We start from the raw sequence: 144,179 nt of genomic DNA on the forward strand, positions 1-144,179 counted from the left end.
TACCTTGTTCTGTAACTGGTCTGGTCATCAATCATTCATCCAGCTAATAAATGTAAGATTATCACAGTTAAGAAGGGGTATCTATTTACAAACTCCAAGAAAGTTTATCTTCTGGCCACGAACATCAAACTTTCTGAGTTTATTAATTAAAACTACTCTATGTAGTCTATAATATCGAGCTTGTAGCTTAATTAGATCTTGTGTTTCATTGACTTTATAAAAGCGGGCTTTCAAACACAGAGACAGTTAAAAGTATACATGGATTTGAATAAATGTAAAACTAGAGATTATATGAGCTACAAATACAAACGTACGTAAAAATACAAACAATAAAACAAACAAACATTTAACCAAACAAGAACATACGTGATCAGAATGAATGAAAGAAAAAAAGAAAGAAATAGAGAGAAGGGAAAAGCTAGTAATTATTACATACAGAAACCTAAGAGCCAGACCCTGAAATCAGCTTTAGAGGGATCAAAAGATACTTGCAAGTCTGTTCTCTGTTCAGGTGAGGCTGAGACAGGAAGGAAGCGCGGACGGTGTCCTGTTTCTGCTGCGTCTTCCGGTGTCGCGCGAAGCTTGAACGGCTCACTGAATGTAACGTTTACCGGAAAATAAGATTCATCTCCCGTGAAGGAAGAGGCAAAATATAACTTAGTTGCAAAGAACGGCAGCTTCTACATGACGCGAGGGCATGCGTCCCCGAGGCCAAGGCAAGGCCTGTCCAGCTGGTTCCGTTGGGAGGAGGAGAAGGTCAGAGCGAGAGCGAGGTGAGAGAGCAGGGTGAGAGAGAGATGAAACAGGGTCTCTTGCTTTTTAAAGACATCTGTTTACGCCCTGTTTTTGTGACAACAGCAAATCAGAGCTTCTGATCTGAAGCGGGAAGAAAGTTTCTTTGTGTGAAGAAGACACGCCTACCTTGACCACATGTCTTATGAGAGAAAGAATTCATATTTCCTCTTAAGATTGTACACACAGAACAATACATTTTACTGTAATCTCCTATGTGTGACTGGTTGAATTAAAACAGGACGGTCAGACAGATACCAAGGATGACAGGTAAATATAGGGGAAACATAACGTTACATTTATATGCATAATTACACACAAATAAAGTTTGATTAAACACACAATAAAATTGTCAGTGTTTCCGTTATGGCAAGTGACGACACTTGAGAAACACCGGAATACAGATCAACTTTTAGTGGTTTGTTATGCAAGGGATTTCTGTTTGAAAGTCCACGTGTCCAGTGTGTGTGTGTGTGCGTGGAATGTCTTTGAGGCTTGTCACGTGATTCAAAGGTATGTGGTTTTGTTTACAGAGAGGGGGGATTTTACAAGGGTTCCCCTTCTTTACGTTAATGTATGACTCAGATGTCTCTCAGGGGAGCCACCACGATGCAATTTTGACCGTTCATGGTAGACTTAGAGGCACCATGAACAGACTCGTTGTCTTCTTAGACAACGAAGAATGTGTTTGCGAGATCAGGATGCACTAATTTGACAGCATGTGACCGAATGTCATAGTCATTGTCGTTACAATTATAATTCGGAATTAATGAAGCCATCAAACATTATAATGAAAGCAGCGTCTGACTTGAAGAGACACAATGAGTGAAGATTTAATGTTTGTCCCTGTCCTGTACCAGTTTTACATCAACACCACAGTTCAGGTAACTTATTTTCCCAGAGCTTTTCAACTTGAACACAGTGTCACACCAGGCACCTTCCTGACCTTTTGTCTTGACATCAGTGACCATAAACTTCTCATATGGAGGAATCAGCACCTCTTTCTGGTCAGGATATTTGGAGTATTTGATCACATCAGCGCCTTCACAAGTGTAGATTTCAAAACAAGATTTCGATCCAAAATCATTTGCTACCTTACGATCAAGAGAGGAGGACGTAAATGAGCCGAAACGAACCTCTTTGTTCAGAACATTCTTCTCAAACTCAACTGTAGTGCCGCGATAAGTTGAATAGCATTTGCTTTGTGTTTTGTTCAGAATCTTTACTGCATCTGTTACCAGAAAGTGAAGTGAATACCATTTGAATGTCTTGTCTTTGTATTTTTGTTTCTCACTACGGACAGCATTATTGAAATCACGATAAACATTTGAATCGTTGTTAGTGTACACATAAATGGCGACTGAATGAATCTGTTCCAAATTATCCTGTGGTTTCTTGGCTTTCTTTACACCGTCGTTCCAAGTATCACTAAATTCAGGAGACTTTTTTTTTTCCTCCTCCAGATATTTTGTCTTCACCAGTTTTGCCATGTCATCTCTACAACCGTCATATTGATCATCAACAGACTTCAGTGCCATATCCAATGGATATGCCTTTCCTTCAACAGCAGCAACAGCTCTGTGATCCTGCAGAAACAGGAATCATAATAATCACATCACCAGTATTCATTGGCAACGCCAATGTCATGGGTTCGATTCCCAGGGAAAGCAGAACTGATAAGAATGTAATTGTGCACCTTGAAATACAATGTAAGTCGCTTTGGATAAAAGCGTCTGCCAAATGCATAAATGAAAATGTAAATGTAGAACACAAGCTTACCTGTCCTAGAGCAGCTAAAATGAGAAGAAGAGCTTCAATGATCAGCAGCATCTTGATTCAGTCAAATCCCTCTGATGATCTAGTAGATCTAGTGAAGAACTGATGCTGAAACACAACAGCGGCTCACATATATTAAATCTATCACTAAATACAGTTAAACTGTTCACCAACTTCTTACAAAACACAGTTTAAAATTTGTTTGTATGTCGTATTGAAAAAACGTCAAATATGCAATTAAACCTGTGATCTCTACCGATATATTTACTTTTACTTAACTCACAAATTTACCTGAAAAGTCAGTTGCTCACAGCCAGACGACAACGACGTTTGAAAGAGATGAGGAAGGTGGCTTTTTTATATCGCTGATAATGTGTGTGTTGTGGGATATAACAGCTGACGTAGGATCACGATGTTGAGCTCATCATGATGCTGCACATGTGAAGTCTGTGTGGTTTCACCCTGGACAAACTTGTCACGGAATGGATGAATGTGAGACGAGGATTCAAATGCAGAGGAAATTTATTAACCGGCAGACAAGGTACAAACTCAAAAACTCAGATTGCAAAATGGGAAGAAAACACCAGGAACAAGCAACTAGGACAAACGAACCAGCACAGGACTACAAACACAGGGAGGCTAAATAGGGGAACAAACAAAGGAGGGTAACGAGAAGGACAGGTGGGACAAATTAACCAATAATCGGATAACAAGATGGGAGGGGCTAGACAATAGACAGGAGAGCACATGGCACAAGGAAATAACATGACAGCCATGTGCTCACAACAGACCAAACAACACAAACACATGACAAACCGGGAGTGTCACAGCTCTGTCACAAACCAAGAGAAAACCCAGAACAAGGGTGACAGAACTGTGACAAAACTGAGTTCCTGCAGACGTGAAAATAAAGCTTGACACTCCTTATCACTTCGATCAGTTCTGACTCTATTAAAGTTATGAATGCAGTTACTTTAAACAAACAAAATATAAATAAAATTATTGTGATTAAAAAGTTGTTTAAGAAAAGGGTACTCTAAACAAAGAGGTTAATTTGCATAAACTTTACTTGATTTAGTGTAGCCAAGAAATTTAGAAACATTTTTTGTTTTTGTAATCTATTTATTAAGATCCTGATGTGAAAAAATATTCAATGCTTTCTTGTGCGAAAGAGGTGCTGATTCCGAAACATTTATGGTCACTGATGTCAAGACAAGAGGAGATCAGAGAGATCTCTGCTGTGACATTGTGTTCACTTTGAAAAGCTTTAGAAAAAGAAGTGACCTGAACTGTGAAGTCCATAAACAATGCAGTTTGGACATCTTCTAGGCAAATATTTGGATATTTGGCCATGAGCATCAGTGTCATGCCGGTCATGTCATTACCAGCAGCAAACAGGTTTGACACCAATCCCCAGTGTTGAATTAACACTCTCAGTGTTTATTTGAGTCCACACTTGGAGTGTTATAAGTAGGACTAGTCAAGACCACCTTTGTCGAGTCCAAGACCAGGACTAGTTGAGTCCAAGTCAAGACCAAGTCCAAAAAGGTTTGAGTCCGAGTCAAGACAGAGTCCAGGACAGGACAGGAAAAAAAGTCTTATGCATGACATTATCAAGACAATCATTTTGGGTTATTATTTTTTTTATCTAAAAGCAAAAACAGTGTCACAACACCCAGGATTTTTAAGTACACAGCAAAAACTCCAGTGTTAAATTAACACTCCTGGGAGTGTATATGAGTCCACACTCAAGAGTGTAAAGTGTTAAAATATGAGTGTTAAATTAACACTCAAGAGTGTAAAAGTTAATGAGATAATTAAGTGATTAATTTAGTGATGATTGATCATTATTGAAGACACCTGATGTTAACAAGCAGAATCACTGAAGGAGAAAATCACAAATTGTAAGTTACCATTATGGTGATCAGTGTTTGCTTTAGTTGGGCTCTTTACCCTTATATGTTTACTTTAGATTGTGCTTGTCTGCTGTTATTGATTTATAACAGTCAGATGAACAAAGAGACAATGTGATCTGATGGTGTTGGTTTTGTTTTGACATAATCATGTTGTGATCGGAAAAACAAAACGTATTGAGATAGTTTGGTTTATCTTGTTAATTACAGCAGCTCTGTGATTCTACAGCATATGATTTTCAGTATTTTCCATATAATCCCAAAATATTTCATAAACATTGTTCTGATCAAAAGACTTTCAAATGAATTTATTTAGAAACACAGACATCAATAATCAGCCTGTGAATCTCAACAATGGTGACAATAATAAAGCATGTTGCAGTGGCTGCCACCAATCACAACTCATTAATGGCTCCCATCATGCATTGCGGTATGAATAAATTATGATCTGAATTGTCTACTCTATGTACTTTTCCTAATTGAATATTCTGCTCGTCACCATTGTTGAGATGCATAGACTGAATCCTAAACGAAAGATTTTTTTTTTTTTTTTTTCAAAACAACTTTTAAGAAATCCTTTGTATTATATCTAAAATTCTGGATATTTATGCAGAATCACAGTTATTCTGTAATCAACAACATAAATCTAAGTCAGAAATAAGGATATTAATGAGTTCAGTGATCAAGTTCAAATGATGATTGTCATAATATAACCAACACCATCGGATCATTTTTGCTCTTTGTTCATCTGGCAGTTATAACTCAGATACAACAGCCAAACAAAATCTAAAGTAAACATATAAGGGTCAAGAGCCCAACTAAAGCAAACACTGTTACAATTTGAGATTTTCTCCTTCAGTGATTCTGCTTGTTAACATCAGGTGTCTTCAATAATGATCAATCATCACTCAATTAATCACTTAATTATCTCATTAACTTCAACACTCTTGAGTGTGGACTCATATACACTCCCAGGAGTGTTAATTTAACACTGGAGTTTTTGCTGTGTACAAAGAGCCGTAGTTAACTGACAAGCTGAGCCATATCGCATTAATTATCGCTGGCGATACTTCCCCGATATTAATGCGATATGGCTCAGCTTGTCAGTTAACTACGGCTCTTTGTAGTAAATGCTACTCCATCTGAAAGCAGGTGATGGCGATTTACTACTAATCAAGGAACCGGCTTTACTGACGAGATGCGCATAACAATGTGATGCGATATATCGCCCAGCCCTAATTATGATGCTGCAAACTATATCACCAAGGGCCTATACCATGAAGCCGGTTTAGGTGGCTAGCCCGATATGTTTCAGTTTAGTTTGCGCCAACCCTGGGTTTTAGGCACCATGAAAGTGGTTTGGCTTTTAGCGGTGTTCATCACCATAGTAACTCACGTTCCATGGCTAACCTGGTCCGGTTATGTTCCAGGTAAGAGGTTGCAAACTGAACTTGGGACCAATCAGCTCAGCTGTGAGCAAAGTACAGTTCTGGGAGAAAAACAATGCTCGGGAACCAAATTCGGGAACATTTTAATAAAGCTTGAACAGGATTGATTTTTTATGTTCAGAAAAGTGTTGTTGTATACAAAACAAAACAAAATGTTCACAGAAAAATGTTTACCTATTGAAAAAAAAAATGATGCTGTGCTATTTTTATTCTATGCATTTTGAAATTTAGTGTAAAAAGTTGTCAATAAATGGCATCTTTATGACAAAAACGGTGTCTTCATTTTACAGTACACAAAATTAATGCAGTAATCCATATTGCAGTAAATAATAAAATAATAAATGAAATATTTGTGGTGATGAAACAGTACTGTGATTATTACTGTAAAAAAAGAAATGAACTACAGAAACTTACTTGCTAATTGCTGCCAGCAAGTTACTGTACATTTCACAGTTTTCTGTTTACAGTGCAGCAACGAGTATTTCATGATCACAGCAGAGAGAGACGAGATTAAGAGTTACGAGAACACAGCTGAAGAGTTTGATCAAACTAAATACTGCAAACGTGGTTTCTCCACTGTATGGATCTTCATGTGTATCTTCAGGTGACTTTTAAAAGAGAAACTCTTTCCACACACGTGTGCGGTTTCTCTCCGGTGTGGATCCTCTCATGTGTTTTCAGATGTGCTGACTGACTAAATCTCTTGTCACAGTGTGAACACTTGAAAGGTTTTTCTCCCGTGTGGATCCTCTCATGTCTTTTCAGATGTTGTGACAGACTGAATCTCTTGTCACAGTGTGAACACTTGTAAGGTTTTTCTCCAGTGTGGATCCTCTCATGTCTTTTCAGATGTCCTGACTGATTGAATCTCTTGTCACAGTGTGAACACTTGTTAGGTTTTTCTCCAGTGTGAATTATCTGGTGCAGTTTTAAACAGTTCACTGAAATAAAAGTCTTCTCACACTCAAAGCACACATACTCTCTTACACCAGAATGAGTTTTCTGATGTCTTTGTAAAGATTTCAGCACTGAAAAACTCTTTCCACATACAGAACATGAATGTGGCTTCTCCTTTGTATGAACTGTCAGGTGTGTCTTCAGGTTTGATGCCAAAAGAAATGTTTTGCCACATTGATCACATGTGAACAGCTTCTCTCCGGTGTGGATCCTCATGTGAATCTCAAGACTTTGTTTGTATGGGAAACTCTTCCCACATTGATCACATGTAAATGGCTTTTCTCCAGTATGAACTCTCATGTGAATCTCAAGACTTTGTTTGTATGGGAAACTCTTCCCACATTGATCACATGTAAATGGCTTTTCTCCAGTGTGAATTCTCATGTGAATCTCCCGGTTTTGTTTGCATGTGAAACTCTTTCCACATTGATTACATGAGAACGACTTCTCTCCAGTGTGAACTCTCATGTGAATTTCAAGATTTTGTTTGCATGTGAAACTCTTTCCACATTGATCACATGAGAACGACTTCTCTCCAGTGTGAACTCTCATGTGACGCTCAAGATTTTGTTTGTTTGATAAACTTTTTCCACATTGATCACATGTGACCAGCTTCTCTCTGGTGTGGATCCTCATGTGAACATTAAGGGATGATGATCGCGTGAAACTCCTCCCACATTGATCACATGTGAACGGCTTCTCTCCAGTGTGAACTCTCATGTGAGTCTCATGATTATGTTTGTTTGTGAAACTCTTTCCACACTGAGAGCATGTTGTAGATTTCTTGGCTCTTCTTTTCTTTAAAAATGTGCTTTTAGTCTTTGAGTGACTCAAAGGTTTTTCTCCAGGTTTGACATGATGTTTCTCCTCCTTTACTTCACTCAGTTCTTCACTCTCCTCCTTCACTTCACTCAGTTCTCCACTCTCCTCCTTCACTTCACTCAGTTCTCCACTCTCCTCCTTCACTTCACTCAGTTCTCCACTCTCCTCCTTCACTTCACTCAGTTCTTCACTCTCCTCCTTCACTTCCATCAGGTCTGAAATGAAAGAAAAACGTTTGATTCCATTTTCAGCAAATCAAAAAATTAAAAAAGAGAAATATGAAGTGAAAGGCCATGAGCCCTGATGTAATCACTTTCCAAATTTTGAATTTTTGCCTTTTTGTAAATTAATTATATGTCTCTGAAACTTGAATGAGGTACATTGATATTCCAATTATTATTTTTAAAACATTATAGGCACACATTCTATTTCTCTGTAGTGAAAACTATAACAAGATAATATAACGTGATATTTGTTATATCTTTGTCTTTTATATAACACAATGATACACGGAGACGATTGCCGCGTTAACTCATTTCTGTTTACTGGGAACTCAGTCTTCTTTTACGTTCAACACAACATACAAGGGGGTGAACTAGAGCGCCCTCTGGTGCATAGACATATTAAGTGCATATATCACATATTCCTCCCCACATAGTAACATTGTTACATACACTTAATAAGAACATGAACAGTGTATCTTTTTCTATTTTTTTTTTTTACATATCTCTCTCTCTATATATATCTATATAGCATGCTTGACACAATTATACTCCTGTCTAATACAGTACTTATACACAGCAAAATCCCCAGTGTTAAATTAACACTGCTCAGAGTTTATATGAGTCCACACTCAGAGTGTTATAATTAACACTGAAACAGTGTTAAAGTTAATGAGATAATTAAGTGATTAATTGATTAATTGAGTGATGATTGAGCATTACTGAAGACATATGATGTTAATAAGCAGAATCACTGAAGGAGAAAATATTTTTTTTAAATGGTCACCATTATGGTGATGGGTGTTTAGTTTAGTTGGACTCTTGACCCTTACTTTATTAACTTTAGATTTTGTTTGGCTGCTGTAATTCGATTATAACAGCCAGATCAACAAAGAGAAAAGGTGTTATGATGGTGTTGGTTATGTTTTAATATAATCATTATTTCACAATCATTTAACCTGAATCACTGAACTCATATAGAGCCTAATTTTTGAATTATATATGCTTTATTAATTATAGCAGCACTGCCCTTGAAAAGCATAATATTTTTAACTTTTACAATGTAATCCAAATAATTTCCTAAAAGTTGTTCACATGCTTATAAAAAAATTTTTTTTTAGACACAGACATCAAGAATCAGCCTGTGCATCTCAACAATGGTGACAATAATAAAGCATGTTGCAGTGCATTCTGGGTACCACCAATCAAAACTCATTCATGGCTCCCATCATGCATTGCTGCATGAATAAATAATGAGCTTATGTTCAGAGTTGATCTGTTTGTCACCATTGTTGAGATTCATACAGATGTGGCCTTTAAAAATGCGCCTCTCAGAGAGAAGAATGCTGCGAGCACTTCCGAAATTCTGCGGGATCGTGCAGAAGGGGGATTAGATGTTGGACGCAGGAAATAATAAAACCTGTAGATGGCAGTCGAGTTTCATGTGGCCATACTGAGTTGACGAAGTATGACGAATACAATGTTTTCTTTTGCCAGTTACATAAACAGTCACATATTCTTCATAAAAATCTGACTCAAACGCGCATCATTTGTCTTATTTTTTTTTTCTGTGTACTTACAGTAGAAGAGACGTGATGTAGGCTATGATAACTGAGTCTTATAACACAATTTGCGAAGACCTTTGAAGAGACCGAGATCATTTGCGCATTATCATTATCTAATTTTACATTTAGTTCATTTTTGCATCTTAACGTTTTAAATAGTTTTAACATGGTTGTAATGCGCTTTTCTGCATTACTGTACAGTACTTTTTATATTATCATGTTTCCCTTATAGGCGTCGATTTCGGTGGGGACGGTGGGTATGCACCCACCAGATTTCGTCATGAGTCATTTTGTACCCACCACTTTTAACTTCAGTCCATAATAATTTGACTTTGGGTTCTATTGACCGTTTTCAGTAGTTATGAGGAGCTTAATTAATTTAACCTGAGATGTGCGTTATATCGCCTTTTGATCATTCTTTGTGTTGTCGATTTTTGACACAGTTTCATTATATGTTCATAATAATTTGATTCATAATTATGTCATTTTTTTCTAAAAGTAAAAAAAAACTAAAAGATTTTCTAAAAGCAATATTCTAAAGAGATACAAAGACAGTGTACGCCACCAGATTTCGTCATGAGTCATTTTGTACCCACTACTTTTAACTTCCGTTGACCGTTTTCAGTGGTTATGAGGAGCAATATGAGAGAAAATTTTTTTGTAATCATTGTCTGACACAACAAAAAAAATAAATATAAATATTCATTTTATTTTAATTTTCGTGTTCGCATTTATGAGGGGAAAAAACAACGTGTCAGTTTACGGTTATGGACGTGAGCGCTCTAAAAGCGGCACTAAAAGACTGCTTTAAAACTTTCACAGAGACCTCAAACAGAACAGCTGCCTTTCTTTAAATTGAATTTCGTTTTGTATTAATTATATCTTAATTTTAATCAGTGTTTCGTGAACCATTTGCCTGGATTTAAGAAGTAAATATAGCAGACAATCACGACATTGGAGGCCCCGGCGATATCTCATAAATGAACCGAAACTCAGCGTGTAATGAACATTCACATTTACAGTGTATTTAGACACATTTAGACGCATTCACAATCATTACTTTTACCGGTTCTTTGTGGCAAGCTTTATGCGTGCGGTCGTGCGCAGTGCGGCTATATTACGTAAACACTCAGGATCCATATAAGTAGGCTAATTAAATTAATATAAAGGGGCGATTTGTCCATGAATTACTTAAATGAACAACTAGCCTAGTATACTAGTCGACTAGAAGAAAAAAAAAAACCTTTTAGTCGAAAGCAGCCCTTATTCCACATATTTTCAAACCAGGCAACATGACATCTGTGTTGAGCGAGCGACCGGAATGAATAGCGGAGCGGAATATTCAGAAATGCGCTCTCCACTCACGAGCTCTGATCGGAACAAACCCGAACCTCACTGTCTGCTGAACTTGCAGAATCATCAAAATATAATATTTTCTAAAGAAGAATTTTAAAACTTTATTGGTGGTAGTTGAGAAGAATTCCTCTTTCCATATCTAAATCATTTCGAGTGCAATATAAATGTACATTACTGTTATTCTTATTATATAAGAATAATACGTATTTTTTACAACATTTTTAACATAATAGAGAATATAAGTTTAGCGTGTTGTGTGTATTTCCTAATTATAAGCTTTTGGTGAAATTGCAACAAAACTAAAAGAGTAAAAGTGCATAAAAACATAAAAACATGGCGTCGTCTCAAGAAATATCTGCGTACACACGAAACCACTGAAACCGATTTTAAAACGATGTAGCCTAGTAGGCTATACATACCAGACCAGGCACTGTAATTCTGCCACAGTATACTAAAAACGTAGAAGACTTAAAGCATGCGCATAAACCTTGCGCGCTATACAACAATAATATTAGGCACAGTAGCTTCTTTTTTTCTTTTCTTTTTTTATCAAGAACTTTGTTGAACAATATGAACAACCATAAATGGTCTGGTACCAAAATATGAGTCACGATATTCGATAGTTAACGGATGCATAAAGCTTGCCACAAAGAACTGGCAAAAGTAATCATGTGTCAAGTATAGCAAGGAGACATTTTAATTGTTTACTAATAATCTAGTGTTTTATGTGTCAGTCAAAGATGTTGACAATGCTGACTCGTCATCTTCGCAGATATTGTGAACGTGCCTATAGAGAGAAATGCACACTTACATAAGAGAGTTGTCTGTTTCTTTTCGTTTTGAATTGTTTTGTTTAAAAGTGGACATTTCAAGCTTTCTAGATACATTTCTGAGTTTCGATTCATTTCTGAGACGAGATCAGTTCACGAGCAATGCAAGTTATATCGCGCCGGTGCCTCCATTTCCTGATTAAATAGTCTTAAATGCGTCTTCGTGGACAGAAACCAATATAATCTTCCTGATTTAATCACGTAAAACATAAGTCTAAACACAAGCACCACTCTTCTGAATGATGGTAACCACAAACCTCCAAGAGTTTGTAAACCAATTGTTTGTAAAACATATTTAATACTTACAAATTAAAAAAAAAAAAAAAAAAAAAAAAAATTGTTTTGCAGTGTATAGGCTAAATAAAACGACATTAAGAAAGTTATTTCCAAAATGTAATTAATTGCACAGTCTTTGTTTTAGCTGCTTGTTTTAGCTGCTAACAATTGCACAGAGTCAAGGAAGTACAACCACCCACCCCCCAGGTCTGCCGATTCAACCCCCAATGCTAATCGATCTCCTCTCAGGGAATCAAAAGAAAACCGGTTTTTCCAGTTTTCACCAGCGTGTGGTTGGGGTTTTAATCCCTTGCAGTTCCTTTGTTTAAATGCTATAAGCAAATCTACATACGCTTTAAGTTATTTCAAATGAATGTTTATAGCTTAATTTGTTGATATCGCGTAACTTAATTTGACATATGTTGATATAACCAACTGACATTGTAGATTCCATTGCATGCCAGGAAGAGGCTTATGCTTTGTTTTAAGTAATGAGCATTTACTATAATATAGCCGCACTCAATCGCACGACCGCACGCATAAAGCTTGCCACAAAGAACCGGTAAAAGTAATGATTATGAATGCGTCTAAATGTGTCTAAATACACTGTAAATGTGAATGTTCATTACACGCTGAGTTTCGGTTCATTTATGAGATATCGCCGGGGCCTCCAATGTCGTGATTGTCTGCTATATTTACTTCTTAAATCTAGGCAATTGGTTCACGAAATATTGATTAAAATTAAGACATAATTAATACAAAACGAAATTCAATTTAAAGAAAGGCAGCTGTTCTGTTTGAGGTCTCTGTGAAAGTTTTAAAGCAGTCTTTTTGTGCCGCTTTTAGAGCGCTCACGTCCATAACCGTAAACTGACACGTTGTTTTTTCCCTCATAAATGCGAACACGAAAACTAAAATAAAATGAATATTATATATATATATATTTTTTTTTTGTGTCAGACAATGATTACAAAATGTTTCTCTCATATTGCTCCTCATAACCAAAACGGTCAACGGAAGTTAAAAGTAGTGGGTACAAAATGACTCATGACGAAATCTGGTGGGTACACGTACACTGTCTTTGTATCTCTTTAGAATATTGCTTTTAGAAAAACTTTTATTTTTTTTACTTTTAGAAAAAAATGACAATTATGAATCAAATTATTATGAACAAGTAATGAAACTGTGTCAAAATTCGACAACACAAAGAATGATCCAAAAGCGATATAACGCACATCTCAGGTTAAATTAATTATAAAAAACAGGGAACATTTTGTAAAAGCAAAACTGAACAAAATGCATAATTAAAATAATTGTATTAGGCTATGTGTTACCGAATATTTAATACCACTTCCCCATAATGTTGTAATTATTTTTTTAAAACAACATCTGTCAAACTGTCAATCAGATACCTCTTATCTGGTCATTTTTATTTTATTTTAGAAGTCATAACTGTTGATCACCCTTTATATGGATTTTGTGAATATGAATATTTAGAATATTTACAAACTGTCGGCAAGACCTCAAGCCAACCCCGGACATTCTGAGACTAACGTGGAAAAATCTTTATGCTTAATGCATTAAGACAGTTTAATTAAAATATTTATTAATAATTTAATGGCAAATCAGATGCGCCCAACGTATGCTACGCGTTGTGCTGCGACATTACCTCACAAGAAATATCTGCCCAAGAACAATCACACAAGAAATATCTGCACGAATTAAGAATCTGGGTAAGTCGCATTATTTAAGCCTTGCATTATGTTAGGATGATTTTGTGTATATATATAAAAAAATATTGCTGGGTTTTTACAGGCAGAGCCACGTGCATTATGCTCACACTAAATTCTCTGTTGCGCTTAGTATAAATGCGCATTGCATGCACAATCATCTTAATAGTTGTACAAAAAAGTTATGCGCTGGCAAGAACGTCACTTTGCTGTTTTAATAAAAGCAATGTTAAATATTCTGCATGCACTCATCTCCTGGAAACCACAGCAATGACAAAGCATATAAAAATTCGTAAACGTTGTCCAATACCCCTTCTTGTCTTAATGAACCTTTTGCATTTACAAATATTTTCAAATGTCTGTATAATACAGTAGCCTACTGTAAATATTTGTGTCTATTACTATTTATAATTTATATTTTATTGTGGATGTTTTCTCACAATCATGACATAATGTGAAGTAAAATAAAAAATCTAATGTAAAGTTGTTTTTTATGCGCCACCTGGTGGATATTCTGTGAAGCGAAACACATTGAGGGATTTTTTTAAGTAGGCCCCCCCGAAGCACTTGCAGAATTCTGCGAGACTCTACGAGACGAATTGCCGAATGCCGCGGGAGAAAACGCGCGTTTTTAAAGGCCAGATCTGTACGCTAATTCCTGATGTCTGTGTGTGCCTGAAAAGAACACTTTTTAAGATTTTTTTTTTTTTTCGTAATTGATTTGATTATTTGGTTTTCATTGAAAAGGCTAAAAATGGCATGCTCGACAAGGACAGTGCTGCTATAATCCATTAGGGAAACTTAACTCAGAAATTTTACTCTCAATGAGTTCAGTGATTCAGGCCAACTACTGATTATGTTAAAACATAACCAACACCATCAGATCACCTTTTCTCTTTGCTCATCTGGCTGTTATAACTGATTTACAGCAGCCAAACTAAATCTAAAGTTAATAAAGTAAGAGTCAAGAGTCCAACTAAACTAAACCCCCATCACCATAATGGTGACCATTTAAAAAAAAATTTTTCTCCTTCAGTGATTCTGCTTATTAACATCATATGTCTTCAATAATGCTCAATCATCACTCAATTAATCAATTAATCACTTAATTATCTCATTAACTTTAACACTGCTTCAGTGTTAATTATAACACTCTGAGTGTGGACTCATATAAACTCTGAGCAGTGTTAATTTAACACTGGGGATTTTGCTGTGTAGTAATGCCAAAAATATAGAACATCTGTGATTAAAAACTATAATCATTCGGTGAACTGTGTTGTGCTTATTCTTTTAAACTAGCCTTAGTGCCATGACTGTCAAAATGTATACAAAAGAATCAACTTATACCACCAAGGTAAACCTTGAGGGCTAAACCGTATTGGGGGCTTAATGGCACGTTCCGGGTATCTCTTAGACTCTTTGTGTGGAGTGCGTAACACCTCCCCTGTTTCACTTGGGAATGAATCCACAGGTTGTGCTGACCCAGTCCGGATTGGATCGAGACTAGGCGGTGATGTTTCTTCTGACCTGGAATATTCACAAAGATCTGTCAGATTCCCCTCAGGAACCTCAATGACCTCTGGTCCAATCTCATATCCATTGTTACAGTTAGTTAGACGTGCCAACATCTGATCAACGTGACATCTCCAGTGAACTGAAAGTCCCACATCGACAGTGTATGATACAGGGCCTGTCTTTGCTTAAACAACACCAGGCGTCCACTTCTTTCCCCTCCGATAATCACGAACCAATACTTTGTCACCCACAGAAAATGTTCTGTCTTTAGCACGCACTTGACTTTGCTGGCACAGTTTGATTTGTGCTTTTTCCACCACAGAAGCAACATTAGGCTTTAACATATCCAAGCGAGATGGCAACCTGCGGTGAAACAACATGGCAGGTGATTCCTTTGTGGTGGCTCGCTTTCTTGGTAGACGTAGTTGACTCCATTACACACACCTCTGGCCACTTGGAGTGAGCATTCACCACTACCAAGTACATGTGTCCTTCAAATGGACCTGCAAAGTCCACATGTATCCGTTGCCAAGGTGATTCTGGCCACTTCCAAGGGTGTAATGGTGATGGACCAGGAGCTTTCTGCGTCTGCTGGCATGAGTGACAGGTTTTTGACAATTATTCAATTTGAGCATCAATACCAGGCCACCAGACATAGCTACGAGCAACTGCCTTCATCCTTACACTGTCAGAAATAGGGGTACAGCAGGAGTCCATTTCTGTCCCCCAAGGTACATATATGTACCTTTTTGAGGGTCAAAAAGGTACATATATGTCCCCAAGCATTAAAAGGTACAAATATATACCGTTTCTTTTAAAGGTTACGGTACAATATCAAAAGACAGCCTCTGCTAAGTTTTTTTTTTTTTTTTTTTTTTTAAGGTTTTAATGATACCTTAATCATTTAAGGTATATTTTAACTTATCACTATATTTGAGTAGCCTTGAAATAAAGGAAATAAAAATTTTGTAAGTCAATTTATTGATATTAAATACTGATAAATATTAAACAGCAAAAACTCCAGTGTTAAATGAACTCTCTGGGAGTTTATTTGGCTCCAGACACAAGAGTGTTAAAATGTTAAAATATGAATGTTAAATTAACAATCAAGATTGTTAAAGTTAATGATCTAATTAAGTGATTAATTGAGTGATGATTGACCATTATTGAAGACACCTGATGTTAACAAGCAGAATCACTGAAGGAGAAAATATCATTTTTTAAGACACCGTTATAGTGATCAGTGTTTGCTTGAGTTGGGCTCTTGACCCTTAAACTGTTAACATTAGATTTTGCTTGGTTGTTGTATCTGAGTTATAACTCTCAGATGAACAAAGAGAAAAGTTGATCAGGTGGTGTTGGTTATGTTTGACATAATCATAAATTGCCAGAATCACTGAACTCATTTAGAGTCTAATCTCAGACTTAATGTTTATTGTTGATCACAGCATCACTGTGATTCTACAGCATAAGATCCAGAAGTTTTGAAATAATCTAAAGGATTTCTTAAAAGTTGTTCTGATAAAACAAATCTTTCTTTTAGGCACACACAGACATCAATAATCAGTGTATGAATCTCAACAATGGTGACAAAAAGAATATTCAATTAGGGAAAGGAAATTACATTCAATTCAGATCATAATTTATTCATACCGCAATGCATGATGGGAGCCATGAATGAGTTTTGATTGGTGGCAGCCACTGCAACATGCTTTATTATTGTCACCATTGTTGAGATTCACAGGCTGATTATTGATGTCAGTGTGTCTCCATAAAGGATTTTTCAAAGTCTTTAGATCAGAACAACTTTTACGAATATTTAGATTATATTGAAAATGCTGAAAATCTTTTGCTGTAGAATCACAGTGATGCCGTAATCAACAATAAACATTTAAGTCTGATATTAGACTTTATGGCCCGGTTTCACAGACAGGGCTTAGACTAAGCCAGGATTAGACCATAGATCAATTAGGACATTTAAGTAATTTTTATAAACATGCTTAGAAAAAAAACATTACCGATGTGCATCTTAAAACTAAAAAGGCACTGATATATTTTTAAGATCAGTCAGTGCAAGTTTATTTCAGTGGAAACAGCTCAGACTTACATTTTAGTCTAGGACTAGTCTTAAGCCCTGTCTGTGAAACCAGGGGTAAATGAGTTCAGTGATTCAGGTCAAATTATGATGATGTCAAAACATAACCAGCACCACCTGATCAACTTTTCTCTTTGTTCATCTGGCAGTTATAACTCAGATACAACAGCCAAACAAAATCTAAAGTTAATGATTTAAGGGTCAAGAGCCCAACGAAAGCAAACACTGATCACCATAGCGGTGTCTTACAAAAATATATTTTCTTCTTCAGTGATTCTGCTTGTTAACATCAGGTGTCTTGAATAATGCTCAATCATCACTCAATGAATCACTTAATTATATCATTAACTTTAACACTCTTGAGTCTGGAGTCATATAAACTCCCAGGAGAGTTCAATTAACACTGGAGTGTTTGCTGTTGGACCTCAAGGTATGTATCTCCTTGATCATATGTAACTTTTTGAGGATCAAAAAGCATTAAAAGTTACATATATGTACCGTTTCCTTTAAAGGTTAAGGTACAATATTGTACCCTTGAGGGTACAGCCCCAGTGACAAGCCATTGTACCCCTAAAGGTACAATTATGTACTTTATTTTCTGAGAGTGTATGTAGAGCCAGCCCTGATTGGCTGCTTGAATCTCAATTTAAAAGAACGTCCAGTTCGCGGTCTTTCTTTCTTTTGGCCATCGGTGGAGAAGAAGTCATAGCACGGTTACTCATGGTACTTACAGGGCTTTCAACCGAGGAGGTCCTTCAGAAAATATCAGAAGCAGGCATAGAAGTAACCGGCGTCGAGATGAAAGGACATGAAATGGACTTTCAGGCAAATGACACTTACTCAGATGATAATAATTTATGTCACAGCTAGACATTAAGTTTAAAATGAAATGTTGGAAAATGTGAAAATGAAAAGTATTTAATAATTTTTTATTTTACTTCTGCGTGTGTGTAATATATATCTCATTATAGTCAACGATTGTACCCTGTCAAAGCCAATTTTGTACCATTTTTGAAGGGTCCATTTTTGTACTGTTAAATAAAGGTACAAAATTGTCACCACAGGTACAAGACTGGTCTCTTAAGGTACAAATCACAAGGGTACAAATATGTACCCTATGCCAAGGGTACAATATTGTACCCTTGAGGGTACAGCCCCAGTGACAAGCCATTGTACCCCTAAAGGTACAATTATGTACTTTATTTTCTGAGAGTGTACGACACCCGGATGTCCAGTGTGCAGCTCTGCCAGTACCCTGGATCTCAGCTTAGGAGGGATGACCACTCTCCAACCCCCACGCAACCCTGTTGCGTAGTCAACTCATCTTTCCTGTTCACGTACGGGGTGAGCACATAATTTGAATCTGTGACTTGTGAAAAACGTCTTGTTGCCACCATCTCCATTACTTGTGACATAGTGGAGTCAGACCTTGTTTCTTTACAAACATCTGAACACAGCACTGGCAAATAATCAAGATGCTTTACTTGAAGCAACTCCACTGTGTCCTGCTTCACTTGAGGTGTGGTTGGCAGAGGTAGACGTGATAACCCATCCGCATTACAGCGGTGTGCATCGACTCTATACTGGATATCGTAATCATAAGCTGCCAACAGCAAAGCCCAGCGCTGCATACGAGCCGCAGCCATGGATGGAATAGCTTTTGTTGGACTGAAAATTGTTGTCAGTGGACGGTGGTCCGTAAGCAATGTAAACTTCCGCCCGTAAAGATATTGGTAGACTTTTCGTGCTCAACGTTCTCGAGGCAAAGGCTATTGTTTTTTCCAGCCCGTCTGGTAGGATGTGTGAGATGACGGCGCCCACACCGTATGGCGATGCATCACAGGCCAGTCTGATTGGTAACTGTGGATTATAATGTGTCAATACGCTCTGCGATAGCAACAATTTTTTTACCTTGTCGAACGCATCCTCACACTCAAGAGACCACAGCCACTGCTTTCCTTTACACAGAAGAGCATTGAGGGGTGCTAATACTGATGCAAGATTAGGCATAAATCGACTGTAATAGTTTATAAATCCATGAATCATCCATGATTGCCCTGACCTTTTCTGGTGACTTATGAAGACCCTGAGCATCTATGATGTGCCCCAAATACTCCAGGGAATCTTTAGAGAATTCCATTTCTCACGTTGGACACATAGCCCAAACTAATCCAGACGACTGAGGACTGCGTCTACATTTTTGAGATGCTGCTCGTCATCTGACCCAGTCACTAATATATCGTCTAGATAGCAATGAACACTGGGAAGGCCTTGTAAGATCTGATCCATCGCCCTTTGAAAAATTGCAGGAGCTGAAGCAATACCAAATGGTAAACGACTGTAACAGAACAGCCCCTTTGACGTGGTGATAGTGAGACATTTGCGTGAGCTTTCTGCCAAGGGCACTTGTAAGTAAGCATTTGAGAGGTCCAGTTTGGTGAAGCGTTGGCCCCCTGCCAAAGATGAGAATAAGTCCTCTATTCGTGGAATCGGGTAACGTTCAACACAAAGGGCCGGATTCACTGTTACCTTAAAATCTCCACAAATCCTCACATCCCCATTCCTTTTAACAACTGGTACAATAGGGGTAGCCCATTCACGGCATGTCACAGGGGAGATGACCCCCAGCTCCAATAGGCAATTTATTTCTGCCTCCACTTTCGGCTTCAGTGCATAGGGGACATTGCGTGCTTGACAAAATCGTGGCTGAAACTGGTTTGAGTGACACTGTAGCCTCAATACCTTTTAGCAAGCCCAGTCCTTTCCTGAAGACATTTTTGTGCTTTGCTAGCACCGTTTCCATTGACCCTTTACTCACACTCTTAATTTCATGCCAGTTCGGCTTAATTTTCTTGAGCCACTCTCTCCCGAATAGTGGTGGGGCATCTCCTTCCACGCCATAGAGTGGTAATTTTGCCTTCTGTTTGTTCATTGTCACTTTGACTACGATGACCCCTACTGGAGACACCGCCTCACCTGTATAGGTTTTCAGAATCACATCTGTTGTGCCCAAAGGTTTATGGGCTAGTAGTCGTACGTTGTAAAGTTCTCTTGAAATCAAAGAAACTGCAGCTCCAGTGTCTAATTCCATTTCCAAGATTTCTCCCTCTGCATTTGGCTTTAGACAGAGTCTTTAGACAAATTCCTTCTTTCTAGACATCACATGCAGTGCCAGTTCCGTATCAGTAGTGTCATCACTCGACGAGTCTTTCACATTCATCTGATGCAATCTCTTTTTCTGTTGGGCACTTTTCATCCTCACTGACTTTAACTTTTTATATTCAGTCATGTGTTTTGCTTTAATTCTACAAACTCTGGAAATGTGGCCTTTTTACCACAGTTGTGGCACTGCTGCTCTTTGAAATAACAATCTTTCTCATTGTGGTTCGTTCTTCCATAACGGTAGCACTTGCTGACCCCATGCTCTTGCAAGGACAGTGCATTCACTTTCAAAGAGCCACTTAACTGTTGAGATTCCCTCGTGGCCGTTTCCATAGACACTGCAATCTCCACCGCCTTTTGAAATGTGAGAGCTGCTTCCGTCAGTAGCCGTTTCTGTATAGACTCCGTTTTCAGCCCGCACACAAAGCGATCTCTTAATGCATCTTGCAAATGTGTCCCAAATTCGCAGTGTTCACTCATCTTTTTCAAAACTGCGACATACTGTGCTACTGTTTCTGTCTCCTGTTGACTGCGGTTATGACACCTAAATCTTTCTGCAATCACGATCGGTTTCGGCGAGAAATATTATTTCAAAACACACACAATGTCTTCATATGACTTCACACCCGGTTTATCCGGAGCAATTAAACTTCGCAGCAGTCCGTATGTAGATGCACCCATTACACTCAGTAACACCGCGACTTGTTTCTCATCTGCAATGTCATTTGCAGCAACAAATTGTTCAAACCTTTCTATATAGGTAGCCCACTGTTCGGCTGACTCATCAAAGGCATCCATATGACCGATAAACACAGCCATTTCGTCGGGTGTTGTTCTACGAGTCCACTACATTCATCAGATCTGCAGTATTCAGTACACAGCAAAATCCCCAGTGTTAAATTAACACTGCTCAGAGTTTATATGAGTCCACACTCAGAGTGTTATAATTAACACTGAAGCAGTGTTAAAGTTAATGAGATAATTAAGTGATTAATTGATTAATTGAGTGATGATTGAGCATTATTGAAGACATATGATGTTAATAAGCAGAATCACTGAAGGAGAAAATTATTTTTTTAAATGGTCACCATTATGGTGATGGGGGTTTAGTTTAGTTGGACTCTTGACCCTTACTTTATTAACTTTAGATTTAGTTTGGCTGCTGTAATTCAGTTATAACAGCCAGATGAGCAAAGAGAAAAGGTGATCTGATGGTGTTGGTTATGTTTTAACATAATCAGTAGTTGGCCTGAATCACTGAACTCATTGAGAGTAAAATTTCTGAGTTAAGTTTCCCTAATGGATTATAGCAGCACTGTCCTTGTCGAGCATGCCATTTTTAGCCTTTTCAATGAAAACCAAATGATCAAATCAATTACGAAAAAAAAAAAAAAATCTTAAAAAGTGTTCTTTTCAGGCACACACAGACATCAGGAATTAGCGTATGAATCTCAACAATGGTGACAAACAGATCAACTCTGAACATAAGCTCATTATTTATTCATGCAGCAATGCATGATGGGAGCCATGAATGAGTTTTGATTGGTGGTACCCAGAATGCACTGCAACATGCTTTATTATTGTCACCATTGTTGAGATGCACAGGCTGATTCATGATGCCTGTGTCTAAAAAAAATAATAAAAAAATAAAATGAAAAAAAAAGCATGTGAACAACTTTTAGGAAATTATTTGGATTACATTGTAAAAGTTAAAAATATTATGCTTTTCAAGGACAGTGCTGCTATAATTAATAACGTATATATAATTAAAAAATTAGGCTCTATATGAGTTCAGTGATTCAGGTTAAATGATTGTGAAATAATGATTATATTAAAAAATAACCAACACCATCATAACACCTTTTCTCTTTGTTGATCTGGCTGTTATAATCAAATTACAGCAGCCAAACAAAATCTAAAGTTAATAAAGTAAGGGTCAAGAGTCCAACTAAACTAAACACCCATCACCATAATGGTGACCATTTAAAAAAAATCATTTTCTCCTTCAGTGATTCTGCTTATTAACATCATATGTCTTCAATAATTCCCAATCATCACTCAATTAATCAATTAATCACTTAATTATCTCATTAACTTTAACACTGCTTCAGTGTTAATTATAACACTCTGAGTGTGGACTCATATAAACTCTGAGCAGTGTTAATTTAACACTGGGGATTTTGCTGTGTAGCCAGCTCTCCCCGTCGCACTAAACATGGGTTCAACAAAGATTATCCTCGTCGCCAATATGTTATATCTTTGTCTTTTATATAACACAATGATACGCAGAGACGATTGCGGTGTTAACTAATTTCTGTTTACTGGGAACTCAGTCTTCTTTTACGTTCAACACAACATACAAGGGGGTGAACTAGAGCGCCCTCTAGTGCACAGACATATTAAGTGCATAAATCACAATATTATCATTAAAATATACAATACTGCCATATTTTGACACCAACTTTTACACTGATATTTAATTTGTTACTAAACATTTTAACTTATTAAGGGCCGGCCACGCTAGACTTCTCCTTCCATTGAGTTCCCACAGCAAAAAAATGCTGTAAAATTTACAGAAACTTACTGGCAATTTTGGTAGCCAGTAAACCTGTAAATTTACAAGAGTACCGTAAACCATAAACTACAATCATACTGTAAAACCAGCAAACCAAGAGCAGCTGTGAATTTACAGTTATTTACTGTAATCTTGTTACATACTGTAAGTATGTTAATAATACCATGCACTGAATTAAAACCTGAGTTAACTCATTTCATTTGAGGAAACTGATTATCTAAAAATTGGTTAATTGCCATTAAATATTTATACTGAGAAACTTGCTTAAAGTCTAGACTGGCCGCGGCTTTAACTTGTTCTAATTTAACAATTTTAGGATTATCTGTGTCCTACATGTTTCTCTCATCCCTGTTACTTCTGACATGATTTTCCTCCTTTCAAAAACCGTAGCCAAGCGACATCTAGTGTATATATCTATACCCGCCCGCGCCCTCAGATCATTTGGACACAGCTGTGTTCAAGAGATAACAACGATATAAATACGGTTCGTTTTCTCACACAAACCGCTCGTTTCATGTCTTAGGCCATCAATGTGTACTTACGATGGGGAATTGTTTAATTTGGACGATGGGGAATTGTTTTAATTTGGACTTTGTGCATGCTCTTTGAGACAGTGACCATAGACCTGCATTATATGACTGACAGACAAGAACGGTTTGACCTAAAAATATCAAAATTGAAACTACTGCGGAAAAAAAGACACCTACATCTTGGATGCCCTACAGGTAAGCTAAAACATACCAAAATTTAATTTCAAAGTGAACTATCCCTTTAATCAGAGTTTGCTCAAGTTATGATTACAACCATGTCAGCCATTCTGGAAAGTTCATAATACTTGACAGTTTGGTGTTAACTGTTTATTGCTAAAATAATTATAATAATAATATTGAAAAATGTCTAACATATTGGCAACATTGTTGCAAAAAATTGTTGAACCATATATAAATATAACAAAAAAGTGCTAAAATAATATTTATGACTTTTACTGACCATTTGTTGAAAACAAACAAGAACATTTTGTACCATTTCATAGTTTAACTGTTTGTCTAAATGTGAAGAAGTGCTTGAATGTTTCTAACATGAATGTTCTTCAGCATCATGAATGAATGAAGAATAAACACCAACCTCTTTGTTCTTCAGTATCTTCAGTGTGTTTTATTCTGCAGGGTTCTGGATCACTCATGTTCTCACTTTCCTCTTTAATAAACTCAGTCTTTACAGATATCAGCTCTTCCTGATGCATTGCTGCTCGTCTTCACTTGAAGCTGATGGGAATATTCTAGCATTTATTGGTGAATCTATGTGGGAGGAGCTTCACTGATGATGTGATTGTTGTGGGAGGAGCTTCACTGATGATGAATTGCAGTGGGAGGAGCTTCACTGATGATGTGACTGCTGTGGGAGAAGCTGATCTAAAAAAATCAAAAATATATCAGTTACTGAGTTTGTTTTTGTACTAAATATCACATCTAAGAATTTATGCCTGTTTGTCTGTCTATAGTGAAGTAACTGATGCTAATTCACATGCCATTCAGAGTCTGCACATCTGCAGTGCGAAGATGGATTTTGTTGAAACTGATTTTATTTTAGGTACTAGTAACAGGCCTATAGTAGTGCCTTATTAACTGAATTGATCAGTTAAAATTAAGAACTTATAGGCTACATGAAAGTGCATATAGCCTACTATTTGATAAGGTTTTAAGAAAGCTCCAGGAAATCAATTTATAGCGGAAATATCACCTCTTTATGGAAAACTTTCTGTTGCTGTCAACATTGGCTTTGGAAGATACATTACAAATGCAGTTTGCTTTTGTGTACGGATCTACAATGCATGGCATAAAATGTGGTTAATAGTGGATAATTTGACGTGTTTTCGTGTCAAAGTGCCTGTTATCAGCGGATTCTGTTCATGTGTGCCCAGACATTTGAGAAATCCCGACCAGCTGATGTTTTACGGCCATGTCCAGAATAAAGAGTAGGCCTATGTATGGTAAACCTATACAGTTAGGGTGATATTAAAGGACATAAACCATGATATAAGATTTTGGCCATATTGCCCATCTCTAAGTCATTTGTTTCCTGCGTGACCTGTAAAGTCACGTCCACAAACCTCTTGCGTATTGTTTGGTCACACCATAAGGTGTCACTGTGGCCTCAAAGCTTCAGCACTGCCACTCTGAGCTCGATTTGTTATGTCTGAGGTAAAACACCCCCCCCCCCCCCATTAGCATACAGAGCAATAAATGAATAAATAAATAAATGTATAATTAAATAAATGTAGATATAAATACATATATACATAAATAAATGTGAAAATAAATAAATGCATAAATAAATAAATGAAAAAATAAATAAATGTGGAAAAATCTATAATTATACATATATAGGGAAATAAAAGTATAAATAGTCTTTTTTCTTTTTTTTACATTTCTTTGCCTATTTATTTATGTATTTATTCATTTTTAATTTCTACAGGTTTGGTCTTCCATATTTTTTCTCCTTCAACTGCTTTTTGATCCTATTATTGGTTCAAAATAGCACTGTAAGCCTTCAAGACTTACAAAATATAGAGTGTTTTCAGCATCTCTGTTAAAGGGTTGATTAGCTTTTTTCGAAGGATTGATTGTGTTTATGAGGTGCAGTCTAACATGTTCATGCTTCGTTAAAAAAAAAACAAAAAAAAACGCATTATTTTTCATATAATTTACCTTTATTCTACACCGATGTGTCCCTTCTGTAACTGTCTTCTCTTTTTTTAAATTATTATTTTTTTTTTTTTCGAAGAACTATAACATACAACATGTTCTGTAACTGCCTTAGCGTAAACCGGTCTGATGATTTCCTGGTTATAAGAAGCCTCTCCCTCAGAAATACACGATGGGCTCTGATTGGTCAGCTTGGCCCAGTGTGTGTGATTCGCTAGAGCCGTGGTTCACGCTATCCGGAAACGTTACCATAACAGTTGCATGTGTTCCGTTGTATTGTAAACACAGGCGTCAATATTGCCTTATCAATTTCAACCAGAATCAGACTTAGAGAATATTAGTGGAGAGGAATCGAGCAGAACTTGTGCACGAACGGCGGTTACAGGACGTTTCAGAACGGTATGTTTTTTGTAACTTAGATGTCTCATTCTTTTGATATACGTTACGGTGTTATTTGTAAATGCTAACGTTACTGCTTATGCTAATGATACTGCTACTGTTTATGTTAGAACACTACAATTGTTATGTTAAAACAATACAATTGAGTTCATACAATCGTTTTAACTCAATATTACAGTCCTCGAAGGGATTATTTGATCGGCATTCTCTCTCTCTCTCTCACACACACACTCTCTCTCTCTCTCTCTCTCTCTCTCGCACACACACACTCTACAAAACAAATGTAGCCAAATATCTGTCGTCAGAACTATGAGCACTTTACGAGACTAACCACCATGGTTTAAACGCAATAAAAAAAAATGTTTACACAGAACCATGTTTAATGTACCGTTACCTGTCGCCATGATATAATTATTTTATGCCGTGTTTCAGACTTATCCCTTGATAAAACATGAACAAATACATACAGTGAACTAGAGTGTTTGTATTATCTGACATACATTTGACAGTACTATATTATTTAGCCACAGCCACAAATCTAACACTAAACTGAAAATGGTATATTAGCCTAGTTTTGCAATATAACTGTATAAGAAACAGTGCAACAAATAAATCTAGGAATATAAAAAAATATATAAAATAATATCTTTAAAACTTAATGTCCAGAAACAATTTGTTAGATAAAAGGCATTACAGTTTTTAAATACTAAAGTGCAACAGTAACTTGTAACAGTAACTAATTGAAACTTGCCAGCCCAGAAAGTTAGTAAAGACAAAGTTTAAAATAGTCCAAGTGACTACCGTGGTTCAACCATAAGTTTATCAAGCGGCGAGAATACTTTTTGTGCGAAAACAAACAAACAAATGTATTCAGGTATTGATTTTCTTCTGTTTAGGCCTCTGAGTGAGTTCACGTAGTGTAACAGCGCAGCGATTCTGGGTTGTACGTCAGAACGTAAGCTCACTATTGGCCGACGCTGGTCATGTGTGTGATGCCTGCGTGTGACGTACAACCCAGAAGCGCTGCTTATTTTTGGGTATAAAAAGTATTCTCGTCGCTTGATAAATCATGATGATTGTCAGTTTCTGCACAAAAAAAATTGGTATGTGTTAGAGATCTAATTACTTTAATACAATGTATTAAAATCAAACCATGTTTCAGTTCATAGTTATGTTGCTGTTAGTGGTTGAAGATGAGTGCCATTAGTGTTTGTCTTTGTATTATTGATGTCATATTGAGAGAAATAACAGTATCATCTTTCAATAGAGCAGTTTAATAGTCTTTTGTCATATATCCTGGCTGACTCAAATCATGTGTTTTTTACAGCAAACACTCATAAAGTGAGATGATCTGCTGATGATCCTGAATGGCTTGTTGAATCAGTGTTGATAGTCTGAGGCTCATCAATATTAACAGATCTGCTGAAAACACTCTTTATTTCATGACAGTATTCCTGTTTTCACCTCATTTATTATGCTGATGTCTTCAGATCTCCTGTAAATTTACACTTGAAGCTCATTTCATTGGTGTGAATAGACTGAGAGTAATTGTTGGTTTCTATATAGAGATAAAGACATTAGGTGTGTTCGACATCGGCTGCGGCTGGATGTTACCGATCGGCGAGAGCAGCCGCGTGCAGGCGGGGAGGAGCTGCAAACGGAGACGTGAAGTCGGACACCTTCTGGTTCCTGTAGTGACCGCTCACGTGGTGTTTGCATACATTACCACAGCTGAAGTGAAATAAATGCAATATTTGCCAAATAATACACAGATGTTTCAGAGACATTTTCATTCAATACTTTATGTACTGCTTCATACAGCGTCTGTTTGAACAAGAATAAAGTTCAACATAACGCTACTATCAATGAAGTGGAGTCTACGTTTTTTAATCAGTTTTAATTTGATAAACATGACACAATATAACATCGCAACTACATGAGTGTGTACTGTTATAAAAAAAAATGATTTGTGAGCTTTAGAGGAACTAAAGGTGTTGGAATAAACACAAAACACACGTGACAGTTGTCATGCAGTGAAACTGGCCAATCGAACAGCTGTGTCGTCATCAGCCCTCGTGCAGCCGCTCTTGAGAAGCTGCGCTGGCTGATTTCTCCGGCTACTCTCGAATCACTCTTGCAGTACTTTGATGGCACACGTCACAGTCACGTGGCGTCGGCGCTGTATCAAGTCGGAAAAAATTTCTAACCGGCATGCACTGCTTCAAGTCAGCCGCCGATCGGTCTGCGCAGAGCTGCATGAAGTCGAACAAGCCTATAAACTTCGATGTGTCATATAGTTTTAAAACAAACTCAGTAACTGATAACTTTGATTTTTGCAGATCAGCTCCTCCCACATCAGTCACATCATCAGTGAAACTCCTCCCACATCAGTCACATCATCAGTGCAGCTCCTCCCACTGTCATTCTCCATTAAATGCTGGAATATTCCCATCAGCTACAAGTGAAGACGAGCAGCAATGCATCAGGAAGAGCTGATTTCTGTAAAGACTGAGTTTATTAAAGAGGAAAGTGAGGACATGAGTGATCCAGAACCCTGCAGAATGAAACACACTGAAGATACTGAAGAACAAAGAGGTTGGTGTTTATTCTTCATTCATTCATGATGCTGAAGAACATTCATGTTAGAAACATTCAAGCACTTCATCACATTTAGACAAACAGTTACACTATGAAATGGTACAAAATGTTCTTGTTTGTTTACAACAAATGGTCAGTAAAGGGAGGTTTGATTAATTGTTATATTGATTGTCAACATCAGGTCCAACTAAATATTTTAGCTGTTTTATTTTACATTTATAACTGGCTCACATTTTTTTGCAACCATGTTACCAAACATTTTGACATTTCTCAATATAGTTTGCTGGGTATTGACACGATTTTCGATTAGATATCTATTCACAAGCTTGCGATTCGATATCGATTGTTTTTGATATACTGTATATATCAGATTAAGTACATGATGGCACATGTTCTTAAGGAAAGAAAATCTCTCAAATAATGCTGTAAACTATACATGGGAATCAGTTGGTACTACACTTCTATAATAGTGAAGGTTAAAATGTACTGATTTGTATACAAACACTTAAATTACATTCAAGGATGTTTTTTATAATAAAGTTATACTAACTTTAAAATTACATAATCATATGTCTACCTTTAAATATACACATTTAAAAGTGGCTGTCATAAAAACTTTATAGATTTATTCAAACATACATTAAATATTGAACATTAAAAATTATAATGCATATGTAATGTGGTGCATATGTTTATCAAAATGCTCCTCTCTAGAATTTATTTTTCTAACTGACTAACGAGTTATGGTCACTGAATATGGTTTTCTTTTTTGTATGATTTATTTATTATTTTTATGATACATACAGGGTGTAAAGAAAATAAGTAAACAACCAAACAAATAAATAAACAGGTATAAATAAGTAATAATAATAACAAAAAAAGTAAAGAACAAAAAAAAAATATATATTAATAAATATAAATACATTCTAATCAGCAGATAACAATGGAAAACTGAGAAATACAAAGACAGACCAACAAAGTATTACTACTACTACTATGGCCGAGTGCGACAAACTGCTTCCCGTTTTGAGCGCCTCTCTTCCAGAAATGACTTGTAGGCCTCCTGAGAGTCACTGCGGCCGTTGTTAATTGCTGCGCGCCAGTTGGGTCTGTCATTTGCAAGTGCCTCCCAGTTGTCCAGGTTGATGGAGAAGGCCTGAAGATCCCTCTTAATGACGTCTTTAAAACGTAGATGGGGGCGACCATGTTTGCGGGGGGCATTTGCCAGCTCGCCATATAGCAAGATTTTTCGGAGGCGAGTGTCATTCATTCGATAAATAGGCACAATCCAACGGAGGTGGCGTTCACAAAGGATGGTGTACAGGTCACTGGAACCAGTTCTCTCACAGAGTTTGGCACATGATCCTTCCAGCATACCCCCAGTATGGAACAAAAGCAGCGAAAATAGAAGGCGTTGAGGCGATGTTCGTGCCTCCTGTATGTTGTCCATGCCTCACTTGCATATAGAAAGGTGCTAAGTACACATGCATGGTATACACAAACTTTGCAATGAGAGGTTCTTGTTGTGCCAGACACACTTGCTCAATTTTCCAAACATTGATGATGCCTTCCCAATGCGCATGTCAAGCTCTGCATCAAGGTTATTGTTGTTTGATACTGTGGAACCCAGGTAGGTGAATTTGTCTACCACAGATAGACATGTGTTGTTAATGTATACTGTAGTGTTTAGGGTTGCAGGTTGGGCAAGGATAACTGTCTTTTTAAGACTAATCTGCAAACCAAACTCTAGACATGCAGCGGCAAAAGATGAGCAGAGTAGTTGTAGATCTGCCTCTGAGTGGGCAACAAAGGCAGCATCATCAGCATAAAGCAGCTCACGTACCAGAACATGGCGTACTTTAGTCTTCGCCCGCAGTCTGGCCAGATTGAACAGTTTTCCTGAGCTGCTGGTGTGTAGAAGGATACCCAAGTCATCAGGGAAGGCACGGCGTAGTACGGCAGAGAAGAAAATTCAGAAGAGGGTAGGAGCAAGGACACATCCCTGCTTTACCCCACACCTTATCTGGAACTTGTCAGAGCGAGTGCCTTCAGACTGTACAGTTGCCTTCATGCCCTCATGAAACTCAGTGATCACCTTCAGTAACTTTGGAGGGCAGCCAAGTCTTTGTAGGATGAGGAAAAGTCCAGATTGGCTAACGTAGTCAAAGGCCTTGGTCAAGTCTACAAACGCCAAGAACAGAGGTTTATGCTGTTCAATACACTTTTCCTGTAGTTGACGGACACAGAACACCATCGCTGCGTCCGAAATCGCGTACTATGTGAATAGGTACTACATTTAAATTAGAACGTACTTTGCGACCGTTAAAAAAGTACGTTCTATATAGTATGAATACGGGTAGTATGAATGGAGTCCGGACGTACTACATGCGCCATGTTGGAATTGTCACGTGACATACCTGTCATAACAGCGCGAACATTTAAAGAGCCCATTCCACTGACTACACCAACTGCGAGCGATGTTTTTAATTCTGATTTCTGCTTTCATCTGCGTTTTTACGTCGTTCGAACTCACAATCCAGAGGAGGGGTTGTTCAGCTACTCGCAGATCACGCCTTCGTCGAGAGCTTTTCCGGAATTTCTCAAATAACGTAAGTATCATCATTTATTTAGCTAATAAATTTTACCTCCAGAAAAAAACACACACACACACACACACACACACACACACACACACACACACACACAAACCTGTGAACAATGACAGATGTTGATTTTTGGCAAGGAAAAGGTAATTTATTTGCTTGTGCTATTACCATCGATGAATAAACATGGATGAATCAATAGAGATACATATAACGTTATATGTGTGTGTGTGTAACTTATCTCTATTGATTCATTCATTGATGGTAATAGCACAAGCAGTGTGCCTGTATGCATGTGTATGTATATACAGCTTGTGATATTACCATCAATGAATGAATCAATAGAGATACATTTTTATTGAATTTTAATGCCAATTTTAAATTTAATGTTAATGCCAATAGCTCCTTTTCATTACCATTAGTGAAATAACTGAACATAAATATACAAGCTTGATAAAAATGATAATTATAGAAGAAAATTTCAGTTGGCACTTAGAGGCTTTTACATCTTAAGTCTTCATTATATTTATATTTATAATATGTATAATATATACACACATACATATATTCAAATGGATCATGCATAAGAAATGGATCCTATACATGTAAATACAAACATTATATTTATAAATAAGCCAACATAGGGAACGAGTATCTTGTTAATTTAAATTGTATTCTAAAATAAAACTATATACACGTTTACAGATTGTGAGCCCTACAACCTACTGCCACCTGAATGCTGCTGTGCCAATTCTGATTTACGAGGTGAGACGCAGTCCATGTCAGAACTAACGCCAAGAGAACACCAAGAGAACGCACATTCCAGCATGCGATGGAGGTGTATGCGACAGTTGCAAGTTGACGACCAGGTCGCGTCTGCCGTACACGCAAACCTTGCCGAGCAACAACAGCACTCTTAAGGACAGAGTGCTCCCGAGTTGCCAGTCGTGGAGTCTGAATGTTAGACGTCATAATGGTGAGATGAGATGAGTAGAGAGCGCCCGGGCAAAAAAATTAAGTGAAAGGATGTGTGCCCTGGTCAAACTTCCACCTCTGCACTCAATGCTACAGATTCCAATGGAACACAGGTGTGTGACGGTTGGTGTAGTTATGAGTTGCCCCACAGTGATCAGCTGACTAGGTGTATTGCCCCGTGACCATTGGCGAGGTGCTCTTCTGCTCATTGGGCGGCTGAGACAGACTGACTCAGGTGCTGTGACAGAAAGCGTGCTCTGATACTTAGCATACCAGACAATGCTGCCGGGCTAGCAGGGTGGACTGGGTTTCGTTTGGTCTCTCGCCTTTGACCTGGCTGGCTTGCTTGAAGCTACCAGGGGTACAAGGTCCCTCCAGCTTAGCTCTCAGGGTCATTGGGACTAGGGGTGTGCCATATCATACCGTCCACGATAATACCGGTATAAATTTTTACATGATAAAAAAGTGACATATCGCGATATCACTGATATAGCGACGCAATGACGTATGGCGCATTACGTTCCTTAGCACGCACAATAACAACACCTGTCTGAGCGCGAGAGCAGCAAGTCAGCCTCTAATGACGATTTAGTACCTAAAAAGGAGCTACTTCAATAGTATTTTAATAATTCCCGCAGGTCTACCACTTATAATGCGGGAAATTCCCCCGCAAATATTGATTTTACTAACCGCGTGAGTTTTCAGCGGTGCCGCGTCTTCTCTCTCTCTCGCTTTCAAAATGGGTTGCACAAGTCAAGCGTCGATACCACACTCTTGTGTTTAGCAGTCAGGACATGACGGAATTGTCTTTTGTCACTTGCATCGTAACTAAAGTTTATCATTTTCACTTCTTTTTAAGTCTCATCAGTTTAAACATTTGCGATTTTAAACTATTCAGGACTCTCGCGCGCTCTCTGAGAGATGTTTACTCTGCGTGCATACAGTAAAGCCGCCTCACAAACAGTTCGCGAGTAACAAAAGTTCTATTTCGCGGATTATATTGCTTTAACGGGGGAAAAAACACGCAAAATTGTGTAAAAATTCCGGTCATGGTTAGTATATTCGTAAACAGTCGGTTATGTCTGAAATAACCATAAAACGTGCGTGACAGTGTGACAGACAGTATAACAGTAATGGATCCGGGCACTAGCTCTAAAAGTGACAGCAGCCATATGTGTCTGTCATTAATGTTGTCGTCAAAACAACAAAAGATAGCTTTCATTGTAAGGAATCAGAATCAATAGCCTTTAATTTAATTTAGTCAGGACTAGTGTTATTTTACATTTGATTACCTTATTCAGTTTATGTAGTATTTCTGAATAGTGTTAGACCTACCCAAAAACGTTTCTCTTTATTTGTATCTTTATTATTTTGTATATATGTTTTGCTACTTTTTTCAATTTAATTCAAAGATTGAAATCAAGCTTCCTTGTGTTGTGTAAACTCTGAAATACAAAATTACCCAATTGTAAAAACACAATGAGTGTGCAAACATTTAGGTGAGATAAATGTAATAAAAAAAATTGTCTAAATTTTTTTTTATATCGTCATAAATATCATTATCGCAAATATTCTTGAAATATCGTGATATAATTTTGAGGCTATATCGCCCACCCCTAATTGGGACTCACAAGCTGTTCCGCCACGACAAGGCACCAGTCCATGGAACAGAACAAAGTATTAAGTGCACTTAAAACTGAATTGTAAACATCAATGTAAATCTACAAAGTACTAGCTGGAATGGGAAATGTTAATCAGACATATTAAAGATTGCAGAGTCTGTATGTATGCTAAAAAGGCTTCCAAATTGTAGAGAATCATGTAATCATGGTCGGTGAAGAGAAAGGGTTTTTTTTTTTTTTTTTTTTCAAGTTTGATGAAATACAAGGTGTCTTCAATCCACCTAGAGTGTGATGGGGGATGGAATATGGTTTTTCTGAGGTAAATGTGACGTTACATGACATATTGTTTACAAGACGTCTTTCCGTGGTTGAAACACTAATTAAGCGATTACATGAGACATGTTACGTTTAGATAATTTTACTGTATGTTTTAACATCCCTTCAGATGTCCATTCATGTTTATTTTGAGCTGTCACTGATATTAAAGAGGAGATGATCAGTTTGACTGTGTGCTTCTGTCATGCCACATTAAACAGCGCCAAAACGGTATTTATTTTTTGAATTTCGTAATAAAATGGACGTAATTTCAAACCTTAGACTCTGTTTCATATCAAAAGTAACAAAGCATAAAGATCATTGCGATTTATTGGATGGGATGTGCACTACAATGTTCCGTTCATTTATCAACTGAAAACAGGATAGACTAATTGATTTTTGGGATTTAAGAATCGATATCGGTTCGTAAAAATGAGAATTGATTAAAATCGAAAATCAATATTTTTACCCAGCCCTAAAAAAACAGTAAACTGTATTAAGTAAATAAGCTTTCCAGAATCCCAAAATGGCTGACAGGGATGTAAACCTAACCTATTTATCGGTTTTCCTGTAACCAAAGAACACTAACCAGAAGAGTCTCCATTACCTAAACTTAAACACTAAAAAAACGACCTTACTTACTATTAATAAGACAACTTTTTTCATTCACTTTTTTTAAAACCTTTTTTTTTTTTTGTATATACAGTACAAAACATTATTCAGTTCAAAATAATTATTTTGTATGTAGCCTATTAAATCTCCTGCTGTTTATGATGTCATCTATTATAATAAACAACAGTTAAGCTAAAAAAGAAAAACAGTTCTTAAATTGAAAACGTCTTGGCACTGTGGGCCCTATCTCGCACCCAGCGCAATTGATTTTGTACACCGATGCATGTATCATTCCTATTTTGCACCCGCGCACAGCAGACTTTTCCCTCCACAGACGCACGTCGGTTAACTAAGAAATACACTTGCGCTCCCCGGGGCGGTTCAGCGCAAAGAGGAGGCGTGTTCCGGCGCAAACGTTCCCTCATGCTATTTTGCAGGTTTAGAAAACAATTCCGCCACTGACCGAAAAAACCTAGTTTAAAGTCAGTGGCGCGTTGCGCATGTTATTCATATGCTAATTTAAGGGCTCATGCTTGGCCATAAACAATGTAGCGTGTGCACAACGCGCATACACTTTGATTCTCTCATCTACACAGAAGCAGCAGTTTTCATTTTTGCAAATCAAACATTACGATAGATAGATAGATAGATAGATAGATAGATAGATAGATAGACAGTTTATTATAAAAGCATACATCTAGCTTACATATTTACCCAATTATCATACACCTGTTTAACCGAAGTTAATTTGGGTGTGTTTCTCCATCCCCAATGTCACTTCTTCGTCTTCTACGGCCCTGACAAGAACGTCGGTCTCCTCGGATGTGAACCGCTCCTGGCGCGCGCCTGGCAAATCCGCCGTTATAATAGGAATCCGCTATAGAACAAGCGCGCCTGCTCTTAAAGGGAATGTGAGATGGCGCTCTGATTGGTTTATTTCACGTTACGCCCAAACCACACCTATGAATAATGAAGCTACTTCAGACCAACCCATTTTAGATTTGCGTCGGGCGCAAGAGTCATTTATCCCGCCGGTATAATAGCAACAGCGCCCAAGACCCGCCCACAAAGTTACTTGAACTTCGCGCTTGATACTTGCGTTTCAGACCGTTTAAATAGGGCCCTGTATGTTTAATGTGTTTATTACATTAGATAAGTGTGTCATTGATCAAATAGTTTAATAGTTCTCTTGACAGAAACATGGGATTTGTACCTATAATGTTTTAGAAGTAATAATTGGAAGATCTATGTTCCTCATTCATGGAGATTTTCAGGGACATGCGTAATTAATTCATAAAAACTCATCAAAAATGATGGGAATATTTTAGGGCTCACTTTATGTCCTTTCACTTTATAATCATATTTCTCTCTTTGAATTTTGATGTACTGAAAATGCAATTAAACTTTTTTTTATTTCAGAGCTGATGGAAGTGAAGGAGGAGAGTGAAGAACTGAGTGAAGTGAAGGAGGAGAGTGAAGAACTGAGTGAAGTGAAGGAGGAGAAACATCATCTCAAACCTGGAGAAAAACCTTTTTTAAAGAAAAGAAGAGCCAAGAAATCATTCACCTGCACTCAGTGTGGAAAGAATTTCCCAACCAAACAAAAACTTGAGCGTCATATGAGAGTTCACACTGGAGAGAAGCCGTTCACATGTGATCAATGTGGAAAAAGTTTATCAAACAAACTAAATCTTGAGCGTCACATGAGAGTTCACACTGGAGAGAAGTCATTCTCATGTGATCAATGTGGAAAGAGTTTCACATGGAAACAAAATCTTGAGATTCACATGAGAGTTCACACTGGAGAGAAGTCATTCTCATGTGATCAATGTGGAAAGAGTTTCACATGCAAACAAAATCGGGAGATTCACATGAGAGTTCACACTGGAGAAAAGCCATTTACATGTGATCAATGTGGGAAGAGTTTCCCATACAAACAAAGTCTTGAGGTTCACATGAGGATCCACACCGGAGAGAAGCTGTTCACATGTGATCAATGTGGCAAAACATTTCTTTTGGCATCAAACCTGAAGACACACCTGACAGTTCATACAAAGGAGAAGCCACATTCATGTTCTGTATGTGGAAAGAGTTTTTCAGTGCTGAAATCTTTACAAAGACATGAGAAAACTCATTCTGGTGTAAGAGAGTATGTGTGCTTTGAGTGTGAGAAGACTTTTACTATAGCGATATGTTTAAAACGGCACCAGAGAATTCACACTGGAGAAAAACCTTTTAAGTGTTTACTCTGTAACAAGAGATTCAATCGGTCAGAACATCTGAAAAGACATGAGAGGATCCACACTGGAGAAAAACCTTACAAGTGTTCACACTGTGACAAGAGATTCAGTCACTCACAACATCTGAAAACACATGAGAGGATCCACACTGGAGAGAAGCCGCACACGTGTGATTAGTGTGGAACGAGTTTAACTATTAAAAGTCACCTGAAGATACACATGAAGATCCATACAGTGGAGAAACCACATCAACAAAGCCTGAGATCACACTGGGAAGAACTCAGGCTTTCACTCTGAAATCACATCTGCTTCTCATTCTGAAGAAAGACCATTTAACTGTGATCAGTGCGGAAAACAGTTTCATTGGGCATCAGTCCTGTAGAAACACCTGAAGATTCACACAAAAGAGAAGATTCATTCGTATTATTACAGCAGAAAAGACACGGCGATGTGTGTTTCAGTGCAGGAAGTCCTTTACTACAGACGATGAACTGAAAGACCATCAGAAAATCCACACTGGAAAAAACAACACCGCATCAAGAGATTCAGTCTTTCTGAAACACATGAAAGGATTCACTGGAGAGAAACACATCAGAGTTTTATTGTTGATGAATTTGTATCACTCAGTTCTCTTTTATGAAGGAAAGCAGTAGTTTTTTAAATTAACTCCGTGTTCTTGTGCTCTCATGGTTCAGGAGCTGAAAAAGAGGCCATAACACTTTTAAGAGAGACATGAATCTGATTTTTAATTATTAACTCGTTCTTCATAGTTTTTCATGAGAACATCTAGTTTCTCTCCCACTTCTACTCTTCCATGCAAATGCAAGATATACTTTCATGTATCTTTGAAACTGGACCATTTTTTTTCTCTTCTTCTCTTGAGATGCTTTGGCTCTTATAAGTCAGTAGAAATAGAGATCTGTCTCACTGTCTCGCTTTCACTTTTACTTAATGTTTGTATTTGCTTCAAAAAACGACTGATTAAACTCATTGCTTGTTTTGTCACCAACTCATTGTTATTGTACATTTTTATCAATATAGCTTTTAAATGCCCAATAAATTATATTTCACCACACACATGACTGGCATTGAATGAGATTGCTGTCTGTCTACATTATTAATAGTTTCACCCTTGATATGCAGCAGACATGTTCACAAGTCCCTAAAGGCCAAGTCAAGTCTCAAGCCTTTTATCTATTTTAAACAATAGTTCTTTCATCAAGTTATTGTAATTAACAGTGTTGTGAAATATCAAAACTGAGTTCTACTTAGAAAATGTCAAAGTATTTAAATCATTAATTTAATTTTTATTCACAATAAAAAAACAAATTACTTTTTAAACTATATAACATTATACCATTTGGAATGCTTCTTGAAGGGACACCCCAGAAATTAGGGCTTTGGAGGCCACCGTTCCCCTAATAGAATGAGCTCTAGTGGCCAAAGGTGAAGGCAGCAATGGCAGTAACATAAACCTTTAGTGTGGAAGGAGATAACCGTGAAGCAAAACGATCTTGCAGAAACACAAGTATTGAACTAACATTGCAATTAACTGGATCCCATTGTCTTAGATTACATCAAGAGGTAAACACTCTCCTTTTCAGGGCGTATAGCTTCCTTGTGGACGAAGCTCTGGAGTTGAGTATGGTCTCTACGACCTCAGTTAAGAGCCCCTCAGAGGCCAGATCCACAGGTTGAGTGTTTCTGGACGGGGATGGAGGATTGCTACCCCCGCCTAACTTTGCGCCAGACTTGCCTGTAGCTTCCACTGACAGTCCGTCTGGCGCCGATCCGGGGCAGCTGCGCAGACCAGACGTGCCACAACTGAATCGAGTCCACCCAGCGGCTGTGGGCCGGATACCCGACCGGAACGTTTTTTTTCCCGCACATAAACCCGCAACTCTATCTGACTGACATAAGAGTGGAAGACTGCAGGCTGCACCATCTTTGTGATTATTGGCAAGTGCATTATACAAGTAAAATTTAGTAAGTGCATTATAAAAGTAAACTGGTGTTGATGTCATGTTAGTCTGTTTACACTGACATTCTGACAACCTGAGATGTGTCAGATAAGCTGGGTAGTATAGCATAGGCTACGGTTAGCTGATAGTATAGGTTCTTTTAAACATCCACAACTAATGTGAACATATGCTTTAAGGCTGAATCGGTGATCTTTGCTTATTCACCAAAATCGCTGAATATCGTGTAAATCGTAGCCATGTTAGTGCTACCCACCACCTACCAGCGGTGACCGATGCTAGCTACTGCTAGCGCCTTGCAACACTAACAAATGAATTACTTCCCATGTCCAAATACATTAACTAGTTCGACGTCAGTACCATATGAAGTCTCACTGTATTATACCTTGTATAAACTTGAGGAACGCCCATCAGTGTACAAATGGGGAGGCGTCGCTGCACCACGCTTCAGTCGCAAAAGTGGATCTGTACCATAACCAGTTAACATGGGAGCCGAAATAAAAATGGACATGCCACGCAGCCAGTGTGTAGCCGGCCTTAGATCTCTTTGAATGGCTCTCAGATGCTGTTTTGCAAGCATATATTAAGCCTGGTATATCTGCCAGTCTGAGGCCTTTCATCATGTTTGCACCACTCTGTCTTGGTTGACGTCCCAATCATTCGGCATGCTAAGAAAAATCTCCCCGACATCTCCCAAACTCTGAATCAGCATGCACCAATGCTATATTTTCTAAATGTCATAATCATTTAAATTATTACATTCTTTACATTAATACATTTTTAGCTAACTGTGACTATGTATATGTACATTTCTGAAATACTTAGACAGTTAGCTCTGATAACAGAACTCTCTAAATTGTGATATGGGACATTTAGGACTACCTGTTTCCTTTGCCAATTACTGTCTATAAAATGACATGTTAGGCTCATTAGTGATTCAGTTTCTCCAGACCAACAGTCTGTGAGGAAGGACAAACAGGGGCCAGCTTTCTCTGATGCAATTAGTGTCTTAATTCGCTGTTCAACCTTTTTGTACACACTGCCCAGCATGTCAGTGTGGTAGTATTTCTCATTTTGATGGTATATGTGGGTTCTGTTGTTGTCAGTAAACGCTGGAAGCCAATATCTGAAACAACTGTAAAGGGCTGGTTGTCTGTATTATTTTTTGGACCGGGGATCCGTTTAATAGGCTTTTAGCATATCTGACTCAAATAATGTGTTTCTATCAGCAAACACCCAGAATAAAGTGAGATGATCTGCTGATGATCCTGAATGGCTTGAAAAATGAGTGTTGATAGTCTGAGGCTCATCAATATTAACAGATCTGCTGAAAACACTCTTTATTTCATGACAATAGTTCCTGTTTTCACCTCATTTATTATGCTGATGTCTTCAGATCTCCTGTAAATTGACACTTAAAGCTCATTTCATTGGTGTCAACAGACTGAGGGAATTTGTTGCTTACAACAAATGTACCTTTGCTCTTCAGAAACACGTCAATGAGTCAAGTCAACCAGGAGAAAATGTCCGCCACAGTGTAGAACAGTGTTTCTATGTCGACAACTGCCTGCAGAGTCTACCCACCGTAGTAGAAGCCAGTAACCTTGTGACGAAGCTCAGAACCCTTCTAGCTGCAGGTAGCTTCGATATTCGTCAGTGGGTCAGTAACCAGCCAGAGGTGATTCGCAACTTGCCCAAGGAGGCCAAGTCTGACAGCAGCGAAAGATGGGTTTCTCAGACGCATGGTGAAGCTCAAGAAATGACGCTAAGCCTCAGTTGGCACTTCATGTAGGACACACTCCATTACAGGCATCGCCCGGTTGCCCCAAGCCAGATGACCATGCGAAATATCTATAAGATACTAGCAAGCCAGTATGATCCCCTAGGTCATATCCTGCCCTTCACCACAAGGGCCAAAGTTTTCGAACTCCTGCAAGCCTGGACTAAATGGGAAGAAGAGCTCCCTCATTGATGTAAGTGCCATCACCCTCGAGCTTCACGTCTTCTGTGATGCATCAGAGTCCGTATATGGGTCAGTTGCTTACCTACGTGGTGAGGATCCTCATGGCCAAGTCCATGTAGCCTTTGTGCTGGCACACTCAAGAGTGGCACCGAAGAAACAACTGTCATTGTCACGCCTTGAGCTCTGTGCCGCCCTTACCGGAGCTCAGCTTGCCCAGATGATCCAGAGAGAGCTCACCCTTCAGTTGAGGGACACAGTGCTGTGGTCTGACTCCACCACAGTACTTACCTGGATACAGTCAGAGTCCTTATACCAAACTTACCATATTACCAAACTTATCATACGACAGTATGACAACAAGTTACTCCATTCTGGATCGGAGAGGGTCTTTGCAGAGCTCCGACGCAAATTTTGGATCCTCCAAGGCTGAGAAGCTGTGCGTCGTCATCAGAGATCCTGCCCAGAGTGCGAGAAATTGAGAGCAAAGCCTGCTATTCCAAAGATGGCAGATCTGCCCCCTTGTCGTCTCTGCCTCCTGAAGCCTCCATTTTATTCAACAGGAGTAAATTGCTTTGGCCCGTTCCAGGTCAAGCAAGGTCGGAGTACGGAAAAGAGATGGGGAATTGTTTTTAAGTGTATTACCACCAGGTGCATTCGTTCTTTATGTCACTCAGAAGGTTCGTGGCTAGAGGGGGAACTCCCTTCGAGCTTCTCTCTGACTGTGGGACCAACTTCGGCGGAAGGGAGCACAAGCTCAAGGTAAGTTTTGAGGCCATGTGTGAAGAGCTGCAGACCAAGTTGGCTAAGCACCAGATCCGTTTCCAGTTCAACCCACCAAATGCACCTCACTTTGGTGGAGCCTGGGAGCAAGAAGTCAGATCAATTAAGGCTGCACTCTACGTTACTCTGGGAGCACAGGTAGTGACCGAAGAAGTCCTGCAGACAGTTCTGATTGAGGTAGAGGGAACCTCACTGTTGGTACAGTGGTGATGGTAATTGACCAAAGGTTACCTCGTGCATTGTGGCCCGTGGGACGAGTCGCAAAGACCATTAGGAGTGTCGATGGTAAAGTGAGGACTGCTGAGGTGCAGGTGGACGAGAGGACCTACACCAGACCAGTGGCCAAGCTCATTGAGCTGCCGGCCACCCCGGATAATGCCTCGACAACAGCTCCTGTGGATAGTTGAGCCTTTCCAGGAGATTATTCACACCGTGAATTATGGGGCGGCTGTGCAAAAGGCTCAAGTGATGTGAGCCTGACCGAGCATGTACAACGTGTGTTCGCTCTGACCACGCCCCCTTTCTGACATGTTGCGACATGCCCTGGCTTGCAGAGAACGGCTGTCAGTTGAGTTTCAGTTTATAAGTTAAGCTTGTTTTGTTCCACTTTTGATGATTTTAATGTTTCTCATAAACAACAGAAATGCCAGCACTCAGTTATCAAATTTGGTTTGTCTCATGGTTTACTGCATTACCTGGTCTAAAATCTAGGGCTGTCAACTTGTGTTGACACTGCATGTGAAACTGCATGATTTGTAAATGATGTATGGCGGGCCACGTTTTTTAATAGACAAGCTGCGGGCCACCCCTGACTTACAACCACCAACTACCCACCAAACTAGCTTCCAGGAGCCATTTTAAAGCCCTGGACCATACGAAATTTACAGGTAAGCATAGTTAATAAATTCATATTTAAGTTAATATTTCTGAACTGTTTTTAGCCCCTGGTAAAAAGCACTGATAACCACACTTCTGAATTACACTTTTTAAAATGTTCCTTTACCTGGGGTTAAAAGTGGGGTTTAGAACGACAATAATCTAGGGTATTCAAGTATTCAAGGTAACAATTAACAGTCTCACCTGGTATTAGTTGTTCTTCCAGTCATACTCATTGAAGTCCCTGATGAACGATGCCATGTGTGGATTGAGGGACTCGTTTTTTTCTTTGGACCACCTTCCCAGTTCTTCTGCTAACCTGGACCTTTGAATTGCACTTGCTGTGCGATTTATGCTGATGAAGAATCTGTAAATATACAAAACATCATGCATTACCCTATCCAAGGAAAAAGAAACTGTGATAAGAATCTTACCCATATAGAGGGATTTGCTGCTGCATATGAGTGTACTACAGATTTCAGTGAGGATATTAATTGAAGTGTGAAGAGTAGAGATGGGAATTTTTAGCAATTTAGAAGTCAAGTACTCTAAAAACCAAGTACTTTAGTATTAAAGTGAAGAAAAGAAAATGTGATGTGCATGAAATTTAGACTTTAGACTAGCTGCTTGCTTTTCTACCTTTTGCATTGTGAGTCAGTCCATATAAACAACAATAAACACTTTGCTAATTTTGAGAAGTAGTCGGGTAGTTGGCTAAAGAATGAGTACTCAAATATTTTTTTCCATCACTAGTCAAAAATATATCAACAACAAATAAGTGATCACCTCTGGATAAATTCTAAGTCCTGAGCATGTAACAGAATACTGGACACATGGATTATGCATTTTGCTTTTATAAATGCATTGACCTCTTTTTTTTCTATTGGATCATTGACAACTAGGATTTTTGGAATCTAAGTGTAAGATGACGTAAAACTTTGTTCACACACAGTGACTCAATACAAATATGCTTTATAGGTGAAGTAACCCTTAAAATAGGCATCTACTGTGTATTGTTTAGTGCTGGGATAAAATTTTGAGTGCTCTATGTTCATTAAACATGTATTATGTTACAGTAGCCTACATTTGGCTTTTCTTGCGGTTTTACTTTGGACACTGAATGAAAGTGAAATCATTTAGAGTCGTTTCTAAGCAGTATAATAGTAAACATTGATTCTTTGTATTATCGCCCCAACTAAAAAAAAGTTTTTCCATAATCAACCGCGAATAAATTATTTTTCCATTGCTTTTTTTCTTGGTGAGGACGTTAAAGGGTTAAAGACAATTACGTTATTTACTTTATATTCCAATACATTTTTGTGTGTCCATTTTATTACGTTTTGTTATAAAAGTGATTAATATAAAGCACATACTATACTTTACACAAAATCACAACAACTATAGGATTCAGATTTGGGACTTTGACTAAAGTTTTCTTCAGAAAATTGCAGGTCTGGCTTTATATATTATCATAATAGATTATAAGATTAATTATTTGGTTTTATCTGTAGCTAAAATGTTTTGAGATTGTTTTTAATGAGTTTTCACACATGATGTTTTAGCAGATCTCTCTTTCAGGATCACACAGCTTTTATCACATTTAGGCTACAAGTGAACAGTAATTTCCTCCATATGTTATTCCTCTTCATTGCAGAGAAACACTCGCTGTTATTACACTGGTTTGTCCAAATCTGTGGATGTGCCGGGCATCTATGAATTCACTGCCATGGGTCTGCTAGACGACAGACAGATTGACTATTAGCCTACAATAGTAAAGAAAAGAGAAAGATTCCCACACAGCCCTGGATGAAAGAGAAAATGCAGGAGGATTACTAGGAAAAAGGCACTCAGTCGAGAAAGAGCAAAGAATGGTGGTTTAATGTCAATATCCAGATTCTGATGGAAATACTTGCTTTATTCTGCTTCTACATAGTAAATTGAGTAATTTACATGGGTAAATTGGATAGATTATGCAGCTGTAATTGTACGGGTGTGTTGGTATGGATGTCAGAGTGTGCTTTGTATGTGTGTAATTATATAGGCCTATATATATATATATATATATAAATGTGTGTTTGTGTGTGTAATATTTGAGAGCGAACAACTACTGCAAATCTGTGTGAACCAGTGGAGCTTTGCTGGCATCTAATGGGGAAAATCTGGTATTGCGCCCAAACAAAATATTTTTTTCTAGGAGCTTTAGAGGTCAACATGTTTCATAAAATATCTATTTTACGTAAAATAATATTCATAAGTTATATTCATAACTTAAACCTCTATAACTTTTTTGTTTCATTTTTTTATATATAAAAAAAATATCTTCAACAATATTCTATCCAGGGTCTTCTTTAAAATGAGACCAGACTTAAGTCTGTACTCACAAGCTTCAAACTTTCATGACAGTTTTTGACACAGACATTTTTTTACCTCTATAAGGCTCTTTGTTTTAAATTGACGCACAAGGGTTTATTCAATTGAGGAAAGCTTTTCCACACAATTAAAGTTCATATAAGAAGACTATAATTTAAACAAATGGACATTTTGTTAAACTAATTAAATTAATCAAAGTTTTCAACATTATTTTAAACTGAATGTAAAGGGATGAACACTTAAGAAGAGACTCGTCATTTCACAGGTTTTAGCAGCTATTGCTCATTTCATAAAGCGTCATGGTAGTAAAGCCAAACACAACAAAACCACAAACAAATAAATAGATGAAAAACAAACAAATAAATAAATAAAGTTTTATTTCATACAGTTACATATTTTTTATATATAAAGAAATCATTAAAAAAAGTGAGTTGATATATTCCTGCAAGCTGCATTGCACTCAGAAGTTCATTTAGCAGTCAATATGCTATCGCTGACAGTTTGTTAGATAGAAAGCACTAAAATTGTTCAGTAATATGATGCAAAAAGATATAAATATCAATTAAGAAATGAGATGCATATAAAATCAGTCTGAGGCCACTGAATTGGGTCACTTAAAATAACTTTATTTCAGGTGCTGTGAACTGATATCCATGAAATGACAGTCATCAGCCAAAGGCAAAAGCTTATGTTTGAGGGTTAAACCTCTCTACACTCTCAAACAACATGCGTATGTATTTTAATATTTTGTATTAAATATATTTGACCAAATATATGGTGTTTTATACAATATTTGAATTACAAAACAATAGCCTATAAGTGTAACATTTTGGAAAAATAAACATGTAGCCTAATACACGGGTCTTATGTTATAAAACTTTACAAATCTTTTCATTTGAACCAGTGCTTCGGAGTGTGTTTCAAAATGGCCAAGTAATAATAGGAAAATAATAATAAATCAATACAATAACAAATTAATATCAATAAATGTTTTTGTATAGTGTTTTAGAGATTCTCCATCACAAGTTTTTCATCAATACAGGATAATGCTGTGAAGCATCATTTTCCTTAGTTTTTCCAGTTGGAAAACTTCCCAATTGGTCACTTTGATTTATGTTCCCACAGTAACATGCAATCACAAAATGTTTTGTTTATCGAAGAGAATTATGAGTAAAAATAAGATGCTTTGAAATATTTATTTAGTTGACAGAAGAACATATGAATAATAACAATACAAAACTTAATAATAATTTGCTGAAGTACCTTAATCGTACAATCAGACAAAGGCTGTGATTCAGTAAAAAAAACAAAAAAACAATCAATGTTCAGTAACAACAATGTTCAGTATCTACAGGTTAACTGGTAGGTTGGTGAACACAACAAAATAATGTGGTACAACATTAAAGAAAGCATCTTCTTTTCCATTGTTGGATGCCACTGCACAGTTCAGGTAACTTATTTTTCAGGGCCTTTCAAAGTAAACCCAGTGTCACTACAGAGATGTTTATAATCATGTATTGTCCTAAACTGATGTGCATCTATATTCAAAGCACAAAGTACTTTGTTTTGGTCTTGGATGGTTTCTTGAATAGAGTACAGTTCAGGTCACTTCTTGGTTCAGTGTGATTCAGCACAAACACAGTTTCACACCAGAGATCTTTCTGCTCACTTCTTGTCTTGACAGCAGTGACATTAAACTTCTCATATGGAGGAATCAGCACCTCTTTCTCCTCAGGATGCTTAGAATATTCTGTCACATTAGCAAATTTACAAGTGTTGATTTCAAAACAAGATACATTTCCAAAACGTTGTGCTATTTTTTTATTAAGAGAGAAGGATGTAAATGAGCCGAATCGAATCTCTTTGTTCGGAACATACTTAAACTGAACTTTAGTGCCACGATAAGTTGTATTGCATTTGTTTTGTTCGTTTGTTTGTTTGTTTGAATTGTTCAGAATCTGTATTGCATCTGTTAACAGAAAGTAAAGTGAATACCATTTGTATGTCTTGTCTGTGTACTGGCTTTTACCATGACGAGTTTCATTATTGAAGTCCTTATATACAAGAGCATCACTGTACACATAAATGGCGATTTCATGAGTCTTATTCAAACCTTTATTTTTGATCTTGACAGTCTTTTCCGCTTTTTCCCAAGCCGTTTTAAAAATATTCAAGTTATTGAGTTCTTCCTTTAGAAGTTTTGTATTCACCAGATTCAGCATTTCATCTCTACAGCCCTTATACTGGTCATCAACAGAATCCAGTGCCATATCCAATGATATCTTTCCTTCAACAGCAGCTCTGTGATCCTGCAGAAACAGGAATCATAATGATCACATCATCAGTATTCATGTCTGTAATATTCATACTAGAACACAAGCTTACCTGTCCTAGAGCAGCTAAAATGAGAAGAAGAGCTTCAATGATCAGCAGCATCTTGATTCAGTCAAATCCCTCAGATGATCTAGTAGATCTAGTGAAGAACAGATGATGAAAGACGACCAGAAACACAACAGCGGCTCACAAATACTGAATATATGTCACTTCAATGGGATATATGCAATATATTTGTACAATGAGCTTGACCTTGTACTTTACCCCCAAACTTACCTGAAAATACTGTTGCCTGGTTTTGCTAAATTCTGAGGTTTTTTTTTTTTTTTTTTTTTTTTTCAGGAACTCAATGATTAGAGGAGAAGATCAGAAAAGTCAGTCACTCACAGCCAGACGACAACGACTCTTCAAACAGATGAGGTGGTTGGAGTTGCTTTTTATATTGCCGTGTGTGTGTGTGTGTGTGTGTGTGTGTGTGTGTGTGTGTGTATGTGTGTGTGTGTGTGTGTGTGTGCGTGTGTTTAACAGCTAAAGTGTGATCTTGATGCATTTAGTTCAACTAAACTGTTGAGCTCATCATAACGCAACACTTGTGAAGGTCTACATGTGGTTTCACACTGGACAAAGGCTAAAAAACTTTAACGCCTAAGTTGTACTTCGAGAAGTTCTGACTATATGAAAGTTAGAGTTGGAAGACATTCTGAATAATAAAAAAAAAGAAATATAAAAGAAATAATTCCCGGTTCCATCCTCCAACTCATCTCCCCTTTAACCCTCTATGGTACGGTGTTGCCTCCAGGCAACATAGTCTATTTTAGCTTTTTATAATAAAAGCTTAATAAAATTTAATTGGTCAATGCTCTCTAAGGGGAGGGGAACTCAAATACTAACCGTTGAAAATGCATAAGAGTGGTCACATGACCCACAGGGGTCCATTTTGATCCCTCTTTCAGCACACGTGCACATGTCACATGGCTCCATATTTTCTCCACTGAAAAGGGCATTTTTCACTAATTTCTGTCCAGATAATCAGTTACAAAAAATCTGAGTCACCTTCATTGGTAAGTAAAGAAGTATTTTCAAAAACTTTACATTATATATCATCAAATATTTAATAGGAAATTACATAAAACTGCATGTTGCCTCGAGGCAACATTGTACCATAATGGAATCACATAAGGCCATACCAGGCATACTAGGTTTGAATACTTGAAAGTATATTTTATTTGTAAGGAAAGAAGTTTGAATTATCTAAATGTATTTGCATTTTTGCAAACTGAAAACTCAGCATGGTTCGACGGGACATTTGGCCACTATTGTGGGAAATCGGACAAATAGTGGGTTCGTGGGACGAGGGCGTGGCTTGTGAGTGGTCAGCGGGGGCCGACTGGTTATTTGGCCACTATAGTGGGTAATCGGACAAATAGCGGGTTCGTGGGACGGGGGCATGGCTTGGGACCGGTCGGGGGGTCAACGGGACATTTGGCCACTATAGTGGGCAATCGGAAAAATAGTTGGTTCGTGGGACGGGGGCGTGGCTTGGGACCGGTCAGGGGGGTCAATGGGATATTTGGCCACTATAGTGGGTAATCGGACAAATAGTGGGTTTGTGGGACGGGGGCATGGCTAGGGACCGGTCAGGGGGGTTAACATGACATTTGGCCACTATAGTGGGCAATCGGACAAATAGTTGGTTCGTGGGACAGAGGCGTGGCTTGGGACTGGTCAGGGGGGTCAAAGGGACATTTGGCCACTATAGTGGCAATCGGACAAATAGTGGGTTCATGGGACGGGGGCGTGGCTTGGGACCGGTCAGGGGGGTCAACATGACATTTGGCCACTATAGTGGGCAATCGGACAAATAGTTGGTTCGTGGGACGGGGGCGTGGCTTGGGACCGGTCAGGGGGGTCAGCGGGACATTTGGACACTATAGTGGGTAATCGGACAAATAGTTGGTTCGTGGGATGGGGGCGTAGCTTGTAAGTGGTCAGCAGGGGTCGAGGAGATATTTGGCCACTATTGTGGGTAATCGGACAAATAGTGGGTCCGTGAGACGGGGGCATGGCTTGTGATTGGTCAGCGGGGGTCGACGGGACATTTGGCCACTATAGTGGGCAATCGGACAAATAGTGGGTTAGTGGGACAGGGGCGAGTGGCGCCAAACTGAGGATGAAGGTGGCGCTACTTCTGGGGGTCTCGGATAATCGGGGGGCTCCTGTCAGGCCCCTGGGGGGGGGGGTCAGGCCCCCTCTGACCCCACACTGGTCATTAGGTCGGCCAGGGAGGTCTTCCACATGTTTGATCTTGCTGTTGTTGAGGCCTGGCTCCTCTACCGGAGAGACAGCAGAGTTAGGATGAGGTTCATATTAGGATAAGGTTATGGTGATTATTAAAGGAGTCATGACCTAGTATTACCTTGGATACCTACTGCTGTATTATAGTCTTTCAGGCCCTTCTAAAAAAGAAAAGTGGAAAAAAAATAAACACAGAGCTCCTCAGACCCTTATTTCTGAAGGCATTATTGTCTCGCGAGATCTGATGCGATATTTTGGCTGTCGTGGACAGTCATTTTAATAATGCAAATGAGGGGCGCGTTGATTGGTGGCAGGAAGGAGGGGGGTTGACAACGCAGGTGACGCTTTAGCATATCATTACAGAATGACATCATGGCGCAAATTATGAATGAACCCGACCTGGCCGCGACCGGCTTCCCGGCCAGTGTATAAGTATGAGGCGCCGTTTAGGGCTTAAATCAAACTTCATTCACGCACACATATATGAAACACGCTTGCATACATACTAAGTAGTCACACATACATGTATATGAACTCTCCACGCACATACTCATATGAGACGCGAGCACACACACACACACACACACACAAACTAGACGGCGCCTCATATATAAGCGTTAGGCAATCAATATACAATAGCCGAATTCATGATGATCTCAGTCATTTGTTGTTTGCAAAGTAACGTTAGCAGCCATTCCCCATGTTTACCTCGAAGCTAATACTCCCGCTAGCATACAATAGCCGCATTAGCAGTTGGCTGCTGTTTGTTACACAGAGTAGAGCAATAAAAACACATTCTTACTGTTTCAATTGCAGGCAAGTGTCTGATTGTTGAAAATGGCCCCTTTTTCCCGAGCTTCGATGCCAACTTCGCCTGATATTGCCTCAAATTTGTGAAGGATTCCGGCGTAAAATGTTTAGTTAGCACAGACACATAACGTTAAGCCAGTGGGAAGGGTTGTAGGAACCGCGTCATTAAAAATGAATTTAATCCACTGGTCCCTGACAGCTTGGTCCGTTCTTGGGAGAGAAAACACATTTACATGTTGATTCTGGCAGTCAACAACAGAGCAACTCAGTGTGCACTACGTTTCTGCTTCTCTCTCGACTGAATATGAGGGGAGGAGGGGCGCCAGGGCGCACTTCCTGCGGCAGGTCTGCGGTGTCCATATATGGTATATCCTGCCCCGTCATGACGTCAAGTCGGGGCTGAAATCAAAATCTCGTATTTGAGTGCGCGTGCACGCGCGCTGGTTTATGAACCCTGGGGTAAACGAACGCTTCACTTTTAAATATCGGCTTCCCGGCCAGTGTATAATCGTTAGGCAATCATAACATACATTGATTCTCGTGGAAAAGTGAAAATTGCAGGTCATGACTCCTTTAATGTTTTAACCTTGAAACAACACCGATTGTAATGTTTTGATATGATAACTTGATGATATGATGGTTTGTAGTTATTGCGTTCCACGATGGTACAATGTTGCCTGAGGGCAACAGTCGGATAATAAATGTTACTTTTTATTAAATATGAAATGTGTAATTCATTAAAAACTTGACAAATATGTTTGTTCAAGTGTTTAGTTAAAGAAATTAATGTTTTCAATAAATATATACATTTTTTCTTCATGAAAATGTCAAATGTTTAAATTTGTCCATTGTGGTACAATGTTGCCTTGAGGCAACAAACTTTTAATTAATAAATAAATTTAAAAAAATATGATAATGTTTATTGATATTGTTATAGTGTCCATTTTTAAGCAGGAAAACCATACCAAACAATTTTTTCCTCACTGATATCATATTGCGTACCATAGAGGGTTAAATTCTGGTTTCATCACTGTCTCTCATAAAAAAGGCCTCACAAATAATATTTAAAAAGTTGAATAAGCTGCAAATGAATTTCCTGCAAAACCCATGTAAACACTTGAAACCGAGGTCTTCAGTCCTGCTCCTGGGGACCTGCAGAGTTCAGCTCCAACCCTGTCATGGTCTCATGGTCATGTTCAAGAAACCAGTCTGAGGTGATTTGAGCTTTGTGATGTGTGATTATCGTGCTGGAAGTAGCCATCAAAGATGGGCACTGTGGTCGTCAAGAGATGGACATGGTCAGCAACAATACTCAGGTAGGCTGTGGTGTTTAAACAATGCTCTATTGGCACTAAGGGGCCAAAAGTGTGGCAAGAAAATAACCTCTACACCATTACACCACCACTAACAGTCCAAACCACTGATACAAGGCAGGATGGATTCATGCTTTCATGTTGTTTATGCCAAATTCTGACCTTACCATCTGAATGTCATTGAAGACTCATCAGACCAGGCAAAGTTTTGTCAATTTCTATTGTCCAATTTTTGAATTGTAGATTTTGAAAAAAAAACTTTGTTGCATTATTTTCCTGTTATCACTGTAAAGTTGCTTTGAAACAATCTGTATAGTAAAAGGCGCTATATAAATTCATTTCTAACAGCTAAAGTGTGATCTTGATGTGTTTGGCTCAACTAAACTGCTGAGCTCATCATAATGGAGAACTTGTGAAGGTCTTTGTGTGGTTTCACACTGGACAAAGGCTAAAAAAAGCGTTACACGCCTAAGTTGTATTTTGAGCTGTTCTGACTCTATGTGTCACGGATAGGTGGCTGTAATCAAGTCCCAGACAACGGAGACGATAAAGAAGACTTTAATCCAAGGATTATCATGAAAACGTACAACCACATATCGCATAGAACTCTAAACATTACAAGACAAGGAACAGACAGAAACAGAGGGTTTCTGTCTGTATAAGTGAAGCTGGTAATGCTGTTTGTGGAGTTGTTTAATCCTCCTCTGCTGAGATCTTCAGACATTTAATGTCTTCTTTTCTCTTCAGTTGATCTCATCTGAGGCTGTGGCTGAAGTCAGTTGTAGTTCTTGTGTTTCTGCTCGTCTCTTTTTCTGTTCTCTTCTTTCCTTCAGTGATTCTGCTTGTTAACAGGCTTATTAAGGCTGAGATGACTCCATATTTAATATACACAGGTTTTGTGGCTCCGATAAGGTCCAGTTCTGGTTTATTTCTTTGCTCTTGGCTGACATGTGGCATTGCTATGGCCTGCTTGTGGCCCAGATCTGCCAAACAGGAGTGAGCCACCCAAGGGCCATAATTCCACACTGCATGTGGGCCAGATCATCTTTTCACGAGTGCCAGATGTAGGCCGGATCTGGGACGTCACAATGTGGGCATAGCTGTATGAAAGTGTTTAGCTCATCTTAAAATGCAACACCTCTGAAGCCCTGGTGTATTTGTGGTTTCAGAAACAAACAAAACACAGAACAGAACAGAACACAGAACAAATTATCCCTGTCTATCAATACAGTCTATCAGTCAACAATGAAAGTTTGTGTAATGAGACAATAACAAGTATATATTCAAAAATATTCATATATTCATATATTCAAATTAGTAAATTGCCAGCCTGTATTAGTGTATGTTATCATGAAAAAAAAGAAAGAAATTAAATTGAATTTGAATGTATTACATGAAAGTATAAACCAGCAGTCAGAAATTATGAGTCAGCAGTTCTGACTCAATGAAAGTTACAGTTAAACAAACTCTGTTAACTTGATTCAGTGAAATCCCTCAGATGCTCAAGATCTAGTGAAGAACAGATGATGAAAGACAACTAGAAACAGAACAGCATATCATAAATACTAAATAAATTACTCCAGTAGCAATGTGGGGCGGCATGGTGACTCAGTGGGTAGCACTGTCGACTAACACTGTAAAAAAGAATACATTGATTTTATTAATATCTAATTAATAAAAATGAGGCAACAGATTACAAGCAATATTATTAATTAAATTTAACAAATTAGAATTGAGTAATAATTAGTCAAATGAATTCCTTAAAAGTTAACCATTTAAAATGAGTAAAATTTACAAAATATCTTTTATTGCCAACATTGAAGACACCTGGTGTTAACAAGCAGAATCACTGAAGGAGAAAACCATAATTAAAGTCACCATTGTGGAGATCAGTGTGTGTTTTAGTTGGGCTCTTGACCTTAAATTATTAACTTTAAGTTTTGTTTGGTTGCTGTACATGAGTTATAACAGCCAGATGAACAAAGAGAAAAGGTGATCTGATGGTGTTGGTTGTGATTTAACATAATCATTATTTCACAATCATTAGACCTGAATCACTGAACCTCATATAGAGTCCAATTTATGAGTTAAGTTAATTTTATTAACTACAGCAGTATAATATTTTTAGCCTTTTCAATGAAATCCAAATGATCAAATCAATAATAAAAAATAATTATTTTTTTTTTTTTAGGCACAAACACACATCAAGATTTTGCTTATGAATCTCAGCAATGGTGACAAACAGATCACCTCTGAACATAAGCTCATTATTTATTCATGCAGCAATGCATGATGGGAGCCATGAATGAGTTTTGATTGGTGGAACCCAGAATGCACTGCAACATGCTTTATTATTGTCACCATTGTTGAGAATCACAGGCTGATTATTGATGTCTGTATGTCTCCTTTTTATGTAAGAGAAACTTTTTAGAAATTATTTGCCTTACATTGTAAAAGTTAAAAAATATTATGCCATACAAGGCCAGTGCTGCTATAATTAATAAAGTAAACCTAACTCATAAATTGGACTCTATATGAGGTTCAGTGATTCAGGTCAAATGATTGTGAATTAATGATTATGTTAAAACACAACCAACACCATCAGAACACCTTTTCTGTTTGTTCATCTGGCTGTTATAACTCAGATCAACAGCCAAACAAAACTTAAAGTTAATAATTTAAGGTCAAGAGCCCAACTAAAACACACACTGATCTCCACAATGGTGACTTTAATTATGGTTTTCTCCTTCAGTGATTCTGCTTGTTAACACCAGGTGTCTTCAATGTTGGCAATAAAAGATATTTTGTTAATTTTACTCATTTTAAATGGTTACCTTTTAAGGAATTCATTTGATTAATTATTACTCAATTCTAATTTGTTAAATTTAATTAATAATATTGCTTGTAATCTGTTGCCTCATTTTTATTAATTAGATATCAATAAAATCAATGTATTCTTTTTTACAGTGATTCAGGTTGGGTGCACTGGATATGAGTGTAAATGTGTGTCAGGAAGGGCATCTGTTGTAAAAAACAAACAAACAGAGAGAGTAGCAATGTGCATAGTATTGCACAATAAGATTCACCTTGTACTTCACCTCCTATATTGTCTTTTTTTTTTTTATGTTTTCAGGAGATCAGGAGCAACTACGAGAGAAGACGATCAGAATAGACATTTGTTTACAGCCAGATGACAACAACTCTTCAGATGAGGAGGTTGAGGTTGCTTTTTGTATCACTATAATGTGTGTGTGTGTGTGTGTGTGTGTGTGTGTGTGTGTGTGTGTGTGTGTGTGTGTGTGTGTGTGTGTGTGTGTGTGTGTGTGTGTGTGTGTGTGTTTTCTGAGGTATAACAGCTCAAGTGTGATATTGATGTGAACTGAACTGTTGAGCTCATCATAATGGAGAACTTGTGAAGGTCTATGGTTTCTCACTGGACAAACTGAGTTCCTGGCCATAAAGTAAAAACAACAACAACAACAACAACAACAACAACAACAAAAAGCTTTACACATCTAAGTGTTTTACTCCATATCAGTTGTACTTTGAGTAGTTCTGACTCTGTGAAAGTTAAAGATGCAACCCCAACTAACAAAATTATGTTCTAACAATGTTTCGCTAAATATGATGCATACACTTTGACCAGTGGGTGGTGCTGTAACCAAAGGACAACTAAATTATGTACAGTGTGTCATATATAATTCTGCAGAAATGGTTATTTAGGCTCAGTTTACAACCTGCTTTTTTGACAAATTATGAATTTTGTCAATTTAATTTTGATGCTAACAAATTCAGGGTTGTACACAGTTTTTAGGCAGTTTAAGTGAACATAAAATTAATCAGCTCATATAATATTAAGTTTAACCCTCTGAGATTGACATTTTTTGAAGTACCTCTCTTCTTTTACTTTTATTTGGAAACACACACACACACACACACACACACACACACACACACACACACACACACACACACACACAGTAAAAACTGTAAGCTTGAGGAAAGCAGGTCTGCCAGCTCTCACAAATTCAGCTTGAGACTGACACTGTTCTCACCCCAAACCCATTTGATCACACAGTGAAAAAACATTGTGGAGCAAAAAGGACATTGACAAGCCGCCGACAGACAAGACAGAGCAAGTTACCTTTAATATGAAACAAATTCTCAGCTTTTAAATTCTCTAAGTTTTACTAAGAAGTTCAACCAAAACAAATACCAGGGCTGCCAACTTAATAATTATTCCTGCGGGCGGTGAGTGAGTGAGTTTTTTGAAGAACATAACACAAAACCTTGCATCACAAGAACTATATTGTGTTTGTCAAAAGATTTGGTAACTGAACAGAATTTCATTATAGGTTTCCTGACAACACATTACAATGTTTACATGGTACAATGACTGATAGGCCTAATGTGTTTTTATCAGGGCTGGGCATTGACACAAATTTCAGGATTTGATTTTGATTCATGATTCAGTTTCATTTTAATATCAATTTATTTCAATATATATCAGGTACAGTACATGTTAATTTTTCTCAAGGAAAAAAAAATATACACAGGGAACCCTGTCAGCTGGTACATTTTCATTAACATGTAATTGAAATGTTGCCTATAAGCTTTTGCCTATTCACTTTCCTCTAGCATCCCAGCTGGCAGGGAACGTTCTCAGAACGTTGGCTAACATTCCCTACAAGTTTGGTTAATGTTTTAAAGAAAACATTTGAAAGTAATGTTCAAAGAATTTTTTAAGGATGTTTTCTCATTCCAAATAATGTTTCTATAAGGTAAAATGTAAACTAAGATATAACGTTTTAACTGTAACATTTTGAGGATGTTTTTAGAGAATGTTATCCTACACAGCAAAAACTCCCGTGTTAAATTAACTCTCCTGGGAGTTTATTTGACTCCACAATCAAAGGGTTAAAGTGTTAAAATATGAGTGTTAAATGAACACTGAAGAGTGTTAAAATTAATGAGATAATTAAGTTATTAATTGTGTGATGATTAAGTATTATTGAAGACACCTGATGTTAACAAGCAGACTCACTGAAGGAGAAAATCTAATTTTAAGTTACTATTATGGTGATCAGTGTTTGCTTTAGTTGGGCTCTTGCCCCTTAAACTATTAATTTTAGATTTTCTAAACAATTTTTTTTTAATCAAAACAACTTTTAAGAAATACTTTGGATTATATTGAAAATTCTGTATCTCATTTTTTAGAATCACAGTTATGCTGTAATCAACAATTTAAATCAGTCAGAGATTAGACTCTAAATTAGTTTTGTGATTCAGGTCAAATGACGATTAGGTCAGAACATAACCAACAACATCTAAGAGTGTCCTTACAACAGCCAAACAAAATCTTAAGTAAAAACGTAAGGGTCAAGAGCCCAACTGAAACAAAAACTAATCACCATAATGGTGACTTAAAAAATTTCTCCTTCAGTGATTCTGCTTGTTAACATCAGGTGTCTTCAATAATGATCAATCATTACTCAGTTCATCACTTAATTATCTCATTAACTTTTATCACTTGAGTTGAACCAAAATAAAACTACCCGCTGAAAACATTATTAGAACTTCATGGTAATGTTCTCAGAACGTTTTTAGAACAAAACATTTCTAGCTGGGACAACACACAGAGTTATATGTGAAAACAGAAACTAGATCAAAAGTTAACAAAGCACAGGAATTCTTTGTTGATTGATTTAAAACTTGTAAAGACGATTATAATTCGGAATTAATGAAGCCATCAAACATTAAAATGAAAGCAGCGTCTGATGTGAAGAGACACAATGAGTGAAGATTTAAAGTTTGGCCCTGTCCTGTACCAGTTTTGCATCAACACCACAGTTCAGGTAACTTATTTTCCCAGAGCTTTTCAACTTGAACACAGTGTCACACCAGGCACCTTCCTGACCTTTTGTCTTGACATCAGTGACTTTAAACTTCTCATATGGAGGAATCAGCACCTCTTGCTGGTCAGGATACTTGGAGTATTTGATCACATCAGCGCCTTCACAAGTGTAGATTTCAAAACAAGATTTTGGTCCAAAATCATTTGCTACCTTACGCTCAAGAGAGGAGGATGTAAATGAGCCGAAACGAACCTCTTTCGTTTCATTCTTCTCAAACTCAACTGTAGTGCCGCGATAAGTTGTATAGCATTTGCTTTGTGTTTTGTTCAGAATCTGTATTGCATCTGTTACCAGAAAGTGAAGTGAATACCATTTGAATGTCTTGTCTGTGTAATTTTGTTTCTCACTACGGACAGCATTATTGAAATCACGATATACTTTCGAATTGTTGTTAGTGTACACATAAATGGCGACTGAATGAATCTGTTCCAAATGATCCTGTGGTTTCTTGGCTTTCTTTTCACCGTCGTGCCAAGTATCACTAAATTCAGGAGACTTATTGATTTCCTCGTTCAGATATTTTGTCATCACCAGGTTTGTCATGTTCTTTCTACAACCGTCATATTGGTCATCAACAGAATTCGGTGCCATATCCAATGGATATATCTTTCCTTCAACAACAGCAGCAGCAGCTCTGTGATCCTGCAGAAACAGGAATCATAATGATCACATCATCAGTATTCATGTCTGTAATATTCTTACCAGCTGTCCTGTAGCTCATACAGTAGAGCGTTGCTGCTTGCAACGCTAAGGTCATGGGTTCGATTCTCAGGGAAAGCAAGAACTGATAAAAATGTAAATGTGCACCTTGAAATGCAATGTAAGTCGGTATGGATAAAAGTGTCTGCCAAATGCATAAATGACAACAAGCTTACCTGTCCTAGAGCAGCTAAAATGAGAAGAAGAGCTTCAAGGATCAGCAGCATCTTGATTCAGTCAAATCCCTCTGATGATCTAGTAGATCTAGTGAAGAACTGATGCTGAAACACAACAACATCTCACATATATTAAATCTATCACTGCAATAGCAGTACTTATGTTAAACTGTTCACCAACTTCTAACAAAACACAGTTTACATTTTTTATTTTTTATTTTCTGTCGGATTGAAAAAAACGTCAAATATGCAATTAAACCTGTGATCTACAGGGTGGGCCATTTATATGGATACACCGTAATAACATGGGAATGGTTGGTGATATTAAAGTCCTGTTTGTGGCACATTAGTATATGTGAGGGGGCAAACTCCTCAAGATGGGTGGTGACCATGGTGGCCATTTAGAAGTCCACAAACAGGACTTTAATATCACCAACCATTCCCATGTTATTACGGTGTATCCATATAAATGGCCCACCCTGTATATCAATATATTGACCTTTTACTTTACTTCCAAATTTACCTGAGAATATTCTTGTCTGTTTAGCTCAATGATGAGAGGAGAAGATCAGAAAAGTCAGTCGCTCACAGCCAGACGACAACGACGTTTGAAAGAGATGAGGAAGGTGGCTTTTTTATATCACTGATAATGTGTGTGTTGTGGGATATAACAGTTGAAGTAGGGTCGTGATGTTGAGCTCATCATGATGCTGCACATGTGAAGTCTGTGTGGTTTCACACTGGACAAACCGAGTTCCTGCAGACGTGCAAATAAAGCTTGACACTCCTTATCACTTCGAGCAGTTCTGACTCTGTGAAAGTTATGGATGCAGTAACTTTAAACAAACAAAATAAATATAAATTAAATTATTGTGATTCAAATGATGAATAAGAAAAGGGTACTCTAAACAAAGAGGTTAATTTGCATAAACTTTTCTTGATTTAGAGTAAGGAATTTAGGAATTTAGAATTTTTGTAATCTATTTGTGAAGGTGATGTGAAAAAATATTCAATGCTTTCTTGTGCGAAAGAGCTGCTGATTCCGACACATTTATGGTCACTGATGTCAAGACAAGAGGAGATCAGAGAGAGCTTTACTCTGGCACTGTGTTCACTTTGATGCTGATGGCCAATTATCCATATATTTGCCTAGAAGATGTCTAAACTTCATTGTTTATGGACTTCACAGTTCAGGTCGCTTCTTTTTTAAAGTTTTTTTGAGAGTTGTGCCGGTCGTGTCATTACCGGCAGCAAACAGGTTTGACATCATGATGACCAGATTCTGATCATGGAAATGTGAATCTTTTTCTCCAGATTTCCGCTGGAAGAGACACAACACATCAATCATGGGTTCAGTTCACATCACAACACTAAATGAGATGTAAATGAACAGTCTCATAGCTCTTTTTGTTTTGAATAGGATCTATCGTTGGACAACGAAGCATTTTGAAACTGATATCACAGGGTATTATGACATATCAGGACACATTTTGACCAGTAGGTGGTGCTGTGACCAAACTGTACAAGTGCACTCAGGGCTGTATTGCAATTACAAAGGCCTTTTTCATTTTTTATGCTTATGTAATGTATATGGCTAGGGGAAAAACTGGGTTCTAAACTGTTTTGGTTGTTTCAAATTTTGGGTTGCAAAATTGTCAAACCTTATATAAAATGCATAGAAAACAGCTCATAGTATTACATTTGACCAGATTCAACACATAATTTCACTGACATTTGTTTTAAAAAAAAAAAAAAGTTTCACAGCTACACAGCAAAATCCCCAGTGTTAAATGAACACTGCTCAGAGTTTATATGAGTCCACACTCAGAGTGTTATAATTAACACTGAAGCAGTGTTAAAGTTAATGAGATAATTAAGTGATTAATTGATTAATTGAGTGATGATTGAGCATTATTGAAGTCATATGATGTTAATAAGCAGAATCACTGAGGGAGAAAATATTTTTTTTAAATGGTCACCATTATGGTGATGGGTGTTTAGTTTAGTTGGACTCTTGACCCTTACTTTATTAACTTTAGATTTTGTTTGGCTGCTGTAATTCAGTTATTACAGCCAGATGAACAAAGAAAAAAGGTGATATGATGGTGTTGGTTGTGTTTTAACATAATCAGTAGTTGGCCTGAATCACTGAACTCATTGAGGGTAAAGTTTCTGAGTTAAGTTTCCCTAATGGATTATAGCAGCACTGTCCTTGTCGAGCATGCCATTTTTAGCCTTTTCAATGAAAACCAAATGATCAAATCAATTACGAAAAAAAAAAAATCTTAAAAAATGATCTTTTCAGGCACACACAGACATCAGGAATTAGCGTATGAATCTCAACAATGGTGACAAACAGATCAACTCTGAACATAAGCTCATTATTTATTCATGCAGCAATGCATGATGGGAGCCATGAATAAGTTTTGATTGGTGGTACCCAGAATGCACTGCAACATGCTTTATTATTGTCACCATTGTTGAGATGCACAGGCTGATTCTTGATGTCTGTGTCTAAAAAAAAAAAAAAAAAAAAAAAAAAAAGCATGTGAACAACTTTTAGGAAATTATTTGGATTACATTGTAAAAGTTAAAAATATTATGCTTTTCAAGGACAGTGCTGCTATAATTAATAAAGTATATATAATTCAAAATTCTATATGAGTTCAGTGATTCAGGTTAAATGATTGTGAAATAATGATTATATTAAAACATAACCAACACCATCATATCACCTTTTCTCTTTGTTGATCTGGCTGTTATAATCGAATTACAGCAGCCAAACAAAATCTAAAGTTAATAAAGTAAGGGTCAAGAGTCCAACTAAACTAAACACCCATCACCATAATGGTGACCATTTAAAAAAAATATTTTCTCCTTCAGTGATTCTGCTTATTAACATCATATGACTTCAATAATGCTCAATCATCACTCAATTAATCAATTAATCACTTAATTATCTCATTAACTTTAACACTGCTTCAGTGTTAATTATAACACTCTGAGTGTGGACTCATATAAACTCTGAGCAGTGTTAATTTAACACTGGGGATTTTGCTGTGTACAGTGACAATAAAAAAATGATTCATGCTGCAATGCATGCTGGGTACTAGCATAATACAAATTATGTTTATTGAATTTTCTTAAGATACAAAAATATCTTTAGAATACAGCCCTGTAATACACTTTTGGTGTATGTGCTATAACAAATGTGTTTTATAAACACTCAGTTACAGCAGCCAGAAGAAAAACTGGTGTTATAAAGTCAAGGGTCAAGAGCCCAACTAAAGCAAACACGGATCACTATAATGGTGTCTTTAAATGAAACTCAATAAATCATTATCATCTAACCCTCTGTTCATTCTCAATTATAACTTCTGTAGACGCATGACAAAAGTCAAACTGTTTAGTAATAAGTGAAGCTGGCAATGCTGTTTGTGTAGTGGTTTAATCCTTCTCTGCTGAGATCTTTAGAGATTTAAACGTCTTTTATCTTGAGTTGATTTCATCTAAGGCTGTGGTTGGAAGTCAGCTGTAGTTCTTTTGTTTCTCTTTCCTCCATTGATTCTGCTCGTTAACAGCAGGTGTTAATCACTAATGCTCAATAATCACTTAATTAATCACTTAATTTCTTGACTGCAATGTATATCTACTTTTAGTAAACTCAACTAAAATAAGTTCAGAGTACTCATAACTATTGTTTTTATAAACTTAATTGAATTGAGGCAATCAGTTTCCTCAAATGAAATGAGTTAGCTTAACTTGTTGGGTTTTACTGTGAATTAAGGCAATTGGTGTCCTCAAATGTAATAAGTTAGCTTAACTTATTGAATTTGACTTTGTGTGTGACATTGTGAGCTAACAGTAACTGCAAGTGCTCTGAGTTCATTTAAAGTTTGTCATTTCACTGTTTTTACTCAATAAAGTGAAGTTTCAGCTATATAAAGTATTTAAATGCAGTGTAAAGTTTTATTGTGTATTAAAAAATATTATTGTTTTAGTGAAAATGTTCAGAGTACTCATAACTATTGTTTTTATAAACTTAATTTAATTGAGGCAATCGGTTTCCTCAAATGAAATGAGTTAGCTTAACTTGTTGGGTTTTACAGTGGGGGGACTCCATAATCAGAAACATTAGCAGCAGGGATACAACGTGCTGCCTTCCACAAGCAACAAATTCTGATGTAAACAGGGAACTTCAGAACATTCTGATGAAACATAAGACTGCAAATCGACTCATCATTCATGTGGGGAAGAATGATATTCATAAAGAGCAGTCAGAACTCCTTAAGAAGGATTTCAATGAACTTTTTGAAACACTTAAAAGACTGAAAGTTCAAACATTCATCAGTGGGCCACTCCCAGCAAGAGGAAAAAACAGGTGTTCACGGTTGCTTGGGCTAAATACATGGCTGCAAATAACCTGCAATATAAAAGGAGTAAACTTCATTGACAATTTCAATCTTTTCTGGAGTCAGAGACAACTATTTAATCGGGATGGCCATCACCCAAACAAACTTGGTTCAAGAGTGCTAAAGGACAATATCTACTTCTCCCTCCATCATCCTTCTGCAGTGTGTGCCAATCCACTCAATCTGAACGGCACACACACACCTGGACACAGTATGAATGACCACAGGACTTCACTTCAGCAGCAAAATGGACATGCGCTTGACATATCACACAAGGACAATGATAACACCACTCAGCCACAACAACCTCTGCTCACGGACACAATCTCAGCTGAGCCCTGCCCACACTGCTCCAAGATTCAGCACCCAAGGACGACTTCCTGGAAAACAGCCAGGACAGCATATTACAGCCTCTGATAACACCAGAACAACAGCCCCTCTCACCAGACACTTTATCCGTCTCTCCAGCATCTCCACTTCTGTGCTTCTCACAGAAAATGGAAGAACTGGTGTATGCTATGCTGGAACCAAACTATCCCACTCTTTTGCTGCAAGCCCCCAGATATCAACCAAAAAACGACAGGCACCGCTACCACCAAAGCCTGCGGGCCCAGCACACCCTCCCCCTCCTGTGAGAGCTCTTCGGCCTCTGCCACAACGCCAGGGCCCACACCTCCCCCATCTGCTCGAGGTGAACCAAAAACAACTGATACCAGCTCTCAGTGATATGTGTCGGGTCCCCGCTATGATAACAGTAACTTTCTCAAATGTTTACAGAACAAGCGGGAACCCAGTGTGCCTGTATCTTTACAAGATAGAAAGTCTAAGGCCTTCAATAGCCGTACAGCAAACCCAACTAATCTGGTGCCTATTACACGTCAAACTAAGATTGCTGTGGGGACAAAAAGTAAGACTGTTAAGATAGCACTTTTAAACATCCACTCACTTAAAATTAAATCACTTCTAGTCATCAACTTAATAACCATCGCCGGATATTGCTGTCATTGTCTATTTTAAACTATGTGTGAAGAACATCTCACTACCCTGGCTTATAGGAAAGCCACTACAGGGTATTATGACATATCAAGACACATTTTGACCAGTAGGTGGTGCTGTGACTAAACTGAACAAGTGCACTCAGTGCTGTATTGCAATTACAAAGGACTTTTTCATTTTTTTATGTTTATGTAATGCATATGGCTAGGGGAAAAACTGGGTTCTATACGGTTTTGGATGTTTCAAAATTTGGGTCGCAAAATTGTCAAACCTTATATAAAATGCATAGAAAACAGCTCATAGTATTACATTTGACCAGATTCAGCACATAATTTCACTGACATTTGTAAAAATTTCATTTTATTTCTTTGTGCTTCAGTTCTGCAGGCGTGATTGAAATACCCCCCCCCCCCCCCCCCCCAAACAACTTTGTTGCATTATTTTCCTGTTATCACTGTAAAATTGATTTGAAACAACCTATTTTGTAAAAAGCGCTATATAAATACATATAAATTCATTTTTAACAGCTAAAGTGTGATCTTGATGTGTTTGGCTCAACTAAACTGCTGAGCTCATCATTGTGGAGAACTTATGAAGGTCTTTGTGTGGTTTCACACTGGACAAAGGCTAAAAAAAACTTTACACGCCTAAGTTGTATTTTGAGCTGTTCTGACTCTATGTGTCACGGATAGGTGGCTGTAATCAAGTCCCAGACAACGGAGACGATAAAGAAGACTTTACGTACAAGCACATATCACACAGAACTCTAAACATTACAAGACAAGGAACGGACAGAAACAGAGGGTTTCTGTCTGTATAAGTGAAGCTGGTAATGCTGTTTATGGAGTTGTTTAATCCTCCTCTGCTGAGATCTTCACAGATTTAATGTCTTCTTTTCTCTTCAGTTGATCTCATCTGAGGCTGTGGCTGAAATTACTCCATATTTACACAGATTTTGTGGCTCAGATAAGGTCCAGTTCTGGTTTATTTCTTTACTCTTGGCTGACATGTGGCATTGCTATGCAGAGGTGTTAGTCCAGGTTCAGAAAGTAAAAGTCCTCCTCAGTATTTTGTTCCAATCACCTGGATTTGCTAATTCAGACAGGAGAGAGATCTAATTAGTGAAATCAGCTGACTGAGTTCATGGGTGGAATAAACTATGCCAGGACTTCTACTTTCTGACCGCTGGACTATACAACTCTGCGCTGGACGCATTCTGCCGTGACGTCAGTCACAATAGTAAAAAAAATATATAAACACTTGAATTGCATGCATTGCAGTATGAATAAATTATGATCTGAATTGTCTTAGTAATTTCCTTTTCCTAATTAAATATTTCGTTTGTCACCATTATTGAGATTCATACACTCATTCTTGATGTCTGTGTGTGCCTAAACCAAAAATAATCAACTGCAGAACTGCAGAACCATACGTCATAACAGTATGAGGACGACAGCTCCAGCCTGACAGTTTGATGCCGGAAGTGGACGGAATTCATGTTTAATACGGTAGAACAAGAAGAAGAAGCTAAAAATAAGTTATATCTTTGTTGGATACAACATACTTAACGTTACGCTTATACAAAACGGCTTTAAGTATTTTGTAAGTTAATATTCAACAATACTATTGATCTGTCATTTCACACAGCGCATTGAACCCGGGAAATTGCCGGCAAATTGCCGGAACGCCTTCTGTGTGAACGCAAACACGACCCGGGATTGATGCCGGCATCGATGCCGGGTTGGGAACCTAGTAACATTGTCGGATTCAGTCCCGGAACGCGCGCTGTGTGAACAAAAACCGTAATAATGCCGTGTCGCAGTGATGACGCTGAAGGGCGGGATAGTTCGCCAGCTGTGAAGCGGTACGTAATGCGCAAGTTTATGATCGAATCAGAGAAATAAATGCACAAGCGTGGTTTCTCGAGAGAGAAATCGCAGCTCATAAGCAAACTGAAGACGCTGCTGAGACATTACAAGTCACATCGATGTCACGTGTCTTTCCGGGACATACACGGGTTGTGTGTGAACGCGCTCTCTGATTCCGGAAAATCACTGGCAGTGTGAATGAACCAAAATCAAACGAACCTGGGTCAAATCCCGGGTCACTTTATCCGTGTATTTTCCGGAATCTCTGTGTGAAAGGGGCTATTGACACCATTCTAAGAGAACTGAACTGAGCTGGATGATAACATCACAGTTTTCTCCAGAATGGCTAACGTAACGTTATATAGATGAATTAACTGAATGAATAACTTTTTTACAAAAGAAATGAATCAACACTGAACCTACTTAAGCTGGATTATGACACAATTTTTTTTCTAGATCTGCTGAGACAAACTTTGTTGCATTATTTTCCTTTGTAAAGCTGCTTGGAAACAATCTGTATTGTAAAAAGTGCTATATAAATAAAGGTGACTTCACTTAATAAATGTGACTAAGTGAGAATTGTTACGATGGCACTTGATCATGTATTGTAATTTTACAGTTGGATTGTATCACTTTGTTAGGTTACATATTTATGGTTTGTGATTTAATTTGTTGTTAAGCGTTGTATTTTATAGCATTTGTTAAATTTTCTGACCATGAGAATTGCATTAATTGTATTTATTTCACCTACAGAACCACATAATTCAGAGAGGTTCAGCGCTAACACCTTTGGAGCAATGCACAACTGCAGAAATGTTCACTGCCCTTTTTGTGATAGCAGTATTTTTAAACAGACAAAACGGGACAAATTGAATACTCACATTAAAATCCACTTTAAAAAGGCTGTTGTTCATGGAGGTATGAACATCTGGAGTTATTTTTTTAATATACAGTGGCAATAGATATTATTTTACATTTATCCATTTGGCAGACGCTTTTATCCAAAGCGTCTTGCATTGCATTCCAAGGTACACATATTTAATAGTAGTCCCTTTGGAATTAGATGGTTTTCTGCATGATTTAGACAAAATATTAAATTATCTTCATTAACGTCTAAAGGTTACACAAACAATCCACACTGAAACTTAAGCTAACACAACACAAACATTATATATTTCTGTATTTATATTTTGTTATAATAATATTTCATATCTATGAATGCATCCCATTAAACATGCAAACACATAGGATAAGTTTGAGTAGGGTTTTTTTAGAGTTTTTATTTATTTGATTTATTTTTCACTTGAGAAATATTGTTAAATGTGTGCCTGCATAACTTTGATAAGATTTATTTTCTTTGGTTTGATTTTATTTTGTATAACTTATTTATTATTTAGTTCGATTTTGTATTTTTATTTAATTACTATTATTTATTTGGAGCAATTAAATCAAATGTTCAAACGCTCAACCTTTGTTTTCATATCATTATTTTTTTGTTTTATGCTTTGTTCAATTTATATTGTTAATCATTTGACTCAACAAAACAAATGGATAAAGTATAATTTTAACTTTTAAAAAACTATTAACATTTGTTAATAGTAGTATATTGTATTTTGTTAGGACAAAACATAATTCTTATATTTTATCATATTTGAGATATTACATTTTCAATTAAATCGTTTAAATGCCTTGCTGTGCCCACTTCCGGCATCAGACTGTCAGGCTGGCGCTGTCGTCCTCACACTGCTATGACGTATGGTTTGCGGTTCTGCAGTCAGACCTATCTCGCCCTAAACAAATGGTGTTTTTTTTTTTTTTTAAATCAAAACAACTTTTAAGAAATCCTTTGGAATACATAGAAAATTCTGGATCTTATGTTGTAGAATCACATGATGATGTAATCAACAATATAAACCTAAGTCAGAGATCAGGCTCCAAATGAGTTTTGTGATTCAGGTCAAATGATGATTATATCAAAACATAATCAGCAATGTCTGATCATCTTTTCTATTTGTTCATCTGGGAGTTATAACTCAGATACAACAGCCAAGCATAATTTAAAGTAAAAAATGTAAGGGTCAAGAGCCTAACTAAAACAAACACCGATCACCATAATGGTGACTTAAATAGTGATTTTCTCCTTCAGTGATTCTGCTTGTTAACATCAGGTGTCTTCAATAATGGTCACTCATTGCTCAATTAATCACTTAATTATCTCATTAACTTTTATCACTGGAGTTTTTGCTGTATACCTTTTAGGAGAACATTCTGGGAACCAAAATAAAACTACCCAATGAAAACATTATTAGAACTTCATGGTAATGTTCTCAGCACGTTTTTAGAACAAAACATTTATAGCTAGGATGTGGGCCAGATCAGTATTCCACAAATGCCAGATGTGGGCCGGATCTGGGCCGAAATAATGTTGCTAATGTTAAAATTAACAAATGGACAGGGAAAACACAATCCAGGACATGCTCAGGAATATTTTCAATCATAATAGTTGATATCAACTTCTGCCCTTATTTGAAGGAAAGAAGAACAAATCTTCTCATCTTCTTCCCGCTGTCTTCGTTCATCTCATCTGATAATGCGACCCTTGTGAAGAAGACCTGTGGTTTCATGCAGGACAAACTCTGAGTTTCTCTCTGCTTAAGATGAGTCATACAGCCCACATGTAGCGCTCATCAGTTTTGTTTTTTAAACATTTTTAATGCCAACTGCATTTTGGCTCATAACTGGGTTTGTATTTTATTAGTCAATACTATTTCACCCCAATTTCCTTTATTAAATCAATTTTACACTAGGTACACAAAGTAGTTCCACTCAGGTTCTTAAGGACAAAAATGTTCCCATTGAAACCCAATTTTAATCCTAGGACCATTTGACTACAAAATAATGCAATCTTCGTTAAAAAGCTTTCATTCTTTCATTAAATGTTGTACTATTTTTTACTAGATGATGCCAATTTCTCAGGTTAGGCCTATAAAGCAAATACTTGCTTTATTCTGCTTCTGCATAGTATATTGAGTAATTTACATGTGTGAATTGGATAGATTATGCAGTTATAATTGTGTGTTGGTATGGATGTCAGAGTGTGGTTTGTATGTGTGTAATAATAATAATAATAATAATAATAATAATAAAATGTGTGTTTGTGTGTGTAGTATTTGAGAGTGAACAACTACTGCAAATCTGTGTGAACCAGTGGAGTTTTGCTGGCATCTAATGGGGAAAATCTGGTATTGCGCCCAAATAAAATCTTACTGAAAGCTCTTTTTTTTTTTAGGAGCTAATAGAGGTCAACATGTTTCATGTAATTTTCATTACTTAAACTTCTATAACTTTTTTTGTTTAATTTTTTTTATAAAAAATGTTCTCTTCAACAATATTCTGCCAAGGGTCTTCTTTAAAATGAGAGCAGACTTAAGTCTGTACTCACAAGCTTCAAACTTTCATGACAGTTTTTGACACAGACATGTTTGTCCTCTATAAGGCTCTCAGAGTAACTGTTTTAAATTGACGCACAAAGGTTTATTAAATTGAGGAAAGCTTTTCCACACAATTAAAGTTTATATAAGAAGATTTAAACAAATGGACATTTTGTTACACTAATTGAATTAATCAAAGTTTTCAATTATTTTATTTTATCTACGTACTAGCAACATTATTTTTGACTGAATGTAAAAAGAACACTTAAGAAGAGACTCGTCATTTCACCACTCTGTACCACTCAGTCAACAAACAGATGAGGAAGGTGCCTTTTTATGTCACTGATAATGTGTGTTTGTGATGCATCTAGGTAATTTAAATGGTTTAGATCACCTGATTGTCACTTGTGGCCTGTGGTTTCATGCACTATAGAGATAAAATAATCATGAAGAATCAGGCTCATCTGATAATGCAACACTTTTGAAGACCTGTGGTTTCATGCAGGACAAACTTTGAGTTTCTCTCTGCTTAAGATGAGTCATAATCTTGCATATATTTCACAAGCTTATTATTATTATTATTATTTTAATTCAATGAACTTAATTAAGTGCACTTCTGAATACAGTGCCATCAACTTAGTAAAAAAAAAAAAACTATTGTTTTATAATGCAAAAGTTATTATTAATCATTCCTTACAGATAACATATTAAGAAACACACCTTTCTGCATATTTAAACTGATTCACTTTTACTCTGACACATCATTTTTCACTTTAACTCTGACAAAGCTTCAACACCGTTCTCACAAAAACCCCATTGTAAGTGTCATTGCCACAGTGAACAGAGAAACAACCCACAAAAGTTTGGTTATCACACTATCAAAACCTACTGGAGGTGTCGTGTATTTTCTTCTTAGCATGCATTTATGACGGCTTACAACTTGAATTCAAATAAAACTAACTGTTTGCTGAAGTTTTGAGCAGTATTAAACAGGGATTCAATTGTTTCTGCAGCGCACACATATTGAATCACTTTCTTAGTTCTCTGCCCTGTTCCTCACAGCTCTAACTCTCTCCAAAGCATTATGGGTAGTGCATTTTTAAAGCTGAACAGCCTAATATCAAGGCAGTTTACCCTGTTTCTGTTATTATTCAGCACTATTATGAACATTCACAACTATTATTATTGTAGATGATTCACAACAGGGGTGCATGTCATGTGTTTGTCTCTGTAATTGCTGCAAGCAGCTGTACTTACTCTTCAGATCTTAATTTCTACATCAGTAGATGTATCTTAAAAAACAAACAACAAAAAAACAACATTATTTAGTTTTGTGCTTAATATGAATGACCTGAATGATGCACATTTCCATGATCATAATCTGGTTTCAACTCTGCTTTCTGCTGGCACTGACATGACAGGAACGAGTTTGTCCTTTGTAAACCACAAATACACCAGACGTTCACAGGTGTTGCATTATGGAGAGTTAAACTATTCACACGAGCTGTTGCACAGTTGCTATATGTTCCATTACTCAAGCGCAGACATTTTCAGCGATATAAAAAAGCCACCTTCCTCATCTCTTGGTTTGAAGAGTCGTTGTCGTCTGGCTGTGAGGGACTGACTTTTCTGATCTTCTCCTCTCCTCACTGAGCTCCTAAAAAAAGAGAAGAAGAATAGACCACAATATTGTCAGGTAATTTTATGGGACATTTTGCCATTGGAGTAATGGATTTAGTGAAACGCTGTTGTCTTTCATCATCTGTTCTTCACTAGATCTACTAGATCATCAGAGGGATTTGACTGAATCAAGATGCTGCTGATCATTGAAGCTCTTCTTCTCATTTTAGCTGCTCTAGGACAGGTAAGCTTGTGTTCTAGTATGAATATTACAGACATGAATACTGATGATGTGATCATTGTGATTCCTGTTTCTGCAGGATCACAGAGCTGCTGCTGCTGTTGAAGGAAAGATATATCCATTGGATATGGCACTGAATTCTGTTGATGACCAATATGACGGTTGTAGAGAGAACATGGCGAATCTGGTGAAGACAAAATATCTGGAGGAGGAAATGTCTGACTCAGAATCTGAATTTGCAATAGCTTGGAAATATGCTGAAAAGAAATACACGCCACCAGGAGATAACTTGACAAAGAATCACTCAATTGCTATTTATGTGTACACAAACTCCACTTTAATGCTATATAAGCATTTCAATGGTGCTGTTCGTAATGATAAGAAAAAATACAAAAACAAAACATTCGAATGGTATTCACTTTACTTTTTGTTAACAGACGCATTACAGATTCTGAAGAAAAAACATAAAGGATGCTATTCAACTTATCGTGGTACAAATAGTGAATTTAATAAGAATGTTCTGTACAAAGAGGTCCGTTTCGGTTCATTTGCTTCTTCCTCTTTTAATCGTAACATAACAAGGTCTTATGGAAATAAATCTTGTTTTGTAATCAAAACTTGTAAAGGTGCTGATCTGACAAAATATTCTAAGTATCCTGAGGAGAAAGAGGTCCTGATTCCTCCATATGAGAAGTTTAAAGTCACTGCTGTCAAGACTAGAAGAGATCAGAGAGATCTCTGGTGTGACACTGTGTTCACTTTGAAAAGCACTGGAACAAGAAGTGACCTGAACTGTGCAGTGGCATTTAGTAAACCATAACAAAGTACTATACTAATAGTACTATTCTAAATGTCATAATCATTTGTTAAAAAACAAGTATATCATTACTCAATGAGCTCATTGTTTCTGCCTTTTAATTATTACATTGTTTAAATAAATGTGAAATGAATTGAATTACTATGAATCATACTGAAAGTTCTGAACAAAGTGTTTTGAATTTATTTGATGTAATCATGTGCATCAGCTCCAACATTGTTCCATTTTGGTTTAGTTCATTAATACTTTGTCAGAAAACACAATTAACATTATTTCAACAAAATTAAATAAAGTTATTTTTAAGTGACCCAGTTCAGTGGCCTCAAAGTGATTTTATATGTGTCTCTAATTCATTTCTTCATTCATGCTTGCATCTTTTTGCATCACATTACTGAACATTTGTAGTGCTTTCTATAACTGTCAGCAATAGCATATTGACTGAATGACTTTCTAAGTGCAATGCAGCTTGCAGCAATATTATCAATATGTCAATATTATCAATATGCTAAAAAGTTTTTGCTTCTTGTTGAATTTAATTGGTTTCAATTAACTTAGTTTTTTTTTTTTTTAAAGTTAATATTTGTTATCTTAGTGATGTTGGAGTTTTGTGGTTTTCATTGTGCAGAAGAGTGACGCTTGTGGTTTTGTTGTGTTTGGCTTTACTAACACCATGACACTTTATGAAATGAGCAATAGCTGCTAAAACCTGTGAAATGACGAGTCTCTTGTTAAGTGTTTAGTCTCTTCTTAAGAATTATTCTATTCATTTTATATACATTAAATGGGTGGAAATATTTTCCTCAATTTAAAGCTAAATAACACATTTTGTATTAATGGAAAGTGTTCTACATATACTTTATCAATTTAAGCATGTTTTGGAGGCATGTAAAGGGGTCATGAAATGATCAATTAAATTTCCCTCGATCTTTTGACATATAAGAGGTCAAATACCATTAAAACATGCTGCAAGTTTTATAGCTTAAAATATCCTCCTCATTATAAACAAAGCATTTATTTAATCAAGCTCCAAAAATGTCTTGTTTTTCATTGTGGGATTTGTGACGTCACATGGGCAAATTACATTTGCATAAGACTGCCTCCAAGACTTCGATGAATAGTTCAACATCATTGCATCACAGGCCCCGCCCACTGGAGTTCAGATGCAAAGCAGCTGACATTTGCCAACACTGGATGTGAGCGTCGCGTCTAAAGCAAATAAGCCCATTAAAATCACTGACGCTGTCTACACTGGATACAGTACACAGATGTGTGTTCAGTTTCTGCTTCAGCAAGGACCGATGAGGTTCATTCTCGTGTTACACATCACATTTGAGCTTCCTCAATAACCTGAATCTTCACTTGATTTCATCTAAGCTGTGTCTGAAGTCAGTTGAAGTTCTTGTGTTTCTGCTCGTCTCTTTTTCTGTTCTCTTCTTTCCTTCAGTGATTTTGCTTGTTAACAGGCTTATTAAGGCTGAGATGACTCCATATTTAATATACACAGGTTTTGTGGCTCAGATAAGGTCCAGTTCTGGTTTATTTCTTTGCTCTTGGCTGACATGTGGCATTGCTATGGCCTGCTTGTGGCCCAGATCTGGCAAACAGGAGTGAGCCACCCAAGAGCTGTCATTCTACGCTGCATGTGGGCCAGATCATCTTTTCACGAGTGCCAGATATGGGCCAGATCTGGGACGTCACAATGTGGGCATAGCTGTATGAAAGTGTTCAGCTCATCTGAAAATGCAACACCTCTGAAGCCCTGGTGTATTTGTGGTTTCAGAAACACAAACACATTATCCCTGTCTATCAATACAGTCTATCAGTCAACAATGAAAGTTTGTATAACGAGACAATAACAAGTATATTAAAAAATATTCATATATTCATATTCATATATTCAAATTAGTAAATTGCCAGCCTGTATTAATAATTATAAAAAAAAAAAAAAAAACGAATTTGAATGTATTACATGAAAGTATACACCAGCAATCACAAAGTATGAGTCAGCAGTTCTGACTCAATGAAAGTTTCAGTTAAACAAACTCTATTAACTTGATTCAGTGAAATCCCTCAGATGCTCTAGATCTAAGAACAGATGCTGAAAGACAACTAGAAACAGCGTCTCACAAATACTAAATAAATGACTCCAATAGCAATGTGCATAGAGGGGCGGCACAGTGACTCAGTGGGTAGCACTGTCGACTCACAGCAAGACGGTTCCCGGTTCAAGTCCTGACTTCACCCTTTCTGTTTGGAGTTCTCCCAGTGTCAGCGTGGGTTTCCCCCACAGTACAAAGACATTCAGGTGTTGGGTACATTGGATATGACAAATTGTCATAGAGTGTAAATGTGTGTCAGGAAGGGGGTCTGATGTAACAAACAAAAAAAACAGAGAGAGTAGCAATGTGCATAGTATTGCACAATAAGCTTCACCTTGTACTTTACCTCCTAAATATATTGTCTTTTGTATATTGTCTTTATGTAAAATTTTTCTTTTTTTTATGTTTTCAGGAGATCAGGAGCAACTACGAGAGAAGACGATCAGAAAAGTCATTTGTTGTTCGACAACAACTCTTCAAACTAAGATAAGGAGGTTGAGGTTGCTTTTTGTATCACTAGTAATGTATGTGTGTGTGTGTGTGTGTGTGTGTGTGTGTGTGTGTGTGTGTGTGTATACCTGTTTTTCTATTCCGGTGGGGACTTCAACCTGAATGCACCCAGACTCATGGGGACTCGTGTCACAGTGGGGACCTAAATTGAGGTCCCCATGGGTAAACAAGCTTATAAATCATACAGAATGAGTTTTTTGGAAATGTAAAAATGCAGAAAGTTTTCTGTGATGGTGATGTGTAGGTTTAGGGGTAGGGTTAGTATAAGGAGATAGAATATACAGTTTGTACAGTATAAAAACCATTAAGTCTATGGAGAGTCCCCACAAAGATAGTAAACCAAACCAGTGTGTGTGTGTGTGTGTGTGTGTGTGTGTGTGTGTGTGTGTGTGTGTGAGTTGGTAATCATCACGTTGTGGGACAAAATGTCCCCACAAGGATGGCAATATCCGAAATCCTTGATCGTGTGGGGACATTTTTTGGTCCCCATGAGGAAAACGGCTTATAAATCACCTGTGATGGGTAGGTTTAGGGGTAGGGTTAGTGTAAGGGAATAGAATATACAGTTTGTACAGTATAAAAATCATTATGTCTATGGAAAGTCCCCATAAAAAATGAAAACACTACATGTGTGTGTGTGTGTGTGTGTGTGTGTGTTCTGAGGTATAACAGCTCAAGTGTGATATTGATGTGAACTGAACTGTTGAGCTCATCATAATGGAGAACTTGTGAAGGTCTATGGTTTCTCACTGGACAAACTGAGTTCCTGGCCAAAAAGTAAAAACAACAACAACAACAACAACAACAAAAAGCTTTACACATCTAAGTGTTTTACTCCATATCAAATTTTGAATTTTGTCAATTTAATTTTGATGCTAACAAATTCAGGGTTGTACACAGTTTTTAGGTAGTTTAAGTGAACATAAAATTAATCAGCTCATATGATAAATTTTAACCCTCTGAGATTGAACATATTTTGAAGTACCTCTCTTCTTTTACTGGTTTTGTTTTGTTTCGTTTGGAAACAGACAAAAAAAGCAGCAGGTATACCAGCTCTCACAAATTCAGCTTGAGACTCAATTGATTCAACTGACACTATTCTCACCCCAAATCCATTTGATCACACAGTGAAAAAACATTGTGCAGCAAAGAGGACATTGACAAGCCGCCGACAGACAAGACAGAGCAAGTTACCTTTAATATAAAACAAATTCTCAGCTTTTAATTTCTCTAAGTTTTACTACGAAGTTCAACCAAAATAAATACCAGGGCTGCAAACTTTTGAGTTCAGAGTAATAATTATTCCTGCGGGCGGTGAGTGAGTGAGTTTTTTGAAGAACAAAACACAAAACCTTGCATCACAAGAACTATATTGTGTTTGTCAAAACATTTGTAACTGAACAGAATTTCATTATAGGTTTCCTGAAAACACATTACAATGTTTACATGGTACAATGACTGATAGGCCTAATGTGTTTTTATCAGGGCTGGGCATTGACACATATTTCAGGATTTTATTTGATTTTGATTCATAAGCTTATGATTCAGTTTCATTTTAATATCGATTTATTTCAATATATATCAGATACAGTACATGTTAATTTTTCTCAAGGAAAAAAAAAATATACAGTGAAACCCTGTCAGCTGGTACATTATTATTATCATGTAAAGCTTTTGCCTATTCACTTTCCCCTTGCACAACACACAGAGTTACATGTGAAAACATAAACTAGATCAAAAGTTAATAAAGCAGAAGAATTCATTTACTTAAAACTTGTAAAGATGATTATAATTCGGAATTAATGAAGCCATCAAACATTATAATGAAAGCAACGTCTGACTTGAAGAGACACAATGAGTGAAGATTTAAAGTTTGGCCCTGTCCTGTACCAGTTTTACATCAACACCACAGTTCAGGTAACTTATTTTCCCAGAGCTTTTCAACTTGAACACAGTGTCACACCAGGCTCCATCCTGACCTTTTGTCTTGACATCAGTGACCATAAACTTCTCATATGGGGGAATAAGCACCTCTTGCTGGTCAGGATACTTGGAGTATTTGATCACATCAGCGCCTTCACAAGTGTAGATTTCAAAACAAGATTTTGGTCCAAAATCATTTGCTACCTTACGCTCAAGAGAGGAGGATGTAAATGAGCCGAAACGAACCTCTTTGTTCAGAACATTCTTCTCAAACTCAACTGTAGTGCCGCGATAAGTTGAATAGCATTTGTTTTGTTTTTTCTTCAGAATCTTTATTGCATCTGTTACCAGAAAGTGAAGTGAATACCATTTGAATGTCTTGTCTGTGTAATTTTGTTTCTCACTACGGACAGCATTATTGAATTCACGATATACATTCGAATTGTTGTTAGTGTACACATAAATGGCGACTGAATGAATCTGTTCCAAATTATCCTGTGGTTTCTTGGCTTTCTTTACACCGTCGTGCCAAGTATCACTAAATTCAGGAAACTTATTGATTTCCTCGTTCAGATATTTTGTCATCACCAGGTTTGTCATGTTGTCTCTACAACCATCATATTGGTCATCAACAGACTTCAGTGCCATATCCAATGGATATATCTTTCCTTCAACAGTAGCAGCAGCAGCTCTGTGATCCTGCAGAAACAGGAATCATAATGATCACATCATCAGTATTCATGTCTGTAATATTCTTACCAGCTGTCCTGTAGCTCATACAGTAGAGCGTTGCTGCTTGCAACGCCAAGGTCATGGGTTTGATTCCCAGGGAAAGCAAGAACTGATAAGAATGTAAATGTGCACACATTTTCATTGCTTGAAATGCAATGTAAGTCGCTTTGGATAAATGCCAAATGCATCTGTGAAAATGTAAATGTAGAACACATGAAGCTTACCTGTCCTAGAGCAGCTAAAATGAGAAGAAGAGCTTCAAGGATCAGCAGCATCTTGATTCAGTCAAATCCCTCTGATAATCTAGTAGATCTAGTGAAGAACTGATGCTGAAACACAACAACAGCTCACATATATTAAATCTATCACTGCAATAGCAGTACTTTATGTTAAACTGTTCACCAACTTCTTACAAAACACAATTTAAAATTAGTTTGTATTTTCTGTTAGATTAAAAAAAACCTTCAAATATGCAATTAAACCTGTGATCTATATCAATATATTGACTTTTACTTTACTTCCAAATTTACCTGAGAATATTCTTGTCTGTTTAGCTCAATGATGAGAGGAGAAGATCGGAAAAGTCAGTCGCTCACAGCCAGACGACAACAACGTTTGAAAGAGATGAGGAAGGTGGCTTTTTTATATCGCTGATAATGTGTGTGTTGTGGGATATAACAGCTGAAGTAGGACCGCGATGTTGAGCTCATCATGATGCTGCACATGTGAAGTCTGTGTGGTTTCACACTGGACAAACCGAGTTCCTGCAGACGTGCAAATAAAGCTTGACACTCCTTATCACTTCGATCACTTCTGACTCTGTGAAAGTTACGGATGCAGTAACTTTAAACAAACAAAATACATATAAATGAAATTATATTTATGTTACCATAGAACCAAAGCTTTTAAATGATGTTTTATTAACAAAGTTCGGGAGGAGCACGTTCAGATAATTAACACAAGTGGAGAGCACTCAGCAATCAATGGTAAGAGGTATATATCCACTCAGCAGTCTCACCTCAATCCATTGACAGTTTTGCAGCATCCCTCCACCACCCCTTCTCCACGCTTCTAGTCCTAAGTTCTTACATAGGGGGGAGTACTCTGCGTTCGGGCCGAACTCCGAGCTCGGAGCCCTCCCCTCGGACAGCACGCCAAATACGCATTAAACTTTACCCCCTCAAATTATATGTAAGTGTGAACTCGTGAAACTCTGTAAGACAGTCTAACAAAATGATGGTGCATGCGTACACCTGCGACTGGCAGTGAGAGTGTTGGCGTCTGATTTGTTTGTTTTGTAAGCGTCATTAAGTGTGTCAAGTTTGGTCTAAAAATTTGTATAAAGTTTGTCTGAGATTTCCTACCGAGCAACTAGTCTCCAACCGAAGGTGTCAACCTAAAAATGGAACTTTTCTACCTGATTGTGACATGGATTCTATCATGTCTGCTGCTTGCCCAGGATTCAAAGCAGGCAGCTACCCAAGGAAGAACACAGTACAGCAGAGACCAGTTGCTTCATCTATAGCTCTGGGAACCTGCCTAGTGTATCAGATATCAAGTCAAGTTTATTTATATAGCGCTTTTCACAACATAGGTTGTATCAAAGCAGCTTCACAGTAATAAATTAAAACAATACATCAATGTTTGTTTCTAGTGGAACGTCCACGTTTGGTAATGCTGATCAATAGTATCGTTGATTGATTAATTAAATTAAATATCCCCAAATATCCCCAACTGAGCAAGCCAAAGGCAACAGTGGCAAGGAACCGAAAAACTCCATCAGGTGACCTAATGGAGAAAAAAAAAATAAACCTTGGGTGAACCCAGGCTCAGTCGGGGGCCAGTTCTCCTCTGGCGTTTATGAACTAGAGGTCGGATTTAACTGTAAGATTAAAAGTATTATATGAATGCCTGGCTGAAGAGATGCGTCTTTAATCTAGTTATCTAGATATAACCTTACACTTACCAGACTGTATACGAAAGGATTATAGGTCCGGATCCTCGACATGGCAGAGAAAAAAGAGGAAGCGGGGAAAATGCGGAGGCGTCAGACTACGCCTGAGAAAGCAGGGAATGAGACAGATCCCCCTGCCCACGATGATAATGGGGAATGTGCAATCCCTTAGGAACAAGGTGGAGGAACTCCAGTGAAATGTCCAGAAGGATTTCAGGGAATGTTGCGCCCTGGCCTTCAAGGAGACCTGGTTGTCCAATCGGGATCAAGACCGAGACCTGTGGATTGACGGCTTTGGATCACCTGTTTGGATGGACCGGGAGGCCAGTGCAACGGGAAAGACACTGGGTGGCGGAGTATGTGTGTACTTTAATAGACGGTATTGTACCTCTGTTAGAGAAAAAATATGTTTGCCCGATATCGAACTCATGTCTGTGTCATTACGACCATTTTATTTACCACGGGAGTTTCCACAAATTTTCTTAACAGTTGTGTGCATACACCCGAGGGCAAATGCCACCACCGCTTGCACTGTGATTTCTGACGTAGTGCAGAAACTACAGTCACTCTCCCCAGACGGGCCAAATTTTATTCTAGGCAACTTTAACCATGTCACCCTGAAAAAGACTTTGAGAGATTTTTACCAGTATATGACCTGTCCTACCAGGCGGGGAAATACACTGGATCTCTGCTATGGCACAATAAAGGACGCTTATAAATCGATGCCACTCCCCCCACTGGGCTCCTCAGACCATAATTGTATACAGCTCCTCCCGACTTATCGTACTGTCCTGAGAAGGGAAAACTTGCAAACCAAGGCAGTACAAGAATGGACTGAGGAATCAGTTATGTGCCTCCAGGAGTGTTACGATTGCACAGACTGGGATATTTTTAAAGAATCCTGCAAGGACTTGGATGAAATGACTGATGCTGTTTGTACATATGTGGCCTTTTGTAGATATTTTATTATACCCTGCAAACAAGTAAAGATATACCCCAATAATAAACCATGGGTGAATAGGTCTATAAAAGATACAGAAAAAAAGACATGCTTATAAGCAGGGAACTGCCTCTGATCTACATGTAGCCACTAAAGAGCTTAAAGGTGAGATATATAAAGCAAAACAAAGACGTAAGTCAAGACAAAAACATTGTCATCATGCTGGCCAGCAAACTCCTAGGGAATGCACTAGACACTCTCACCAAACTAAGAGGGGAGTTTGAGAGCCTACAAGCCACAGCAGAAGCTTTGGCAGAATCATGGGGCATTAGGTCTTCATATACTCACAAGCGTGCAAGGCACATTAAGACACACTTTGATGAATTATGTGAAGACCAGCGTCTGCAAAACGCCAAGGAGTACTTCAGGGTGTCAGTTTTTTGCGCAACGATTGACACATGTACAGGACAACTGCAACGCAGGTTCTGTGGAATGAATGAAGTGGCAACGCGTTTTGGGTTTTTGAACCCTGGTCCGCTGCTGCGCTTCTCTGACAACGACCTGTTTCAAATGTCAAATACTTTAGCGGTTCAGTACACTGACGACCTGTCACCAGACTTTGCCATGCAATTGTTATCGTTCAGAAATGCGCTGAAGCCCGAAATACAGGAGATTGAGCGTGGCTCCATTGCAGATCTTGCGCAGCTGTTGTTTATTAAACACCACTCTATTCTGCCCAGTGTCCCCGATGTTGCAACAGCTCTCAAGTTGTTCCTGACTTTACCTGTAACGGTTGCAACTGCTGAAAGATCGTTCTCGAAGTTGAAATTGATCAAGACATTCCTCCGGAGCACAATGTCACAAGAAAGACTGTCGAGTTTAGCTCTCTTGAGTATTGAGAATGCCCGTGCTCGCAACATTGACATTAAAGATGCAGTGAAAGACTTTGCGCACCAAAACGCGCGGAGAGCACAAAGGATTCGCTAGATGTTTTGTTTGCCAGTTGATCGTCAGAAGTTGGTATGCGAATTTCTTTAAATGTAAAGTAGTTCTTTAAATGTAGCATATATCGTAAAATGTAGAGTCATTCTTTTTTCTTTTACTGTTCATTTTTTTACTACAGAATAATTTATTTTCTACAATTACGCATACTTGTGTAGGCCAGCTTAGATTTGTTCTGCACCTTTTATTGAGCCTATACTGTTAAATAAAATACGTAGACCGGGGCCATTGTGTGTTATTATTATTAATATTATTATTAGCCTATTGAATGATCCTCATGCTATTGCTAAAATAACAATCAAATTGAGGCAGGGCAATTCCGCGCAAAACTGTCACATCCATAACGCCAACTAAATACCATGGCATTGTGTTGGCGTTATGGATGTGACAGTTTTGCGTGGAATTGCCCGGCAGCGGCACTTTTAATGCCTCCACGTTCAGACTAATTATTTATTCCAGCGAATATTTCTTACTAAAAAGCGATATCAAAACCAGTACGCATATTTGTAATGTTATTCAATAATAACATAAAATGCACCAATGCAATGCTAATTTTCACATTCATTACTGTTAAATCAGTTCTGTAAATGGGGAAGACGGACTCAATAGTATACTGCAGCAGATGCGCCATAAAATTTTAATTCGTGGCATAGCATCACTGCTGGTGGTAGGGGCCCCGTCGCCTTCTTTGCGGGGGGGCCTCAGAGATGTGCGGTACGCCACTGAATTTACCCCCACCCCACACAACTCTAGCATATGATATTGGAGTTATTTTGACATTTAGCCACATTTAACTTTTTAATGACAGGTTTTGACGCAGACATCTTTGTCCTCTATAAGGCCCTCCCCAGATAGCAACATTGTTTCGGCCCAGAGGCCTCATTTATAACCGTTGCGTATGCACAAAACAGGCCCTGAAAGAGGCGTACGTCCCTTCCGACGCGCAAGTTGTGATTTATAAAAACAAACTTGACGGGAAAATCTGCGCACCTGCACGCAAACTCTGACCCATGCGTACGAACGTTTTGGAGATGGAGTGTCACGGTTGATGAATTCATTGACTCTTCCTTGCGTGTTGTGTGTGTGTGCGTGAGTGTGTGAGTGTGTGGGCGTGGTCACTGATTATTCTCCGGGAGAATCAGCGACAGGTGATTCTCATTCCCAGTGGCTACTTATACTCACCGTGTGCGCTTTGTGTTTGTCAGATCGTTGTTTGTGGATGTTCCCCGTTCAGTTCCTGTTCTTCCTCATCTCCTCGTGTCTCCAGCCTGAGTTCTGTTCGGATTGTTCGTCTATGCAGTTTGTCTTCACGTCGTGTCTTCACCGGGATTTCACCTCACTCATCTGACCGTGCCTCTCTGAGTTGCCCACGCAAGCCTGCGTTACCGACGCACCCTGAGCTCTCCCTGAGGATCGTGAGATTCATCTGCATTGACTGTGTCTGTTCCCGGTTTCTTCCTACATGTTCTGAGTCTGGTTCACTTGTTGAATAAATACCAGTTTTACTTGCTATTGTCTCCTCGATTACTTGCCGTCACATGGAGCAGTTTGGCGACACCGATGGTGTGCTGGAGTTAAATGTCTTTTTGGTCACTTTTAGACAGAAAATCTAGAGACATATACAGAAAGATAATACAAAATATAATTTCACTCACCAAGCCTATCACTTGAAGCAAATATCCATCCTTAAATGTCCGCGCCAGCGAGCGCGTTGGGCCGTTTAGTGAAACTGACGCAAATAACAGTTTAAATAAATAAAATAATGATTTAAACTATGTTTTACTTCTGATATAAACATTTAGATTAAATATGCCATTCAAATTAATGGAGTTAAACACTTAAACATGAAATCATTACTGAGAAGTTACAACATTTTTTTATAGCCTATTCAATCAATAGAAATATTTGTTGTGGATGCGATGTTTTTGAACACTTTTCCTGTGGTGTGCTGTGTTTTAATGTTTTAACCACAGAGATAATTGCTTATCATGATAATACCAGATTGTTTGAGAAAATAGTTTCGTGCAAATAATGCCCAAGAAAAGATTGAGAAAAACTTTCTCTGAAATGTATTTTACACTATTTGATTTATGTATTCAAAAACAAGGCAAGGATAGGCAACTACATTATTTTTATTAATGCAATGTGTCTTGTACCGTTAAACGTTATCACGTGGATGAATAATCATATGCAAATGACATGCAGATGAGGATCTGCATAGTACACAGCAAAATCCCCAGTGTTAAATTAACACTCCTCAGTGTTTATATGTGTCCACACTACAGGGTGTTAAAAATTAACACTGAAGCAGTGTTGAAGTTAATGATATAATTAAGTTAACACTGAAGCAGTGTTGAAGTTATAATGAGGTAATTAAGTGATTAATTAAGTGATGATTGGCCATTAGTGGTGACACCTGATGATAACAAGCAGACTCACTGAAGGAAAGAGAAACAAGAACAGAAAAAAGAGAAACACAAGAACTACTGACTTCGAGTCATTACACATTGTTGCACTTATTATTTTACCAGTTTGACTTTATTTCTGTCATACATCGACAAAAGTTCTTGAGATTCAACAGAAGTTTATACGGTAATGTTTTATGGGATTTTTCTTTTCAAGTTACCATTTTGGTGGTCAGTGTTTGCTTTAGTTGAGCTCTTGACACTTTTCATTTTTTAATATTAGTTTTTCTCTGGTTGCTACAACTCTGTGTTTATAAAGCACATTTGTTACTGCAAGAGAAAACATGACCTGCTCACAATATGTTTTGATGATAATGACATTATCATGTAGTGACCTGATTCACTGATGTGAGAGTCTAAATTTTTGACTATATGCTTGATGTCTTGTTTTAGTATTGGTGGTTGTAGCTCTGAGATTCTATGAGATTCTACAGTTTGAGATCCAACAGCAATATCAAAAATTTTGAAAATACTTTGAGCAAAGAAGTTATTGTGTTTAAACGCACAGACATCAAGAATCAGCATATGAGTCTCAACAATGGTGACAAAAAACAAACTAGTGACGAACAGATCAACTCTGAACATCACAAAACAAGCTACTAAAGTCAGAACAAAACAATAGCTAAATAAAAGCCAACAGAAAAAAAAAAAACAATGAAAATTGCAGGACAATTCAGCTGCATAATTTATTCATGCTGCAATGCATGATGTCAGCCATTGATGCATTCTGATTGGTGGCTCCCATCATGCATTGCAACATGAAGCATTTGTTTGATTGTCACCATTGGTGAGATTCATATGTAGATTCTTGATGTCAGTGTGTGATTTTAAATCCTTCAGATCTTTAAAACATTGCTGGGAGTAACTACTGTAGTGAAAAATTAATAAAACAATTAGATAACCAGCTTATAATGCTGGGTGACATCATTGAATCAGGTCACTAGTAATTTCATCATCAAAACATAACTAGGGCTGAATTTCCAAAAGCATCTTAAGCCTAACTTGACTGCAGACCAACTGCAACAAATGGCCTATACGTTCAAATTAGGCTTGCAATGTTTTCAGGAAACACAGCCCAAATCATAGTTACTCTTGCCACAACACATATGCTCTATAAACACAGAGTTAGAGCAGCCAGAGAAATACTAATGTTAAAAAGTAAAGGGTCAAGAGCCCAACTAAAGCAACCACTGACCACCATAATGGTGACATGAAACGAAACATTCCATAAAACATTACCATCTAAACTTCTGTTAAATCTAAATAAGACCGTGTGTAGATGTATGACAGAAATAAAGTAAAACTGGTGAAATAATAAGTGCAATAATGGTTCAAAGTCAGTAGTTCTTGTGTTTCTCTTTCCTTCAGTGAGTCTGCTTGTTATCATCAGGTGTCACCACTAATGGCCAATCATCACTTAATTAATCACTTAATTATCTCATTAACTTCAACACTGCTTCAGTGTTAATTTTTAACACCCTGTAGTGTGGACACATATAAACACTGAGGAGTGTTAATTTAACACTGGGGATTTTGCTGTGTAGCCTAAAACTGTTGTAAACTCCATGGTTATTACGGGGTGGAGACGCATGTGCGCACAATCTTCCGCTGACTGGGATTTATAAAGTGAATTCTGCGCAGGTTCTGGCGTACGAACGGTTTTATAAGTCTGAATTTTTTTTTTTTTTTGCGTACACCATTTTTGATGAAATCAACTGAAGAGAAAAGAAGACATTAAATCTGAGATCAGGTGATGATGGTTACCTGTTGATGGTTTTAAAATCATCATGAAATAACCTGTTTCACTGATGTCTTGGGAATCTAACAATTGTGTTGTTCCATTAATATTTTCACATTACAAACCCTGTGTTACTGCAGCATGAGATCTAGCAGTATTATAACAATCAGAAGACTTTTAGAAGACTGGCATTTTGTCAGTCAAAAATAGTTGATCTCTGTAACAGGGAGGAGAGTAAAGATGGAAAGCTCCTAAAGCTTGGTTCTATATAAATTCACGGATAATTAATTTTTTTGTCGTTAATGAAAATCAATATTGACCTTGTATTTGAAAAAGGATCCTCATATAAGAAACAACACTAAAATACAGAGTCAGTTCATTCGCATTCAGAAATCAACTAATTTTGACTGACAAAATGCCGGCGGACACAGCTACAGTGAGTTGTTCAAAATCTTTCTTTTTAGTAAACTCTGTGTACACAAACAATGTTCTCAATGCTCGAGTTCATGTGTAGAGCCCCTGGTGATACTTCGAGCAAAGTTTCATGTTGTGTCGAGCCTTCTTAGTGTTTTAAAAATAGCGATTTTTGATGCTATCATAGAAGTGCCCCAAGCACTCCCATTCAAAAGGCAATTTGACTGAAAATTAAATATACAGTCAAACTTAAAAGTGGCGTTTCCATTCTAATTATGCTTTTAAACGAAAGTTCGGGTAGAGTAACAAAAAGACCCTAGGTTGCATTTTGGCGAGAGTTACCCTTTAAGAAGAGACTCGTCATTTCACAGGTTTAGCAGCTATTGCTCATTTCATAAAGCATCATGGTGTTAGTGAAGCCAAACACAACAAAACCACAAGAGTCACTCTTCTGCACAATGAAAACCACAAACAAATAAATAGATGAAAAACAAACAAATAAATAAATAAAGTTTTATTTCACACAGTTACATATTTTTTTAGATATAAAGAAATCAGTTGACACTGCATGAAAAGACTCAAATCCGACAAAATACGGGCATGGTAAACTCCTGTGTAATTTGATGTTTGCCGGATGTATGTGGGAAAAAGCGGATCAGAGTAACATGGAACAGTATATTTCCAGATAAACCCGGAAACCTCACATATGCGGACATATACAGGAATCCGTGAAATTTCACGGACATATACAGCTGAAACACTGCTGGGTGCGAGAGGACTGACAACTGTTAGGTGTGAAGACCTTTCATATGTTAATGACTGACACAGTGCTGGCTGTTCTCAGAGGGAGGGGTGGCCAGGGAGGACTTCAGGATTGAATTATCTCTGGACTACTAGGTTAGGCTACAGCAAACAAGCTTTTTGTACAGAAAAATAAATCAATTCTTAAGGCCCTGAAACACAAAACCGACGTCAAAGAACTAGCAATGACTAAAGCCGACTCTAGGGTTGGCTCACGTCGCCTGTGTCAGGGCCTTAAAACCACTGCATGAAAAAAAGTATCTTAATCAAATATTTTTTTATAAAATCAGGACAAAATAAACACCCAGTCTGAACATATACGTATAAGGAATTTAATTAGTGCTGGGAAAAAATTAATCGCATCCAAAATAAAAGTTTGTGTTTGCATAATATGTGTGTGTGTACTGTGTATAATTATTTTGTATGTATAAATACACACATATGCATGTATTTATTTAAGAAAATTTGCATGTATATACTGTATATACATTTATACATAATTTATATTATATATAAATATAAATAATTTATATATATAAATAAATAAAAATCTTAAATATATACATGCATATGTGTGTATTTATATATACAAAATAATTATACACAGTACACGAACATATATTATGCAAACACAAACTTTTATTTTGGATGCGATTAATCGCGATTCATTTTTTCCCAGCAATAAATTTAATGGAACAAATAAAGAAAAATGAACCAAACATTTCAGAATATCTAAAATGTTATTGTGAAGTTTTACAAATTGCAGACAACAACATTTGTCATATTTTTCACAATTGGCTTTTAGCTTGCTTAGTTGGGGACATTTAATTTAATATTCAACAATATTATTGATCTGCCTGCGTTGACACTATTATATGAGATCTGAACTGAGCTGGACGATGACATCACGGTTTTCTCCAAAGTGGCTATATATACACACATTTAAATGTATTTATTTGCCTTTGGTGTGAGAGACCCGGGTTTGAATCCACTGTGAGACACCAATGTGTCCCTGAGCAAGACACTTAACCCCTAGTTGCTCCAGAGGCGTGCGACCTCTGACATGCATAGCAATTGTAAGTCGCTTTGGATAAAAGCGTCAGCTAAATGAATAAATGTAAATGTAATGTAAATTTATTTATTTATACAACAAAATGAATCACCACTGAACTGACTTAAGCTGGACTGTGAAGCTATTTTTTTTCTGGAAAACTTTCTTGCATTATTTTCCTGTTATCTCTGTAAAGCTACTTTGAAACAATCTGTATTGTAAAAAGCACTGTATAAATAAAGGTGACTTGATATTTATTAAAAAGAAGGAACCTGAGCTTTTCTACTCCACTGAATTGAAGACCGAGGTCACTACAGTTAAAATCTCTTGCTGAGTTAATCCACCTTTAAACTATTAAAGGGGGGGGGGGTACAATGGTGTTTCATGTATTCAGAGTTGTTTACAGTGTTAAAGAGATAGATTCTCATGCTAAACATGGGCAAAGTTTTAAAAAAATATTTTGGACGAATAACGGGGAATTTCTATGCTGAAAATCTTACTTCCGGGTTGGTACAAGTTTCGGCTGGTTTTTTTTAGATCGTGGATCTAATGACGTAGATAAGAGTGGAACTACCTATGAGCATTTCTCTCGGAAAAGCTCGCCCGCGAGCACGTCGACTAGAGGAGAGCGAGACCGCGCACATCAACGCGCTTCAACAGGAAATCATCGGCAGCGCTGCATAGGATTTGTTCAAGAATGTCTCCAAAAAAGTGTGTATTTGGATGTGAGGGAAAGCTTACCGTGTTCAGTTTTCCAAAGAACCCAGTGTTACAGGAACAGTGGATGCAGTTTGTTTTTCCGGGGCAGCAACGGAGTGTAGGAAGTGCGGTTGTGTGTTCTGGTCGTTTCAGTGACGAATGTTTTATTAACAACCCAGCCAGCACAGTCACCTGGGGCCCAAATGGGTTTGACCTGGGCTATCTAACTGGGACCCAGCCAGTTTTGTCCTCGGTTTCCATGTTGGCCCCACATGGGTTTGCCCAGATGAAATGAACACTGCTTAGTGTGCATACTACAGGCTGTTTAATGTAACACTTAATCAGTGTTGGAGGTAATGAGATAATTAAGTGATTGAATAATGATTGTGCATTATTGATGAACACCTGCTGTTAACAAGCAGAATCACTGAAGGAAAGAGAAACACAAGAACTACTTCCAGCCACAACCTTGGATGAAATCAACTGAAGATAAAATACATCAAATCTCTCAAGATCTGATTAAACAACTCCACAAACAGCATTACCAACTTAATTTATTAGTAACCAGACTGACTTTATTTCTGTCAGACATCTACAGAAAAGAATTAAGAAGAGGTTAAGATGTTGATTATTTATTTGAAAGTAATAGTTTGATTTGATGTTACCATTATGGCGATCAGTGTGTGCTTTAGTCAGGCTCTTGACTTTTTAACATTAGTTTTTCTCTGGCAGCTGTGTCTATTTGTTATGGCAAGAACAGCAAGAGAAAACTTAGTCATATGCTGTAAGCTGATTGATGATAAGAATATACTCATCATATAGTGGCATAGCTCATTGTGTGAGGTTTATGTTATTCATTTTGTTTTATTGTTGTGATTCTGCAACGAGAGAATAATATAATTTAATTAGAACGTCTATTATTTTTAACACACTAATTACATATTTCGGGCTCCCCCTAATCTTACTCACACACAGACATCAAGAATCAGCATATGAAACTCAACAATGGTGACATGCTTCATGGTGCAATGCATTCTGGGAGCCATGGATAAGTTTCGTATGATGCACCCAGAATGCATTGCAGCATGAAGCATGTCACCATTGTTGAGATTCATATGTTGATTCTTGATGTCTGTATGCAAGTAGAACTTGCTGGAGTCCAACATGTGTAAATGGTGTTTTAAAAATCATTTGATGTTCCGATTGAACTGTTCTGATTAAACTGTGCTGGATCTCTTGCTATAGAATCACAACAATAAAACAAAATGAATAACATACTACCCGTATAAACCTCACAAATAATCAATGAGTTAAGCCACTATATGATGATTATATTCTTATCATCAATCAGCTTACAGCATCTGATTATATTTTCTCTTGCTGTTCTCACCATAACAAACAGACACAGCTGCCAGAGAAAAAACTAATGTTAAAAACTCAAGAGCCTAACTAAAGCACACACTGATCGCCACATTGGTAACATCAAATCAAACTATTACTTTCAAATAAGTAATCAATGTCTGACAGATATAAAGTCAGTCTGGTTAGTAATAAGTGAAGCTGGTAATGCTGTTTGTGGAGTTGTTTAATCAGATCTTGAGAGATTTGATGTATTTTATCTTCAGTTGATTTCATCCAAGGCAGTGGCTGTTTAGGCCTAGGCCTAGTTCTTGTGTTTCTCTTTCCTTCAGTGATTATGCTTGTTAACAGCAGGTGTTCATCAATAATGCACAATCATTATTCAATCACTTAAAGGAACACTCCGACTTTTTGGGACTTTAGCTTATTCACATTATCCCCCAGAGTTAGATAAGTCCATACATACCTTTTTCATTTCTGTGCGTTCTGTAAGTGTTATTTGACGCACCCACCGCTAGCCTAGCTTAGCACAAAGACTGGATGTAAATGGATAGTGTTAGCATAGTAATCCCAATAAGTGACAAAATAATGCAAACATTTTCCTATTTACATGTTGTGATCTGTATAGTCACAGCGTGTACAAAAAACAAGGCTATATGAGACAGAGACCATTTTTAATCGTATAAATACTGGGAACTATATTCTCACTCGGCGTAGGCGCACAGCTAGCGTTACTTGGGCGGAGTGGCTACTTGGGCGGAGTGATCAGCGCAGCACACGAGACGCCCTGTTCTGTTGATGGTTCCGTAAACAAAACAAACGTAACTCGCTAGACGTGACTCATGATCATGGCTGACTTTGAGGAATTGTCAGACTCAGAGGAATTTTACTGTGTATCAAACCAAGATCCCGAACCATATAGGTTTGAGCCAGAATACACAGACGAGGAGTTACAAACTTTGGAAGCTGTAAGACAAGATGTCGAACTGATTGATGTCGAAGGGAGAATCAGAACGAACACGGACTGGTGGTGTAAATGTGGAACATGCCAACCTATGCCCACTATGCCCAATGTATAAAAAATTATTACAGGAATAGATATATTTGAAATGCAATTTATTACAGCTGACCAAATGTAATCAACAGCATACAGTAATGTTAGATAATTGCATTACAATAGCCTAGAATATGGGGAGAGTAATTGCACAAGGCAAATAGTTTTTGCACAATGAACCCACAGACAGTAACGTTAGCCTACTATTTCACAAACGTTTTCTCAAAAAAGAAAACTGCCCATCCCCCTCCAATTCATTAGCAAGTTGAATGTTATAACGTTAGTCCTGAGAGTTACATTTAGCGCCACTCATTTGTTATTGAGCGATACAGTGTGTTCATGACAACACAATAATAACAATAAAGAGGATACACGGAGCCCCTATTCACGTAATAATTTCACTAAGTTTACATTACATTAGCATGGCACTGTTACAGTATGGCTAATGTTAGTCATCTCAAAACATAACGGAACACTTACCGCAGCAACAGGTGATCCAATTTGTCCTGTCTTTATCGATGGGATGGCTGTATCCTTTAGCACACGTTTCATGGTCCGTGTGGCAACTTGCATTTTTTCAAAATAGTCGTCCTCAGTGAAATGTTCTGAGCAAACTAAATACTTCTTGATGGTGTTTACAGGTGTGTTTGGATCGATAACGTTACCCAGAACAAGTAGCCATCGATTCATCAGGTCAGCGTTTTTGGTTGGAATTCTATGAAATATCATAGTATTACCTGGTCTCCCCTGTTTATTGTCGCAGCTCTTTACAATACAGCAAACACCCATGACTGTAAACTATAAATTTACTATCTAGTAATTGCTGACTCTATTACTCCAACTCTGAGCGAACTCTCTGCTCCTCACCACAGGGCGTCTCGTGTGCTGCGCTGATCACTCCGCCCAAGTAGCCACTCCGCCCAAGTAACGCTAGCTGTGCTCCTACGCCGAGTGAGAATATAGTTCCCAGTATTTATACGATTAAAAATGGTCTCTGTCTCATATAGCCTTGTTTTTTGTACACGCTGTGATTATACAGATCACAACATGTAAATAGGAAAATGTTTGCATTATTTTGTCACTTATTGGGATTACTATGCTAACACTATCCATTTACATCCAGTCTTTGTGCTAAGCTAGGCTAGCGGTGGGTGCGTCAAATAACACTTACAGAACGCACAGAAATGAAAAAGGTATGTATGGACTTATCTAACTCTGGGGGATAATGTGAATAAGCTAAAGTCCCAAAAAGTCGGAGTGTTCCTTTAATTATCTCATTACCTCCAACACTGATTAAGTGTTACATTAAACAGCCTGTACTGTGCACACTAAGCAGTGTTCATTTCATCTGGGCAAACCCATGTGGGGCCTACATGGAAACCGAGGACAAAACTGTCTGGGTCCCATCTAGATAGCCCAGGTCAAACCCATTTGGGCCCCACATGGCTGTGCTGGCTGGGAAGGCTCAGGTCGACGCTGGATTTGCAAATCGTTTGCTATTAAAACGTGGAGCGGTCCCAGTGATAAAAGACCCCATTCATGTAAGTACAACTGGATCAGATTTCTGTCTTTTGCTGGAAATCAAGCATACCGCTTGACTCTATAGCTCCGCCTCCAGGACCTCGGCTTTTTCCGGAGAGAATCGGAAAGCTGTATTTTTCTTTTCTAAATATAATAAAACTAAACACTTTTTTGAGATATTAAGGATGCACTACTACTCTATAGGTACTCAAGATTAACATGAGATTAGGTGAAACTGTGCATGTTATGTACCCTTTAATGTCTATGAACAAATATGTATTTTTATGTTTGTGTGCCTCAGCATTTCTGAGTGAACACCGCTGGTTTACTCACTATTTTAAAGTGTACTGTCGATCACGTGATGTGACGTCATGACGTGCAGCTGACGTTACCTGAAAAATCTTTCCAAGATGGCTACCCTCTCGAGCGACGTGGTATCAAGAATGAAACAACTTGTAAGTAAACCAAAACACTTCAAAACTACTTTGCTTGTTGTAATATTGTAAGAATATCATATTACACGATATTTGACTGTTAGACGAGGCTATTTTTAATTTGCAAGCGCGGTGCCGCGGGCGCGATTGCCGTCAGTCCGCCTGCTAGTTACAGAATATCCTGTGTAACGTTAGCAGCTACTGTTGATGTCGTGGCAGGGCAATAATGTTAACGTTAGTCAATAACTCTTTTCAGCAAGCGATAGTCCTTCTGTTTTTGAGTGTGTTGCTGCTGTTTGTGTTAAGCGCCCTGCTCTGGCAAGTTCAATGTGATGTTATCTACATGCACCCAAATGAGCTAGTGGCTAACGTTAGCAGTTATGTTAACTTTTACTCAAATAAAGTTAAGGTTATGGACATAATAGTTACCGAATGAACTATGCAAGTTTTTATTAAACCTTTACAAACGTCTTTTTTATTATAGGTTTAAGTGGAAGGAGTGCAGTGAGCATCCCCAAAATCAAGGTGACTCAAATGTTAATTTAGGCTGTAACTATTTTTCACCATTTCTTTTATTTGGAGCCTAATTCATTAGCATCAATCAAACGTCTCTTAAAAATTAAATATCTTGCTGTCTGTTTTTGTGTGCATGTGCAGACCTATATTGTCACCAGAGAGCAACTTTATCGGTAAGTTACATTCAGTTGAAATTTTGTATCATTAATTTGTAAAGAGGTTGATTGCATAATTTGACTGGTTTCATATTGATTGTTTTATCTGTGCAGGTAAAGGACTTCTTGGGGAAATGGCCGGCTCTTCGGATTGAATCGCAGGTAAAACAGACTCACTTCTCTTTTCTGCCACTCTTCACACATATTTCTATGCCAAATTTTTAGTATGTATCACATTCAAATGGAACAGCAAATGCCACTATTCACTGTGTGTAAGAACTATCACTTTGCATGTGACCATGTTGCTCAACAATGTATTTTAACTGAACATGTTGCATCACAAATGTGTTTTCTGTTGCAAATCGAGTATTAGTCTTTTTATATAATTATTTTTGTTTGTTTTTGTAGCTTTGTGCTGAGTTCCAACGCATCACAAACGTCAACATATGGAACCAGTTCTATGCTGTGCTTGACCAACATACACCTGCACTGGTGGCCTTGTATAGGCAGAAGGCGGCACGAACCGGTAAGATATCAGAGGCGCTGCATGACATCTTAAAGATTTATGAACTGATATGTTTTGTCTCTTATGTTTACTGTGATGGCCAACTTATTCAAACTGAAAATTCAGTTTTGTGGTTCTTGCAGATTGTAAATCCATTTAAACGCTTTTTAATTTCAAACTTTACAGGAATCTGTAAGGTGCCTCCATAATTCAGTGAACAACCCACACAAATACGATCCACAAACCGGGTAAGACTGCGTTTTGTATACTGTAAATGTTAGTTTAATCTAATACTATATGGATTTGAAATACCAAAACTGAATTTCATTAATGATGCCTGCAACTTTTTCCCCCAGAATAAATTCATCACATAACCTGGCTGTGACCACTTACCTCTTCGAAGAATTAAGGACAACTTTTACAGACGTTGACCCTGAATGTGCAAAAGGTAATCTTAAAGATGTTGTAATCATTTTAATGTCCTCTGTTTTACTTAGTTTTATTGGCATTACATTTATTTATGATTTATTCAACAGGTTCCAAGACGTATTTTGAGACTTTGCAGAGGAAGTATTCTTTGGCTCAGCCTGAAAAGGCCCAGAAAAGAAACACTATGAAGAACACTGCAAAGAACCGTCAATGAAAGAGACGGGTAAGTTAAGAAACTGGTTAAGCAGTTTTTTTTTTGTTTTTTTCTTCAGAATGTAACTGTCCTCCTCTCTGTTTTAGTGGTTAAATTACTGTTATGTTTTGCAGATGCTGGAGACCAGGTCCAGTGTTGTACAAACCAACACAGAAAGGGAACTCTGGAAGACTGCAACAATAGATCTGATGTCTGATGAAGATGCTATTGCTGATGGAAGGCCAGTGTGGATGGTGAGGTCTCCACCAAACAGAACCACAGAGTTATCTGCTCTCTGCCAGGCACTACAAACCAGACTAGAGGCTGACCCACGCTACGTCACACCACCAGTGCATCATGGCAGTTTGAAAAAATGAATATTTACATATATTTTATATACACTTTAATTTCTATATTTCTTACTTATTGATCTTGTTTTATATTGTATACTTTGTATATTTGTTCCTTTTTGATGTGCATGTTGCTTATCTCCACGTTTTGTATTTTTTTCCTTTACACCTTTGTTCACATTTCTTTTTCCCCATTCAATTTAATGTATGTTTATAATGTTCTTTGGAATGTTCATGTTATATTTGTTTTTGTTCCTTTACATTTTCATCCCTTCAAATATTTTTGTTCCCCCATTCCTTTTTAATGCTTGTTTATAATGCTCTTTGGAATGTTTTATTTACTTTAATAAAAATGTCGGACTTTCTCATTGTTCTTTGTGTGTATTTTTAAAATTATATTTGAATGTATTAAAATTGGGGGAAGGGGGGGTTTAGTGTATACTGAGCAATATCTGCATAGCTGGCCTATAACCAATCAAATCACTGTGCGATAAGGCCTAGGGTGGGCTATGTTCTAAAAGTAACCAATCAAATCACTTTCCTGGGTTTTCAATGTGTCCTGTCCTCCAATAGTGGTCTGGGTAATGGGAGTGGTTTTAAAAGAAAAGGACCAATAGGGGGGAAGGCCAAAAGGTGCACAAAGGTGTGAAAATGTTCTCTTGAAAAAACCTTTGAGGGATTACTTGCCATGGCAACAAATGGCTGTAGCACGGAAGTATACGTCCACAACATACATCCGATTTGGTATCATTTCGGATGTATACGGATATATACAGACCCATGGAATTTGAGCTATCCGGCCAGTATACTCCTGGGGCCTATACCATGAAGCCGGTTTAGGTGTCTAGCCAGCTATGTTTCAGCTTAGTTTCCGCCAACCCTGGGTTTTAGGTACTATGAAAGTAGCTCGGCTTTAATCGGTGTTCGTTGCCATGGTATCTTACGCTGCACGGCTAACCTGCTCCGGGGCAGGTTATGTTCTGGATTCAAGATCTCAGACTGAAGTTTGACCAATCAGCTGAGAGCAAAGAAACATATAGGTGACGTAACTTATTCCAAGTGTCTGTTGCAATGACTTCACCTTTTCTTCCAAATCCGGTGGACATCTCAGCGCAAATTGTTTGACGAGCACTTCGTAGAGAAAGAGTTTTTAGCCAGACAAAATCCCCTTGCCTTAACTGATAGTTACTTGTATGAAAGATACAGATTTTCCGCGGAAGGAATGTCTCATCTTTGCGAACTTCTTGAGCCGCACATAAAGAATTTAACACGTCGAATTCATGCACTTACTGTACCGCAAATGGTATTGCGTTGCGGTTTTTGTTTTGTTTTTTTGCAAGTGGTATATTCTTGCACGGTGGGTGACGCACAGAGGCTAGGGGAAAACATATGTTTGTCGAACCATTCGCAAGGTGGTCCTCGCTCTGCAGGAGTACATGAAAAGTTTCATTAATAGTGTTCCCCGGACATTTATCGACCATGTCCATAAAAGAGGGCTTTTATAAAATTGCCGGTAAGATATATTGATAGGGTGACATCACATGAACACTTTTTTTTTTTTAAAGCAAATTTCACAAATGTACTATACAATATAATACATGTTAAGAATTATTTTGAATCTTTTTTATTATTCTTCTGTTAATCTTATGATAGGATTCCATCGAGTCATTGCAACATGTATGCAGTCTATTGCTCCAATCTCCACTGCTCTAGGGAACATGAGGCAGATTATGTTAATAGGAAGTCCTATCACAGCCTTAATGTTCAGGTAGAGATGATGTGAATATGTGAGATGATTATTTTCTGTGAGATGAATCCTTAAATGAATAGTAACTTTAACAGATATAACAATGATCTACTAAACACTTCATCTGCAGACGACTTGGTCATGATCAAGTTTGGATGCCAAATGGCCTGTCTCCAGTGCTTGTCTCACAAATTTTCCTTGAGTCTGTATTTTGTCAGCACTTTGAGGAAAGCAAGTTAAATTTGGTACAGTACAAAACACTGTTAATTTGAACTGAGCTAGAAAAACCTACACAATAACCCCCTATCATGACCCTCAGACAGGGCCACAGCACCGCTTCAATGTGGCCGTCAGTAAAACCAGAGTGAAGATAGAGATGACCTTTGGCATCTTAAAGGCACATTTCAACTGTGTTCGGCGCTTCAGAGTCACCAGAGCGGGCATCACAGATAGTGGCTGCATGTGCCATTCTGCACAATATAGCCACCAGTAGAAAGGAGCGAGAAACACCTCAAAACCAGCTTCTCCCCGATCACACTTGACCACCCAGCTGGTGCAGATGTAGATGCAATCACCATACAATATTACACTTAATAAAAGCACATTGAAACTGCAGATAGGCCTCAAACTGTTTTATTGGTTTTGTGGGATGGGAGGGAGAAAGAGAGCAAGAGAAAGTTGCATTAATAAATATTCATACTAAAGTGTTACTTGGTTAAATAAGTTATACTATATATACTATACAACTATATACTGAGATCAGTTTTATCCAGCTGTTTGATTTTGTTTGGAGCCTCCTCAGCTCACAGTCAGCTCCTTTAGTGTGCAGTCTAGTTCAAGTCTCCTTTAGTGAACAGTCTAGTTCAAGACTCCTTTAGTGTGCAGTCTAGTTCAAGACTCCTTACTAGACTCCTTTAGTGTGCAGTCTAGTTCAAGACTCCTTTAGTATGCAGTCTAGTTCAAGTCTCCTTTAGTGTGCAGTCTAGTTCAAGACTCCTTTAGTGTGCAGTCTAGTTCAAGACTCCTTTAGTGTGCAGTCTAGTTCAAGACTCCTTTAGTGTGCAGTCTAGTTCAAGACTCCTTTAGTGTGCAGTCTAGTTCAAGACTCCTTTAGTGTGCAGTCTAGTTCAAGACTCCTTTAGTATGCAGTCTAGTTCAAGTCTCCTTTAGTGTGCAGTCTAGTTCAAGTCTCCTTTAGTGGACAGTCTAGTTCAAGACTCCTTTAGTGTGCAGTCTAGTTCAAGTCTCCTTTAGTGGACAGTCTAGTTCAAGTCTCCTTTAGTGGACAGTCTAGTTCAAGACTCCTTTAGTGTGCAGTCTAGTTCAAGTCTCCTTTAGTGGACAGTCTAGTTCAAGACTCCTTTAGTGTGCAGTCTAGTTCAAGACTCCTTTAGTGTGCAGTCTAGTTCAAGACTCCTTTAGTGAGCAGTCTAGTTCAAGACTCCTTTAGTGTGCAGTCTAGTTCAAGACTCCTTTTGTACAGGGCCCTGACTGAGTCTGTTTCCACCTGAAACATAATTCCACCACAAACATTATCATTACAAGTTTTCTGGAGGCTCATCAAAATCACAAAAAGTTCCTTGACTTCCTACAAACACAGGACTGACTGTAATTTATGTCAAGGGTTTTAAATCCTTACACATTTCTTCTGAAGCCCATTGAGGTAGAGGCCTCAGTTTCTGGGGCAGGTTGTGAAAAATCCTACAATAAAAGAGATGTGTAAGGGCCAGTCCCTTTTTATGCCACACATTCAAATGTTTGCCATAGTTTGCCCAGTGCATTCCCCTCAGCAACTGTCTGAGAACACACAGACAGAGTGTCTTCATTTCCTCCACCCTAATAAATAAAGTAGGCCAGTGTAAAGCATAACTGTTGTAAAGCAGGTTATGTTTGGTGTTCTGTCTGCTGCATACTGACCTCTGTGTGGGAGACTGTGTGTATGTGTTTCTTCCTTCTACTGCAGAACATACAGTCAGCCATATTTAAAACTTAAAAAAGTAGTAATGTATTGCACACGTACCCAGTGTTACTTGCTTAGAGGAGCCAGCACCAGGGTCAGATTGTAGAGCACCTGTAATCACATCCATAATCATCCGTCCCTTATTGCCTACTCAGAGCCAACTCCTCCGCCAGTGTATTCTGGTTTTCTGAATTTAATTCTTTATTTCTGTTTGCTGCAAACAAGTGTTTGTGATAAAATGTTCACAAAAGTAATAAAAGGTTGCGGTAAATACTCACCACTTTGAATTATATTTTTTTATTTTGTCTTTATCTGCTCCAAGAACATTTGGAGTTGGGGTTGCATATAAAAATCAATGAATATTAATCTTTCTTAGTACATGCACATTTTTATATATTATAAAAATAGGCTATAGGCTATATTAAACGTATAGGCTACACATACATATACATAATTTTACATAAATATAGAACGTATTTGTTTAACTTACACATAAGCAATCTTTCTCCAACAGTCTTCTCTTGCTTTGGCCGCAGAGACCGTATTGTTTCGAGCTTGAAATACATATTTAAATTCATCGTAATTATGAATGATTATCTCTTGCTCCTCCACAGAAAAATATATCGCTCTCTCTCTACCCGCGATTGGTTGTTCAGTGTTGACATCACTCTTTTATGTGCACGCGCGCGTGGAGTAATCATAGCTTTAGGATCAAAGCCTGAGTTGACAGAGAAAGTCGATGAGCTGCATCATGGTACCAATAAAGCCTGATTGCATCGGTTTGGTTTTGTCAACTCAAAACTAATCCTGTAACCCCGAGTTTGTTCAGCTACCTTCATGGTACAGGCCCCTGGATTCTTCCGAATTTCAGCAGTGTATACAGGAGTATACTGGTCCGGATACACCTCTTTTCATGCAGTGTGATATATTCCTGCAAGCTGCATTGCACTCAGAAGGTCATTTAGCAGTCAATATGCTATCGCTGAAAGTTTGTTAGATAGAAAGCACTAAAATTGTTCAGTAATATGATGCAAAAAGATATAAATATAAATTAAGAAATGCGATCAGATCATAAAATCAGTCTGAGGCCACTGAATTGGGTCACTTAAAATAACTTTATTTCATGTTGTTGAAATTAAACAAACTGTGTTTTCTAACAAATAATTATTGAACTAAACCAAGAGGAAAGAATGTTGGAGATGATGTGCATGATTATATCATAAATTCAAAGCAGTTTGTTCAGTCATTTCAGTATGACTCTCAGTACTTTGTTTTGGTCTTGGTTATTTTCTTAAATAGAGCACAGTTCAGGTTACTTGTTGTTCCAGAGCTTTTCAAAGTGAACACAGTCTCACACCAGAGATCTTTCTGATCTCTTCTTGTCTTGACAGCAGTGACTTTAAACTTCTCATATGGAGGAATCAGCACCTCTTTCTCACGACGAAGTTTAGAATATTCTGACACATCAGCGCCTTCACAAGTGTAGATTTCAAAACAAGAATTATTTCCAAAACGTTGTGCTACTTTATGAACAAGAGAGGAGGATGTAAATGAGCCGAAACGAACCTCTGTGTTCCAAACATACTTAAACTCAACTGTAGTGCCACGATAAGTTGTATAGCATTTGTTTTGTTTGTTTGTTTGTTTGTTTAAATTGTTCAGAATCTGTATTGCATCTGTTAACAGAAAGTGAAGTGAATACCATTTGTATGTCTTGTGTTTGTACTGGTTTTTATCATGGCGAGTGGCAGGATTGAAGTACTTATATACACTAGAATCACTGTACACATAAATGGCTATTCCATGATTCCTTGTCAAATCATTTTTGGGGGGAAGAATCAACTCTTCCCCTTTTTTCCAAGCTGCATTAAATTCATACGATTTATTACGTTCCTTCTTTAGAAGTTCTGTCTCCACTTGTTTTGCCATGTTCTCTCTACAGCCCCTATATTGATCATCAACAGAATTCAGTGCCATATCCAGTGGAAATATCTGTCCTTCAACAGCAGCAGCTCTGTGATCCTGCAGCAACAGAAATAATGATCACATCATCAGTATTCATGTCTGTAATATTCATACTAGAACACAAGCTTACCTGTCCTAGAGCAGCTAAAATGAGAAGAAGAGCTTCAATGATCAGCAGCATCTTGATTCAGTCAAATCCCTCTGATGATCTAGTAGATTTAGTGAAGAACCATTGATGAAAGACAACAGCGTTTCACTAAATCCATTACTCCAATGGCAAAATGTCCCATAAAATTACCTGAGAATATTGTGGTTTATTCTTCTTCTCTTTTTTTTAGGAGCTCAATAAGGAGAGGAGAAGATCAGAAAAGTCAGTCCCTCACAGCCAGACGACAACGACTCTTCAAACCAAGAGATGAGGAAGGTGGCTTTTTTATATCGCTGAAAATGTCTGCGCTTCAGTAATGGAACATATAGCAACTGTGCAACAGCTCGTGTGAATAGTTTAACTCTCCATAATGCAACACCTGTGAACGTCTGGTGTATTTGTGGTTTACAAAGGACAAACTCGTTCCTGTCATGTCAGTGCCAGTAGAAAGCAGAGTTGAAACCAGATTATGATCATGGAAATGTGCATCATTCAGGTCATTCATATTAAGCACAAAACTAAATAATGTTGTTTTTTTGTTGTTTGTTTTTTAAGATACATCTACTGATGTAGAAATTAAGATCTGAAGAGAAAGCACAGATGCTTGCAGCAATTACATGACAAACACATGACATGCACCCCAGTTGTGAATCATTCAGAATAATAATAGTTGTGAATGTTCATAATAGTGCTGAATAATAACAGAAACAGGGTAAACTGCCTTGATATTAGGCTGGTCAGCTTTAAAAATGCACTACCCATAATGCTTTGGAGAGAGTTAGAGCTGTGAGGAACAGGGCAGAGAACTAAGAATGTGATTTAATATGTGTGCGCTGCAGAAACAATTGAATCCCTGTTTAATACTGCTCAAAACTTCAGAAAAGAGTTAGTTTTATTTTAATTTAAGTTGTCAGTCATCATAATTGCATGCTAGAAGAAAAGACACGACACTTCCAGTAGGTTTTGATGGCGTGATAACCAAACTTTTGTGGTTTTGTTTCTCTGTTCACTGTGGCAATGACACTTACAATGGGGTTTTTGTGAGAACGGTGTTGAAGCTTTGTCAGAGTAAAAGTGAAAAATGGTATGTGATTCAGTTTAAATATGCAGAAAGGTGTGTTTCTTAATGTGTTATCTGTAAGGAATGATTCATAATAATAATGAATAATGACTTTTGCATTATACAACAAGTTCAGATGCTTAATGGCTGACATTTGCCTACACTGGATGTGAGCGTCGCGTCTAAAGCAAATAAACTCATTAAAATCACTGACGCTGTCTACACTGGATACAGTAAACAGATGTGTGTTCAGTTTCTGCTTCTGCAAGAACCGATGAGGTTCATTCTCGTGTTACCCAGCACGTTTGAGCTTCAGCAAGAACCAATGAGGTTCATTCTCCTGTTACGCAGCACGTTTGAGCTTCAGCAAGAACCAATGAGGTTCATTCTCGTTCCCTCCTTCAGGGAACAGGGGTTACATTAGTAACCTAGACGTTTATTGTATAAAGCGATCGTGTCTCTTCAGAAAAATTTGAAACAAAATTTGGACTAAAGCGCTCAATTCATATAGATTATATTTACAATCTCTTTATGAACTTTTTAATGCCTCAATGTGTCAGTTGCATAGCTGTCAATGGAGGGACAGAAAGCTCTCAGGTTTCCTCAAAAAGATCTTCATTTGTGTTCCGAAGATGAATGAAGGTCTTATCAGGTTTGGATTGACATGAGGGTGAGTAATCAATGACAGAATTTTCTTTTTTTGGGTGAACTAACCCTTTAAGATCTATAATTCAGGCCAGTTTTCACAGACAGTGCTTAGATTAAGCCAGGATTAGGCTTTAGTTCAATTAGGATATTTAAGTTGCTTTTATAAACGTGCCTTAGAAAAAGTGCATCTTGAGACAAAACAATGGCACTGACATATATGCCAGTGCAAGTTGCTTTCAGATAAAACAGCTCAAACAAACAGATTATTAAGTCGACCACAGGGGGATTTAGCATATTCGAGGTTCATTGGCATCAAACGTTTATAAACCTGTGCTCTAAGATGTTGAGCAGTGAAAAAGACAAAAGGCATATGTTCAAAACATCATTATCAAAATTGAAATGTGTTACGATGGAGAAAATATTCATTATCAGATATTTAGCTTGCTGTGAGGAATATAGGCCTATGTAGCTGTAGTGTGAGGGTGATGCTTCCAGCTCATGTTTGGCTGTAAGAAAGTGTTCAGCTCATCTGAAAATGCAACACCTCTGAAGCCCTGGTGTGTTTGTGGTTTCACACACACAAGCACAAATTCTTCCTGTCTATCAATACAGTCTATCAGTCAACAATGAAAGTTTGTGTAACGAAACAAGATTTTTTTTTAACTCGCATTTTAGTGAATTGCTAGCCTGTATTAGTGTATGTTAGCATGCTAAAAAAAATTTAAAATTAAAAATTAATGTATGAGATGAAAGTATACACCAGCAGTCAGAAAGAATTGAAAAGTCTGTGAAAGTTACAGTAAAACAAAGTCTGTTAACTTGATTCAGTGAAATCCCTCAGATGCTCTAGATCTAGTGAAGAACAGATGCTGAAAGACAACTAGAAACAGCGTCTCACAAATACTAAATAAATGACTCCAGTAGCAATGTGCATACAGGGGCGGCACGGTGACTCAGTGGGTAGCACTGTCGACTCACAGCAAGACGATTCCCGGTTCAAGTCTTGGCTCCACCCTTTCTGTGTGGAGTTTGCAGATTCTCCCCGTGTCAGCGTGGGTTTCCCCCACAGTACAAAGACATTCAGGTTGGGTGATTGGATATGACAAATTGTCATAGAGTGTAAATGTGTGTCAGGAAGGCGATCTGATGTAAAAAACAAAACAAACAAACAAAAAAAACAAAAAAAAACTAAAAAAAAACAGAGAGTAGCAATGTGCATAGTATTGCACAATAAGTTTCACCTTGTACTTTACCTCCTATATGTCTTTTTTGTATGTAAAATTCTGTTATTTTTTTTGTTTTCAGGAGCTCAGGAGCAACTACGAGAGAAGAAGATCAGAAAAGTCATTTTTTTACAGCCAGACGACAACAACTCTTCAAACTAAGATGAGGAGGTTGACGTTGCTTTTTGTATCACTAGTAAAATGTGTGTGTGTGTGTGTGTGTGTGTGTGTGTGTGTGTGTGTGTGTGTGTGTGTGTGTGTGTGTGTTCGTGTGTGTGTATGTGTGTGTGTGTGTGTGTGTGTGTGTGTGTGTGTGTGTGTGTGTGTTTTCTGAGGTATAACAGCTGAAGTGTGATATTGATGTGAACTGAACTGGTGAGCTCATCATAATGGAGAACTTGTGAAGGTCTATGGTTTCTCACTGGACAAACTGGACACAAAGTAAAAAAATAAAATATCTTTACACATCTAAGTGTTTTATTCAATATCAGTTGTACTTTGCAGTTCTGACTGCAAAACAAAATTATGTTCTAACAGTGTTTCGCTAAATATGACTTTGACCAGTGGGTGGTGCTGTAACCAAAGGACAACTAAATTATATACAGTTGAAACTGCAGAAGTAACATAATAAATGATGTTTTATTAACAAGGTTCGGGAGGAGCACGTTCAGATAATTAACACAAGTGGAAAGCACTCAGCAATCAATGGTGAGAGGTATAAATACTCAGCAGTCTCACCTCATTCCATTGACAGTTTTTGCAGCATCCCTCCACCACCCCTTCTCCACACTTCTAGTACTAAACACTTACATACGGGGGGAGTACTCTGGGTTCGGGCTGAACTCCGAGCTCGGAGCCCTCCCTCCGGACAGCACGCCATATACGCATTAAACTTACCCATTCAAATTATATGTAAGTGTGAACTCGTGAAATGGTTATTTAGGCTCAGTTTACAACCTGCTTTTTTGACAAATTATGAATTTTGTCAATTTGATTTTGATGCTAACAAATTCAGGGTTGTACACAGTTTTTAGGCAGTTTAAGTGAACATAAAGTTAATCAGCTCATATGATATTAAAGGGGGGGGTGAAATGCTATTTCATGCATACTGAGTTTTTTACACTGGTAAAGAGTTGGATTCCCATGCTAAACATGGACAAAGTTTCAAAAACTAAGTTGTACGTTTGAAGGAGTATTTTTGTTCCAAAAATACTCCTTCCGGGTTGTCACAAGTTTCGGAAAGTTTTTTTCGAGTATGGCTCTGTCTTACGTAAAATAGGGCGGAATTTCCTTATATGGGTCCTAAGGGCACTTCTCCGGTAAGATCGCGGCCGCGCGCGCACTCGTAGACTAGAGCAAGAGAGTGAAAGCAGTTCGCCATCAAAGCGCCCTGCCCGGCTTTTGGGAAGTCAATGTCACCAAAGAAATGTGTTTTTGGTTGCCAGGGCAAGACAACCCTGCACAGATTCCCAAAGAACCCGGCGTTAAGGAACCCGTGGATGGAGTTTGTTTTCCTGAGCATAAACGGAGGTTGTGTAAGACTGTTGTTCCCTGCATTTCGACGATGATTGTTTTATAAACAAAGCCCATATCGACGGATTTGCAGATCGTCTAATGCTTAAGGATCGAGCAGTCACAATGATAAAGGTTCGCGGTCGTGCGTTGGAACCGGACGGTGAGTAAAACTGTTTGTTGAACAAATGTCTCTGTGTGTTGTCACTAGCTTGGCGCGTTAGCACAGCTAAGCTTCGCCCACACGGCCCGCCCCCAGCCGCTCGGTTTTTTCCGGAAAGACTCGGTACAGCCTATCTTTTTGTTAAAAATTTAATAAAACAAAAGACTTTTTGGAGATATGAAGGATGCAATATTACTCTATAGGTACTCAAGATCAACAGGAGATTGAGTGAAAATGAGCATTTCACCCCCCCTTTAAGTTTAACCCTATGAGATTGAATTTTTTTTTTTTTTTTTTTTGGAAGTACCTTTCTTCTTTTACTGGTTTTGTTTGGAAACAGACACACACACACACACACACACACACACACACACACACACACACACACACACACACACACACACACACACAAAAACTGTGTAAGCTTGAGGAAAGGAGGTACGCCAGCTCTCACAAATTCAGCTTGAGACTCAATTGATTCAACTGACACTATTCTCACCCAAACCCATTTGATCACACAGTGAAAAAACATTGTGCAGCAAAGAGGACACTGACAAGCCGCCGACAGACAAGACAGAGCAAGTTACCTTTAATATGAAACAAATTCTCAGCTTTTAAATTCTCTAAATTTTATATGAAGTTCAACCAATAAACACTATAGGGCTGCCAACTTTTGAGTTCAGAGTAATAATTATTCCTGCGGGCGGTGAGTGAGTGAGTTTTTTGAAGAACATAACACAAAACCTTGCATCACAAGAACTGTCAAAACATTTGGTAACTGAACAGAATTTCATTATAGGTTTCCTGACAACACATTACAATGTTTACATGGTACAATGACTGATAGGCCTAATGTGTTTTTATCAGGGCTGGGCATTGACACAAATTTCAGGAATTGATTTGATTTTGATTCATAAGCTTATGATTTCATTTTAATATCAATTTATTTCAATATATATATCAGGTACCAGTACATGTTAATTTTTCTCTCTCAAAAAAAAAATATAAATATACCAGGGAAACCTGTCAGCTGGTACATTATTATTAACATGTAATTAAAATGTTGCCTACAGTATAAGCTTTTGCCTATTCACTTTCCCCTAGCATAACACACAGAGTTACATGTGAAAACATATAGATCAAAAGTTGACAAAGCAGAAGAATTCATTGTTGATTGACTTAAAACTTGTAAAGATGATTATAATTCGGAATTAATGAAGCCATCAAACATTATAATGAAAGCAACGTCTGACTTGAAGAGACACAATGAGTGAAGATTTAAAGTTTGGCCCTGTCCTGTACCAGTTTTACATCAACACCACAGTTCAGGTAACTTATTTTCCCAGAGCTTTTCAACTTGAACACAGTGTCACACCAGGCACCTTCCTGACCTTTTGTCTTGACATCAGTGACTTTAAACTTCTCATATGGAGGAATCAGCACCTCTTTCTGGTCAGGATATTTGGAGTATTTGATCACATCAGCGCCTTCACAAGTGTAGATTTCAAAACAAGATTTCGGTCCAAAATCATTTGCTACCTTACGATCAAGAGAGGAGGATGTAAATGAGCCGAAACAAACCTCTTTGTTCAGAACATTCTTCTCAAACTCAACTGTAGTGCCGCGATAAGTTGAAAAGCATTTGCTTTGTGTTTTCTTCAGAATCTGTATTGCATCTGTTACCAGAAAGTGAAGTGAATACCATTTGAATGTCTTGTCTGTGTAATTTTGTTTCTCACTACGGACAGCATTATTGAAATCACGATATACTTTCGAATTGTTGTTAGTGTACACATAAATGGCGACTGAATGAATCTGTTCCAAATTATCCTGTGGGTTCTTGGCTTTCTTTACACCGTCGTGCCAAGTATCACTAAATTCAGGAAACTTATTGATTTCCTCCTTCAGATATTTTGTCATCACCAGGTTTGTCATGTTGTCTCTACAACCGTCATATTGGTCATCTACAGAATTCGGTGCCATATCCAATGGATATATCTGTCCTTCAACAGCAGCAGCAGCAGCAGCAGCAGCTCTGTGATCCTGCAGAAACAGGAATCATAATGATCACATCATCAGTATTCATGTCTGTAATATTCTTACCAGCTGTCCTGTAGCTCATATAGTAGAGTGTTGGTGCTTGCAACACCAAGGTCATGGGTTCGATTCCAAGGGAAAGCAAGAACTGATAAGAATGTAAATGTGCACCTTGAAATGCAATGTAAGTCGCTTTGGATAAAAGCGTCTGCCAAATGCAAAAATGTAAATGTAGAACACAAGCTTACCTGTCCTAGAGCAGCTAAAATGAGAAGAAGAGCTTCAATGATCAACAGCATCTTGATTCAGTCAAATCCCTCTGATAATCTAGTAGATCTAGTGAAGAACTGATGCTGAAACTGTAATGATAAACTGGACGAAAGCAAGTGCAAAGATGTATTTATTAGATAACAAATACTCAATGGTAAAGACAGATCGATGCAATAATAACTCCAGCGCTGAATGCAGTCTCTCGAAGGGGAAGATCGATGATCAGGAACACAACAGCAGGAGAGCGTGACGCAGGGACTGAGACAGACAATCCAATGGTGCAGAGTGACGGTGATGGTGAATCCACAGTGAGATCAGAGGTGAAGTAATCCAGAGTCCAGTACACAGGAAACACGAGGGAACAGGAACAGGCATGAAGACAGGAATACTCAAACAATGATCTGACAACATGAGACAGGAGAGAGGGCATTAAATAGGCTGCTAGATGACTCTCAGCTGCCACTGATCAGGATGATGGCCGGCCACGCCCACCCGAAACAATGAACGTAACGAGACACACCCACACACACACAAACACACTAGGCTAGAATGAGACAGCGGATTTACCAACCGTGACAGTAACACAACAACATCTCACATAAATTAAATCTATCACTGCAATAGCAGTACTTTATGTTAAACTGTTCACCAACTTCTTACAAAACACAGTTTAAAATTTGTTTGTATTTCCTGTCGGATTGAAAAAAACTTCAAATATGCAATTAAACCTGTGTTAATTAAACAATATATTGACCTTTTACTTTATTTCCAAAATTACCTGAGAATATTCTTGTCTGTTTATCTTTATTTTTCAGGAGCTCAATGATGAGAGGAGAAGATCAGAAAAGTCAGTCGCTCACAGCCAGACGACAACGATGCTTGAAAGAGATGAGGAAGGTGGCTTTTTTATATATCGCTGATAATGTGTGTGTTGTGGGATATAACAGTTGAAGTAGGATCGTGATGTTGAGCTCATCATGATGCTGCACATGTGAAGTCTGTGTGGTTTCACACTGGACAAACCGAGTTCCTGCAAACGAGCAAATAAAGCTTGACACTCCTTATCACTTCGATCAGTTCTGACTCTGTGAAAGTTACGGATGCAGTAACTTTAAACAAACAAAATAAATATAAATTAAATTATTGTGATTCAAAAGTTGTATAAGAAAACGAAGCACACAAATTATCTCAATGAGTCAGTTTTGGTGAGGATTGGACAAATTTTGGTGGATTAAAAGTGAAAAAACAGGATGTTAATTCGATCAAAATTGGTTTGGTTCTTACCATAGAACCAATGCTTTTAAACTCTGTAAGACAGTCTATACATTTCATTAAATGGACAACAAAGCATTTTGAAACGGATATTGCTGTCATTGTCTATTCCAAACTATGTGTGAAGAACATCTCACCACCTCACCCTGGCCTATAGGAAAGCCACTACAGGGTATTATGATATATCAGCAGACATTTTGACCAGTAGGTGGTGCTGTGACCAAACTGAACGAGTGCACTCACTCAGGGCTGTATTGCAATTACAAAGGCCTTTTTCACTTTTTATGCTTATGTAATGTATATGAATATGTATATTGCAAAATTGTCAAACCTTATATAAAATGAAAACAGCCCATAGTATTACGTTTGACCAGATTCAACACATAATTTCACTGACATTTGTCAGTAAAAAAAAAAACATTTTAAGAGAGCCCTTTGTTTTGTCATGTTAGTTAAGAAAGATTTTTATTTATTTGTGCTTCAGTTCTACAGGCGTGATTGAAATACCCCCCCCCCCCCCCCCCCCCCCCCAAAAAAAACCTTGTTGCATTATTTTCCTTTTATCAATGTAAAGATGCTTTTAAACAATCTGTAATTGTAAAAAGCTAAATAAAGTTGACTTGACATGACTTGTCTTGGTTGCTGAAGTTGTCTTTTATATCACTAAGGGACTGTTCGTTTTTTATTTAAGGGGCCACTGGAGGAGTTTTGAGATCTGTTGTCAAAAAAGACATGACCCTCCCTTCGCCAGCAATACATTTTTCTATGACCCTCCAAAATGATTGTGAAAAAAGGCATGACCCTTACCATAGAACCAATGCTTTTAAACTCTGTAAGACAGTCTATACATTTCATTAAATGGACAACAAAGCATTTTGAAACGGATATTGCTGTCATTGTCTATTCCAAACTATGTGTGAAGAACATCTCACCACCTCACCCTGGCCTATAGGAAAGCCACTACAGGGTATTATGACATATCCGCAGACATTTTGACCAGTAGGTGGTGCTGTGACCAAACTGAACGAGTGCACTCACTCAGGGCTGTATTGCAATTACAAAGGCCTTTTTCATTTTTTATGCTTATGTAATGTATATGAATATGTATATTGCAAAATTGTCAAACCTTATATAAAATGCGTAGAAAACAGCCCATAGTATTACGTTTGACCAGATTCAACACATAATTTCACTGACATTTGTCAGTAAAAAAAAACATTTTAAGAGAGCCCTTTGTTTTGTCATGTTAGTTAAGAAAGATTTTTATTTATTTGTGCTTCAGTTCTACAGGCGTGATTGACAACCCCCCCCCCCCCCCCCCCCAAAAAAAAAAACCTTGTTGCATTATTTTCCTTTTATCAATGTAAAGATGCTTTTAAACAATCTGTAATTGTAAAAAGCTAAATAAAGGTGACTTGACATGACTTGTCTTGGTTGCTGGAGTTGTCTTTTATATCACTAAGGGACTGTTCGTTTTTTTATTTAAGGGGCCACTGGAGGAGTTTTGAGATCTGTTGTCAAAAAAGACATGACCCTCCCTTCGCCAGCAATACATTTTTCTATGACCCTCCAAAATGATTGTGAAAAAAGGCATGACCCTCCCCGATAATTTATTGATTAGCCTACTTCTGTAGCCTACTGGTTTGCGCTTGGCAAAGATGTTCAGCCATTGTTTTTTTTTGTTTTTTTGTTTTTTTTAAACCATAACGTTAAACTCTTGCTTTCTCATCTTACTAGGGCTGTAACGATAGACCAAACCTACGATTCGGTTCGTATCCCGATTTTTGATTTTAGATTTGAAAAAAATCATGTTTTCGGTGCTGATGCGGTGTGACTCGTTCAACATGTGGGTGGCGCTGCCAATAAAGCATCTAAAAGCTGTCACAAAGAACCGGCAAAAGTAATGATTATTAATATGTCAAATATAGCAAGGAGACATTTTAATTGTTTATTAATAAACAAGTGTTTTCTGTGTCGACTGCAAAGATGAAGTTGACGATGCGTCGCGATCTTCTCAGAACGCGCCAGAGAGAAATGCACATTTCATAAGCAGAAACATTGTCTTAATGCACGGTGAGGAGGAAAGATTGAGTGGCCAAAGACTGTTCAAGGATCACAGATGGAGAATTGCAGAGATTAGTTAAGTCTTGTGGTCATCTGACTTCCCCTCAGGGAATCCCCACCATCATTTTGAAGTGTTCAACTTTGTCAAGTGGATGAGGGAAGTTTATTTGAACAGACCCTCGACTTCTCGATTTTGACTAAGGATGCAAGTCTACTCAACATGTACACTTTAGGCAGAGTCACGATTGTGACATAACAGCAAATCATGCTTAATTCACCCCCACCCCACACAACTCTAGTGTATGATATTGGAGTTATTTTGACATTTAACCACATTTAATACTTGTAGCTATACCTTAAGCTGACTGTTTTTATTTATTTATTTATTTATTTTTTTACACAGTTATAGTTTATTTTATCATTATTTTAGTTTATGTATTTTTTATACTTAATAAGAATATTTTAATATATTCTTATTTAAATATCATGATAACATGCTAATTCATGATAAAACATGTTAAATTATGCTAGCAACATGGTAATTCATGCTAACAAAATGCTACATCATGCTAGCAACACACTAATTCATGCAAACAAAATGTTAATCCATGCTAGCAGCATGCTAAAACCTGCTAACAACAGGCTAAATCATGCTAACAACAGGCTAATTTATGTCAGCAACATGTTAGCAACTGGTTAAAACATGCTAGTTAAACATGCTAATTCATGTGTTAAATTAGGGTGACCATATTTTAGTTTTCAGAAAACAGGACGGGGGCGTGGTTGATGAGCGGGGGCGTGGTTTGAGGAGGTGTGGCTAAGGGATGGGGGTGTGGTTGGGGGGGGGGGGTGAATGCATCAAAAAACACTTGACAAATGCATTCACAACCTTGCAACTATGTTATTGTACTTTAATACATAAAGTAATACACCCTTTCCATTCAATGTTTGGCCCGCAACAATAGAATACTATTAAAAAAAAAAGTTTAGCTTTTAACACCTTTTACATGACACTATTTCTTTTCATGGCCATAGCATAGGTTAAAAATCTACTACTAAAATAAAAAAATCTACTACACTATTTCAGTAAAAAAAACATTTTCAATCCTCCTGATGTTCTCTTGTAGCAGATACTTTCTTTATGTGGGCTTCTGGTCGCTAGCACCTTTATTTGACACTGACACGTACGTGCCAGCTTTGCAGTTCATGCATTCTGCTTTACACGGTTCCCGACCGAAACGAAAACACTGAAATTTTCTCTGTAAATCATCTGTGAATTTACATTTGGGCTTTTTTTTTTACGCTGTCAGCTACTTACATCTTATCTCGCACTTGACCGTAAACTGAAGCGTCGAGTCACGCGCTGCTAAAATTCTGTGAACGTAAAGTCCGCCTACTTTGATTTGATTGGTCATTTCAAATATTCTGACATTGACAAGCACCCACATAGCAACATTGTGTCGGCCCAGATCCGGCCCACATCTGGCACACGTGGAAAGATGATCTGGCCCACATGCAGCGTGGAATTACGGCACTTGAGTGGCCCACTCCTGTTTGCCAAATCTGGGCCACAAGCAGGCCATAGCAATGCCACATGTCAGCCAAGAGCAAAGAAATAAACCAGAACTGGACCTTATCTGAGCCACAAAGTCTGTGTATATTAAATATGAAGTCATCTCAGCCTTAATAAGCCTGTTAACAAGCAGAATCACTGAAGGAAAGAAGAGAACAGAAAAAGAGACGAGCAGAAACACAAGAACTACAACTGACTTCAGCCACAGTCTAAGATGAAATCAACTGAAGAGGAAAGAAGGCATTAAATCTGTGAAGATCTCAGCAGAGGAGGATTAAACAACTCCACAAACAGCATTACCAGCTTCACTTATTACTAACCAGACTGACTTAATTACTGTCAGACGTCTACAGAAGTTTTTATTGAGAATTAACAGAGGTTTAACTCTAATGTGTTTCATTTGAAGTCACCATAACAGTGATGAGTGCTTCCATTAGTTGGGCTCTTCACTCGTATTATATCTTTTGTCTTTTTTGGCCACTGTGACAGTGTGTTTGTCAAACACATTTACAGCAGCAAAGAAAGCTAAATTGAAATGAGATCAGGTGATGATGGTTACCTGTTAATGGATTTATATTCATCATGAAATAACCTGTTTCACTGATGTCTTTGAAATCTAAAAATTATGTTGTTCAACTAATATATTCACATTACATACATACATAACATCTGCAGCGTGAGATCCAGCAATATTATAACAATCAGTTAGCAGACTTTAACAAACATGAGCATGAAGCATTACTGTTTGATGACAAACACAGACATCAATAATCAACATATGAATCTCAACAATGGTGACAATCAAAAGTACCTTGCTGCAATGCATGCTGGGTACCATCATAGTACAAAACTCCCAGCATGCATTGCAACATGAATAAATTATGCAGCTGAATTGTCCTATACTTTTGTTTGATTCTAAATATTTGCTTTTATTTTTTTGCTGTTGTTTTTGTTGTGACATTTAGTAGCTTTTCAGTGATGTTCTGAATTATTCTGTTTATTTAAAAAAAAATATATTGTCACCCTTGTTGAGATTCATGTGCTGATTTTTGATATCTCTGTGTGTCACCAATGCTTCATTTTTCGTGCTCATGTTTGTTAAAATCTTGTAACTGATTGTTATAATATTGCTGAACCTCACGCTGAAGTAACACAGGCTTTTTGAGAATATATTAATGATACAACACAATTGCTAGATTCCAAAGACATCAGTGAAACAGGTTATTTCATGATGATAATAAAACCATCAACAGGTAACCATCATCACCTGATCTCATATCACTTTAGCTTTCTTTGCTGCTGCAAATGTGTTTGACAAACACACTGTCACAGCAGCCAAAGAAGACAAAAGATATAATAAGAGTTTAGAGCCCAACTAATGGAAGCACTCATCACTGTTATGGTGACTTCAAATTAAACACATTAGAGTTAAACCTCTGTTAATTCTCAATAAAAACTTCTGTAGACGTCTGATAGAAATAAAGTCAGTCTGGTTAGTAATAAGTGAAGCTGGTAATGCTGTTTGTGGAGTTGTTTAATCCTCCTCTGCTGAGATCTTCACAGATTTAATGTCTTCTTTTCTCTTCAGTTGATTTCATCTAAGGCTGTGTCTGAAGTCAGTTGTAGTTCTTGTGTTTCTGCTCGTCTCTTTTTTCTGTTCTCTTCTTTCTTTCAGTGATTCTTTTTGTTAACTTATTAAGGCTGAGATGACTTCATATTTAATATATACAGACTTTGTGGCTCAGATAAGGTCCAGTTCTGGTTTATTTCTTTGCTCTTGGCTGACATGTGGCATTGCTATGGCCTGCTTGTGGCCCAGATTTGGCAAACAGGAGCGGCCCACTCAAGTGCCGTAATTCCACGCTGCATGTGGGCCAGATCATCTTTCCACGTGTGCCAGATGTGGGCCGGATCTGGGCCGACACAATGTTGCTATGTGGGCAGTGACAGACCAATGAGGCTGAGATGAACACACACACACACACACACACACACACACACACACACACACACACACACACACACACACACACACACACACACACACACACACACACACACACACACACACACACACACACACACACACACACACACAGGCCTCTGTATTCTGACGTGCTCTCTGCTTGCGCTGCGGATTGAGGAACGCGCTGATTATAACAAGACGGGGCGAAGCCGAAGCCGGTTTCATATGTTTTGTGTGCAAAGACAAGCGTGTATTTAAAGTACACGCTTAATGGCCCAATGAAAAATAATGAAAACCAGGACATTTGCTTCACTTTATAAAAAACAGCCAGGACGGCCAGGACAGGACGTGAAAACAGGACGTTTGGTCACCCTACTTTATACTGACCCTCGTTTGTAAAGTGGTGTGTGAAATGATTCACGCAAACATGAAAGCATTGACGTTGATCATGGGGAATATTCCCTTCGAAAACAAAACTCAGCCACTGCGTCTTCAGCGGTTCGGATTTAGGAACATCAACATGACTGATGTGTTCGTTATTACACCCAAGAACAGAACACCACAATCGCTTAGACGCCATTCTGCTCATAGACAGTGCTCCAGCGTAACAACAATGACGCGCAGACTATGATGACAGACAGCTCGCTCACGAGCGAGGGCGGGTCTGTGTTGAAACACTGCTGTCAATCAACAATCGTGGGAGGGGCGTCCGACCGTGTGACGTCACTAGGTCGAACGGCTTGATTTGAGAGAGGGGAAAACATATAAGAAGATTAAAAAAAAAACACTGGATGGATTTTTATCATTTTATGATGGTTGTGTACAGGTACTGCCAACACACATTTCAGTACAATCAACTTGTAAAAGTGCATGTACCATTATATGACCCCTTTAAGGAAATCATAGTCCACACCTTTTTTGGGTGATCAGACCAATCAAACCCCGAAAACTTTGAGCGGGAGAGAGTCTCTTTTTCTCCTGTTGACGTGGTTTATGATGGTGTTAGAATTCATTTCTACTCCAAAGGATGGTAAAACATAGTATAATACATTTATATGTAACCTATATATATATTTAGCTTAGGCAAACCGAGAGGTTTAATTTGGTAGGCTACCAAGATAGATATGTCTGGAAGATACAAAGATAGAGATACATTCTTATTCTTGGAAATAATCACTTAACACAACTAGAAAGTTATAACTAGGCTAATATGAGGTGGAAGACATACATACATACATACAGGAATATATCGTATACATTTTGGAATTACTTATATTCGTTAACCCTCATGTGGTGTTCAAAACCCTATAACACCTGTGGTCTTCCCGGGTCAAAATGACCGGCCTATAAAAAATAGCTTATAAATCACTCATTATACCATATTTTCACACAATCTTGGATTCAATCTTTTTGTCAACTTGTTCTCTTTCAATTAGGACTGGTTTTATATTTCTATTTGCATCTGATTAATCGTGGGCCTCATTTATCTGAGAGTAGGCATCTCATTTTATTTGTAAAAAAAACATTATTTTTGAATAATTTTGCAAATATTAAATAAAATATTTTAAAAAGTTGGCAGTGTTGATCACACTAGTCATCAGGAAGTTTGTTTTGAAAAACTTTTATTTTGTAAAGAATGACACATAGTCACACTTGTGGTCTTCCCGGGTCAAAATGACCGGCCTAAAAAAAATAGCTTATAAATCACTCATTATACCATATTTTCACCCAATCTTGGATTCAATCTTTTTGTCAACTTTTTGTATCCACGCATGCACATGTCCAAGGGCTCTATGTCTTCAAGCACACATGTACATATGTGAACATGAACATGCTCCTGACAACTACATTTTTCTCTAATTTTTAGTCTCCCATTCACAAGTGTGACTCTGTCATTTTTTGCAAAAAAACCCACACATTTCAAAACAAACGGTGTCATTAAATATTAAAGTAGACAAGTTTGATCAACAGTGCAATTTTTTTTCATATTTTACTCAATATTGCCAAAATTATTAACAAATAATGCTTTTTTCACTCAAAAACTGAAGTGCATAAGCTCGGATAAATGACTCCTACAATTAAACCGTTTGAAAATTAAATACAAAACCAGTCCTAATTGAAAGAGAACAAGTTGACAAAAAGATTGAATCCAAGATTTGGTGAAAATATGGTATAATGAGTGATTTATAAGCTATTTTTTATAGGCCGGTCATTTTGACCCGGGAAGACCACAAGTGTAACAAGGTAACAAACCCCCCCCCCCCTAAAAAAGTACGAAAATTTTCAAAAAACATTTGAGAAGTAGTTATACCCTTTGGGAACAAAGTCACTAAGTTTCAGTCCAATGCGATAACATTAACTAGTAGTTTTGGGAAAAAGAAAATCTAAATGACCCGAAGACCACATGAGAGTTAAATGCAAAGAATGTTTGTGTATGTGTATTGTGGCATCTCGGAGAGGTCTCTCCATTCCACCTGGAGGTCTGTCTTCTGGGTTGTGTGTGTTCATTTATTTACCTGCATTGTTTTAGCTGACTTTGAGTTTTTACTACTGATATAAATCAATGGCTTTTGGCACAATATTTTAGTTTTGTCTTGTTTTTATTATTATTATTATTAGATTAGAGTATGTTTTAAACATTCAAACAAAATATACAATGACCACGTGTAAATTTAATATAAAAATAATTTTTTGCACCCAAAGTAGATTTACACAAATTGAAAAAAAAAAAAAAGTTGAGAAATGCTTCTTTTTCCCCATCATTACATAATTATTATTAGTATCAAAATGTTCACATTTAAGCATGATAAGAAATACAAAGATCAGTAACAATGAAACATGTCAAATCTACAAGTTAACTGATTAGCAGGTAAACACAAAATAAAATTTGCAAAATTAGTAAACCGTTAAAGAAATAAGCATGGTTTCCACTGTTAAACAGTGCACAGTTCAGGTTACTTGTTTTCCCAGTGCTATTCAACACAAACACAGTCTCACACCAGAGATCTGGCTGATCTGTTCTGTTCTTGACAGCAGTGATTTTAAACTTCTCATATGGAGGAATCAGGACCTCTTTCTCATCGGGATACTTTGAATATTTTGTCAAATTAGCACCTTCACAAGTGTAGATTTCAAAACAAGATTTATTTCCAAAACCCTGTATTACTTTACGATCAAGAGAGGAGGATGAAAATGAGCTCAAACGAACCTCTTTGCTCTGAACATCAAATTCAACATTTGTACCACGGTAAGTTACATAGCATCTATTGTGAGTTTTCTTCAGAATCTGTATCGCTTCTGTTAACAGAAAGTGAAGTGAATACCACTTGAATGTCCCCTCTTTATATTTCTGTTTGTCAGTACGAGTGGCACTAGTGAAATTACTATATACTTTAGAGTCTTTGTTAGTGTACACATGAATGGCGACAGAGTGAATCTGTTGCAAGTTATCCTCTGCTTTCCTGGCTTTTTCTTCACCTTCTTGCCAAGTCTTATTAAATTCAGCTGAGGTCGATTTTTCCTTCTCTAGATATGTTGTGTTCACCAGGTCTGCCATTTTCACAGTACAACCATCATATTGATCATCAACTGAATTCGGTGCGAAATCCAATGGATATATCGTTCCTTCAACAGCAGCTCTGTAATCCTGCAGCAACAGAAATCATAATGATCACATCATCAGTATTCATGTCTGTAATATTCATACTAGAACACAAGCTTACCTGTCCTAGAGCAGCTAAAATGAGAAGAAGAGCTTCAATGATCAGCAGCATCTTGATTCAGTCAAATCCCTCAGATGATCTAATAAATCTAGTGAAGAACAGATGCTGAAAGACAACCAGAAACACAACAGTGTCTCACAAATACTAAATCTATCACTGCAATACAATGCACAATTAAACTGTGTTCAGCAACATAAGACAGTGTTAAATTCATGGAAATGGCAGAACTGTTTAAAATAATCACTTAAGCCTGTGATGTTCACTGATATTTTGACCTTTTACTTTAACCCAAAACTTACCTGAAAATACTGTTGTCTCTTTTTGTCAGATACTGTTTTCTTTTCGTTATTTTTTCAGGAGCGAAGAACAGAAAAGTCATTTGCTCACAGCCAGACCGCAATGATAACACAGCACCATTTATTTATATGCAAATAATCTCTGTCATCATATAATGCATCTAGTTTAGCTTATCTGCACAGCAAAAAGTCCAGTGTTAAATTAACTCTCCTGGGAGTTTATATGGCTCCAGAGTCAGTGTTAAAATATGAGTGTTAAATTAACACTCAAGAGTGTTAAAGTTAATGAGCTCATTAAGTGATTCATTGAGTGATAATTGACCAATATTGAAGACACCTGATGTTAACAAGCAGAATCACCAAAGGAGAAAATCTAATTTTTTAAGATACCGTTATGGAGATCAGTGTTTGCTTTAGTTGGGCTCTTGACCCATAAAGCATTAACTTTAGATTTTGTTTGGCTGTTGTATCTGAGTTATAACTGCCAGATGAACAAAGAGAAAAGGTGATCAGGTGGTGTTGGTTATGATTTGATAATCATAATTCGACCTGTATATCAACTCTCATTTAGAGAGTCAGGTTTACCTTGTTGATTACAGCAGCCTGTGATTCTACAGCAAATGATTTTTATCATTATCAATATAATCCAAAATATTTATTAAAAATTGTTTTGATAAAAAGACTTAGAAACTTACTTTATTTAGACACACTGACATCAATAATCAGCCTGTGAATCTCAACAATGGTGACAATAATAAAGCATGTTGCAGTGCATTCTGGGTGCCACCAATCAAAACTCATTCATGGCTCCCATCATGCATTGCGGTATGAATAAATTATGATCTGAATTGTCTTACTAATTTCCTTTTCCTAATTGAATATTCTGTTTGTCACCATAGTTGAGATTCATACACTGATTCTTGATGTCTGTATGTGCCTAAAAGAAAGGTTTTGTTTTATCAGAACAACTTTTAAGAAATCCTTTAGACTAGTTAGAAAAAAGTTCTTATGCTGTAGAATCACAGTGATGCTGTAATCAACAATATACATTTAAGTCAGAGATTAGACTCTAAATGAGTTCAGTGATTCAGGTGAAATTATGATTATGTCAAAACATAACCAACAAAACCTGATCAACTTTCTCTTTGTTCATCTGGCAGTTATAACTCAGATACAACAGCCAAAGATAATCTAATGTTTACAGTTTAAGGGTCAAGAGCCCAACTAAAGCAAACACTGATCTCCATAACGGTGTCTTAAAAAATGAGATTTTCTCCTTTGGTGATTCTGCTTGCTAACATCAGGTGTCTTCAATAATGCTCAATCATCAGTCAATTAATCACTTAATGAGCTCATTAACTTTAACACTCTTGAGTGTTAATTTAACACTCATATTTTAACACTGACTCTGGAGCCATATAAACTCCCAGGAGAGTTAATTTAACACTGGACTTTTTGCTGTGTGATCTCTGCCCAACTCCAAGGAATCTCCTAAGGTCAGAAAACCTGCCTGGCAAGATAGCTATCTATATGCAAACTGTGAAATTGTTCAGGAATGTGATGCAAAAAGATAACATACATCAAAACCTATACAACTGCAGATTTCATAACAAGATACAGTTCCAAAAAACCTGAATTATGTAACAGAACCTAAACCAACCTCCTTGTTCAAAACGCTAATCAAATTCAAGTTTACTACCACAGTAAGTTGACAGCATTCATTTTGTGTTTTCTTCTGAATCTGTATCACTTCAGTGTTCTGTTAACAAAAAGTTAGTTGAATACCATGTATATGCAAATGTATTATTATTTTTATTATTTTTAAAACAAATTTAATGACCATAGACTTTAATATCAGTGTATACATAAATGGTGACTGAATTATTCACTGTAAGATTTAGTTGATATCTTGGCATTCTTTTAACTTTCTTGACAAAATGTAACATGTTTGATGACCTGTATGAAGAGTGTGCAAAGAACATAAGGCAAAAAAAAAAGTTTCTCACGTGTGTGTGTGTGTGTGTGTGTGTGTGTGTGTGTGTGTGTGTGTGTGTGTGTGTGTGTGCCCTTGTTTATATTACATTGTGGGGACCAAATGTCCCCATAAGAATAGTAAAACCTGAGATCACCTACATTGTGGGGACCAGCCAGCGGTCCCCACTTTTCAAAAGGCTTATAAATCACACAGGATGAGTTGTTTTGAGAAAGTAAAAATGCAGAATGTTTCCTGTGATGGGTAGGTTTAGGGGCAGGGGCAGTGTAAGGGGATAGAATGTACAGTTTGTACGGTATAAAAACCATTACGTCTATGGAGAGTCCCCACAAAGATAGTGAACCAGACGTGTGTGTGTGTGTGTGTGTGTGTGTGTGTGTGTGTGCGCGCTGGGGTTAGGGGATAGAACATACAGTTTTTACAGTATAAAAATCATTATATCTATGGAATGTCCCCATAACATATGGAAACCCAACATATATGTTACGTGTGCATGCATATGTGTGTGTTCTGAGACATAATAGCTGAAGTGTGACTTTGATGCTGTATCTCATGTGGCTTCACATGGGACAGGTTTGCAACCGTATCAAAACAGAATTTTTTCTTCAATAAATCAATACTATTGGTCACCCTTTACGTCTGTCTGTCTGTTTTACAAATTTTTAGCCAATGAAAGTTCTTAAAAAGAGCTTGTGTAAACTTGTTAGATCCTCAAACTGTCAGTAAACCTGATAACTCAGCCCCCTCTATCTTGACTGAATGAACTGAAGTTCCGCAGCAGCCGCACAAAAGACAGCAGCTGAATGAAGTTTTGCAAGGGTAAACAAAGATCTTGTTGTTTGAATAAGTACTGAACACTATGAATAAAGGCTCATATTTTATTTATTTGATGTCTGACTGACATGTGGGACTTGACCTGAGAGAGAGGTCTAGCATTTGCCATTTAGTCTAGAGCCCAAATTCTGAGTTAGATTTACTTTATTAATTATAGCAGCTCTGTCCTTGTACAGCATAATGTTTTTAGCCTTTTCAATGAAATCCATATGATCAAATCAATTAAAAAAAAACTTCAAAATGAATTTTTAATGCAGGCACACACAGACATCAAGAATTTGCGTATGAATCTCAGCAATGGTGACAAACAGATCACCTCTGATCATAAGCTCATTATTTATTCATACAGCAATGCATGATGGGAGCCATGAATGAGTTTTGATTGGTGGCACCCAGAATGCACTGCAACATGCTTTATAATTGTCACCATTGTTGAGATTCACAGGCTGATTACTGATGTCTGTGTGTCTAAAAAAAAAATCAAAACAAACAACAAACAAAAAAAGAAGCTTTTTTTTTGTATATGAGATATTTTTAAGGAATCTTTGGATTACATTGTAAAAGTTCAAAATACTATGCTGTGCAAGAACAGTGCTGCTATAATTAAAACCTAAATTGGTAAATTAGGTTCCCAAGTAAATTGGGATTTATGTGAGTTCAGAGATTCAGGTAAAATGATTGTGAAATAATGATTACCGTATGTTAAAACATAACTAACACCATCAGATCACCTTTTCTCGTTGTTCATCTGGCTGTTAAAACTCAGGTACAGCAGCCAAACAAAATCTAAAGTAAATGATTTAAAGGTCAAGAGCCCAACTAAATTTTTACAGTGCATGCCCCTCAAAAGGTCTGTGCACAGCCCTGCCTAGGAATAAATCGGAATGAATCATGTTTATAGGGTAAAGTTAAATTTGAATTTCAGACAGTGACCATTAGATGATGCTACACTGCAGAGGTGCACTCAGGGCTTCACATCGACCTGTGTGAGGTCCACTCCATCATTCATTCATTGGGCCCTATCATACACACGGCGCCAGGCGCGACACAGGTGTTTTTTGCTAGTTTCAGCCCGACACAGTTATCATTTTCACATTGCCACATTGTTTAAATAGCAAATGTATTTGCGTTCATCTGTGCGCCGTGCTGGTCTGAAAACGAGGTGTGTTCAGGCGCATTGTTATATTGCGTTAATATTAATTATCACTTGTATGCTGATGATTTACAACTGTAATTTCCTTTGGAGTGTGATAAGACTGATTTTATTATGTTTGGGAACAAAGAGCTTGGGAATGGTCTGGCTGGAAATTATATTGTCCAACAATATGCATAGTTATGTGAAGAACCTTGGAGTATTTTTCGATTCTGAAATACGCTTTGATCGTCAAGTAGGGCTGGGCGATATATCGCACGATATTGTTATGCGCATCTCATCAGTAAAACCGGTTCCTTGATTAGTAGTAAATCGCCATCACCTGCTTTCAGATGGAGCGGCATTTACTACAAAGAGCCGTAGTTAACTGACAAGCTGAGCCATATCGCATTAATATCGCGGACGTATCGCCAGCGATAATTAATGCGATATGGCTCAGCTTGTCAGTTAACTACGGCTCTTTGTACACAGCAAAAACTCCAGTGTTAAATTAACACTCCTGGGAGTGTATATGAACACTAAAGAGTGTTGAAGTTAATGAGATAATTAAGTGATTAATTTAGTGATGATTGAACATTATTGAAGACACCTGATGTTAACAAGCAGAATCACTGAAGGAGAAAATCACAAATTGTAAGCCACCGTTATGACGATCATTGTTTGCTTTAGTTGGGCTCTTGACCCTATACATTCACTTTAAATTTTGTTTGGCTGTTGTACCTGAGTTATAACCGCCAGTTGAACAAAGAAAAAAAGTGATCTGATGGTGTTGGTTATGTTATGACATTCATCATTTGAACTTGATCACTGAACTCATTAAGATCCTTCTTTCTGACTTCGATTTATGTTGCATAAATTAAATGTTGCATAAATGCCCAGAATTTTTGATATAATATAAAGGATTTCTTAAAAGTTGTTTAAAAAAAAATTTTTTTTTAGGCACACACAGACGTAAAGATTCAGTCTATGCATCTCAACAATGGTGACGAGCAGAATATTCAATTAGGAAAAGTAAATTACATAGACAATTCAGATCATAATTTATTCATACCGCAATGCATGATGGGAGCCATTAATGAGTTGTGATTGGTGGCAGCCACTGCAACATGCTTTATTATTGTCACCATTGTTGAGATTCACAGGCTGATTATTGATGTCTGTTTTTTAAATGAAGTTATCTGAAAGTCTTTTGATCAGAACAATGTTTATTAAATATTTTGAATTATAAGTAAAGTACTGATAACCATAGGCTGAAGAATCACAAAGCTGCTGCTAACAAGTAAAACCAAACTATCTCAATAAGTTTCATTTTTCAGATCACAGCATGATTATGTCAAAACATAACCAACACTATAAGATAACATTTTACTTTGTTCATTTAACTGTTATAAATCAATAACAGCAGACTAAGAACAGTAAAAATTAAAGTAAACATATAAGGGTCAAGAGCCCAACTAAAGCAAACACCCATCACCATAATGGTGACTTACAATTTGTGATTTTCTCCTTCAGTGATTCTGCTTGTTAACATCAGGTGTCTTCAATAATGCTCAATATTCACTTAATTAATCACTTAATTATCTCATTAACTTTAACACTCTTGAGTGTTAATTTAACACTCATATTTTAACACTTTACACTCTTGAGTGTGGACTCATATACACTCCCAGCCCCAGGAGTGTTAATTTAACACCGCTCCATCTGAAAGCAGGTGATGGCGATTTACTACTAATCAAGGAACCGGCTTTACTGATGAGATGCGCCTAACAATATCGTGCGATATATCGCCCAGCCCTATCGTCAAGTTAACAGCGTTGTGAAATCATCTTTTTTTCAGTTAAGAAAATTGTCTCCAAGGAATTGGAGATTGTTTTGCATGCCTTTGTTTCAACCCGGTTAGACTACTGTAATGCTCTAGGCATAAGTGAATCACTGGTTAATCGTCTTCAGTATGTCCAAAATGCTTTAGCGAGATTCTTAAGAAATACCAGAAAACGGGATCACATAACCCTTCACTGTTAAATACAGAATGCAATACAAGGTGTTAATGTTTGTTTTTAAAGCATTCCATGAGTATATAAAGGACATGTTAATCCCTTGTCGGTCTCAACCTCACCTATGCTCCTCTCATAACATGCTCCTAACCGTCCCACGGTCTCGCTTGAGGCGTAGTGGAGATCGTGCCTTTTCTGTTGTGGCTCCTACACTTTGGAATGTGTTGCCATTATCTTTGAAATCCTCGTCAAGCATTGATATATTTAAAAAGGACTTGAAGACTTATTTATTTGATCAAGCTTTTGGCGTTTGATTAGGTCTGAGAACTGAGTGATTTGTTGTTTGATTTTCTTGGTGTCATGTTTTGATGTTATTTTATGTTTCTATGTATTTTAGAGTTATTTACTACTTATGGACAGCACTTTGGTCCATTCTAATGGTTTTGAAAGTGCTTTATAAATAAAAGTTGAGTTGAGTTGCTATTTTGAGGCAACTGAAATAGACTGCGCCATTGACCAACAAAAATTGGTCGCAGTATTTTTTTGTTATTTAAAGAGCGCTTTAGTAATGTGCGCCTATAGGCGGGTCCACGATGCGCGTACACTTTGTCCCGTAGATGGTCCGTTTGCTCGCTAGAGAAGCGTACAGTTTTTCCACTTGCAAATTCCTTCATGTAAATAGCAAATCCGCCATGGTGCGAGCGCAACTGGCTTTTAAAGGGAATGGGAGATGAGACTCTGACTGGTTTATTGCATGTTACGCCAAAAACACACCCATTCTCATTAAGAGAATAGAGACAACCCTTTTAGACCATGTGCCAGGAGCGCTGACCATTTTTCCCATCGTGCATTTGCTTCATGCGCTTTAGACCATGCGCTTAGATCCTTAAAATATGGCCCGAATTATCTAAGTTTGACAAAGAAAAAAAAACAAATTTGTGTTAACAAATCATGAAAATAATGTTTTACAATATAAAAATAATAATAATCACACATATGTTTTACCTAATCAAAGAATTTATGTTGGCAAAAGAATCTGCACTGTAAAAAAAAGTATTAAAAATGGTAATGCATAAAAGCCAAAATTTCAATTCAGCATGTTCTTTATTATCACGTCACTTTGTTAACTTTATTAATATTTGTTGAAAATACCTTATTAAAAAAATAAATACACTTTTTTTTACATACAAATTCAAGGTCTCTGCACATTTTTTAAATTGAATTATAGCTTTGCAATTGAATTTTAGTCTTCTTACAAAACTGTAAGTTCATGAAACTTCACCTTACACTTTAAACATTATATATAAAACCACATTAATAAATTTCCCTCAAAAGTGGAAACTTACATTTCTTATAAAATTTTTACTTACATTTGCAATAACTTGGTCCTCAGATTTTGTACTCTTCTGGTGCTCTCTCTCCCTCTCTCTCTCTCCCTCTCTCTCTCTCTCTCTCTCTCTCTCTCTCTCTCTCTCTCTCTCTCTCTATGTATATATTTACTCCTTATTGTTCTCCAAGTTTAGTGAATACAACAAGCCAAAACGGACAATGAATACATCTGTAAAGTCTCCCACATTTTCCAACACAACCTCCTCTTCCAGGACAATGAGAACATTGAACATGCTGCAGAGCAATCTCAAGAATTCTCCTTTTCATTTTACTTGACACCCCCATGCCTCTGTAATCCATAAAAAGCATAAAATAACAGTATTAATTCTGAGTATATAATGAATAAACCAAGAATACTGAACATCCTCGCTGCCCCTTTATAGGAAAAAGTTGCACTTTTTAATTCTCTCTGAAAATGTGTTTTTGTCTCAGTGGTTTCAGACCTTCATATTCAAAAAACAATATCAAGCAAGGCTAGCCATCAATTCCAAGTAGTTTTGTATTTATGAATAGGATACTGTAAATATCTAAGTAGACTTAGCTGCTGCTTTCTCTGTATTTCTCAGTGTTTGTTTAGGGTTAAATGTGGTTAGACCGTTTATTCAAAAAAAAAAATTGTTAGCTAAAAACGAAATAAAATATGAACTTTTGGTGGCGCTAGTCTAGTGGGTTTGAGCGACTGATAAATTTGGTCAAATTATTTTTCAGAAACTGCCCTTATAACTGCCAAACTTCATTACATGTCATCGTAAAGTTATGCCTGTCAGTGGCAAAGAGAGCAGAAGAATAATAAGAAAACGTACAGATACAATATATGTCAATGCAACTTTGGTGAATGGCCTCTAATACTATAAACCAACATAAAGGATATGATATGTGTTTATTGCTTTGTTTATTGATATTGTTTTTGCTGACTTTGTTGTGTTGTTTGTTCATTCTCATGCTTAATTCATTTTTTAACAACTACAGTAAATCAGTTTTACCTAGGAAAAAAGATTTTTGCCTAGGATAAAAAGAATCGTTTAGGATTCACAAAAGTTGCCCAGATATTGGCCAAAATCATACATTGTGAACCAGGCGTAACTCTTTCCAACTAACTGATGCAGACAGAGCATGATTCAGGAGACCAAGTTATAATAAAAATTAGCAAATTCACAAATTCAACATCTGTTATTCAAGCAAAAGCAATGGAAACTGCTACACTGAAAAAAATGATACTTTGGATTAACTTTTAAAAAAAAAAAATGGATGTAATTTGTTACAGCTAATATTTTTAGATTTTCTCAAATTGTATTTATGATTTAGTTAAAACCATAAATTTTGATTTAATGTCAAACCAAAATTTTAATTTTTTCCAACTCAACTCAACTCAACTCAAGAGTGTTAAAGTTAATGAGATAATTAAGCGATTAATTGAGTGATGATTGACTATTATTGAAGACACCTGATGTTAACTAGCAGAATCACTGAAGAAGAAAATCACAAATAAGGTAATGTAAGTGTAAATGTGTTTGCTTTAGTTGGGCTCTTGACCCTTATATGTTTACTTTAGACTTTGCTTGTCTGCTGTTATTGATTTATAACAATCAGATGAACAAAGAGTCAATGTGATCTGATGGTGTTGGTTATGTTTTGACATAATCATGTTGTGATCCAAAAAACGAAATTTATTGAGACAGTTTGGTTTAACTTATTAATTTTAGCAGCTCTGTGATTCTACAGCATATGATTTTCAGTATTTTTCATATAGCTTAATCCAAAATATGTAATACACATTGTTCTGATCAAAAGATTTTCAAATTAATTTATTTAGAAACACAGACATTAATAATCAGCCTGTGAATCTCAACAATGGTGACAATAATAAAGCATGTTGCAGTGGCTGCCACCAATCACAACTCATTAATGACTCCCATCATGCATTGCGGTATGAATAAATTATGATCTGAATTGTCTATGTAATTTACTTTTCCTAATTGAATATTCTGCTCGTCACCATTGTTGAGATGCATAGACTGAATCTTGACGTCTGTGTGTGCCTAAAAAAAAAAAGATTCTTTTTGTTTTGTTTTTTCAAAACAACTTTTAAGAAATCCTTTGCATATTATCTAAAATTCTGGATATTTATGCAGAATCACAGTTATTCTGTGATCAACAACATAAATCTACGTCAGAAATAAGGATATTAATGAGTTCAGTGATCAAGTTCAAATGATGATTGTCATAATATAAAACTTTTTTCTTTGTTCATCTGGCAGTTATAACTCAGATACAACAGCCAAACAAAATCTAAAGTAAACATATAAGGGTCAAGAGCCCAACTAAAGCAAACTCTGATCACCATAATGGTAACTTACAATTTGTGATTTTCTCCTTCAGTGATTCTGCTTGTTAACATCAGGTGTCTTCAATAATAGTCAACCATCACTAAATTAATCACTTAATTATCTCATTAACTTTAACACTCTTGAGTGTTAATTTAACACTGGAGTTTTTGCTTTGGGTTAACCCTCTGAGGTCGGCAATCACGCCGGCGTGATCTGCTCGCTTTTTTCCTTATCAGTGCAAAGGAGACTCCAAAATAATCTGTTGATTTTGATTTTACATACTTATGTTATACATCAATCGATCCTGTTAAGTGTGTATTATTTTTGTGTATACTCACAATAAAAACAAAGTGTTGTGCTTTTTGCCAAATAAAGAAAAATAAACATGATGCGAGTTCTGCTTTCTCTCTGTCAGTTAAGTCAATTCTGAAACGCGTCCGAAAATGAACCATAACTCAGCGAATACTCAGTCAAACAGGCATACAGACACACGGGAATGAAGCTTGAATTCTCTTCTTTTGAATGAAGTAATTTATATAAAAAAAACAAATATTCTCAGTTTATGTAATCTGTATGAAAAGAGAGAGATGTCAGTTGTTCTCATCTCAGCTCATTATTTTTAATTTGACCCCGCCCACGGAGAGCGCGCGCTATTCAAACGCAAATGACTGAGGCAATCCTGCAAACTTGTGAACGCCCCCATATCAGCTCGAGAAAACACATTGTATTTGTTTACACCGTCTTGCAGCGCTGTGAGTAGGGCTGGGCGATTTAAATCGCGAAATTGTTATGCGCATCTCGTCAGTAAAGCCGGTTCCTTGATTAGTAGTAAATCGCCATCACCTGCTTTCAGATGGAGCGGCATTTACTACAAAGACCCGTAGTTAACTGACAAGCTGAGCCATATCGCATTAATATCGCGTGATTTTCTCCTTCAGTGATTCTGCTTGTTAACATCAGGTGTCTTCAATAATGCTCAATCATCACTAAATTAATCACTTAATTATCTCCTCAGCCCTAAATGCCGCTTCATTTGAAAGCAGGTGATGGTGATTTACTACTAATCAAGGAACCGGCTTTACTGACGAGATGCGCATAACAATATCGCGATTTAAATCGCCCAGCCCTACCATGAAGTTCTAATAATGTTTTCAGCGGGTAGTTTTATTTTGGTTCCCAGAATGTTCTCCTAAAACGTACAAAGCAAAAACTCCAGTGATAAAAAGTTAATGAGATAATTAAGTGATGAATTGAGTGATGAGTGACCATTATTGAAGACACCTGATGTTAACAAGCAGAATCACTGAAGGAGAAAAGCACTATTTTTAAGTCACCATTATGGAGAATAGTGTTTGCTTTAGTTGGGCTCTTGACCCTTACATTTTGTACTTAAGATTTTGTTTGGCTGTTGAAAGGACACTCTTACACGTTATAACTGCCAGATGAACAAAGCGAAAAAGTGATCAGATGTTGTTGGTTATGTTTTGACATAATCATCCCTTGACCTGAATCACAAAACTCATTTAGAATCTAATCTCTGACTTAGATTTATATTGTTGATTACAGCATTACTGTGATTCTAAAAAATGAGATCCAGAATGTTCAATATAATCCGAACTTTTTCTTAAAAGTTGTTTTGATTTAAAAAAAAGAAAGAAACATTTGTGCCTAAAAAAACTTTTTTTTTTTAGGCACAAACAGACATCAAGATTGAGTGTATGAATCTCAACAATGGTGGCAAACAAAATAAATAAGACAATCCAGATCATAATTTATTCATACTGGGTTTTGATTGGTGGCACTCAGAATGCACTGCAGCATGCTTTATTTTTGTCACCATTGTTGAGATTCACAGGCTGAATCTTGATGTCTGTGTCCAAATAAAACATCTTTTGAACAGAACTTTTAAGAAATATATTTAATTCTATAGAAAATGATACAAATAGTATGCTATAAAATCACTGGGCTGCTGTAATCAACAAGGCAAACCTAACTCTCTACATTTTAGTTCTCTGTAATTCACTTTGAATAAAAGTGTCTGCTTAATGACTAAATGTAAATGAGTTTAGCGATTCAGGTCAATTGATGATTATGTCAAAACATAACCAACACCACCTGATCACCTTTTCTCTTTGTTCATCTGACTGATATAACTTGGTTACAACAGCCAGACAAAATCTAAAGTTAATAGTTTAAGGGTCAAGAGTCCAACTAAAGCAAACACGGATCATCATAATGGTAACTTAAAATTAGATTTTCTCCTTTGGTGATTCTGCTTGTTAACATCAGGTGTCTTCAATAATGCTCAATCATCACACAATTAATAACTTAATTATCTAATTAATTTTAACACTCTTCAGTGTTCATTTAACACTCTAATTTTAACACTTTAACCCTTTGAGTGTGGATCAGATAAACTCCCAGGAGTGTTCATTTAACACTGGAGTTTTTGCTGTGTAGGATAACATTCTCTAAAAACATCCTCAAAATGTTACAGTTAAAATGTTATATCTTAGTTTACATTTTACCTTATAGAAACATTATTTGAAATGAGAAAACATCCTTAAAACATTATTTGAACATTACATTCAAATGTTTTCTTTAAAACATTAACAAAACTTGTAGGGAATGTAAGCCAACGTTCTGAGAACGTTCCCTGCTAGCTGGGATTGCATCTGTTAACAAAAATTGAAGGGAATATAAATTGAATGTCTGGTTTCTGTAGTTTTGTTTACCATTATAAACAGTCATATCAAAATTGCTATATATGCTTTAAGGTTAGTGTACACCTACAAGTAGGGCTGGGCGATTTAAATCGCGATATTGTTATGCGCATCTCGTCAGTAAAGCCGGTTCCTTGATTAGTAGTAAATCGCCATCACCTGCTTTGGTCCTCGTCAGCCCTACCTACAAGGCAACAGAATGATTCTTTGTCAATTTATCTTCTGGCGCTCTGGCATTCTTTTCACCTTCTTGCCAAACCTTTTTAAATTCAGCTGAGTTATTGATTTCCTTCTTTAGATAGTTATTCCTCACCAGATATGCCATTTTTTTTCTACAGGCCATATATTGATCATCAACTGAATTCAGAGCCATATCCAATGGATATATCTGTCCTTCATATATATATATATATATATATATAACATTGCTACATGTACTGAAACTGAGACTGAATGTCCTACTGTTAGTTTGATTGCTTATATTGCTCTTCTCATTTGTAAGTCGATTTGGATAAAAGAGTCTGCTAAATGATTAAATGTAAAATTTAAATGTAAATGTAAATTACCTTGGAATATGGTAATTTTTTTTTTGTAAGGTTCTTCAGTTGCTCAGGAACATTGATGAGAGAAGATCAGAAAAGTCATCCACTCAGGCCACAACAGCAGTATTTAAACCATAAAATAAGGAAGCTTGCTTTTTTTGTTACAACATGCAGTTTGACCAATGTTTGTGTTACATACATGACTGACCGACCAATGGTGGCGTGCGAGAAGGCGGGACCTAAAGCAATGCAAAAACACACATCAACCCGATCACTTGTTTAGCGTTCATGTAAACACTACATTCAGATTCATCAATCAGAATGAATTCAGTCCGATCGAAACAAAAATCGTGCATGTAAACATATGGAATGGCGACTGTAGAAAGCAAAAGCAGAATCACTGACATTTTGGGTGATCTAGAAATCCCGGCTGGATGCATTTTTTAGGTTCAAAAAGAGGACATGTCTGGGAAAAAGAGGACGTATCATCACCCTAAGTAAAATGTATTAAGGTTTTCAGAGAATCTTGCATCAGGATGTGAAACTGCACTAAAGCATATTCTTAAATAAGGAAGCCTTTGGTTCCCTTCAGGCTCTTTACTCATGATGTACATGTTCCCAGCAGGCACAGGATATAGACTACAGCGTCGGTCAGACGTTGGATTTTGGTTGAAAATGAAAGTTGGGTTGATGTCTAAATCCGATGTTTGTTTGACGTCAAGCTTCAACGTTGGGCACTGTTGAATTTTGGTTGGAATAAACCAAACAAAAAGGTGAAATGCATGGCCGTACACTTATTACCAGCTTCACTTAAAACTAACCAGATTTACTTTATTTAATTTCCGGTTTAAAGAGATCATATTTTGCATTTTAAAGTCACCATAATGGTGGTTAGCGTTTGCTTTAGTTGTGCTCTTGACCCTTGCCTTTTTAACCAAAATTTTTCTCTGGCTGCTATAATTGTGTTTTTATAAAACACAGTAATTTGTTGCTAGTTTGAACTAAAGAACTTAAAGATCTCGCTTGTACGATATAGTCACGAGGAGTGACCAAAAGTTCTAACATGCCAGAAATTCATCCGATTGCCAGTTGGGAAAGGTTAATTGGCTCTCGTTTCTCCCTGAACGCTGCACGACAAATGACGCACGACCCGAAAAAAGAGATGCACGAGTCAGAATTTGGCTCAAAATTGGACGAAAATTGCACAGTGTATGCCCGCCTTTAAAATTAATGAGATAATTAAGTGATTAATTGAGTGATGATTGAGCATTATTGAAGACACCTGATATTAACAAGCAGAATCACAAAAGGAGAAAACCGTCATTGGTTTGTTACCATTATGGTGATCAGTGTTTGCTTTAGTTGGGCTCTTGACCCTTAAGTCATTAACTTTAGATTTTGTTTGGCTGCTGTAACTGAGTTATAACAGCCAGATGAACAAAGAGAAAAGGTGATCTGATGGTGTTGGTTGTGTTTTAAAATAATCATTATTTCACAATAATTTTACCTGAATCATTAAACTCATATAGAGCCCAATTTCTGAGTTAGATTTACTTTATTAATTATAACAGCACTGTCCTTGAAAAGCATCATATTTTTTACTTTAATAATGTAATACAAATAATTTCTTAAAAGTTGTTCACATTCAAGAACCATCTTTTTTTTTTCTCTCTCTCTTTTAAACATAGACATCAAGAATCAGCTTGTGAATCTCAACAATGGTGACAATTATAAAGCATTCTTTATATTATTGCAGTGCATTCTGGGTGCCACCAATCAAAACTCATTCATGGCTCCCGTCATGCATTGCTGCATGAATAAATAATGAGCTTATGTTCAGAGTTGATCTGTTTGTCACCATTGTTGAGATTCATACGCTAATTCTTGATGTATGTGTGTGCCTACCTGAAATACTTTTTAAGAACTTTTTTTTATTTTTTATTTTTTTTTATTGACTTGATCATTTGGATTTCATTGAAAAGGCTAAAAATGGCATGCTCTACAAGGACAGTACTGCTATAATACATAAGGGTAAACTTTACTCAGAAATTATGCTCTCAATGAGTTCAGTGATTCAGGCAAACTAATGATTATGCTAAAACATAACCAACACCATCAGATCACCTTTTCTCTTTTTTTCATCTGGCTGTTATAACTGAATTACAGCAACCAAACAAAATCTAAAGTTATAAAAGTAAGGGTCAAGAGCCCAAATAAACTAAACACCGATCACCATAACGGTGACCATTTTACATTAATTTTCGCCTTCAGTGATTCTGCTTGTTAACATCAGGTGTCTTCAATAATGATCAATCGTCACTAAATTAATCACTTAATTATCTCATTAACTTTAACAATGCTTCAGTGTTACTTATAACACTCTGAGTGTGGACTCATATAAACACTGAGCAGTGTTAATTTAACACTGGGGATTTTGCTGTGTGCCAACACTGGAAACTTTGACTGCAAAGCAGAGGTGGAAAGTCCAGGGGTCAGAAAGTAAAAGTCCTGCCATATGTTTATTCTACCCATGAACTCACACAGCAAAAACTCCAGTGTTGAATGAACTCTCCGGGGAGTTTATTTGGCTCCAGACTCAAGAGTGTTAAAGTTAATGAGATAATTTAGTGATTGATTGAGTGTAGTGATGGGAAGTTCGGATCATTTTACTGACTCTCTTGTTCGATCTCGTTCATCAAAATGAACGAATCTTTTTTCGAGTAATTTCGTTCTTTTAAGGGGCTTTAAATGTTATACTTTTTACAGGCAAATTCGCCGAACACTTCCACCTACGCAATCTTGATCATATTCTGAATTAAGAAATCATTATAATGCAGTCAAAAATAATTTACAGGGAACATAAATAATTACTTTACCTTCCGAGTCTTTCGTTCATTTTTCACGTGACAGACGCAATGAACGGATCGTTCATGAACGACTCATCACTAATTGAGTGATGATTGAGCATTATTGAAGACACCTGATGTTAACTAGCAGAATCACTGAAGGAGAAAATCTCTTTTTTTAAGTTGCCATTATGGTGATCAGTGTTGGATTTAGTTGTGCTCTTGACCCTTAAACTAATAACATTAGATTTTGTTTGGCTGTTATAACTCGCAGATGAACCAAGAGAAAAGTTGGTCAGATGGTGTTGATTATGTTTTGACTTGACTTAGAAAGTTAGTTTTAACTTGTTGATTACAGCAGCCTGTGATTCTACAGTGTACTATTTTCAGCATTTTCAATATAATAAAAAATATTTTTTTAAAGTTGTTCTGATCAAAAGACTAAAAAGAAGTTTTTTATTTGGACACTCAGACATCAATAATCAGCCTGTGATTCTCAACAATGGTGACAATAATAAAGCATGTTGCAGTGCATTCTGGGTGCCACCAATCAAAACTCATTCATGGTTCCCATCATGCATTGCGGTATGAATAAATTATGATCTGAATTGTCTTAGTAATTTCCTTTTCCTAATTGAATATTCTTTTTGTTACCAAAGTTGAGATTCATACACTGAATCGTGATGTCTGTGTGTGCCTTAAAGAAATGTTGCTCTCTCTCTGTCTCTCTCTTTAAAATCAGAGGTGGAAAGTCCTGCCATATGTTTATTCCACCCATAAACTCAGTCAGCTGATTTCACTAATTAGTTCTCTCTTCTGTCTGAATTAGCAAATCCAGGTGATTGGAACAAAATACTGAGGAGGACTTTCTGAACCTGGACTTTACACCTCTGCATAGCAATGCCACATGTCAGCCAAGAGCAAAGAAATAAACCAGAACTGGACCTTATCGTAGCCAAAAAATCTGTGTATATTAAATATGGAGTAATTTCAGCCACAGCCTCAGATGAGATCAACTGAAGAGAAAAGAAGACCTTACATCTACTTCTACTCTTTGACCCCTGGATTACCCACCTCTGATGTTTAGCTTGTTATTTTGTGACTATGAAGTGCTGTTTATCTTGTCTCAAATGTGTTCAGTTACCAGTAATGCTATAAGGGCGCCATCTTGTGGGCATAAGCATAAAATGACTGTTCTATTTATTTGCTTAGACATCATAATTGGGTGTTTTATTTATTAATTCATACCTTTGAAGATAGATTTTTGCATATTAATTGTGCCTGTAAAATGTCCGTGTAAATTCTTTACTCCCTCATGTTTATTTCTGTTTTGTGTTCCAGAATCACACCTATTTACATTTTAATTGTCATCAGTAACTCATTGAAAGACATTCTGGAGTCTGCAGAATCTATTTTGTTAATGTCTTTACACAGTTCTGACCGACTGTCTGCAGCAGTAACAACGAGGCCACAATTTACACAATTAGTAGGCCTATTTCAGTAAAGATAACATGTTTTCATTGTGTAGAGCCACTGTCCATGACTGAATCAATTTAAGACAAATTTTAACACATTGCATACTGCAATATAGTAGGAGTTGTATTGGATCAAAGTTGTATCAAACACAACCGATGAGTGGCAACCCCTATACACAGCAAAATCCCCAGTGTTAAATTGACACTGCTCAGTGTTTATATAATCCACACTCTCAGAGTGTTATAACACTGAAGCAGTGTTAAAGTTAATGAGATAATTGAGTGATGATTGAACATTATTGAAGACACCTGATGTTAACAAGAAGAATCACTGAAGGAGAAAATCACAAATTTTAAGTCACCATTATGGAGATCAGTGTCTGCTTTAGTTGGGCTCTTGACCCCTTATATTTTTAACTTTAGATTTAGTTTGACTGCAATAATTTATTTATGTTTCAGTCAAAGAAGAGAAATACTGATGTTATGCTGCCAGATGCTTTATTTTAAAGCAGTAACTGTATAGTTGCTGATGCAGTGACAATCTCCTTTCTGAGTACTTTAGCAAATGCATGTGTGGTATTGTTCGCTAAATACGATCTGCAAAGATTTTATTAAAGTCATGTTTTAATGGATTCACTATTACACAATAGGTGTTTGCAGTTTTATATTAAATGCTGTGTTCTTCAACCCTGCTCCTGAAGGACCCCCAACACTGCACGTTTTCTTTGTCTCCCTAATCAAACACACCTGATTCAATTCATCAGCTCATTATCACATGGGTTAATTAGAAAAGTGAAATCATACTCGACCATCCCTTTAATGTAATCATAACTAATACAATCAACATTTTCAGCTCTACTTTCAGATGAGGGAGCAAAATAAAATTACAAAGTTAAAATCATATAATTCAATAAATCATGTTTTAACCTTATATCGTTTTTCCTTTACATCATTAATGTGTTGAATATAGAAATATGCAAGCAAAAATACAATGCTTGTCCCCAAAACACTGCTTGCATACAGACAGCTGGTCTGCTCACTCTCAAACCAGCAAGACCATGGTAAACCACCAGGTAGACCAGCATAAACCAGTCTGGACCAGCATGGAATCAGCCAGGAACATCTCATATGGAGGAATCAGATCAGGATACTTAGAATATTTTGTCAAATTAGCACAGAAAGTGAAGTGAAAATAGGTCACCATTTGAAAGTCAGAGAAACAGCACACCCAACCTTATTCGTTAGTTGTCATTTTAAATGTTTAAAGGATGTTCCAATAATGTTGTTCTAAGAACATTTTTCTCCAAACATTATGAGGAACATTTTAAAAACCTTCTACAAACAATGTATTAATACATTTTGGAATGTATTACTTCATTAGAGGTATGTTTGTTCATAACTTTGAGAGAATCTTGCCAGAACATTAGCCAAAGTTATGAGAATGTTACCTGTCAACTGGGCCCCTCGAATAGAGGACAAACCATTGGCATATTAGCAGTTAAAATTACTTCTATACGGCAAACTAATAGGTAGATCAGAGTAGTTTGGAGAACAGCACTTAAAAGCAACTAAATATATCATATACCAAGCACGACCAACCTTCTTGAAAAAGTATTCTTGGAAGTGAACGTCACAGCTGGTCATATGAGGGAGAATCATGGATAATATTCACTCCATTCATAGAGACCTCAGCACAGAGTCGTGCCCGTCGTGCCAGTACCAGCAGAAAACAAGAGAGATATTGTGTTGAGCAGATTGTAACCATGGAATTGTTAATCTTTAACTCCAGATTTCTGCAGGAAACACAAACACATTGTGCATCAGTTCAGTCTTATTAAGGGTGACAGTAAATTATTCAGTAAAGTGTTAACCCTTGCTGTAAAAAAAAGGCCAAATTCTGACAGTATCATTAAAACAGTAATATCCTGTAGAAAACAATGCATTCTGGGTTATATTTGTTGTTTTCGAAAAGCCTACAGGAATATACTGTGAATTAACAGCGCTCCAAATCGACACTCAGAGACTGTGTTCCAAATCACAACCTATACCCTCATTCACTATTCCTTACATTAGTTCACTAATATAGTCCACTTGAATGAAAAGAAGTTGAACCTGAATTCAGACACTGATGAACAATGATAAGCAGAATCACTGAAGGACAGAGAAACAAGAACAGAAAAAAAGAAACACAACTACAACTGACTTCCAGCCACACTGAGTGTGAAACCAGTTTACAAACCAGTTTAACATTATTTATTTCATACATGTACAAAAGTTGTTGATAATTAACAGATATATAGTTGTTGATGTTTTATTGAATATAATAAAGTTTGTAGTCACCATGATGGAGATCAGTATTTGCTTTAGTTGGTCTCTTGACCCTTGACCATTGTTTTATCTCTGGCTGCTCTGTAAGGTTATAAAACATATTTATTATGGCAAGAAAAAGTCAAGAGGAAGTTTATCAAGTGTTTTGAGCTGTTGTGATGATGCCATAATAATTATGGACATGTCTGATTCTCTGATCTCATTCTGTGTATAAGCTTTGAATTTATGGTTATTTTATTTTTACCATATATCTGTGTTTCATACACTGATTCTTGATGTCTAATGCCTGGCTCACACTACAGGAGTTTTAAAATCCTAACCGATTTTGAAATCTGGTTGCAGCACACACTTAAGGAGAATCTTTGCAGATTTTCTTCCCTCAAATCTTAAACATGCTCACACTACAAGGTTTGAAAATCGCGGTGCACCACACACTACAAAATGTTATTAAGATTATCGTGCCAGAGGAAGCGCCTCACGTGATCTCACGCAGCAGATCTGAAGTGGAAAAGCATGGAAACATATGGGATATGCATTGCCATGAGACACACACACACGCACGCACATACACACGCACAGAGACTTTGAACCTACCGGTAGGCTACTTTGAGTTAAGAGCTTAGATCGGGCCCAAAAAATCAAGCCCGACCCTACCCGAGCCCATGCACGTTGTGTCCGAGCCCGGCCCGGCCCGGCCCAACACAACACAACACAACACAACACAACACAACACAACACTGTAATTATGAGCCCGAGCCCTATTTAAACCCGACCATTTTTTTAATACGTGGGCCGTTATAACCAGGGGCGGTGCCAGATATTTTTTTAACGCAGGTGCTGAGGGGGGTGCTAGATATATAGCCTATATAAATAGGCTACTATTACAAAAATTGGCCACTTAATATTTAATTATTTCAATTGTCACAATTAAAGTATTAATTTTATTAAATTGACCAAGCACAACATTCAGCATTCAATCAAATATTGATTAAAGATTTATTATTATTATAATGTTATTTCAACATAATATCTCGTTATTTCGACATATGTGTGCGTGCAACAAGCTAGATGTGCATTTGTAAATCCGGTGACGCGTGCATTGATTTTATTAATAAACTAGTGTTTTCTGTCGGCTGCAAAGATGAAGTTGACGATCGCCATCTCCGTAGTGAACGCGCCTATCGAGAGAAATGCACATGGATTACATAAATCAGAGAGTAGCCTATTTCTTTTCGTTTAAATTCATTTAAATTTCAAAGTTTAAATTAAATATTAAAATAATTAACAGCTTGTTTCATTACATCTAGCATCTATCTGTGAATGCATCCGCATTTTTACATTTCCGTTGAATGAACAGTTTAATGAGTGACCGTCTAATGCGCAGAGACTTTCAATGTCAATAGGCTACTGGTGAAATATCAGCAGAAAGCCTCTCGTAAAGTGAGATTCAAGGAATTAACTGTTATATAACAATGGTCTAACAAGCTCATTGTCAGGTTTATTGTGTTTATTATATTATGTGGACCCCCGACCCTTATTTTGACGTGTTGTGTCTTCATTTTAATCCACTTCGTTTTAACGCGCTTTTTAGTTTCGGTTTAATTACTGAACATACTCGTCTTTGTGCCTGCTGACCACAGCGTAACACTTATTTATTTAGCAATAAATAAATGGAGATAAAAACGCATATCGAGTTGAGTCACTCAAAATTATCTCAAGGGAAATTCCTTCAGCACGACAGCCCTACTTGTTTCCTGGCTATTTTGACAGCACTGATGTAATCACAGATTTGCTCATCCCGATTTAAAATCTTAAATATCAAACATGTTTGATATGATCGGGGCGAGCCCGATTTGTGTGAGAGCAGATCGGGAGGTGCAAGATTCGATCTGTGAACGCCTCACATTACCAGATAATCTACTCCGAACATCGGAACCGATCAAGGTCCTCGACAAGATTTTTTCTCCGATTCTCGGGAGGGGGAAATCGGGCATAAATCGGCCTAAAACTCCTGTAGTGTGAGCCAGGCATAAGTGAGTTTAATAGAAGCATATAATGTAACATAATGTTCAAAGTGTTTAGTGTACAATGTGTTTTCAAAATGCTTGATACTATCTGAATAAAACACTGCAGAACCTTATGCTGCAGAGTCACAAATCAAATAATAATAATTAAAAAATAAATCAATAACACATCACCCATAAGATCAAAGTTCAGACACTGGATGAGGTCAGACTGCTTCCTAATTATATTTTTGCTTGGCTTTTTCAACATTATGAATGTGTCTTTTAAACACAGTTACAGAAGTCAGAGAAAAACTGATGTCAAAAAGTCAAGAGTCCAACTAAAGTACACACTGATTGCCATAATGGTGACTTCAAATCAAACATGTTAGTAAAACATCAACATCTTAACCTCTTGTAGACGTATATCAGAAAGTGAAGCTGGTAATGCTGTTCGTGATGTTGTCCATGTCGAGTACCCTCGGCGAAACTTTCTGTTAAAAACTTTATAAGAATGTTAAGGGATAATGTTGTAACATGTTTTGGCAAACAGGGCGGGGCCGAGAGCTGTGGGAACGGAGCGAGGCCGGTGGCGCAAGTGTGAATGTGCGTAACCTGCGTGATTCTGCTTGTTATCAGCAGGTGTTCATCAGTGTCTGAATTCACTCTCTTCTTACATTCACTCTCTCAAGTGGACTATATTAGTGAACTAATGTAAGGAATAGTGAATGAGGGTATAGGGTGTGATTTGGGACACAGTCTCTGAGTGTCGACTTTGAGCACAGTATACTGTATTTGTAAAGACCACCCATTGGCCCAACGACGGAAGTCCAACTGTATGGGTGAAGATAATGCGTGTATGTCTTTTCAGCGCTCCAGTGAAGTTCACTTAATTTAGGCAAGGCAAGGCAAGGCAAGTTTATTTATATAGCACATTTCATACACAATGGCAATTCAAAGTGCTTTACATAGAAGAAATTAAAATAATAAAAGAAATAAGAATATCAAATAATAATAATTATTGGAATTTATTGGAATTTATTGGAATTTAGTTTCAATATTACTTTAGCTTTACGCTTAATCTGACTCCAATTTCAAATGATAATCAAATTTAGATTGTGTTTCTTATTAGAAAATAATCATAAATATTGATTATGAAGTAATTTAGATCTTTGATTACTCTGAGTATACCATGATTTCAAATATCCATTCATTAGGGACCCGGTGTCGCTTTGACACGTCATGTCACGAATGTTCGCTCACGATCACAAACTAGCCAGTTCTGAAATAGTCAGAGGGTGCAGTGCAACTATTTTACCCTAAGCAGCCGCTCACTGCTGACTCATAACAAAGGTGTATTTTTTTTTTTAATAGTTGCGAGCTTGCAACGTGCTAAGTCAGTGATAGTCAGAAATCGGAAGGTCTCCTTAATTATGTGCCCCATGCATGCTCCATTCATTAGTGCCTTCAGTTTGATCTATCCTGGACAGAGATTTGCGGAAACACCAGACTGCACATTAATCTACTAGGAAGAATAATCTCAGAATACTTAAGAATAAATCAAGATGTAACATTTATTTGTCAGGTAAAAATGTATCATGCCAATTACACAACTGATTAAAAGCCAATTCAGAAATAATAAATACGTGACATCAATTACTCAAAGATGACTCTAAAAGTAAGCAATGCATTCCTGACAGAGACATGCAGTGGTGTGTGAATGTGTTTCAAGTGTAAGACTTGAGAAAACACTGACACAGCACTGCATGGGGGTTTTCCTGGTTACAGATTACCAGAGTCTGCTCTGTCACCTACCCTTAAATACCCAGACCAGAACAAAAGGGTTGTACCAATATTTTTTAGATTTGTTTCGGTTCAATTTATGTACCCCAGGGGGTAACATCTTTCGGGGGAGAGTGGAGATATCTTGAAGAGATATCACCCAAAGAGGAGAAGAGGATTCTCCTAAATTCTCAATCTTTCTCATCAGTGGCGTCATGCCCATTCAAAGTGAGGGGGCACGTGCCCCCTCAGATTTTTCCTCCCTGATAATTTTTTTTGTCACAACTTTATTCCTATTATGCTCCATAATATACCAGAGCCTATAACGACTCAAATGTATTCTTCTGGATGTGTAATAAATCGGTCAGCATCAGCCCGCCCCTTTTTCCTAATATGGTGTCTGTGTATCAAATCTAGAGCGCTACGCGCATAGCGCTCTAGAATCTTTGCTGTGTATGTTCAAGCAACTCACTCGTCTCGCACGTTGAGCTGGAAATGTTTTACAGATGGTCTTGAAGTGGTAAGTGGGCAAGCAACAAATCGGCATTGAATTAGTTATCGGATGATATTAAAAGGTAGTGGGATTATTTGTGGTTGACCTGGAAATTTTTACTTGATCAAAAACTTATGGATTTGATATTAGCTGTGAATTCAGAGCATTAACTTAAGTTGTGTCAGTGTATCGTTATCGATAGCTAGCCTAGTCTAACCGTAAACTAGTTGGCTAACGTTACTGCCATACAAAGCCATAGTAACGTTATCTGATCGGTTTTGAAACATCTGTTCTGTTTTGTCTTGTGTCAAAGTCTCCAGCTGGTTCAATTGTGTTCAGCACTGAAATCTGTCAAACTTCTTTCAAAGTCCTTCATCACATATTAATATTAAAATAACTTAATTTCAGAGCACCACAAAGTCAGACCTCAGCACCTTTATGTAACTTTAATGTAAGATCGTTCTTAGGTCACATACCAATTTAAAATCATAACATAAAAACTGCAATGGTACTGTTTTTAAAATCATGTGTAGTAGGCCTAAGTGTACAGTAAGTGTGTGTGTGTAAACATGCTTTAATCAAGTAGACTTCAAAAGCTTTTGAATTTGAGCTTACAGTTCTTTCATCAACCTGTCTTTTACATAAACTTACAAAATAGATACTTTAACTTAGTCCTCAGATAGAGGAGGGTTGCTGCTAGCTCCGTTAAGGTATTTCTGTCCCTCCCAAACTGCATTGAAATGGTATGTTTAGCAGCCAGAATTTAAAAAATTTCAGGGGGAGAAACCCCCTGACCCCTCCTAACATGATCCATATCACCCATCAGAAAACAATTGCAACGTCTCAGATTGTGCCCCCCCAGAATTTTGGCTTGCATGACGCCCCTGTTTCTCATAATACCAATGACTGCAATGAAATTAAGACCATTTTACCAATCGCACTGAGACATTTAAAATGATACCAAAACAATAGATTCACAAGATACATCATATGTGATACATAGACATTCTTAGTGAACTTTTGGTGACTTGACCCAGGGGGAGAGGAAGGGAGGAGGGAGAGGGGGATGCAGAGATAAGGAAAGTTTGGACAGGACAATGTCCTGTGCTCTTTCTTTGCGATCTTCTGTCCAGGGTGCGTTTTATTAACTGATTTTCCTGCTAAGACAAAACTCACCCTGCAACAAAGCAATTGGTTTATTGCAGGGTGAGTTTTGTCTTAGCAGGAAAATCAGTTCTTACATATTCCTGTAGACTACTTTCTCGAAAATCAAAAAAATACCCAGAATGCATTGTTTTATATGGTGCATTACTGTTTTAATGGAAAATGGTATGTTACTGTCAGAATTTTGCTGGGGTTTTTTTACAGCAAGGTTTTACAGTGTAGGCATTTTCTAACATCTCATGCAAAATTTGCAGTGTTCATGAAACAAGACCAAATCAGTGTAATATTAAAAAAATATATATACTTTGAAGTGAAGCAACACATTGAGAAAAACAATTATTTATAAGTTCAGGGGAAAATAAAAATTCTCCCATCACTACTAAATCTTATCAAACTGTCCCTTTTTAAGCATGACATGCACTTCAAAGTTCAGTAACAATGAGAAACATGTCAATTTAACTGATTAGTAGGAATAATGATTGCAAAATTAGTAAAACATTAAAGAAATAAGCATGGTTTCCACTGTTAAACAATACACAGTTCAGGTCACTTCTTGTTCCAGTGCTATTCAACACAAACACAGTCTCACACCAGAGATCTGGCTGATCTGTTCTGTTCTTGACAGCAGTGACTTTAAACTTCTCATATGGAGGAATCAGCACCTCT

At 37.3% G+C, this 144,179-nt stretch overlaps 10 protein-coding genes across 13 annotated transcripts in view; 2 read left to right on the forward strand and 8 right to left on the reverse strand.

The window, feature by feature from the left end:
• Positions 1–1,556: 1,556 nt before the first annotated feature.
• Positions 1,557–2,622, reverse strand: LOC307166187 (erythroblast NAD(P)(+)--arginine ADP-ribosyltransferase-like; the record flags this gene model as incomplete). The annotated part of the gene is made up of 2 exons (XM_079884396.1): positions 1,557–2,378; positions 2,572–2,622. The coding sequence occupies 2 exons, from the start codon at positions 2,620–2,622 to the stop codon at positions 1,626–1,628; spliced, it is 804 nt and encodes a 267-aa protein (XP_079740522.1). The 3' UTR covers positions 1,557–1,625.
• A 3,374-nt stretch (positions 2,623–5,996) lies between these two features.
• Positions 5,997–25,893, reverse strand: LOC307157583 (uncharacterized protein). Its single transcript, XM_079869518.1, has 3 exons — positions 25,742–25,893; positions 24,159–24,445; positions 5,997–7,923 (listed from the first exon to the last, which is right to left on the reverse strand). Exons 2-3 carry the CDS (start codon positions 24,274–24,276, stop codon positions 6,530–6,532), a joined length of 1,512 nt encoding a protein of 503 aa, XP_079725644.1. The 5' UTR covers positions 24,277–24,445; positions 25,742–25,893; the 3' UTR covers positions 5,997–6,529.
• A 61-nt stretch (positions 25,894–25,954) lies between these two features.
• LOC307157693 (uncharacterized protein) lies at positions 25,955–55,678 on the forward strand. 4 transcript variants are annotated; one of them, XR_013821056.1, is made up of 4 exons: positions 25,955–26,137; positions 28,477–28,732; positions 47,747–47,824; positions 54,956–55,678. XR_013821056.1 is itself a non-coding variant. In XM_079869618.1 (3 exons), exons 2-3 carry the CDS (start codon positions 28,615–28,617, stop codon positions 37,277–37,279), a joined length of 1,116 nt encoding a protein of 371 aa, XP_079725744.1. In that variant the 5' UTR covers positions 25,955–26,137; positions 28,477–28,614; the 3' UTR covers positions 37,280–38,176. The 4 variants fall into 4 exon arrangements, 3 of the variants coding, with proteins under 3 accessions (XP_079725744.1, XP_079725745.1, XP_079725746.1); XM_079869618.1 differs by lacking the exons at positions 47,747–47,824; positions 54,956–55,678 and adding an exon at positions 36,282–38,176; XM_079869619.1 differs by lacking the exons at positions 47,747–47,824; positions 54,956–55,678 and adding an exon at positions 36,282–38,176 and having other exon boundaries at positions 26,003–26,137; positions 28,593–28,732.
• LOC307157799 (T-cell ecto-ADP-ribosyltransferase 2-like) lies at positions 46,385–59,161 on the reverse strand. The gene is made up of 4 exons (XM_079869755.1): positions 59,136–59,161; positions 58,613–58,717; positions 57,792–58,379; positions 46,385–46,791 (listed from the first exon to the last, which is right to left on the reverse strand). Exons 2-4 carry the CDS (start codon positions 58,661–58,663, stop codon positions 46,615–46,617), a joined length of 816 nt encoding a protein of 271 aa, XP_079725881.1. The 5' UTR covers positions 58,664–58,717; positions 59,136–59,161; the 3' UTR covers positions 46,385–46,614.
• An 11,941-nt stretch (positions 59,162–71,102) lies between these two features.
• Positions 71,103–72,301, forward strand: LOC307157812 (NAD(P)(+)--arginine ADP-ribosyltransferase 2-like). The gene is made up of 2 exons (XM_079869762.1): positions 71,103–71,183; positions 71,260–72,301. Exons 1-2 carry the CDS (start codon positions 71,133–71,135, stop codon positions 71,998–72,000), a joined length of 792 nt encoding a protein of 263 aa, XP_079725888.1. The 5' UTR covers positions 71,103–71,132; the 3' UTR covers positions 72,001–72,301.
• A 3,621-nt stretch (positions 72,302–75,922) lies between these two features.
• LOC307167523 (GPI-linked NAD(P)(+)--arginine ADP-ribosyltransferase 1-like) lies at positions 75,923–77,540 on the reverse strand. The gene is made up of 2 exons (XM_079886689.1): positions 77,486–77,540; positions 75,923–77,228 (listed from the first exon to the last, which is right to left on the reverse strand). Exons 1-2 carry the CDS (start codon positions 77,534–77,536, stop codon positions 76,473–76,475), a joined length of 807 nt encoding a protein of 268 aa, XP_079742815.1. The 5' UTR covers positions 77,537–77,540; the 3' UTR covers positions 75,923–76,472.
• Positions 77,541–99,765: 22,225 nt separating this feature from the next.
• LOC307157795 (T-cell ecto-ADP-ribosyltransferase 2-like) lies at positions 99,766–100,721 on the reverse strand. Its single transcript, XM_079869743.1, has 2 exons — positions 100,644–100,721; positions 99,766–100,570 (listed from the first exon to the last, which is right to left on the reverse strand). The coding sequence occupies exons 1-2, from the start codon at positions 100,692–100,694 to the stop codon at positions 99,809–99,811; spliced, it is 813 nt and encodes a 270-aa protein (XP_079725869.1). The 5' UTR covers positions 100,695–100,721; the 3' UTR covers positions 99,766–99,808.
• Positions 100,722–106,442: 5,721 nt separating this feature from the next.
• On the reverse strand, positions 106,443–108,439 carry LOC307157788 (T-cell ecto-ADP-ribosyltransferase 1-like). Its single transcript, XM_079869729.1, has 3 exons — positions 108,353–108,439; positions 107,553–107,657; positions 106,443–107,310 (listed from the first exon to the last, which is right to left on the reverse strand). The coding sequence occupies exons 2-3, from the start codon at positions 107,601–107,603 to the stop codon at positions 106,546–106,548; spliced, it is 816 nt and encodes a 271-aa protein (XP_079725855.1). The 5' UTR covers positions 107,604–107,657; positions 108,353–108,439; the 3' UTR covers positions 106,443–106,545.
• An 8,627-nt stretch (positions 108,440–117,066) lies between these two features.
• On the reverse strand, positions 117,067–137,392 carry LOC307169230 (ecto-ADP-ribosyltransferase 4-like). The gene is made up of 3 exons (XM_079889732.1): positions 137,343–137,392; positions 118,172–118,276; positions 117,067–118,095 (listed from the first exon to the last, which is right to left on the reverse strand). The coding sequence occupies exons 2-3, from the start codon at positions 118,220–118,222 to the stop codon at positions 117,304–117,306; spliced, it is 843 nt and encodes a 280-aa protein (XP_079745858.1). The 5' UTR covers positions 118,223–118,276; positions 137,343–137,392; the 3' UTR covers positions 117,067–117,303.
• Positions 137,393–137,522: 130 nt separating this feature from the next.
• The window catches only part of LOC307171475 (ecto-ADP-ribosyltransferase 4-like), a gene marked incomplete at its 3' end in the record, with an annotated part of 9,505 nt that continues 2,848 nt past the window's right edge, over positions 137,523–144,179 (reverse strand). The window contains exons 2-3 of the mRNA XM_079893101.1: positions 144,037–144,179; positions 137,523–137,536 (exon numbers count right to left, since the gene is read on the reverse strand). The exon at positions 144,037–144,179 is cut by the window's right edge and continues 575 nt beyond it. Coding sequence (XP_079749227.1) covers positions 137,523–137,536; positions 144,037–144,179 — 157 coding nt within the window. The remainder of the gene's footprint in view (positions 137,537–144,036) is intronic.

This window comes from Squalius cephalus, assembly GCF_949319135.1.
Source record: "Squalius cephalus genome assembly, chromosome: 1".
Classification (NCBI taxonomy): domain Eukaryota; kingdom Metazoa; phylum Chordata; class Actinopteri; order Cypriniformes; family Leuciscidae; genus Squalius; species Squalius cephalus.

What these genes read in the sequence shown, in the direction of transcription:
- LOC307157583 (XM_079869518.1), bottom strand. Translation starts at nt 24,276, where the DNA reads ATGCATCAGGAAGAGCTGATATCTGTAAAGACTGAGTTTATTAAAGAG. An exon ending in AGATACTGAAGAACAAAGAG is followed by an intron (nt 7,924 to 24,158) that starts GTTGGTGTTTAT and finishes CTTTCATTTCAG; the next exon opens with ACCTGATGGAAGTGAAGGAG.
- LOC307157693 (XM_079869618.1), top strand. Translation starts at nt 28,615, where the DNA reads ATGCATCAGGAAGAGCTGATTTCTGTAAAGACTGAGTTTATTAAAGAG. An exon ending in AGATACTGAAGAACAAAGAG is followed by an intron (nt 28,733 to 36,281) that starts GTTGGTGTTTAT and finishes TTTTTATTTCAG; the next exon opens with AGCTGATGGAAGTGAAGGAG.
- LOC307157799 (XM_079869755.1), bottom strand. Translation starts at nt 58,663, where the DNA reads ATGCTGCTGATCCTTGAAGCTCTTCTTCTCATTTTAGCTGCTCTAGGA. An exon ending in TTTTAGCTGCTCTAGGACAG is followed by an intron (nt 58,380 to 58,612) that starts GTAAGCTTGTTG and finishes CTGTTTCTGCAG; the next exon opens with GATCACAGAGCTGCTGCTGC. An exon ending in AGTATCCTGACCAGCAAGAG is followed by an intron (nt 46,792 to 57,791) that starts GTGCTGATTCCT and finishes GAGGAGAAAGAG; the next exon opens with GTGCTGATTCCTCCATATGA.
- LOC307157812 (XM_079869762.1), top strand. Translation starts at nt 71,133, where the DNA reads ATGCTGCTGATCATTGAAGCTCTTCTTCTCATTTTAGCTGCTCTAGGA. An exon ending in TTTTAGCTGCTCTAGGACAG is followed by an intron (nt 71,184 to 71,259) that starts GTAAGCTTGTGT and finishes CTGTTTCTGCAG; the next exon opens with GATCACAGAGCTGCTGCTGC.
- LOC307167523 (XM_079886689.1), bottom strand. Translation starts at nt 77,536, where the DNA reads ATGCTGCTGATCCTTGAAGCTCTTCTTCTCATTTTAGCTGCTCTAGGA. An exon ending in TTTTAGCTGCTCTAGGACAG is followed by an intron (nt 77,229 to 77,485) that starts GTAAGCTTCATG and finishes CTGTTTCTGCAG; the next exon opens with GATCACAGAGCTGCTGCTGC.
- LOC307157795 (XM_079869743.1), bottom strand. Translation starts at nt 100,694, where the DNA reads ATGCTGCTGATCATTGAAGCTCTTCTTCTCATTTTAGCTGCTCTAGGA. An exon ending in TTTTAGCTGCTCTAGGACAG is followed by an intron (nt 100,571 to 100,643) that starts GTAAGCTTGTGT and finishes CTGTTGCTGCAG; the next exon opens with GATCACAGAGCTGCTGCTGT.
- LOC307157788 (XM_079869729.1), bottom strand. Translation starts at nt 107,603, where the DNA reads ATGCTGTTGATCATTGAAGCTCTTCTTCTCATTTTAGCTGCTCTAGGA. An exon ending in TTTTAGCTGCTCTAGGACAG is followed by an intron (nt 107,311 to 107,552) that starts GTAAGCTTGTGT and finishes CTGTTTCTGCAG; the next exon opens with GATCACAGAGCTGCTGCTGC.
- LOC307169230 (XM_079889732.1), bottom strand. Translation starts at nt 118,222, where the DNA reads ATGCTGCTGATCATTGAAGCTCTTCTTCTCATTTTAGCTGCTCTAGGA. An exon ending in TTTTAGCTGCTCTAGGACAG is followed by an intron (nt 118,096 to 118,171) that starts GTAAGCTTGTGT and finishes CTGTTGCTGCAG; the next exon opens with GATTACAGAGCTGCTGTTGA.